The sequence below is a fragment of the Chiloscyllium punctatum genome, chromosome 1 (assembly GCF_047496795.1).
Source record: "Chiloscyllium punctatum isolate Juve2018m chromosome 1, sChiPun1.3, whole genome shotgun sequence".
Taxonomy (NCBI): Eukaryota; Metazoa; Chordata; class Chondrichthyes; order Orectolobiformes; family Hemiscylliidae; genus Chiloscyllium; species Chiloscyllium punctatum.
Genome location: NC_092739.1, coordinates 48230146 through 48374324, shown reverse-complemented (window position 1 = coordinate 48374324; position 144179 = coordinate 48230146). Strand labels below are relative to the sequence as shown.

The 144179-nt window shown below is 41.1% G+C and overlaps 2 protein-coding genes across 6 annotated transcripts; one reads left to right on the top strand and one right to left on the bottom strand.

The window, feature by feature from the left end:
* Positions 1-38049: 38049 nt before the first annotated feature.
* bod1l1 (biorientation of chromosomes in cell division 1-like 1) lies at positions 38050-104610 on the top strand. 4 transcript variants are annotated; one of them, XM_072555824.1, is made up of 16 exons: positions 38050-38211; positions 56287-56411; positions 59705-59892; positions 61737-62279; positions 65076-65240; positions 68609-68760; positions 70308-70452; positions 72074-72224; positions 81138-81228; positions 81774-86571; positions 87202-87234; positions 87605-87678; positions 91566-91680; positions 91822-91951; positions 98108-98287; positions 104460-104610. In XM_072555824.1, the coding sequence occupies exons 1-16, from the start codon at positions 38095-38097 to the stop codon at positions 104575-104577; spliced, it is 7125 nt and encodes a 2374-aa protein (XP_072411925.1). In that variant the 5' UTR covers positions 38050-38094; the 3' UTR covers positions 104578-104610. The 4 variants fall into 4 exon arrangements, 3 of the variants coding, with proteins under 3 accessions (XP_072411925.1, XP_072411974.1, XP_072412000.1); XM_072555873.1 differs by lacking the exon at positions 87202-87234; XM_072555899.1 differs by lacking the exon at positions 104460-104610 and having other exon boundaries at positions 91822-91988; positions 98108-98190.
* A 1821-nt stretch (positions 104611-106431) lies between these two features.
* Positions 106432-130051, bottom strand: LOC140461348 (cell adhesion molecule CEACAM21-like). 2 transcript variants are annotated; one of them, XM_072555918.1, is made up of 6 exons: positions 129941-130051; positions 119166-119504; positions 117659-117937; positions 117404-117562; positions 113200-113270; positions 106432-106655 (listed from the first exon to the last, which is right to left on the bottom strand). In XM_072555918.1, exons 1-6 carry the CDS (start codon positions 129993-129995, stop codon positions 106482-106484), a joined length of 1077 nt encoding a protein of 358 aa, XP_072412019.1. In that variant the 5' UTR covers positions 129996-130051; the 3' UTR covers positions 106432-106481. The 2 variants fall into 2 exon arrangements, with proteins under 2 accessions (XP_072412019.1, XP_072412027.1); XM_072555926.1 differs by having other exon boundaries at positions 106640-106655; positions 117465-117562.
* Between the last annotated feature and the right edge of the window lie 14128 nt (positions 130052-144179).

Below are 144179 nucleotides of genomic sequence, written 5' to 3'. Positions count from 1 at the left end.
CTTGCTACAGAACAAAACAGCATCACACTGACCCTGAAAATTATTCATGATGTTACCCAACTTTGGTCTGAGGGCAATATCCTCTTAGCAGAAAAGATCACTTATGCAGCCACTAAATAGTGATAGCATCAAATAGCTTGCTTTAATCTGTTGGCCAAATTATTGAAACGCTTTGCCTTTCCAGGGCAGCAAGATAAACACTTTCAGGTCAGTTCAGGAGGCCCTTTGAACCATTTGCAACTTAGCAGGGCAAACAAGGTTGTGATCAGAAACCCCACTGGTCTGCAGAACAGCTTCGATATGTTCTATTCTGGTGCCACAATTGCAAGATGATCAAACGGCCATGACCTATACATAAGATTGCTGAGAAGACCACTCGATAGTGTGTGCAGCTACATAAATCTAAATGTGTATATTGACTGGTGAAAGTCGGCTCATGGTTGACAGTAGTTAAGAAGCCATTAGCAGATTTATCAACCAGCATATGAATAGAATAGAATAAAATAAGCGTGGAAACAGACCATTTAGCCCAGCGAGTCCACACTAACCCTCCAAAGATCATCCCACCCAGACCCACCCCTATGTTATCCCTGTAATCCTGCATTTGTCATGGATAATGCACCTAACCTACGCATCCCTGAACACTACGGGCAATTTCCCATAGCTAACTAACCTTTGGCTCTATCAAAGGAAATTTTCAAATGTTATTTATTTCATTGTATCCTACATGATAAAAATAATGCCTCTTTGGTAATCGAGTGAAAAAAATCTTAGAAATCTCTGCCTGCACTTCCACAATTTGCTTCCTTAGGTAGGAACTGGCAGAAAAAACTGACAAACCTTGAAATCCTATTTAAAACAGCAGGCAAATATTGTTAACTGGAAACAAAATAAATGTTTTGAAAAGGTGTTTGTTGTCTTCAGAAAATCTAAAATGTTTTTATTGATACAGTTTTATCAAAAATCATCCAGATATATATTTGCTTAGATCACCAAGCTGGCTCGTGACCAGTTAAACACAGATCTTAAAAGCAGCTATTGTATGTGTTGTGCAGAAAGATGCATCTAAACTAAAGTCTACTTATTTCTTTATATAGCTTTACTTACAAGAGTTAAATACAGTTTTGCCATAAATGCCTGAAATGTATTCAACACAATGACACCATCTAATGTGTGAATTTTACTCAAGGTAAGTCTTCATGGTTTTCTTGTCAAAAAAAAATGCACCTGGCCCAGAAATTACTGAAAAATGACAGCAAGTTTAATGTATACTGTGATATAATTGTGTGAAACCAGCAATTTGTGCTGAGAAAGAGCGAGCCTGTGAGTTTTGAATTGCCATGGTTGCTTGACAATTAGTGGCGCTCCACCATTGGTTTCCTGAATATGGCATCATTCCTTCAACCTCCCTATACATGTCAAGAAATTCCTGAGTTTGTACTGTTAAGATTTACTGGATCCTGTCCAGAAAGTTGGATGTAATGTTGAACATGGATGTTAAACACAATTTAATAACAAGATTTATTCTTCCATTGTCGAGCTTTGGACCTGAACAGGAACAATTGCATTTTTAAAATTTCATTCCTCCTGGTAGTAAATTTTTTTGATCAAGAATTCTTTTTTTGGAAAATATTCTCTTTTTACTTTTTTATCCCACTCTTAATCCAGTCAAATCTTCTCTTCCTGTACCTAATGAGTTGAATTTATCCTTTTTCCATGTCCAGTATTCCTGTTTGTCTTAGAATCCTTAAAACTCTTTGTTTAAGGAGTTGGATTATTGATCCTGGTAATCATCAGGGTCTCATGCATCCTGATGCAGTGACCACACCATTTTCAGCTCACATTGCTAGAAATTTGTGGGACTTCAAATTTTCAAGTTAAAATGTGAGAAAGAAATCGAACAAACTGGGCAATAAAACCAAAGAACAAAAGATCCTGGAAATCAGAAACAATAACAGATATTGCTTCACAAACTTAGCATGTCTGGCAACATCTGTGGAGAGAAAGCAGAGTTAATGCTTCAGCTCCAGTGACTCTTCTTCAGAACTGGTTGTAATGAGAAAAAGGTTGATGTATATGCTGAAGATAGGGTGGGGGGAGGGAGGAATGAGGAGTAGATGATAAATGGAGATGAAACCTAGAGAGAGAGAACAACAGTTGGATAGACAAAGAAAAGGTCAAAGTCCAGCCTGGGGGTTTCAAAGTTATCTATTTCACTTCCAATTTCCATCCGCTCTCATCTTCACCAGGTCCATCTCTGACTCCTCCCTTCCCTTCCTCAACATCTGTTTCCCTTTATGAGGATAAGCTGGTCACTAAAATCCACTACAAACCCACTGACTCCCACAGTTATCTTGACTATAAATCCTCACATATTCATCCCATAAGGACTCCATTACATTCTCTCAGTTTCTCTGTCTCTGTCACATTTGTTCTGATGATAGTTCCACAAGTGGGCCTCAGGAATGTCCACCATCTTCCTCAACAGAGGATTCCCCACCACTGTGTTCTGCAGGAATGTCAGTTATGACCGACCCATCTCTTGCTCTTCAGTCCTACTCTTCTTCCCTCCCAAAACACTGAAAGGGTCCCTCTGGTCCTAATCTACCATTCCACCAGCATCCACGTCCAAAGGATCATTAGCCACCATTTCTGCCACCTCCAGTCGGATGTAACACCCAGACACACGGAATCATCATAGCATCCCTGCAACGTGGAGACAGGCCCCCTTCAGTCCAACAAGTCCGCACTGACCCTCCGAACAGTAACCCAATCAAGACACATTCCCCTACCCTATTATCCTATATTTATCCCTGACGAATGCACCTAACCGACAAATCCCTGAACACTACAGGCATTTTAGCATGGCCAATTCACCTGACCTCTTTGGATTGTGCGAGGAAACCAGAGCAGCCGGAGGAAACCCATGCAAATTCCACATAGACAGTCACCCAAGGCTGGAATCCAACCCGTGTCCCTGGCATTGTGAGGCAGCAATGCTAACCACTGACCCAACATGCCGCCCCCATATTCCCCTCCCTCTCTTGTCAGCCTTCTGCAGGAACCATTCCCTCTGAGACACCCTGGTCTACTTCTCCTTCACTCCCAACACTTCTCCACACCTCAATGACACCTTTCTCTGCAACCACAGAAGGTGTAACACCTGCCCATTTACTTCCTCCCTTCCTCGCTATCCATGGCCCCCAACACCTTCTAGGTCAAGCAGCTCTTCATCTGCACTTCACTCAATGTAGTTATAAATAAGTGAGGCTTTATATTTGAGCGGTTACTTTACCCGAAACACTACCTGGGTAGTGTCTCCCACCCGTCCTCCTCTAACCAAAAAAATGGTTCTGTGCGCCGGATTGGTAAGGTGACTACTTTCTGTTTTCTTAGTTTCTCAGTCGTCTCATTGGGAATTTAGAATAGTGGGAATGGAGGTTAGGGTGGTTGAATGTTTCTCCTGTGGAATATGGGAGGTAAGGGTCACCACCAGTGTTCCTGCTGACTGCATCTGCAGGAAGTGCACTCAACTCCAGCTCCTCAAAAAACACATTAGGGAACTGGAGGCGGAGCTGGATGAACTTCGGATCATTCAGGAAGTGGAGGTGGTTATTAAGAAGAGTTACAGGGAGGCAGTCGCACCTCAGATACAAGAAGAAGGTAGATGGGTTACTGTCGGGGGATGGAAAGGGAACCAACAGACAGTGCAGGAATCCCCTGTGGCCGTTCCCCTCAACAACAAGTTGGATACTGTTTGGGGAGGGGGGTGGGGGGGGGACTTACAAGGGGTAAGCAATGGAGCACAGGTGTCTGGCAAGAGTCTGTCCCTGTTGCTCAGAAGGGAGGGGAGAAGAGGAGCAAGGCATTAGTCATTCGGGACTCCATGGTAAGGAGGACAGGCAGGAGTCCTGGGGATGAGAGAGAGAGGGAGAAAGAGAGAGAGAGAGACTCCCGGTTGGTGTGTTGCTTCCCAGATGCCAGGGTTTGTAATGTCTCTGATCTTGTTTTTAGGATCCTTGAAGTGGACAGGGAGCAGCCCAAGTCGTGGTCCACATAGGCACCAATGACATAGGTAGGAATTCAGGGAGCTAGGGTAGAAGATTAGAGCTAGAACAAACAGAGTTGATGCCTGTGCCACATACTAGCGAGGCGAGGAATAGGGAGAGAGAGGAGTTGAACATGTAGCTACACAGATGATGCAGGAGGGAGGGTTTTGGATTCCTGGATAATTGAGGCTCTTTCTGGGACGGGTGGGACCTCTACAAACAGGAGGGTCTTCACTTGAACCAGAGGGTACCAATATCCTGGGGGAAAAACTTGTTAATGCACTTTGGGTGGGTTTAAATTAATTCAGCAGTGGATGGGAACCGAAATTGTAGTTCGAGTATACGGGATGTTGAGATTAGCGAAATCAGAACTAAGATTTCAAGATCGCAAAAGGCACCGGCAGGCAAGAAGTTGGTTTGAAGTGTGTCTACTTAAACACCAGGAGCATCCAGAATAAGGTGGGTGAACTTGCAGCCTGGGTTAGTACTTGGGATTTCGATGTTGTGGCCATTTCAAAGACATGAGTAGAGCAGGGACAGGAGGGTTATTGCAGGTTCCAGGATTTAATTGTTTCAGTAAGGACAGAGAAGATGGTAAAAGAGGGGGAGGTGTGGCATTGTTAATCAAGGACAGCATTACAGTGGCATAAAGGACCTTTGAGGACTGATCTACTGAGATAGTATGGGCTGAGATTAGGAACAGCAAAGGAGAAGTCACCCTGTTGGGAGTTTTCTACAGGCCTCTGAATAGTTCCAGAGATGTAGAGAAAAGGATAGCAAAGGTGATCCTTGATAGGGCAAGAGTGACAGTATAGTTGTTATAGGGGTCTTTAACTTTCCAAATATTGACTGGAAATACCATAGTTCAAGTACTTTAAATGGGTCAGTTTTTGTCCAATATGTGCAGGAAGGTTTCCTGACACAGTATATAGACAGGCCAACAAGGAGCGAGGCCACATTAGATTTGGTACTGGGTAATGAACCCGGCCAAGTGTTAGATTTGGATGTAGGTGAGCACTTTGGTGATAGTGACCACAATTCGGTTATGTTTACTTTAGTGATGAAAAGGGATAGGTATATATCACAGGACAAAAGTTATAGCTGTGGGAAAGGTAATTATGATGTGATTAGGCAAGATTTAGGATGCATAGGATGGGGAAGGAAACTGCAGAGGATGGGCACAATTGAAATGTGGAGCTTATTCAAGGACCAGCTACTGTGAGTCAGGCAGGGAGGAAGTTGTCGAGCGCGGGAGCTATGGGTTGCTAAGGAAGTTGAATCGCTTGTCAAGAGGAAGAAGAAGGCTTATGTTAGATTGAGATGTGATGCCTCAGTTAGGGTGCTTAGGAATTACAAGTTAGCCAGGAAAGACCTAAAGAGAGAACTAAGAAGAGCCAGGAGGGGACATGAGAAGTCCTTGGCAGGTAAGATCAAGAAAAACCCAAAGGCTTTCTATAGGTATATCAGGAATAAAAGAATGAATAGACTAAGATTAGGACCAATCAAGCATAGTAGTGGGAAGTTGTGCATGGAGTTAGAAGAGATAGGGGAAGTGCTAAATGAATACTTTTCATCAGTATTCAGTGTAGAAGAAGACAATGTGGTTGAGGAGAATACTGAGATACAGGCTACTGGACCAGATGGGATTGAGGTTCACAAGGAGGAGGTGTTAGCAATTCTGAAAAGTGTAAAAATAAGTAAGCCCCCTGGGCTGGATGGGATTTATCCTATGATTCGCTGGGAGGAGATTGCCAAGCCTTTGGCTTTGATCTTTATGTTGTCATTGTCTACAAGAATAGTGCCAGAAGACTGGAGGATAGCAAATGTTGTCCCCTTGTTTAAGAAGGGGAGTAGAGACAACCCTGGAAATTATAAACCTGTGAGCCTTACCTCCATTGTGGTTAAACTGTTGGAAAGGGTTATAAGAGATAAGATTTATAATCGTCTACAAAGAAATAAGTTGATTAGGGATACTCAACTCGGTTTTGGGAAGGGTAGGTCATGCCTCACAAACCTTATTATTCAGTTATTTGAGAAGGTGACCAGACAGGTGGATGAGGGTAAAGTGGTTGATGTGGTGTATATGGATTTCAGTAAGGTGTTTGATAAGGTTCCCCACAATAGGCTATTGCACAAAATTCAGAGGCATGGGATTGAGGGTGATTTAGCAACTTGAATCAGAAATTGGCTAGCTGAAAGAAGACAGAGGGTGGTGGTTGATGGGAAATATTCATCCTGGAATACTAGTGGGGTACCGCAAGAATCTGTTTTGGGTCCATTGCTGTTTGTCATTTTTATAAATGACCTGGATGAAGGCATAAAAGGATGGGTTAGTAAATTTGCGGATGACGCTAAGGTCGGTAGAGTTGTGGATAGTGACAAAGGACGTTGTAGGTTACAGAGGGACATAGATAAGCTGCAGAGCTGGGCTGAGAGGTAGTAAATGGAGTTTAATGTGGAAAAGTGTGAGGTGATTCACTTTGGAAGGAGTAACAGGAATGCAGAGTATTGGGCTAATGGCAAGATTCTTGGTAGTGTAGATGAGATAAGAGATCTTGGTGGCCAGGTACATAGATCCCTGAAAGTTGCCACCCAGGTTGATAGGGTTGTTAAGAAGGCATACAATCTATTAGAGGTTTTATTGGTAGAGGGACTGAATTTTGGAACCATGAGGTCATGCTGCAGCTGTACAAAATTCTGGTGTGGCCGCACTTGGAGTACTGCGTACAGTTCTGGTCACTGCATTATAGGAAGAAAGTGGAAACTTTGGAAAAGGTTCAGAGGAAATTTACTAGGATGTTGCCTGGTATGGAGGGAAGGTCTTAGGAGGAAAGGCTGAGGGACTTGAGACTGTTTTTGTTAGAGAGAAGAAGGTTGAGAGGTGACTTAATAGAGACATACAAGATAATCAGAAGGTTAGATAGGGTGGATAGTGAGACCCTTTTTTCCTCGGATGGTGATGGCTAGCATGAGGGGACATAGCTTTAAATTGAGGGATGATAGATATAGTCCAGAGGTCAGAGGTAGTTTCTTTACTCAGAGTAGTAGGGGTGTGGGACACACTGCCTGCAAGAGTAGTAGACTCGCCAACTTTAAGGGCATTTAAAAGGTCATTGGATAGGCACATGGACAAGAATGGAAGAGTGAGGTTAGATGGGCTTCAGATTGGTTCCATTGGTCAGTGCAACATTGAGGGCCGAAGGGCCTATATTGCACTGTAATGTTCTATGTTCAATGTAGTTTACTGTACTCACTTCTCACAATGCGATCTCCTCTCTGTTGGGAAGATGAAGGGCAGACTAGGCTACTGCTTTGCAGAACATCTACGTTCTATCTGCAAAACTGCCACTTCAATGCACCACTGTGTTCCCTGGCCAACATCTCTGTCTCAGGCTGGCTACAATGCTCCAGCAGAGCTCAGTGCAAGCTGGAAGAATAGCATCTCATTTTCTGCTTGGGAACCCTGCAGCCTTCTAGATTCAATATCAAATTAAATCATATTAGGGCCTGAACACCCTCCCCCATGTCCTTAGCCCAAGCCCCACATACTAGGCCTTGTCATCACATGGGCGGCTACCACACACAACACATTGTCAGCCACTAACGGTCCCAATTAGCAGCTACTGATTCCCCCAGGGTGACCCTTACCCATTCCTTTTCTGTCCAACTACTTCTCTCTCTTTCTCTCTCTCTCTCTGCACTTCATCTCCACCTCTCACTTACTCCTACCTCCTTCCACCACCCCATCTTCAGCATATATACCGACCTTTTCCTAGCTACAATCAGTTCCGAAAAAGCATCACTGGACCCAAACTGTTAACTCTGCTTTCTCTGCACAAACTCTGCCAAACCTGCTGATTATTCTCAGCAATTTCTGTTCGTGTTTCTGACAAACTGGGCTTACCACAAGTTTCCAGCAAATTCACAGCCACTGCTAACACAGATCTATTTTATTGCTAAGTGATTGTTCTTTTGTTCCTTTGTTGACAGGTTATTTAGTTTAATAGAATGAATGTCTTGTTGCATTATTTGTTTGGATATTTTTGTCTGTGTTACTGACTGAGAGTTTTATATTTGTTGAAAGACAGTCAAGCCCTTGAATTAATAATGCACTTTCAGCTCCACAGCCTTGAATTTGATAATTATTTTATGATTGAACGGTATTTCTATGAGAGAGTAGCAGATAGTAAATTGGTCCGATCATTCCATTGTATACCTGATGAATCTGTCTGCAGCACTTTTTAAGTTACTTGACAATTTGGCTTTTTGATTTAAATTTTGTGGTAATTGAATTGCCATGAAAGCTTTTGCTCAAAGATGACTTGTATTTATAATAACTGATGGTTGTTTTCGATACATGAAAGCTGAAATTTTCAGGCCATTGGCATCAACCTTGGAAGTATAAGAGTTAGTAATATGTTGGTAAAAGGCATTGAGAGGGGAGCCCAACATACTTCGGTGGCCATACATCAGCAGTATGGTGGCTAGCACTGCTGCCTCACAGTGCTAGGGACTTGGGTTCAAGTCCAGCTTTGGGAAACTATTTGTATGGAGTTTCTACATTCTCCCAGTGACTGCATGGCTTCCTCCCTCAGTCCAAAGATGTGCAGGTTGGGTGGATTGCTCATGTTAAATTGCCTATAAAGTCCAGGGATGTGTGGGTTAGGCTGATTAACCATGCAAGTGCAGGGTTACGGTGGTGGGGTGGGTCTGGGTGGGATGCTGTTTGGAGGGTCAGTGTTGACTCAATGGGCCAAATGGCCAGCTTCTATACTGTAGGGATTTTTGTGATATTTTCAGTGGTGGAACCTTGTTGGTGCATCTACCCAATGAGAATTTTTTTTTGTGCTGGGAGATTCATGATTGAAGAAATACATTTGTACTATTGATGACTATTCCAGGAGTTAGACCAGCTGCCATCAATGATTACCATGGGACTACAGAATGCCTAAACGACCCTTCAGTCATTAAAGCATACCAAGCATTGTGATGAGTGACAATGAACCCTCATTCATAAGTGAACCTTCATAAATGATTGAGAAATTTGACTCCAAGCATCATCTTCACACTATCCCCAGTCAAATGGAAAAGGTGGACTGGCAGTGAAAATCACCAAACTGATCATAAAGAAATTGAGTAAATCCAGCATAGATTAATACAACCATTCTTAGAATGGGGAAACACACCTACTGAAAGCATGAAATATAGCCCAGGCCAAAGACTAATGTCCTGCTGTACCAAAACTATTCTTTTGACTATCCAAATAACTTGATGCCAGAAGTAGTGAAAGATATAAGTGACAAAATCAAGCCAAGAATCCAAGGTTAGTGCCCCATTGGCAAAAATGCTGTGCTTTGCAAAATGGTATCAATTTATGGTTTAAAAATGCAAATCTGCTTCCTACTGTGAGGAACAGCAGTGTAGATCGATGATCAAAGTGGCAGCAGGAAGTCAGTAGGAATTTTTAAGTACCTTCTTAGGAAGAGTGCATCACTTTCTATCCCAGAGATTAAATGGCAGAGATTTAAATAATTTCTAATCACAATACTTAAAATGAGCATATTCATTCTCCAGATGACTTTACCTCACCTCTATAAATCCCCCATTAACATCTCCTCCACAAATGCTGCAGTTAAGCCTCCTGGAATAGGGAAGAGGGATTCTTTTTTGAACTTAAAACTAAAATGTTACAAAGCCCTGCTGACTTCAGGTTACTCATCTGCTTGATTTGTGTCCTGTTCCCTTTCCCGGTGGGCAAAAGTGGGACCTGCCCAAAATAAGTACTTTGAAAGGTGACACTTGCTTTTTTAACAGCTTCCAAAGTTTACCTGACTACACAAAAAGTCAGGCTTGTAGACAATATGAAAACAAGAAACTTCTGGTGAAACCTTATTAGAAACTGATACAGCCTCAACTAGTGCATTGTGTTCAACTCCAGCTATCACATTTTGGGCAAGACACGAAATCATTAAAAAGAATGCAGAGGTAAATTATGAGAATGATTTTAGAAATGGGGGTGTTCAATTACATAGATAGGTTGGAGAAACTGAAATTGTTCTTCTTAGAAAAGAGGTTAAGAGGAGATTTGATCGAGGAATCCAAAACCATGAGGAGTCTGCAAAGAGCAGATAAAAACTGTCACCATCAATGAAAGGATAAAAAATCTGAAAAATCCAGACGTGACAAGAGGAAAATCTTTTCTTTGACATCGTAAGTATTTGGGATCTGGAATACCCTGAGAGGCTGGTGAATGCAGCTTCAACTTTTACTAGGGAGGAGGACAAATATCTGAAGAGAAACAACGAGTAATGTTATAGGGAAAATGCAGGTGAATGGGAGTAGCTGAGACACTTTCACAGTGTCAGTATGGATGTGACGTCTTTCTGGGCTGTAACCAATTTAGGATTTGATCTTTCCAGCCTGGTTTCAGAGCCTAGACACAAATATTATCTTTCTGCAGTACTTATTTTCAGGCATTGCTCTGAAATCTGCTTCCAGGTTCTCACTAGCAGTTGAATAGAGTCGACTTTGTCAGCAATAGCCACAGCAGAATACAGCAAAACTATTTTTGTACAGATGGCATTCTTTAATATTCATTTGATTATAACCACGGGCAGCCATCTTCACTGACTGATGGAGCTGGCACAAACATATACGTTCCTCAATGGTCCAGCTCAGAGTGCTGGTGAATCACTAAATCACACATGCACACAGAACCACCTTTGGCGATACTGATATTGTATCATTTTCTCTTCAATATATTAAGATGAAGTTACCATTTCTTTCAACCATAGGTACTAGAGTTATTTAGAATATCAGTTAGAAATGTGTTTCATGTTCACTTTGCAGTTGAAATAGCCATTGATTGGAGCAGTTATTACACTACATAAAGCAGATTGTGCTGTATGTGGGATGGTGCTCAGCAGTACTGACTGACCTTGAAACAACACTCAGTTTAAGATCAGAGGGCATCCTGTCAAAGCTGAGGTGGATTTCTTCAGTGTATGAATAGAGTATAGAACATTCAAAATACACACATCAATAGGTCACATCATGTTTTTCCTCACATATTTAAGTGTACATGCGTAACGTTCTACACATGCTTTGGCAAATTTGGGACACAGTAATACTACATTCTGAAATGAATGTTTCTCTTTATGTGTCTATAATTCCCTGGTTAATTGTCACTTGCTTTCAATTTTAATTATTATTCAATCCAAATGAGCATAAAATTGCCTGCTTTCCCAGTAGTCTCTGGGAATGATCTGAATGGTTTTGCTCCATTCTGCTTTTGCCATTATTAACAGGGATTGCTCTGTTCTGCTGCTGTGTGAGAATCAGGAAGCAGATTTCAGAGCAATGCCTAATTGTTGCAGGCATCACTTTAATATTGATTAGGAAATATTAAAGGTGTCAGCACCAGCCTTGTTACAGGCTGCACAGAGAAAAAAAGACTTCTTCAGTTCTCCGTTGCACGTTGTCTGGTCATCACTTTGACCTCTGCCAAATATTTGGCTGGCAAATATCTCCCTATCTAAGAATCTGTTTGACAGGCAGGCTGCCACTGACTAGCATTGCATTCCTGCCTCCATTTGGTGTAAAGCTCTCCTCTGAGCTTGACCTTTGTAATGTGGTTTTATTTGTTTTGGTGCAAAATGGTTAAAAACTGAAGCAGAAACTGAATACAAAACATCGTTGTGTTCTTTACGTTGGCAAGGTCAAGTACTTGTTTTATCTTGCAAAACCTAGACAAGTATGTGGAAGATTTGCTGTGTGTGTTACATGTAAGGAAAGTATAAGTTTATTATTTATAAAATATATGCTATTTGTTGGACATAATGCTCAAGCATTTCCTTGTGAGGACCATTTTTTGATGTTCCAAAAATTAAGGAAGATTATGTCTAAATTCAAATGCATTCCAATGGCTCAGGTTATATTCCTAATTTTATTTTAAACTATCTGATCTAAATCAGAGCAAGGATAAGATTGTTACAATTGGTCTCAAGAAGTCTACTTCACTAGGAAGATATCTACGAAGAATGAAGACATTCAACTTACTGAAAAGGTTGAAGTTAGGATTGAAGAGTAAATATTAAACACAGGTGGCTCAGAAGACTGGCAATAAAGATCTACTCGAATTGCAGATGAACTGCATGCTGTTTATTAGAAGCCAGATCATGTCCACACATGGTCAAAAGGAAGACATTGATTGGGCCTAACAATCCATGATACAACAGAAAGTTTTGAAAGTATAGCTGTCTTCCATGATGGACATTCGTGAGTGTAAGGTTCATCAAATGATGTTATTGGGCAACTAGCTGAGTTAGCAGAAAGAGTTCCTCTGTAAAGACAACACAGGAGATTTAGAGTTCTCCAGATAAAGTAACAGTAGACCAAAATGTGGGTTCAACAAGAATGGTACCCTCCACAAATGACATCCAAGTGCTGAAAGATCCTCCAGTAGAAAAGTGATTTACAAAATATCAGAATCAAGGAAATCAGTTCTCAAGTCAAAAACCTATCAATCTTCCAAGTACAAAGAGATTGTATTCTAGAAGAATTGTGAAATATACAGAACAGCTGAATTTGTGAAGTCAGAGACTTTGGGGAAGATGGGGCAGCAGTAAATGCATAAGTATTTATATACCTGAATATATAAATGTTAATTATAGGAATAAAAGTTTGAAGTGGGGTGAAAGGAGGTAATGGTTATTGTGCCATATTGCTGCATGGAGATATAGTCAAAGATGAACATTGAGCCAAAGCAGGAAGTGATCAGTAAAGCAGGAAAATCTTGATTGGAAACATTAAGCAGGGTTTTTAAGGAGAAGGGAAGCAAAGGGGTTTAAGGAGGAAACCAGAGCCCCAGATCTCAGGACTGAAGGCACAGCTGCTGCTGGTAAAGTGTCGAGAGGAACAGTCAGAGGAACAGAGGTCTGGAGAGTTGTCAGGCTGGAAGGTGTTCCAGAAATAAAGAGGCCAAGAAGAGACACAAAGATGATGAGGCTATATATGCTGCATGACTGCTTCTTAACAGTTACTTGCTGTCTTATCCTGCGAGGAGAATACATTTACAAAAAATATTAATGGTTACCTGTATATCTCCAAGTATGGTACAGTAAAATGTTGCCAATAAAGTGAAACACAGTCCTCACGGCATCATAATGCACAGGAAATCCAGTCACAGCCGGTGAAATGCTAAGGTAAGTGTGCCCACCTTTCCTTACCTGTTTGTCCTTCAATGATAAAAGGTGATTGTGATCTCTCCTGCCACCTCAGAAATATTATGTAAAAATATTATTACTTTATCCAGACTATTTCAAAAAACAAAGGCTGATGGGTGAAACTGCAAGCTAATATGCCACATTGTAAAGTCAAGAGAGATAATACACTTGCTAACTTGCAGAATCCTGATATCAAAAAGAACATATTGGAAGCAAAGGGTGACTCATCCTCGAAACTGTCTGCAAATTAACTGGAGGAGAATCAGGCACTTCTTGTGCAAGATACTGGAGGTGTCAAAATCGGATCTTCCCTATTACACCCAAGAAATTAATATTGCCTGCAGTGTCAAGATTTTATGTTCTTGTTTATAACTCTCCACATCCAGCTGATGATAATAATCTTCTGAGCATTCTAGCCAGGAAATCACAGAGAACAAAACCTGAGTTTGTGACTTACACTTTGAAAATGCAAATCATGTACTGGGAGTTCACATTTTTTACGATTATTTCAAAACGTAATTTGAACTACTCAAATTAGCAGATACTCAAATTAGTACCTGTTAGCAAAAATCACATGTAAAAGTTGAATCACAATAGGAGACAGCACTTCGACATTTATTGCACCATTTGAAAGCTCACACACTAAATTAAACGAATGGTACTACTGCCACCTACTGGCATACTTCTGAAGTACAGTAAAATTGCAATGTGTTGAATGGCAGGGAATTCTCCCACAACGTTTTGTAAAACAAAGCTTGGCTATAGATGAGGAGGTCTCCACACAACACAATTTCCCAAAAACACACGTTATGCCAATTGAAAACACAGTAAAGTAGTATAATTATGTGAAATATGTTATACTCATTTGTTCACAGTTGGGAATGGCCACACATTGTAAAAGACATTTAAAAATGTTGGAGTTAGCTCTAGAAATAACCTCAACAAAATGTTTCTGCTTAGTCTGCTGTCCTTAAACAAATGTAATTCAATCTGCCATGTTGCCAATGCAGTGAAATACATTTGTTATTAGCTTGCACCACAGTGCGAAATCCCAAAGCATCTCTCCGGTCTTTACAGTTTCAGTCAGCAAAGAAAGTGGTGTGCGGGTGGGCAATCATTGAACTGTTCAGGGTCATCAACTTCTTCAGATGAAGAATGCACTGCATTTACGATTGCTTCACCCGTCAGTTCCCTTGTGTAGTGTCATTCACCTTGCCATAAGTTACAATACTCGGTTATGCTGGATTTTTAACAATGGCTTGCCACAGGCGACTGGAAGAAGTCTCAGTGTTGAGTTGACTGGTATGATCCTGCCTCCCCTCAGTCTCAGTGCCTTCTGCAGACATATCCCATTTCAATCCAGTGTAGAGGGCCTGAGAGTTTGAGTGCATATCATGTCAGTTGTCGTTTCAGATTCAGTGTCATCCCCAATCCATTGGTTGAGAATTACATGTGGTGTTGGGAAGAAAGAAAATCAGTTTAATGCTCTTGAGGCCAGTCACTTTATGGAGTGGTTCTCTGCAAAGATAATAAACCTCCTCTTCTCTAGCTGATATATTTTGTCCACTTTCTTGATCCACATCTCAAAATTGTTGATGCTCATCTGGATGCTGAGCCTTGTCCTGTTTGGTAGTGTCTTGACATTTACCGGCAACATGACTCTTGGACCTTCCTAACACAAGAAGAGACAACTATTTGGGTGGCAGGCAGTTGGTGCAGACTATAGCAATGACACATTCTTTGCTTCACTTTCCAACATCACTTATTTCATTTTTATGCGTTGAAAGAGATATGAAAAATTTACAGAACGGTAGTGTTTTATTCATGTGTGTACTCTTTCAGGGCAAGACCATTTGCAACCAATCATCTGCCACTGCTTCCATAATTACTACACCCTCACTGTTTGGTGCACACAAGGTAATATTATTCCTCTCCTTGAATTGATCCAGACATCATTGCTGTGGGTAATCTCCTGGAGGCCCAGTTTCTTTCCCAAGGTGACTCCCCTTTCCTGCAGGTTTTCACTGGCACTGGGAATCTGTGCTCAGGTTGCCTTGAACCACACTAGCAGAACTTCTTCAACATTAGAATAAACAGTCATTCTGATCCTTGCTGAAGAAACTGTCAGCTTGTTGATCTGTTCACCTTCTATTTCAGAATGGTTGACAAACTTAACAAGAGTCCCCCACTGTTTCCTAAAATCTGAGTTTGGGACCATGGCTTTCCACTTGCTGTATCAACTTCAATTTCGCTCCAGTTAACAATTCTTTTAACTTACTCACTGATTTAGTCAGACTCACTGGCTGTCCATTCACTTTCCCATGGAGATCACAACATCAAATGATGGCTTACTCATGCTATTGTTCTCCTGGCATAACTGTTGTGAATGTGTATGGCAGTCATATTGCATAGAAACTTTGAAAAATCCAGTTGGGTGTGAGATTAGGCTTTGTTTTTATAAATATGATAATATTAAAATTGAGTTGCTCTAAACTGAAATGTAACTATCAACATTGCACTCAGGTGGCACAGTGGCTCAGTGGTTAGCACTGCTGCCTCACAGCACCAGATTCAATTCTAGCCTCAGCCAACTGTCTGTGTGGAGTTTGCACATTCTCCTCGTGTCTGTGTGGGTTTCGTCCGGGTGCTCCGGTTTCGTCCCACAGTCCAAAGATATGCAGGTCAGGTGAGTCGGCCATGTTAAATTGCCAATAGTGTTAGATGCATTAGTCAGAAGGGGGTGGGTTGCTCTTCAGAGGGTTGATGTGGACTTGTTGGGCCGAAGGGCCTGTTTCCACACTGTAGGGAATCTAATCTAATCACATAACAATTTCCGAAACATGAAGGATACTTTCCATTGAATGCTAGTTACAAATTTTGTACAAGTGATGAAATGCTAAGAGGCAATATCTGAGTGTTAATTCAGCAATGAGCTATCAGTACTAAACCTTGACTGGAAAATCTCATCATGATGTAATAATGTGGTTATGCAAGCTCACTGCAGATTACAAAGCAAAATAATAGTTTCAGACTAAGTTAATCATGCTAGCTTGACTAATGTAAATCTAATTCAATCATGTCAACTATGGAGTCATCATAAGCTCAGGATAGGGTCAATGGTGCAAACCAAATCTAATCATGTTATTTAGATAAGGCACCAACACTCTGAAAGGCATTAAATTAAGATGCCTCTTGGAACAAGTGGCACAGGAAGAAAACCAAAGACAGGAGAACAAATTCAGTCATACAGTCATACAGATGTACAGCACAGAAACAGATCCTTCAGTCTAACTCATCCATGCTGACCAGGTATTCTAACCTAATCCAGTCCCATTTGCCAGCATTTGGCCCATATCCCTTTAAACCCTTGCTATTCATATCTGCATCCAGGTGCCTTTTAATGTTATAATTGTACCAGCCTCAACCACTTCTCTGGCAGCTCAATTGAAGCATGCACCACCCTTTGCTTGAAACAGTTGTCCCTTGGGCCATTTTTAAATCTTTCGCTTCTCACCTTAAACCTATGCCATCTAGTTTTGGATTCCCCCACTCTGTGGAAAAGACCTTCTCTATCTACCCTATCCATGCCCCTCATGATTTTGTAAACTTGTTAGGTCACCTGTCAGCTTCTGACACACCAGGGAAAACAGTCTCAGTCTATTCAGCCTCTCCCTATAGCTCAAATCCTCTAACCCTGGCAACATCCTAAACCTTTTATAAATCTTTTCATGTTTCATATCTCATCTATAACAGGGAGACTACATTGTATGCAGTTTTCCAATAGTGGCCTAACCAATGTCCTGTACAGCTGCAATATGGCCTGCCAACTCCTAAACTCAACACACTGACCAATAAGCATACCAGATGTCTTCTTCATTATCCTAACCATTTGCAACTCCACTTTCAAGAAACTGTGAACCTGCACTCCAAGGCCCTTTTGCTGAGCAACACTCCCCAGGATCATCCCATTAAATGTATAAGTCCTGCCCTGATTTGCCTTTCTAAAATGCATGGACTTCACATTTATTTAATTTAAGCTCCATCGACCACTCCTCAGCCCATTAGCCCATCTGATTAAGGTAACTTTCTTTGCTGCCCACTACACTTCCAATTTTGGTACTAACCATACCTCTTATTTTCACATCCAAATCATTTGTATTAATGACGAAAAGCAGAAGGGAACTGAAAACATATATTCAGTCTGCCTCAAACTGCAAGACTGTGTACCAAAGGGGATCAACTGAAAATCACTACCATTATTGAGTAACTTACTACTGTACTTGTTTTGTTAAACTTATCTGATACTGTGAAAACTGTAAAGATCTTCTTGTATTTGGGATGTGCCTTTCAACTGATCAAATCTAGTAGACCGTTTAGATTGTTCTCTCAACTCAGTCTATAATTGTAATTAACTTGGGCCTTAAAGTGAACTCAAAAATCCCTCAAATTGGTATTGAAACCTGGAGTAAGTTTGTTGAAGCAAGCTTACTGACATGGGAGACATCATTTGACCAGTGATATGTAGCTTCTGTTGCGAAAACTCTGAGAGTGGGGTCAGCAGATTTTAAATTGATCGAGTGGAGTCTCTCCAAATTACATGAATGCTGCATAAAGCAAATGGGAAGAACGTTCTTCGAAAGGTGTTTCAAGTAATTAAGGATAGTAAATACAGCACTTGTAGTACATATGTCTCAATATCGTGGGTATTTCGAACAAGGCAACATTGCTTCTTTTGAAGATGTATTTGTCTTGACCATGGACCAAAGAATGAGCAGATGGGCCATTTAGTGTTTTAAACTTGAGAGAAAAGGCTGAACAGTTTTTCAATTCCGAGATGAGACTTCTGTTCAGGGATGATTTTGCATGTATTTGGAGCTGAATACAGCAAAAGGAGTTAAAAGCTGTTCATGTCCTTAAACTGATTGGCTTATCGTGGTTCAAGAAGACAGCTCACCACCAATTTCTCAAAATGAATTAGGAATGGGCAATAAATGTTGGACTAGCCAGCAACACTGCATTCCATGAATGAAAAAAATGAATAGAGTAAGTAACCTCTCAGTGAAAGTACTGTGAACAAGCTTTTCCTCACAGTGGCACAGTGGTTAGCACTGCTGCCTCACAGCGCCAGAGACCCGGGTTCAATTCCCGCCTCAGGCGACTGACTGTGTGGAGTTTGCATATTCTCCCCTTGTGGGTTTGCTCCGGTTTCCTCCCACAGTCCAAAAATGTGTGGGTTAGGTGAATTGGCCATGCTAAATTGCCCATAGTGTTAGGGGTAAACGTAGGGGAATGGGGTCTGGGTGGGTTGCACTTCAGCAGCTCGGTGTGGACTTGTTGGGCCAAAATTCAATTGATTCAAATGTAGACCAGTACCACTTTCAGATATAGCATCTGAGAAATTCAAAACCTAATATATTCTTTAAGGTAGGAAATTACTGTAGGCAAGAAGAATATTAACTCCAAAGTATTGTCCTATGTTATTCATTTTTGATAATCACCAATGTGTATATTATTCAGGTATGGGGAAACTGGGTTCCTCACTAGACAAATTTTATGTATTATAGTGATTTGAAGAGGGAGAAAAAACATCATGAGTCATTCTTATCACAGTGATGTCTAACAGAACATTTTGCTTTGCCAGCTGGCTCACCTCTTACGGTCTGAAGATCAGAAAAGGGTTAAACACAAACCAGGGTAGGATGAGATATTTGTTTTGAATAAAGGAAAAGCCGAACACCAATTTGCTGCAGAGGATGCTGGTGCTCAAGATTGCCCTCTGCTGGTGGTTTCATGAAATTATTCAAATTAAAACACCACAATGGTCTTTAAATTTGCAAAGTCTCAAGATTGAGTCAAATACCTGAGGTTGTATCATTAAGTATATTCAAGGCTGAGATAGATTTTGAATTAGAAAGGAATCAAAAGGTTTTTTCAGTTCTGGGGAGGGGTCACACAGTCCAAGGTGTTTATTTTTCCATGGTTTCCGCTAGACCTGCTGAGTTTCACGAGCAATTTCTGTTTTTTGTTTCAGACTTCCAGCAACTGCAACTCTTTGTTTCATAAAATGTCTCTGACTTTACTTTGATATTGATATTAGCAGCATGCCTCCTCTCAGCCTAGATAACCTGGTGGCACGGTGGCTCAGTGGTTAGCACTGCTCCCTCACAGCACTAGGGATCTGGGTTTGATTCCAGCCTTAGGCGACTGTCTGTCTGCACATTCTCCCCGTATCTGTGTGGGTTTCCTCTGGGTGTTCAGATTTCTTCCCACAGTCCAAAGATGTGCAGGTTAGGTGAATTGGCCATGCTAAATTGTTCAGGGATGTGTAAGTTAGGTGCAGTAGTCAGGTGTAAATGTAGAGTAGTCGGGGAATGGTTGTGGGTGGGTTACTCTTCGGAGGGTCGGTGTGGATTTGTTGGGCCAAATGGGATTCTATGATAACTGATGCTCCTTATCGATTGTATTCTTTTTGTTAAACTCTTCTGCCTTCCCTTGATGTTTTTGACAACTTTTGCGAAGATGGCATCCAAAATTGATGTCTTTAAGTGATTAGTAACTAGACGTCTATCAACTCTGGCATAATTGCTAGCAAAGCTAATGACTATAATCAATTGCAGTTTTCATTGCTAGGAGACCCTATCTAACCGGAGAAAGTGAGGACTGCAGACGTTGAAAGCGTGGCGCTGGAAAAGCACAGCAGGTCAGGAAACATCCGAGGAGCAGAAGATTCGACATTTCAGGTGTAAACCTTTCATCAGGAATGTGTTTGGAGGGGAAGTGCTGAGAGAGAAAAACAGGAGGTTGGGGGTGGGGCTGGGGCTGGTAGCTGGGAAAAGCGAAAGATGAAAGTGGGAAGTGATAGTGATAGGGCAGAGGGGAGGGTGAAGCAGATAGGTGAGAAGGCAGATGGGCAGGTAGGACAGTTCAAGGAGGCAATGTCGCATTGGAGGGTTGGACCTGGGATGAGGGGAGATGAGGAAACTGATGAAATCAATATTGATGCCATGTGGTTGGAGGGTCCCAAGGCCGAAGATGAGGCATTCTTCCTCCAGGAATCAGGTGGCAGAGGAGAAGGCCCAGGACATGCATGTCCTTGGTGGAGTGGGAGGGGGAGTTGAAGTGGTCAGCCACAGGGCAGTGAGGTTGTTTGGTGCATGTGTCCCAGAGATGTTCCCTGAAACGTTCCATGAATTGGCGTCCTGTCTCCCCAATGTACAGTAGACCATGTCAAAAGTAATGGACACAGTAGATGAGGCGTTTGGATATGCAGGAAAATCTCTGCTCGATGAGGGAGGATCCTTTGGGGTCTTGGATGGAGATGAGAGGGAAGGTGTGGGTGCAAATTTTAAACATCTTGCAGCAGCAAGGGAAGGTACCGGGAGTGGAAGGCAGGTTGGTGGGGGGCGTGGACCTAATGAGGTATTTGCAGACGGAATGATCTCTGCAGAATGTCAATAGGGATGGCGAGGGAAATATATCTGTGGTGGTGGGGCCTGATTGTAGGTTGCAGAAATGGTGGAGAAGATTCGTGGGGTGGAAGGTGAGGACCAGAGTTGGAGGTGTGGGGCTAATGGGTGGAGGTGCGGGAAACGGAGATGTGCTGGACCCCATCTAACACGTGTTTTAATATATAATCCCACAGATCCTCAGACTCTTGTGACATCAGTTTAATGATGAATGAAATAAATTCCCCGGTAGAAGTTGCCAATGTAAGTGCAGGAATTATAAAATCACATGACCAACTCTTTTATAACTTACTGGATTTGAACCATCAGCTGTTTCTCTCTCCACAGATACTATCATATCCATTAAGTTTCTCCACCACTTCGTTTCCATTTCAGGTTTCTACCGTTCACATTTGATTTTACATTTGTGAAATACTCCACTTTTGGAACCCTGGAATTAACTCAAGACTGAATTAGGGCAGAGATATAGATTGGGCGGCACGGTGGCACAGTGGTTAGCACTGCTGCCTCACAGCGCCAGAGACCCGGGTTCAATTCCCGCCTCAGGCGACTCTCTGTGTGGAGTTTGCACGTTCTCCCTGTGTCTGTGCGGGTTTCCTCCCACAGTCCAAAGATGTGCAGATCAGGTGAATTGGCCACGCTAAATTGCCCGTAGTGTTAGTTAAGGGGTAGATGTAGGGGTATGGGTGGGTTGCGCTTCGGCGGGGCGGTGTGGACTTGTTGGGCCGAAGGGGCTGTTTCCACACTGTAAGTAATCTAATCTAAAAACCAGTCAGAGGCTATGAAATCGGCAGCAAGTAATGCACGTTCTGTCTACCTAGAACCTGCAAACATCTACAAGACACTTCTCAGGACACAATGAAATATCTCTATTTGCCTGGATGAGTGCAGCTCCAACAATACTCAAGAAGTTTGACCCTAACCAGGAAAAAAAACAGCCTGTTTGATATGTCCCCCACCCACCAGCTTCAGTTTATACTCACTTCACCATGACTACATTCTGGCAATAGTTTATAACATCTACAACATGCATCGAGGAACTCACCATAGCTCATTCAACAAAAAGACATTTGGACAGATACATGATTAGATAATGTTTAGAGGGATATGGGTCAAACACAGCCAAATGGAACTAGTTTAGTTTGGGGAAATTTGGTCGGGGTGGACTGAAGGATCTGTTTCTGATGATTGAACAATTTGCATTGAGGTCTTCATTAACTCGGCTCACATGACTGAATAAAATTAAATATTGTGGTACTAAAACAATCCTTGGAGAACACATTAGTAAAGTAGCAAGTGTTGCAAAGTTGGTGTGTGTAAAATTGTAAAATGGGAAAAAGCACTGCATGGTCCCTTTAAAGGATGGTGGATTTTTTTTGATACTTAAGGAGTTAAAATGGCTGTCTGTGAGTTGCTTTAAAATTTGCTGAGGGACAGCGAGCATCTGAATTGAAACATTTTGTATCAAAAGGCCAAGCACCAGTTTTATCAAGACAGCAGGGTTTAACTTTAGCCAACCAATTTGAATCAGACCCATAGATACCAAAAAACTATCAAATTTAAATCTGATGGATTTGACTACAGATTATAAAAATACTGATAGGTCATCAAGGATATAAAAGAAGAGGGCAGTTGAAAAATTGGCAGAGCTAATTTATAGCAACAAATAGAAGTTTTTTCTCTGCATTTTTACTACAAAATACATGTGACGATGAAGTCAAAATATATTTTTGTTATTCACTCATGAGACATACGCATTGCTGGCTGGGAACATTTATTACCCATCTCCAGTTACCCTTGATAAAGGGGTGATGAGGTATCTTCTTGAACCATTGCAGTCCACCTGCTGTGGGTGGACTCTCCTTAGGGAGGGAACTCCAGGATTTTGATCCAGCAACAGTGAAGGAATGGCAATATATTTCCAAGTCAGGGTGACTTGGAGAGCAACTTGCCAGTGGTGGCATTCCCATGTATCCACTGCCCTTCTAGATCAAAGTGGTTGAGAGTTTGGATGGTGGTGTCAAATGATCTTTGGTTAATTTCTGCAGTGCATATTATGGATAGTACACACTGCTGCTGCTGCTGTACATCAATGGTGGAGAGAGCGGATGCTGATAAACGTGGTGCCAATTAAACAGGCTTTGATGCTGACTGTGTCAAGCTTCCTGATTGATGCTGGAGTCACACCCATCCAGGCAAGTGAGGATTATTCCATCACACTCCTGACTTGTACCCTGTGAATGGTGGACAGGCTTTGGGGATTCAGGAGGTGGGTCACTTGCCATTGTATTCCTAGGTTCTGACCTGCTCTTGTAGCCTGTGCTTGTGGTGAGTCCAATTGAGTTTCTGGTCAATGGTAACCACAGGGGTGTTAATAGTTGGGGATTCAGGGATGGTAACACCATTGAATGTCAAGGCGCAGTGATCAGATTGTCTCTTGTTGGAGATGGTCATTGCCTGCCATTTGTGATGTGAAAGTTACTTGTTAAGTAATTGTTGCCCCGTCACAAATCCTTGTGCCACTCCATGAATTACACGGAGTTCTCCTGCTAAACCCAACCCTGTGCCTTCTAGTAATTTGTCAATCCCCTTCATGCCAATATACTTCCACAGACTCTTATCAAATGAAGTAGCTTTATGTGGCACCTTATCAAATGCCTGCTAAAAGTTCAAATATATGACATTCCAGTGGTCCCCCTTTATGTAGCCTGCTTATCGCCTCTTCAAAGAATTCTAATGAATTTTGTCAGACATGATTTTTCTTTCACAAACCATGTTATGTACTTCCAGATGTTCTGCTCTTACATCCTTTATTATAAATTTGGCACAATAAGTGATGTTACGCAAAGTGGCCTACAGTTATCTAGTTTCTGTCTCCATGCTCCCTTCTTCTTAAATAGATGTTACTTTGGCAAGTTTTCAATTGTCTGGGACTCCCTCAAAGATTAAAAATTATTTGAGTGAGTCAGCTATCACTATAGCTACTGTTTTTAATATCCTAGGATACATCCCGTTAGGGCCAGAATACATATCAGTCATCAGCCCAATTAGTTTTTCTCGCATCTTTTTCCTCTCGTGGTAATTATTGTCTCTCTTTCCTCTCCTTCATTTGTCCCTTACTACTTGCCCACTTTGATGGTTCAGCACAGATAATATGCTGGTTACAGCTGCATCTAAGAGCCTGAATCCATAATGTGTTTTCTACTTTTGCTTTTTTAATCACTCCTTCAACGTTTTCCCTTCTGATCTATGGCAAATATGTATTCACAGGGCACAAGTCAGGAGCATGGTGGAATCATCCTCACTTACCTGGATGGATGTAGCTTCAACATCACTCAGGAAGCTTGACACCATCAGGCCACATTTTAATTAAGAAGTTCTTACCGTTCCTTCAGATGGCTGGTCATTCAGATTGGGAGAAAAATCCCAAACTATCGTATCATTAAAATTATACTTCAGTTTTCTGTGGTCCAATTTTCTCCATCTGTGACATTCATATCTAAAGGAAACTGCAGGGGACAGGCACAATTGAAATGCGGAGCTAATTCAAAGAAGAGTTACTGTGGATCTTGATAACTATGTACCTGTCAGGCAGGGAGGAAGTTGTCGAGCAAGGGAGCCGTGGTTTAATAAGGAAGTTGAGTCTCCTGTCAAGAGGAAGTAGGCTTGTGTTAGGATGAGATGTGATGGCTCAGTTAAGGTGCTGTGCTTGAGACTTACAAAATAGCCAGGAAAGACCTAAGAAAGAACTAAGAGGAGCGAGAAGGGGACATGATCCTATCTGCCAACAACTTCTCAAGGAAAACTCTAAGACTTTCTATAGGTATATAAGAATAAGAATAAAAGAATGACTCGAGTATCATTAGGGCCAATCAAGCATAGTAGTGGGAAGTTGGGTGTGGACTCAGAGGAGATAGCAGAAGTGCCAAATGAATACCTTTTGTCAGTATTCACACTGGAAAAAGACAATGTGGTCGAGGAGAATACTGAGATAAAGGCTACTGGACTAGATGGGATTGAGTTTCACAAGGAGGAGGTGTTAGCAATTCTGGAAAGTGTAAAAATAGATAAGTCCATTGGGCCGGATGGGATTTATCCAAGGATTCTCTGGGAAGTCAGGGAGCAGATTGCCGAACCGCCGATCTTTATATCGTCATTGTCTACAGGAAAAGTGCCAAAAGACTGGAGGATAGCAAATGTTGTTCCCTTGTTCAAGATGACAATGCTGGTAATGAAAGACCAGTGACCCTTACTTCAGTTGTGGTTAACGTGTTGGAAAGGGTTATAAGAGATAGGATTTACAATCATCTAGAAATGAATAAGTTGATTAGGGATAGTCAACACAGTTTTGTGAAGGGTCGGTTGTGCCTCAAAACCTTAAAGTTCTTTGAGAAGGTGACCAAACAGGTAGATGAGGGTAAAGCAGTTGACATGGTATATATGGATTTCAGTAAGGCGTTTAATAAGGTTCCCCATGGTAGGCCTTCGCACAAAATACGGAGGCATGGGATAGAGGGTGATAGAGCGGTTTGGATCAGAAATTGGCTAGCTGAAAGACAGAGGGTGGTGGTTGATGGGAAATATTCATCTTGGAGTTCAGTTACTAGCAAGCATCTGTTTTGGGTCCATAGCTGTTTGTCATTTTTAGAAATGACCTGAATGAGGGCAGAGAAGAATGGGTTCGTAAATTTGTGGATGACACTAAGGTTGGTAGAGTTGTGGATAGTGATGAGGATGTTGTAGATAAGCTGCTGAGTTGAGAGGTGGAAAATGCAGTTTAATGTGGAAAAATGTATGGTGATTCACTTTGGAAGGAGTAACAGGAATGCAGAGTACTCAGCTAATGGTAAGGTTCTTGGTAGTGTACTTGAGCAGAGAGATCTGAGTGTCCAGGTACATTGATCCTTGAAAGTTGCCATCCAGGTTGATAGGGTTGTTATATGCTGTAATAGCTTTTATTGATAGCGGGTTTGATTTTCAGAACCATGAGGTCATGCTGCAGCTGTACAAAATTCTGTGCAGCTGCACTTGGAATATTGTGTACAGTTCTGGTCACCGCATTACAGTAAGGATGTGGAAGCTTTGGAAAGGTTGCAGATTTACTAGGATGTTGCCCAGTATGGAGGGAAGGTCTTATGAAGAAAGGCTGAGGGACTTGAGGTTGTTTTCGTTAGCGAGAAGATGATTGAGAAGTAACTTAATTGAGACATATAATCAGAAGGTGAAATAGGATGGACAGTGAGAGCCTTTTTCCTTGGATGGCGATGGCTAGCATGAGGGAACATATCTTTAAATTGAGGGGTGATAGATCTAGGACAGATGTCAGAGGTTTTTTCTTTACTCTGAGTAGTAGGAACATGGAACACACTGTTTGCAACGGTATACACTCGCCAACTTTAAAGGCATTTAAATGGTCATTGGATTGGCATATGAACAAGAATAGAATAGTGTAGGTTAGATAAGCTTCAGATTGGTTTCACAGGTCAGCGCAATATCAAGGGCCAAAGGGCCTGAACTGTGCTGTGATGTTCTATGCTTGTACCATGGTCACTCATTCCTTCCTCAACACTATTCTCTCACATTAAATTATTCACCAGGATTAGAATAAATGCAGAAGCTGCTGTGATTCCAACTTTAAAAAACTTCCTGGAACTTATTATTCAGTCCCTTGTGGTGGACTCTGCCACTGAGTTAATCACTTGACAGTTTGAGTTACTAACTTAATCTATATCCTTCCTGCAACATACATTCCCTTACAGTTTGTAATGCACTCCTGCGCTATCTCGGTGGCCCTTTACATGACGAATTACATTGTTCTACTGGAGAATGATCTGCTGTCATACACTGAACAGGTAGCCCACTGTCATTCCATGTAGACAGAAATTAAAACTTAGTCCTATATTTATGTCATACATCCATAATTCCCTCATTCTTTGCTTTGTACTATTCAAAGGACAGTTCTTGTCCATTCACAGCCAGGATTAATAACCGAATCAACATCCTAGGTTTAGTGAGAGTTTAATTAATTGGTCATGGTACTATTACCCACCTGAGGCTGATGATTGATGGGAGTCATCCTGTCTGATATCCAAGTATTTGGCTTCTTAACCCACTCTCTGGTTCTTCTGGAGAGCGGATCAAGAGTTAGACAGCCTAACCCATGGTATTTCCATGCTCTCCACCTTCTCCAATCTAAGCATTCTTTCTTTGAGACTGCCTGAAGGCTCCTGTTAACTTTGAGAATTCTTTCCTTTACATGTAGGTCCCTTACATGCACAACAAACTCTTCTCCTTCATGTCCCTCGTGGTCTTATCTGCCTGGCTATTTTATTGATTTTGTTCACTGCCAGTCCATGAGGTTTCTGTACTACCACCAATAACATTTTGACTAATATTTCATGTTGAATCATAGGGCCATTGAATGTCACACATCCCCATTGGCTCCATGATCCAACAAAATCGTGGACCACTTCAAACGTGTTCTGGTACACTCTCACCTTCTGGTATTTTGCAAGCTTCAAATAGTGTAGAAGATTCTGTTACCTGAGCCAAATTTTACCCCTTCAGGCATCCCTGGGCTTCCTCCACCTTCTACTATGGCCCGGCTAGATTCAGGTTTCCTTCACTAATCTCCAGGATTTATCTATCTACACATAAGGTCAGATTTGCCTCTGCAAAGGATCCCTCCTGTCTCCGGCCCTTCAATATTCATAAAATCTGTGGGGTTGCTGCTATTATCTCAGATTATCCAAATTTAGCATTTCTTTTGGAAAGTAAGCAGTTCTTCCAGTGTGTTTAAATAACTTCAGTCCAACTCGTCCATGCCAACCAGATATCCCTAACCCAATATAGTCCCACCTGGCAGCAGCCGGCCCATATCCCTCCAAACCCTTCCTATTCATATACACATCCAGTTGCTTTTTTAAATGTTGCAATTGTACCAGGCTCCACTACTTCCTCTGGCAGCTCATTGCATACATGGCGAAAGTGAGTACTGCAGATGCTGGAGACAAGAGTCAAGATTAGAGTGGTGCTGGAAAAGCACAGCAGGTCAGGTAGCATTGGAGGAGCAGGAAAATTGACAATTCGGGCAAAAAACATTCATCAGGAATACACATTCTATAGACGTACCACCCTCTGCGTGAAAACGTTGCCCCTTAGGTCTCTTTTATATCTTACCCTTCTCATCCTAAACCTATGCCCCTCGTTCTGGGATTCCCCCACACAGGAAAGAGACTTTGTCTATTCATCCTATCAATGCCCTCATAATTTTATAAATCTCTATAAAGTCACCCCTCAGCCTCTGACACTCCAGGGAAAACAGCCCTAGCTTATTCAACCTCTCTCTATAACTCAAATTCTCCAACCCTGGCAACATCCTTGTAAATCTTTTCAAGTTTCACAACATCTCTCTGATAGGATGGAGACCAGAATTGCCCACCTGAGGCCTAACCAATGAACTGTACAGCCTCAACATGACCTCCCCACTCCTGTACTCAATACTCTGACCAACAAAGGAAAGCATACCAAATGCCTTCTTCACTTTCCTATCTATTCATGACTCCACTTTCAAGGAGCTATGAACCTGCATTCAGAGGTCTCTTTGTTCAGCATCACTCCCCAGGACCTTACCATTAAGTGTATAAGTCCTATTAAGATTTGCTTTCCCAAAATGCAGCACCTTGCATTTATCTGAATTAAATTCCATCTGCCACTTCTCTGCCCATTGGCCCATCTGGTCAAGGTCCTGTTGTAACCTGGGGTAACCCTCTTCGCTGTTCACTACACCTCCAATTTTGCTGTAACGGACAGCGTTGGAGCTTTCCTTGGAGCGTCGGAGGCTGAGGGGTGACCTAATAGAGGTTTACAAAATTATGAGGGGCATGGATAGGGTAAATAGGCAAAGTATTTTCCCTGGGGTCTGGGAGTCCAGAACTAGAGGACATAGGTTTAGGGTGAGAGGGGAAAGATATAAAAGAGACCTAAGGGGCAACATTTTCACACAGAAGGTGGTACAAGTATGGAATGAGCTGCCAGAGGCTGGTACGATTGCAACATTTAAGAGACATTTGGATGGGTATATGAATAGGAAGTGTTTGGAGGGATATGGACCAGGTGCTGGCAGGTGGGACTAGATTGGGTTGGGATACCTGGTTGGCATGGACGGGTTAGACCGAAGGGTCTGTTTCCATGCTGTACATCTCTATGACTCTAGTAGGGCAAGTTTTGCACCTTCTCTAGTAGGTATATCCACCTACTGAATCAGAAAATTTTCTTGTAACACTTGACAAATTCCTCTCCATCTAAACCCTCAACACTATGGCAGTCCCAGTCTATGTTTGGAAAGTTAAAATCAGTTTAATTTATCAGTCCTACCTTGTTCACTGCTTTGGCCCTGCCTGTTCCATTTCTGTTCTCAGTTGTACCAGTCTCCGATTGATCCCCTTCCTCACTAACTCTCTGGGTCCCACCCTCCACCTTATTAGTTTAAATTCTCATGAACAGCTCTAGCAAATATCTCTGCTAGTATATTAGTCCCCTTCCAATTAAGGTGAAATCCATCCTTCTTGTACAGGTCACTTCTACCACAGAAGAGATTCCAATGATCCACAAATGTGACTCCTTCTACCATACACCAGCTCCTCAGCCATCTGCTACATCCTCCTATTCCTGCCCTCACTAGCTCTCAGCACTGGGAGTAATCCAGATATTACTACTCTTGAGAATCTCCTTTTTAAATTCCTGCCCAACTCACTGTAATCTCCCATCAGAACCTCATCCTGTTCCCTTCCTATGTCGTTGGTTCCAATGTGCACAATGACCTCCTGCTGGTTCCGCTCCCCCTTGAGAACATTCTGCACCCTCTCTGAGACATCCTTGATCTTGGCACCAACGAGGCTGCTGGCCACAGAAATGTCTGCCTGTGCCTCATACTGGGGAGTCTCCTAACACATTTGATTTCTTGTAACTTGACATATCCTTTCTTATTATAACATTATAGACAGTCTCGATACCAGAAACTTCTACGTTCTCCAGAGAATCCATCACCGCCTACATTTTCCAAAACAGCATACTTGTTTGAAATGGGGGTAGCCACAGAAGACTCCTACACCACCTGCCTACCTCTCTTACCTTTCCTGGAGTTAGCCCGTCTATGTGACAGTATCTGCAACTTTTCTCCCTTCCTATAACTGCCATCCATCACATCCCCTTACTCTTGTTAATTCCTCATTGCCTCTGTTTCTTCAACTGATCCATTTGATCGGATAGGATTCACAACCAGCAGCATTTACTGCAGATATAATCCTCAGTAACACGTAAACTCTCCCTAAACTCCCACATCTGACAAGAGGAGCATATCACTCACTATAGGCCATTTTTGCTTCTTTCAGTCTACAGATCCAGAAAATAGCACTGTCTTATTACTCAATAAAACACTGCTCCAGGCTAACTTATGACTTATATCTTTTGAGATTCAGAGTTAATAAAGCATGGCGCTGGGAAAAGCAAAACAGGTCAGACACCGTCTAAGGAGCAAGAGAGCCGACATTTCAGACAGTACCCTTCTCTAGTCCTCACGGTCTCCAGTTGCTGCAAACCATACTGTGAAGACTCTTCGAAGGATGCCCACCTTGAAAATGTTTTCCTCCTTCCTCCATAAAGATCTGTGAGTCTCTCTCCAACTGCAACTCACTGGTTATTCCCTCTACCCTGTGTTCAACCACATTGTGAAACAATCCCATAACTACAGCTGTGTCGCCTTCTTAAGTACCTGCCTACAAAACTAGCTTAACCCTCATGGACCCCAGACAACATTTAAGCTGTCTCAATTTGGATCAAACCAGGACAACTGTTACCTGCAGCGAATACAGAGCTTCCAGAAATGGTTCTCTATCAGAATCGCCAGCTCTCCGCTTGCAGCCATGTGTCAGCAACTACTCTCTCTACAGTCAGCCCTGCCCCAGCTCAGGGCCTCACTCTCCCAGACCCGCAAAGAACCTCTGCCTGCTGTTCTTTATCCAGAGAAGGATCCACACCCTCAAGCAACATTTTTTCTTCAGCTTATCAGACATCCAAACTCTCTCCAAACCCAGAACACCTCAACCACTCCAGACCCCATTCTACACCTCCCACTGAATCCTCTGGAAACCATTCACCACACAGCCTCTCCAGTCAACATCACTGCCGTATTTCATGATGTCTCTTCTGCAATTGCCACCCATGTTTTTGGAGATATGTGTCTTGATTAAACTTAAAATATAAGTCATGACTATTAAATTAACCTGGGACAGTGTTTGTTGAAGAATAAGACGGTGTTATTTTCTGGGTCTGTAGATTGTGAAGAAGCAAACATTGCCTTTAGTAGAGTGATACGTGCTTCTCGTCAGATGTGGGAGTTTAAAGAGCGTTTAAGGGTTACAGCAGATTATATCTGCCATAAATGCTGTTGGTTGAGAATCTTATCAGATTGAATGGATCGGTTGGAGAGACAGTTAGAAGCAATGAGAAATTTGCAACAGTATGTGATGGATGGCAGTTATAGGAAGGGGGCAAAGTCTCAGATACAGTCACATATATGGGTTAACTCCAGGAAGGGTAAGAGAGGTAGGCAACTAGGGCAGGAGTCTTTTGTGGATATACCCATTTCAAACAAGTATGCTGCTTTGGAAAATGTGGGTGGGGGTGGGGGAGAAAATGGATTCTCAGTGGAATGTAGCACAAACAGCCAAGTTTCTGGTATTGAGACTGGCTCGAATGCAATGAGGGGTACATCGGGTTCCAAGAGATCAACTGTGTTAGGGGATTCTCTAGTCCAAGGTATAAATAGACATTTATGTGGCCAGCAGCGAAAAATCAGAATGGTGTGTTGCTTCCCTAGTGCCAGGATCAAGAATGACTCAGACAGGGTGCAGAATTTTCTCACGGGGGAGAGGGGCCAGCAAGAGGTCATTGTCCACATTGGAACCAACGACATAGGAAGGGAAAAGGTTGAGATTCTGAAGGGAGTCAGAGAGTTAGGCAGAAATTTGAAAAGGAGGTCCTTGAGAGTAGTAATATCTGGATTACTCCCAGTTCTGCGAGTTAGTGAAGGCAGGAATAGGAGGATAGAGCAGATGAATGCATGGCTGAGAAGCTGGTGTATGGGAGAAGGATTCACATTTGTGAATCATTGGAATCTCTTTTGGGACAGAAGTGACCTGTACAAGAAGGACAGATTGCACCTAAATTGGAAGGGGACTAATATACTGGCAGGGAAATTTCCTAGAATAGTTCAGGAGGATTTAAACTAGTAAGGTGAGGGGGGGGGGGGGGTAACCCAAGGAAGTACTGAGGAAAGAGATCAATCTGAGACTGCTACAGTTGACAACAGAAGTGAGTCAAACAGTCAGGGCAGGCAGGGAAAAGGTAGGACTAATAAACTGCATTTATTTCAATGCAAGAGGCCCAACAGGGAAGGCAGATGAACTCAGGGCATGGTTAGGAACATGGGACTGGGATATCACAGCAATTACAGAAACATGGCTCAGGGATGGGCAGGACTGGCAGCTTAATGTTCCAGGATACAAATGCTACAGGAAGGATAGAAATGGAGGCAAGAGAGGAGGGAGAGTGGCATTTTTGATAAGGGATAGAATTACAGCTGTGCTGAGGGACGATATTCCCGGAAATACGTCTAGGGAAGTTATTTTGGTGGAACTGAGAATTTAAAAAGGGATGATCACCTTATTGGTATCATATTGTAAACCCCCAAATAGTCAGCAGGAAATTGAGAAACATATTTGTAAGGAGACCTCAGTTATCTGTAAGAATAATATGGTGATTATGGTAGGGGATTTTAACTTTCCAAATATAGACTGGGACTGCCAAAGTGTTGAGGGTTTAGATGGAGAGGAATTTGTTAAGTGTGTACAAGGAAATTTTCTGATTCAGTATGTTGGTGTACCTACTAGAGAAGGTGCAAAACTTGACCTACTCTTAGGAAATAAGGCAGGGAAGGTGACTGAGGTCAGTGGGGGAGCACTTTGGGGCCAGCGACCATAACTTTATTAGTTTTTAAATAGTGATGGAAAAGGATAGACCAAATCTAAAAGATGAAGTTCTAAATTGGTGAAAGGTCAATTTTGATGGTATTAGGCAAGAGCTTTCAAAAGCTGATTGGAGGCAGGTGTTCACGGGTAAAGGGACAGCTGGAAAATGGGAAGCCTTCAGAAATGAGATAACAAGAATCCAGAGAAAGTATATTCCTGTCAGGGTGAAAGGGAAGGCTGGTAGGTATAGGGAATGTTGGATGACTGAAGAAATTGAGGGTATGGTTAAGAAAAAGAAGGAAACACATGTAAGGTGTAGACAGATCAAATGAATCCTTAGAAGAGTATAAAGGAAGTAGGAGTATACTTAAGAGGGAAATCAGGAGGGCAAACAGGTGACATAATATAGCTTTGGCAAATAGAATTAAGGAGAATCCAAAGAGTTTTTACAAATACATAAAGAACAAAAGGGTAACTAGGGAGAAAATAGGGCCTATAGATGATCAGCAAGGCGGCCTTTGTGTGGAGCCGCAGAAAATGGGGGAGTTACTAAACAAATATTTTGCATCAGTATTTACTGTGGAAAAGGATATGGAAGATATTGACTGTAGGGAAATAGATGGTGACATCTTGCAAAATGTCCAGATTACAGAGGAGGAAGTGCTGGATGTTTTGAAACACAAAGGTGGATAAATCCCCAGTACCGGTTCAGGTGTACTCTAGAACTCTGTGGGAAGCTAGAGAAGTGATTGCTGGGCCTCTTGCTGAGATATTTGTATCATCGCTAGTCACAGGTGAGATGCCGGAAGACTGGAGGTTGGCTAACGTGGTGCCACTGTTTGGGAAGGGTGGTACGGACAAGCCAGGGAACTACAGACCAGTGAGCCTGATATCGGTGGTGGGCAAGTTGTTGGAGGGAATCCTAAGGGACAGGATGTACATGTATTTGGAAAGGTAAGGACTGATTAGTCAACATGGCTTTGTGCGTGGGAAATCATGTCACGCAAACTTGATTGAGTTTTTTGAGAAAGTAACAAAGGATTGATGAGGGCAGAGACGTAGATGTGATCTACATGGACTTCAGTAGGGCGTTCGACAAGGATCCCCATGGGAGACTGGTTAGCCAGGTTAGTTCTCATGGAATACCGGGAGAACTAGCCATTTGGATACAGAACTGGCTCAAAGGTAGAAGACCGAGGGTGGTGGTGGGAGGGTTGTTTTTCAGACTGGAAGCCTGTGACCAGTGAAGTGCCACACGGATCAGTGCTGGGTCCAATACTTTTTGTCATTTACATAAATGATTTGGATGTGAGCATAAGAGGTACAGTTAGTAAGTTTGCAGACAACACCAAAATTGGAGTTGTAGTGGACAGCAAAGAAGGTTACACTAGATTACAACAGGATCTTGACCAGATGGGCCAATGGGCTGAAGAGTGGCAGATGGAGTTTAATTCAGATAAATGCGAGATGCTGCATTTTGGGAAAGCAAATCTTAGCAGGATGTGTACACTTAATGGTAAGGTCTGAAGGGGTGTTGCTGAACATAGACTTCGGAGTGCAGGTTCATAGCTCCTTGAAAGTGGAGTCACAGGTAGATAGGATAGTGAAGGTGGAGGTTGGTATGCTTTCCTTTATTGGTCAGAGTATTGAGTACAGGAGTTGGGAGGTCATGTTGCAGCTGTACAGGACATTGGTTATTGTTGGAATATTGCGTGCAATTCTGGTCTCCTTCCATGCTGTACACTCTATGACTCTCTGACACAGAACACGCCACTCCCATGTCCACTGCTGACAACGCCACCTCCAATGATACCACTTCCACCACCATGTCGTTCCTGCAGTTGTTACAGGACATACCGACCCCACTACTTGCGCAAAAAGCATTAATAATGTCACTTCTACCCAAGTGAGTGCCACCTATAATGTTGTTTCCACCATCGTGAACTCCAACGTCACTTCTGATGCTGTCAACCACATTATCTCCAATGGATGCTGGGCATGCGACTGCTGGCGTCATCTTTGGTCACATGACCAAACTTCCCCTTCAGATACAGTCCCCACCTCCAACCCGATACTAGGCCCCACCCCCAAGCCCTGCCGGGTATTTCTCACCACTTCCCCCTCACTGAGGGCAAAAAATCAGTCCTCAGCAAAGGACTCACCTTCATTCCAATCTGCGCCATGCCAACAAATTCTGCACGCGCTGTTACGTTGAACTCTCTTTCCGTTGCTTCTGCACCTACTTTTTCGATCACGACTCCCACCCATCCAAGGACCCCTTCTCCCACCTCCATCAAACTCTGTCCACCTTGTCACCTTACCCTAGGCTCCTACCCGGCCTTGACCTCATCATCTCCAACTGCAATTGTGATATTTACCACTTTAATCTCTCCACCCCTCACCCACTGTAACCTCCCGCCCTTGGAACCCACCACTCCCTCTGCTCCAACCCCAACTTCCCCATCAAATCAGCCAAGAAGGGAGGTGTGGTAACATTGTGGCACACTAACTTCTACATCGCTAAAGCCAGGCATCCAGGCATCAACTTGCCGACACCTCCTCCTACCGCCCCCCCCCCCCCGCCCACCTTGACCACGATTCCACCCCTCATCTCCAAGACCACTCACAATCTCATCACCTCAGATGATCCCCCATGGAATCCTGAAGAGGAGCCTTGCCCAAAACATCCACTATTACTCCTCGGATGCTGCCTAAACTGCTGTGCTTTCTCCAGCGCCACAGTATCAACGCCATTTTGTTGATACCTTATTAAATGTTCTTACCCTTAATCCCTTAGTAACTCAAATCCAAATTTTTATCCTTTGGACTTAAATTTTGCTCACTTTAGTAGATATCAACATGTTTATCTCTACCCTAAGTGTGTTAAAGTTAGTTTCTCTGAGGAGTAAACAATGACTGGCTCATTTTGAAGATGTTCTCTCAATTTACGAGTTACATTAACTCATTTCATGTCATGGTGCTTGTCAAGTAGATGCACACTGAAATCCATTCTTCCAATCCTTTGAGGCAGTGTATTTTGATCTGGTTTTCAGTATACAGGTATTCTTGCATGTCTGCACAGTAGTCCACTACACTGCCACGCATTCTTGACTCCCATTTGATCTTACAGAACCAGAGCACATTCCATGTCTGGGGAGGGGAAGGGAGGGGAGGGCAGAGGGGAGGGGAGGGCAGAGGGGAGGGGCAGGGAGGGGAAGGGCGGGCAGGGCAGAGGGGAGGGGAAGGGCGGGCAGAGGGGAGGGGAAGGGCGGGCAGAGGGGAGGGGAGGGGAGGGCAGGGCGGAGGGGAGGGCAGAGGGGAGGGGCGGGACGGGCAGGGCAGAGGGGAGGGGCGGGACGGGCAGGGCAGAGGGGAGGGGAGGGGAGGGGAGGGGAGGGGAGGGGAGGGGAGGGGAGGGGAGGGGAGGGGAGGGGAGGAGAGGGGAGGGGAGGGGAGGAGAGGGGAGGGGAGGAGGGAGGGGAGGGGAGGGGAGGGGAGGGGAGGGGAGGGGAGGGGAGGGGAGGGGAGGGGAGGGGAGGGGAGGGCAGAGGGGAGGGGAGGGGAGGGACGGGCAGAGGGGAGGGACGGGCAGAGGGGAGGGGAGGGACGGGCAGAGGGGAGGGGAGGGGAGGGGCGGGGAGGGGAGGGGAGGGGCGGGGAGGGGAGGGGAGGGGCGGGGAGGGGAGGGGCGGGGAGGGGCGGGGAGGGGAGGGGCGGGGAGGGGAGGGGCGGGGAGGGGAGGGGCGGGGCGGGGAGGGGCGGGGCGGGGAGGGGCGGGGCGGGGAGGGGCGGGGCGGGGAGGGGCGGGGCAGGGAGGGGCGGGACGGGACGGGGCAGGGAGGGGCGGGACGGGACGGGACGGGCAGGGCAGGGCAGGGCAGGGCAGGGCAGGGCAGGGCAGGGCAGGGCAGGGCAGGGGGGGGGGGGGGAGGGAGGGCAGGGGGGGGGGGGAGGGAGGGCAGGGGGGGGGGGGGGAGGGAGGGCAGGGGGGGGGGGGGGAGGGAGGGCAGAGGGGGGGGGGGAGGGAGGGCAGAGGGGGGGGGGGGGAGGGAGGGCAGAGGGGGGGGGGGGAGGGAGGGCAGAGGGGGGGGGGGGAGGGAGGGCAGAGGGGGGGGGGGGAGGGAGGGCAGAGGGGGGGGGGGGGGAGGAGGGCAGAGGGGGGGGGGGAGGAGGGCAGAGGGGGGGGGGGGGAGGGCAGAGGGGGGGGGGGGAGAGGGCAGAGGGGGGGGGGGGGAGAGGGCAGAGGGGGGGGGGGGGAGAGGGCAGAGGGGGGGGGGGGGGAGGGCAGAGGGGGGGGGGGGGGGAGGGCAGAGGGGGGGGGGGGGGGAGGGCAGAGGGGGGGGGGGGAGGGCAGAGGGGGGGGGGGGGGAGGGCAGAGGGGGGGGGGGGGAGGGCAGAGGGGGGGGGGGGAGGGCAGAGGGGGGGGGGGGGGAGGGCAGAGGGGGGGGGGGGGGGAGGGCAGAGGGGGGGGGGGGGGAGGGCAGAGGGGGGGGGGGGAGGGCAGAGGGGGGGGGGGGAGGGCAGAGGGGGGGGGGGGAGGGCAGAGGGGGGGGGGGGGAGGGCAGAGGGGGGGGGGGGGAGGGCGGGGGGGGGGAGGGGGGGGGGGGGAGGGCGGGGGGGGGGGGGGGGAGGGCGGGGGGGGAGGGCGGGGGGGGAGGGCGGGGGGGGAGGGCGGGGGGGGGGGGGGGGCGGGGGGGGAGGGCGGGGGGGGAGGGCGGGCGGGGGGGGGGGGGGGAGGGCAGAGGGGAGCGGGGAGGGGAGGGGGGAGGGGAGGGGAGGGGGGAGGGGAGGGGAGGGGGGAGGGGAGGGGAGGGGGGAGGGGAGGGGAGAGGGGGGGGAGGGGGAGAGAGGAGGGGGGGGAGGGGGAGAGAGGAGGGGGGAGGGGGAGAGAGGAGGGGGGGAGGGGGAGAGAGGAGGGGGGGAGGGGGAGAGAGGAGGGGGGGAGGGGGAGAGAGGAGGGGGGGAGGGGGAGAGAGGAGGGGGGGAGGGGGAGAGAGGAGGTGGGAGGTGGGTGTTGGGGGGGCGAGGGAGGGAGAGGGCGTGGGGGGGGGACTTTCTCGGGACTCTCCTTGGCGTCACTCTATTAACCGGGCGCTCTCTCCCCATCCCCTCGCCTCTCCATCGCTCTCCTGTTGTTCCTCTCAGTGTTTACTCGCGGGGGACACACTCGCGCTCCACCAGCCTCTGGGCATGCGCCGTGCCCCCGCTGAGGCTCCGGACGTGACGCCTTCCGTGTCCCATCGTGCCCCGCGGGATTGGCAGGGGGTGGGGCTGGCGGCGGGGTGGCGGAGCGCGCGGCCGCGGTTGCTGAGTGACGTCGCTCGGGATGGCGGCTCTGGCGCCGGGAGACCCGAAGCTCGTTTCCATGATTGTCAACCACCTGAAGAGCCAGGGCCTCTTCGACCAGTTCCGCCGCGACTGCCTGGCCGACGTCGACACCAAGGTCAGGCGCTGCAAGGAGCGGGGCTTTTATTTTTGATTCCGCGGCCTGGAGTCCTCGAGCTCGCTGCTCCCGGTGGCTCCGGCCTGGAACCCACCGCCACACACACACACACCCTCTCCCCGGCCCCGGCCCCGGCCCCGGCCCCGGCCCAGCTCCGGGGGGGGGAACAGACCCACAGCTGCAGCATCGAGAGCCGCTCCCGGAAACCTGCCTCTGGGTGAGCCGCCCTGGGTCACCTGCTCTGCGCCTCCAGCCCCACTCGAGTCCCCGTGGGACGGCTCACACCGGAGTTAGCGGGGCCGTGGCAGTCTTGATCAGAGCGGTGCTGGAAAGGCACAGCGTCCCGAGGAGCAGGATGCTGCCTGGCCTGCTGCGCTCTTCCAGCACCGCTCTGATCTCCAGCATCTGCAGCCCTCACTTTCGCCTGGGCTGTGGACATGTCAGTCAGTCAGTCACTGCAGGTGTTGGAGGGACCGGAGCCAGGCCGGATAGATGCTCTGGGCATCCAGATCAACTGCCATGTAACTGAATGGTGAGAGCAGACTCCAGGGGCTGAATGGGATAACTCTATCCCTAACGATGCCCCATGCCGCTCCCACTGAGTTGAGAGGGCATGATTGGCGACCAGTGTTTGGAAAAGGACGGGGTGGTGGTTGGTGGGACAGATAACGTCCAGAAGTCATCACCCAGAATTTTGGCCCCACAGTGTACAGTGTAACCAACATCGAGGGAAACAAGATGTCGATAGTAGCAAACTGTCGTCAGAAGCCTCCTAGAGAAATACGTGTTTAGGTGTTACTTGTAGGCTTGTTGTTGACTACTGCGTCGGCTCTCTCAGGGAGCATCGCACCCAAGTACCATTCCCCTGCCCTGTATCCCTGCATGTTGTTCCTTTTCAATTGCTGTATAGTTCTTGATTGGATGTATCAGTTGAGATAGTGCACAGCAGTCTGTGCCAATTGTTGCTTGAAAGGGTTTTTCCTCATCACTTTTGCTTTTTTGAATGAGTTTAAATCTGTGCCCCCTCATTTATGATCCTTTTGTAGGTGGGAACATTTTCTCACTGCTTGCTCTGCTCATACACTTGATGATTTTGAAGACTTAAGGAATAGAACTCCTATAGTATAGAAGCAGACCATTTGGCCCATTTGAGACCAAATGTCCAAGTGCATCCCATCCTGACCCACTCCCTAACCTGTCACTGCTCACTGAATTTCCCCTGGCTAATCTTCTAGCCTGCATATCCCAAGATACTACAGACAATTTAGCATGGCCAATCCACCTCAACTGCACATCTTTGGACTGAGGGAAGAAACCAGAGCACCCAGAGGAAACCCATGCAAACATAGGGAGGATGTGCAACTCCATATATTTGCCCAAGGGTAGAATTGTACCCAAGCCCCTGATACTGTGAGGCAACAGTGCTAATCACTGAGCCATCAAGCTGTCATATCAAGTCTCCTCTGTTTTCTCTTCAAGGGAAACTCCTTCAATCTGTCTTCGTGTCTGAAATTATTCTTATAAACCTTTTCCGTACTCTTTCCAATGTATTCATGGCCTTTCTAAAGCGTGGCACCCATAGCTAGACGCAATACTGCAAGTGAGGCAGAGCAAGAAATTTATTTAAGCTTCATAACATAACCTGCTTGCTTTTGTACACTATGTCCAGCAATAAAGCTCGGGATATTGTGTGCTTTATCTCGACTTATCCTACTGCCTTCAATGGCACATGCTCATATATACCCACTGTGTGTATGAACAAGAGCAAATGTCGCTGACCCTATTTAAAACCACACTCTTTTATGCCATAGCCTTAGGGCTACCATATTCTAGTGATGAGGTAAGTTCCGTGGTCTTCTATTGGGGTGCAACTGTTGCAATTGTTGCCATAAACTGAGGAAACACTTTTGAGGACTGTTTAAAGATTATAGACTTTCAATGATTTTAACTGACTTTTTTGGGTTTTCTGCACCGTTTGAACTGCCCACACTGCGCAACTTCCTCTCCAGCAATGCTGGTTTCTCCCCACTTCCAGTTAAAGCAACCCCCACCTCAACACTCCTCACATTTTTTGGGACAGTACTCACTCTTATCCATATCCTTGACTTAGAGATTGCTCGTGTTCTAATACCATTCATACTCTATCACTGCACCCCTGGCACTGCTCACTCTTCTCCTGCGCCCTCTGATTGCTCACTCACTTATTGCTGGCCCTGCCCACATGCCGAGTGTTGCCCCATCCACATGTCCAGCACTGTTTTCCCCCCAGCTTTGTGACCAGGACTTGGCTGAAATCTCCCAAACCTGCTACTTGTCAGAGCTCATCCTCCTACCCACCAGAAGTTATATAATGCTTGAATTGACCACTGCTGTGGTAGGGTTTGAACATCTATCCCCTAAACATTAGCCTAGGCCTTTAGTTTTACAACCCTTTGACATTGCTGCAATGTCACCTTCTCCCCTTTAAATTAAAACTGATATGGACCCAAATCCTCCTGTCTCTGGCTCTTTAAAGATGTGCTGTTATTTGAGAGATGCATTTGCATAGGCCTTTGCTGCACAGGTGCACCATAATTGCCCAGGAACTTTAAACTTCTGATTTGCTGACTTTCACTTTCTGGACCCTCCACCTGTGTCTTTGATTGTGGACCAAAAAGGCAGAATTACTTCAGAATTACTGCACAGACAATACCTGCCATATGCTTGTAATTGAATGTAACTCTTTGAATTGTGCCAACCCACCAGCTAAGCCAACACCTCGTACCATCCACTGACCCACCAAACACCTTATCCACTGACTTAGCACTCACTTGCTGGAAGTTCTCAACCTTGTAAAAGTACCTAAATACAGCAGCTACTGTTGTAAAGAGGAGACTTGTCTTCCCTCCTATCTCTTCCTGTGTCTGCTGATGTTCTCCAGGGATAGATACTGCCATGTTGATGCTTAAATTGGGATTGGAAGATACAGCTGGAATATTGAATGTTGGTGAATGTCACTGCAGGGAGCAGTCAGCCCTAAGATGTTCATTGGGAACAGGACTGACAGTGAGTGAGTGCTGAGATTCTACTGCCTTGTGATGGGCTTTTATCCTGGAGCTATCGATGTGAAGTGGCTGAGGAATGAGTGGTGGTCCTCAGCGTTGAATGCAATGACATGCTCCCCAACTGCGTTGAGACTTATCAGGTGATGGAGACAGTCAAACTAAGAACAGATGATTGGGAGAGATACTTCTGTCACATTTAGCATACCAGTTTCATGCAGGAGCTCGAAGTACCCTGGAAACGAATGTCACTTGGAGAAATGAAATTGGGAATGACGATCGGAGCAGCAGCCATTTCACTCACTCCTCTTGGGATCTTCATTGGAATTGGTTTCTGGAGGAAGAGACAGAGTAATCAGTCTAACAGAAATGAGCAGGTTCAGTCAGAGAGCACAGAGGCTAACAGAGACGATCAAAGATTATCAGAGACCAGAAGAGACAAATGGAGATCATCAGAGAACATCAGATATGATTAGAGTAGCAGAGGCTGGTGTTGGTCAGCATTCTTTTCCCATATTCATCTGAACCCATGACTGGCATTGATGCCAACATGGGAGTGTTTTGTGTAATAGTTCCAGCTTCTCTGTGATCTTCACGTTGAGGCTGGCCCCCCTCCTTGTCCAGAACTGGGTCCAGTTTCATTTGCTAACTTTAAAGATTAATAGTAGTAGTGGAATTGTCCATAAAAAGGAATAGAATAAATAAGATGCACAGAGCCTGTCTCTCATTCAAAAAAAAAGTCACAGAAATCTTTATGTACAGCATCGATGTTTCCAAGACCTTGGTCTGTATTTGTGTGCCAAGAATAAATTGAAAAATTAGCATGTAGAGTTAAGGATAACTATAAGTTAGAGGATCTGAGCATGAGGTATTACTTTGAGAATGAGTTGTTAGCCTTGATAAATAGTTTACTGCTGCAATCTTTATCCTAACTAAGTTTAATCCATTATATGTAACCAAATCTATGCTAAGGTGGAAATGGGTGCAATTGCCACTAGATGGAGTCTGTATGCAAGTAAAAAATACTTTGTTCTTGGTTTGATTTGGCTATTCACACTCCTTGAACCGCTGCAGTGCATCGAATGGAGGGGAATGTGCAGTGCTGTTAAATAAGGAGTTCCAGAATTTTAACCCATTGGAAATGAAGGAATATAGATATGGTTCCAAGTCTGGATGATGAGCAAGATGATGGAGGAGAATTTGCACATGGTAGTGTTCCCGTGCATCTACTGTAATTATCCTTCCAGGTAGTAGAAGCTGCAAGTTTGAAAGATGTTCTCTAAGGAGCCTTGATGAAATGTTGCAGTGCATCTTTTTAGATGATATACACAGTTAACACTTGATCAATAGTGGAGGGAGTGAATGATTGTGGATAGGATACCAATCATGTGGATTGCCTCATCCTTAATGATATCAAACTTTTTGAGTGTTTTTGGAGTTGCACCCACCCATGGAAGTGGGAAGTATTCCACCACACTCCTGACTTGTGCCATAATGGTGCAGGTAGGCACGGGGAGATGGGAGGTGAAATCCTCACTGCAGAATTCTGAATTTTGAATTGCTCTTGTAGTCAATGACCTTGTATGATTGTTCCAGTTCAGTTTCTGATAAGTGGTAACCTCAGAAGATTAATAGTGAGGATTCAGCAATAGTAATGCCATTGAATGTCAAGGAGTCTTGATTGGATAGTCCCATGTTGAAGTTGGAAATTGCTTGATACTATTTGCTATTTAGAAACCCAATTGTGAACAGTGTCCAGATTTTGTTGCATTTAGGTACAAATCGCTACAGTATTTGAAGAATCACAAATTATGCAATCTTCAGTGAGTAACCCACTTCTGACCTCATGATGAAGGGGAGTTCAATGAGGAAGCACTTGAAGGTGGTTAAGTCTAGGATGCAAAGATGTCCTGAGTCTGGAATGATTTATGTCCAAAAACCACAACCATCTTAATGTAGAAACTAAGAGCAGAAGTAGGCCACTCTGCCCTCAGAGCCTGCTCTGCCATTAATATGATCATGGCTGATTTTGTATCTCAGTGTCATATTCCTGCTGTTTCTGCATACTCCTGCATGCCTTTAATACCAAAAAATTATCATTTTTTTCTTGAATATATTGTGATCAGGCCTCCACAGCTTCCTGTAATAATGAATTCCATAGTTTAATCACTCTGAGTGAAGGAATGTTTTTTTCATTGCAGTCCTAATTGGCCTCTCCCCATATCCTAAGACTAGCCCCTCGTTCTAGATTCTACAGTCAATTAAAGCATCCTTCCTGCATCTAGTCTATCAAGCCCTATCAGAATTGTATACATTTCCATCAGATTCCCCCCCCCGCCCCAGTCTTCTAAACTCTAGTGAGTGCAGGCTCAGTCAGTAGACAGTCCTGCCATTCCTGATATCAGCTTAGTGAATCTTTGCACTCTCTCCACGGCAAATGCATCCTTTCTTATGAAGGGAGACCAAAATTGCACAGAACTCCAAATGCAATCTAACAAGGCCCTGTATAACTGCAATGAGACATCCCCATGTCTGAACTTGCATTCTCCTGCAATGAAGGATAACACATCATTTTCCCACCTAACTGTTTAATTGACTGGGTACAAGGACAAACAGATTCCTTTACAGAGGAACCTCGATTATCCGGCTTTCAATTAATCGAATTTTGGATTATCCGAACAAGGTAGCAAGGTCCCGATGTTTGGCCAACTATGTTATCTGTCATTCGATTAATCCAAGTCCTTCAGATAATCAAGGTTCCTCTGTGTACAGCCACGTGTCCCAATATATCACCATTTCAGCAATATTTTACATCCTCCTCACAATTCTCAATCATACCTAGTTTTTTTTATTGTCAGCAAACATTAAAATATTACATTTGGTTCCGACATCATTTATTTATAAAGTCGGGTCCAAGTACTGATCCCTGAGGTAAAGCACTAGTCACCACTTACTTGGAAGACAATCCATTTATTTTCACGCACAAAAACAGAAATTGCTGGAAAACTCCAGATCTGGCAGCAACTGTGGAAAGAAATCAGAGTTATGTTTCTGGTCCAGTGACCATTCCTCAGAACTGATGTTTATTCTCATTCTGTTTCTAGTATGTCAACCAATTCTTACTCTGTGCCAGTTTTTTTTAAACTCCACTTCCATGTGCTTTCATTTTGCCCACTAACCTCTTATGTGAGATCATATCTAAAGCTGTCTTGAAATCTAAATATAAGGTTCGTCCTTATCTATTCAATCAGTTACATCCTCAAAAGATAGCTAAGCATGATTTCCTTTCATAAACCTTTACTGACTTTGTCACATTCCACTGACACTTTCCAAGTGTTCCATTATCACATTTGTAATAGATTGTAGAATTTTCCCCATTTCTGATTTTAGGCTACTTGGTTGACAGTTCTTTGTTTTCTCTCTCCCTCTTTTTTAAAAGTAGGGGTTACATATGCTGCCAATTGTAGAAACTGTTTCAGAGTACAATGAAATTTAGAAAATGAAGACAGGAAATTGTCAGCGTTTAATCTCATTAATTTCTGCAGCTAACTTCTCATTAGACCCTTTATTTCTCAACATTTCTGGGAAATTATTTGTGTTCTCTTTTGTGAAGACAGAACCCAAGGTATGTGTTCAATTCTTCTGACATTCCTTTATTCTCCATTATAATTTCTCCATTTCTGCATTTGTCTTCACTAAGCTATCTTTCTTCACATATTTACTGAAGTTTTTACCGCTTTTATCTTTGCACAATTGTGCTCTCATACTCTATTCCTTCCCCATGATCAATCTTTTTGTCCGGCTTTGCTGAATTCTGAATTAGTTCTTAAGCTGGCATTTTTATGTGTCTTCTCTTTGGATCTCAAAGTGCCCCTCATTTCTTTTGTAAGCCATGGTTGTGTCCTTTCCTGTTTTAATTTTGCAGCAGATAAGAATGAATAATTGCATGCATTCCTTAAATATTAACCATCGCCAACCCTTAGTAAGGTTCCACAACAGCTCAATGGCTACACATGTCTCATATCTTTGTAGTTCCCTTTTTTTAGATTCAGGACTCTAATTTTAATTATAACTTCTTCATTCTCTACCTTAGTGCATAATTCTAATATCTTCTGGTTGCTCTTGCCCAGTGGATTCCACACAATAAGATTATTAAATAATACTTTATTGCACAATACCTGGTCGAGGGTGGCCTGCTTACTTCTTCTTTCCTTAACATATTGTACAAAACACCATCATGTGTACAAAGGAAATGCTTCTCCGCAGTACTATGTTAATTTGGTTTGTTCAGTCTATGTGCAGAATAAAATATCCATGATTACAATTGTACCTTTATTTCATGGATCTCTAATCTCCTTTTTAATGCCTTCCCTTAAATCTATTTGTGGCCTATTGACAATAATCACCAACATTTCTGCCCTTGAAGTTTCTTCTGTTCACCCATACAAATTCTACATCATGATTTTCTGAGCAAACTCATCCTTGATTAACAATTCTATACCACCTACTTTCCCTATTTTCTGCCCATCCTAAATATTGAATATCTTTGGATGTTCAGTTCCCATCCTTGGACACCCTTCAGCTATATCTGTATAATTGCAACCTTGTCAAAACCATATATATCTATCTGCACTGTTGATTCATCTACTTTTTGTGAAAGTTTCTCACATTGAAACACAATGCTTTTCAGGCTTGTCTTTTTAACCTTGTTAATCATCTTAGCTTTGTTTTGAACTATGATCTCAATTGTTACCCACCTATTTTGTGTCCCTTACACTTTTGCTTCTTGCTTTTCTCTTTTGTTTCTATCTTGTCCGCAGTTCTACGTATTCCTACTCAGTTCCTATCTCATCCCCCAGTAGGACTAGCAAACAGTCCCAGAGGGCATTTGTCCCAGAGCAACCCATCCTGTTTGTACTGGAACAAAAACAAATTGCTGGAGAAATTCATCAGGTTTGGCAGTATCTATGGAGAAAAAGCAGAGTCAACATTTTGTGACAAGTGACCCTTCTGCAGTTTTCTTACAATTTCTGTTTTTCTTTCAGATTGCCAGCATCCTCAGTTCTTTGTATTTTGTTTACGGCTTGTACTGGTCCCGTCTTTCCGGATCTGGGTCCCAATGTCCCATGAATCTGAATTCCTCTCCATGCACCATGTCTTCAATCCCTGATTCATCTGAAATGTTATTTCTGCATTTACTAGCACATACACTACTACCTTTGAGGTCCTACTTTTTAAATTTATTTTAAATCTTTTTTTAAACTTATTTTTGCTTGCACAGCCATTCACCATCCCGGTTGAAAGTTTGCTCGCTGAGCTGGAAGATTTGTTTTCAGACATTGCATCACTATGCTAGTTAACATCTTCAGTGAGCCTCAAGTGAAGCGCTGGTATTCTGTCCCGCTTTCTGTTTGTGTCTTGGTCTGTTAAGGTGGGTGATATCATTTCCAGTTCTTTTTCTCAGAGGTTGGTAAATGGAGTCCAAACTGATGTTTTATTGATGGAGTTCTGGTTTGAATTCCAGGTGTGTGTCTTTATTTAGCCTGTCCTCAGATGGATATGTTGTCCCAGTCGAAGTAGTATCCCTCTTTGTCTGTATGTAAGGATACTAGTGATAGCGGGTCATGTCTTTGGGTGGCTAGTTGGTGTTTGTGCTTCCTGGTTTTTCTGCCTGTCTGTCTGATATAATGTTTGTTACCGTTCTTGCAGGGTATTTTGTAAATGACGTTCGTTTTGCTGGTTGTTGGTACTGGGCCTTTTAGGTTCATCAGTAGCTGTTTCAGTGTGTCGGTAGGTTTATGAGCACCCATGATGCCAAGGAGTCGGAGTAAGTCTGGAAGTCATCTCCAAGATGTCTTTGTATGGTAGGGTGGCTAGGGTTTCTGGGCATGTTGTGTCTACTTGTTTGGGTTTATTGTTTAAGAATCAGCGGAATGTGTTTATCGCATACCCGTTGTTCTTGAATTCGCTGTGTAAGTATTTTCTTCAGCTTTCAGTTCCTGCAGCCTGTTGTGGTCAGTTTAAATAATGTCATGATGCAGCTCAGTTTGTGGGTGTTGGGATGATTGCTTCTGTAGTTAAATATCTGGTTTGTGTGTGTCGCTTTCCTGTCGACGCTGGACTGCAGTTCTCCATTAACTGCTTGTTCCACTGTGGCATCTAGGAAGCGGAGTCTGTCGTTGTTCTCCTCTTCTCTTCTGTGAAATTTACGCTAGGAAGAATGTAGGTTTCCTCTAACTTGTTCCATTTTGTGATAACAAAGGTGTCATCCACGTAGTGGACCCGAAGTTTGGGTTGGATTGTGGGGATGGCTATTCATTAGAGTCTCTGCATTATTCACCATCCCATTAATAATGCCAGAGCTTCCCTGAGACATCCTTGATCTTGGCACCAGGAGGCAGTATACCATCCTGAAGACTCTTCAGAAACAATTATCTATTCCCCTTATTAATGAATCCCCTATCACTATAGTCCTGCCAGTCGTCTTTCTCCCCTCTGTTATGGCAAAGCCACCCATGGTGGCATGGCCGTGTCTCTTGTTGGTATCCCCTCCCACGGTATCAGTGTATCACAAATGCAGCTAGGTTTCCATGATGTCCCTTTGCTCAGTCCCTTGAAAGAATACTAGCAACTAGGGACCTATTTCATTCCAAACATTTCCACTACCAACCAAAGTGCTGACCTTATTTTGCTTAAACATTGTGCTAAGTGTACTTCCAGTAAGCAGAGCATTTTTCCTGAATTCCCATTGACTACAGTTTTGTTAGGGGTCATCTACCCTCTCAAGAACCTTCCCTTCCTCTCTTCGACTTCAGCTCTTTTGCCTGATATTGGGGGGCCTCTGAAGAAGGCTGAATTGGGTCATCAAGTTAGCACTTCTGGTAGAGGATGCCTACCCTTGGCTCTTAGACTGATGTATTGGGCTCCTCGCCACTGAGAATGGGGATGTCTGTGAGATCTCCTTCACCTTGCTTTGATTAATTGTCCATTGCCATTCATGAATAGATGTGGCTATCCTGCAGTAATTGTATCAAATCCATTGGTTGTAGAATTGCTTAATTCTCATTTCAACACTGCTTGGCATGCAAGTTGTCCTGTGTTGTGCCCTCACCAGGTTGACACTTTATGTATGTCTGCTGCTATTCTTGACATGCTATCCTGCACTTTTCCTTGAAATTGATCATAGTTGACCTGGTAGTAGTGGTACTGTGAAGGGTATGTCAATCCATGACTGGTTGAATACAGTTCTGTTGATGCCAAGGTTTACATGCTAGTTCTGTCTGAGGTCTATGCCATTCAGTATGTTAGTGTGACGTGATGAGTAGATTCCATGTCATGATGGTACGTCATGTCCACAAGGACTTTGTGGTTGTCATTCTCATCAATAATACATGGACAATGGATCTGTACAGGTAGATCATGAAGGACAAGATTAAGAACATTTTTCCTCTTGTTGGTTCCCTCACCTGCTGCAAATCCATTTCAACAGTTTAGTTCTATAGGTCTCATTCAGCACCGTCAGCAGTAGCACTACCAAACCAGGTCTTATTGATAGAAATTGAAGTCAGCTGCCAAGAGAAATTCTGTTCCCTGCCTGTCTTGCTGTTTCTTTCAAGTAGTGTTCAATGTGGAGGAATACTGATTCAACTGCTGAAATGGTGCCTTTGTCAATGCTGGGTCGTTCTTTCATTCCTCTTATCTATATGTGAATTTTATAATAGTTTGAGAGCTGTTAAAAATAACATTGTTGTTGATCTGGATTCACACATAGACCAGATCAGTTGAGGATGACAGTGTTTCTTTCATTTACTTAAACATGTTGGTTTTTACAGCAGTTGAAAAATGTAGTGCTGGAAAAACCCAGCAGGCCAGGCAGCATCCGAGGAGCAGGAGAATCGACATTTCAGGCATAAGCCCTTCTTCTTATGCCGGAAACGTCGATTCTCCTGCTTCTCGGATGCTGCCTGGCTTGCTGTGTTTTTCCAGCCCCACATTTTTCAACTCTGGTCTCCAGCATCTGCAGTCCTCACTCTCTCTGGGTTTTTACAGCAGTTGAATGTTTCCATGGAAAAAATTAGACATGCGTTTAATTCCAGACTTAATAATTTAAATCAAATTTCCCCATCTGCTGTGGTGGAATTTTAACCTATTACCTCAGAGCATTAGCCAGTCTTTTTGAGTTACTTGACAAGTGGCAATACCAGTAGTCACTGCCTTCGCACCCATGAGTATATAGGATGGGAAGTGGCCAAAAGCTTCATTAAAGAGGTTATTAAAGAGGAGAAGAAATAATGATGGAATTGTTCAGGAAGTGAATTTCAGATCTTGGGCTTCAGCAGCTGGAACTGTGGCCCCAATAATGAATGTTTGAAATTGGGATTGTGCAAGAGACCAGAATTAGAATGTAACATTCTGATTTGTAGAATTGTTGGTGGTTAAAAGATATAAGGAGGGATTAAAAACTTGGAGCGATTTTAAAAACAAGGGTGAGAATTTTGAAACAGATATTGCTTAGCTAAGAACCCATGTAAGCTAGTGAGACAGAAATGATGAGTGGTAGTTAGGATATCTGTACCAGAAGCAGCGTTGTGAGAACAGGTTATTGGAATCACTGCTCACGATTGTCTGCAAATGCATTAGAGTTGCAACATCTTTTAAATGGTTGATTGCACAGGCAATGGCTAGAATTAGCCTTTCCTGGTGAGTTTAGTTCACATCTGGCACACAAGTACATAAATACATGCAGATTGTTACACAGGCAACAAAATACTTCTGTGAATTGGTGCACCTCAGAAAACAGCTTTTATATAATGACATTTAACTGCACATCATGTCTTCCAAAGTTACTGTACCATTGATACATGAACAGTAGTTAGACTTATTGTCTTGACAGGAAAATCTGGCTGAATATTTCTACATCTGAAAGTAACACATTGAAACAAGACATATCATGCCGAAGAGGCTTGTACCAATCTCACATAATACTAGTATCGTAACCCCATACTGCATTGCTGTTTTGAGTACTAAATCTTCACCAGCATTGTGCACTGAGAATTCCTTTCTGTGTTGAATATTTTTGGAGTGATAGTGCACACAGTTGATATTTTGGCAATAATCTTAATCCAAATATGTGCAAAGTGGAGTTGTTTTATTGGTGGTGTCACTTTTCCTGTTTGTGTCAAATATGAAGGTTTAGTTATTTTTATGTAGCTAAGTCATTCTCTGCTTAAAATTCAGAGAAATTAACAATCCATAGATTTTTGTGCAGATGGGCTAGCATAGGGAAAATATTAAAGGAAATAGTATTTTTGTTTTCCTGCTCTTCAGATAAAAGTTTTAATGATAAAAGTCTTGCAAAATTATCAAGTAAATAACTTCAAACGTTTTATAATATTAAGGCATACAAGTTACAGCAAACTTTCTGAAAATGGCACCAATGGAATAGTGTACCGTTAGTGGCACCAGTGTACCATTTGATCAAATATTCCAGTTGATCAAGAGATCCACATAATCAATGTAAACGTGCACGCTAAGTAATAGGAACTCAATGCAGGGTGTACACACATCACTGCAATACTTTATTAACAGCATAAATCATTTAAATAATAATGCAACCTTCCCTTAAATAAAAATTGCTGACAGAGAGCCTTCTCACAAGCACCCTCAACTGACTATTCAGACATTGCGGACATCGCAATAATACAGTAAACTTGCGTTATTTAAAGTGTATAACTTTGGTCAGTTTATAGAGAGTGCTGGTTAAAAGTAAGTTTGCTGTACTATACATATAATTACATAAAATAATAATGAGTCTATTGGTGCATTTTTGAAAACCCAGGGATGTAACATTGCCTGATTTTTGCATTACCTCTTGAAAGATATTTGTCAGGTTAGTTTATCATGATTTAAGTTTTTGATATGACTGTTGTTTGCTGAGTCTGATTGCCCTTTCACTACTATTATCATCTTTATCACAAAATAGCTTTTTCGTGTGTAGTTTCCAGAATTGTTCTATCTCTATTTCACATATGGGGACAGTATTTGCTATTTGCCAGTCCTAAGTGCATATGAAGTGGAAGTGGAGTGGGCCATTTCACCTGATGAGCCTGCTATACGTTCACTAAATTCATGGCTTCAGTTCTACTTTCCTGTCTAGTCCTGATAATTTTTGTAAATCAAAAAGTAATCTAACCCAGTTTTTAGTATATTCAGTGGCCCAGCCTCAACTGCTTGCTGTATAGAGAGTTTCAAAGATTAATGCCTTTTAAGAGAAGAAATTTTTCTTCCATCCTGTCCTGAATGAATACTTTATTCTGAAACCCATTTTCCCCTAATTCTAGATTACAAAAGGAAACATTTAGCATTTATCCTTTCAAACCCCTTAATCTCTTGTGTTTCAGTAAGATAACCTTTAATTTTTCTAAATTTCACTGAGTATAGGCCTAACCTATTCAACCTTTCCTATTCCCTCTTCATGTTAGTGTATCGTCCCTCTAACATTGAGTTGTTTATTTTGTGGAGTAACGTCTTATGTTTTTGCTATGTTAAATGTGTTTTGGGTGTTGTTTACTGCATCTAATCTTTCTCTGTTAATCTATTTTAAATCTTCAAAGAATTCTAACTAGTTTGTCAAACTCCACTTCCATTTCATGAAAATATGTTGGGTCTGCTTGATTGTATTATGATTTTCTAAATACTGCATAATCCTACATCCCTAATGATTCCAACATTTCCTAATGTCAAATATCAGTAAAGCCAACTTTTCAATTCTGTCTCCCTCCTTCAATAATGATGCTGCACTTGCTGTTTCCCAGTCCACTGACGTCTCCAGAAACATGGGAATTTAGAAGATTATAACCAGTGCATCTCTGCAGTCACTTCTTTTAAGGTTCTTGGAAGCAGGCCATCAGGCCTGGGGTGGAGTGGGGTGGGGTTGGGCCTTGTCAGCCTTTAGTTGATTTGGTTTCTTAGTGCATTTCTTATAATAGTCTTTTTTTTTGTTTTTGGCCTGAATGTCAGTAGATCAAGGGTAAGAGAGTTTAATCCTTACGTGGAAACTAATTTTATTTCTGGAGAGCAATTACCTGATGTCTACAATTCAGTTTCTAAAGTTTTCGATCTTAAGCAGGCTTTTAATAACTGGCTGAACAGTTTGTTTAGTTAAAGAAATGGTTGAAAATTCTTTCTCTAACTGGGTGAGATGGAATTTTTATGCTGGCAGCATACAAAACAAGTGGTAGAGCCCTTACCTATGGGTTGGAAGGCCAGGTTCAATTCCCACATCAGAACGTTGTGGCCTCAATTGTGTCATAACACATCCAAATGGGTTGATTATTAAGATTTCTTTTGAAAAAAACCCTAAATTGGTTGTCAGCATAACTCTTCAAACACTCAGAATTAACCCACAACTGTTGTCTAGTTGCAGAATCAGATCAATCCGCGGACACTGTGATACAAGTTTTGTAATCACGGGTCAGTTGCGCATGGTCATACTTTGCTTGTTGAGAACAACTGAAGAGAGATGCTGTTTGATATGATCTGCCTTTGGGACTGACGTATCACTGAAACTGAGATACAGCATTATTGATTTGTGTTGCACTGGATTTAGGTTCTTCATGGCAGTACCTCTACCAATCAGAGCCCTTTTGCCAAATGGTGCACTCTCTTTCTTTTATAATATAAATGTTGGTTTTCCGCGGTACTTTTGTGAATTGTCTTGATTGAGTGCAAAACAAATACCTTTGATAAGATGTATTTTTTCAGCTGTACTCAGTTATATAATTCGAGAAAATGATTAAGTAGATAATTAGAATGCATTAGGGATAGCCGGATGGGTGATGTGTCACAGTTGCAACCTATGTGAGCTCCTAGACGACGGTTTGATCAAGGGTGGTAACTGTTTCATATTGAAAGAGCTTCAGCTCAGAGTTTAAGTTGGAAGCTGAACTATGAACTCAGTAACTTGTCATGGTAGGAGAATGTTATTGGAGTTAATTGAACCAAGAAACAGTCACATGTCTTAGAATCAAACCTTCTGATTTGGTAAACTTTCAGAGAGACAGCATTACTGTGAGTGAGGCAGATAACAGGACCAGAGTGTGGTTTCCAATTCATGGGATACTGGCAGGACTCTGAAAGTAGGATATGTGTTATTTGTACATTGTTCACCTGAACAATACCGGGGCTGCTGTTTTGACAAGCCACGTAATCAGTGAAGTAAAGGCAAATCCGTGGTTGCAAATGGGTTCTTTCTGAAGTTTATCTCAAGTCGATTTTCTACATGAGATGGAATACAGTGTAGGGCAATATAAAGTGGCTGAAAATGTGTTGCTGGAAAAGCGCAGCAGGCCAGGCAGCATCCAAGGAGCAGGAGAATAGACGTTTCGGGCATGAGCCCTTCTTCAGGAATGTAAAGTGGCTGTTCATTATCTTCGTATGTCAGGTCTTTAAAGTTGCACACTTGGATGGGTTCACATTCATAAGTCCAAGTGTTTGTAAGTCAGGGACCCTTGTATAGAGGATTTTAAGTTAAACAATGAGGCCAAACGATCAGATTTTGTGGTATATTAAAGAGCGTAGATGAGACAAAAGGGAAAGGATTTAACATGAAAAGTGACAACTGGAAGATAGAAAGTATAAATCTAAAAGTAAACCATAGGTAAAGCTAGAGATTGCTGAAAGCATAAAGGGTTAGTACTAAATACTCTGTATCTGAACGCACCAAGCATTCGAAACAAAACATGCACTGGGAGTATAAATAGGAATATGTATGATTTGGTAGCAATAACAGACACTTGACTGCAGGGTGACATGGATGACCTTGAAGGTTGAATATTGAAGAAGACAGGAACTTAGGAAAAGGAGCAGTGGCTAATGATAGTATCAGCCAAATATTCAGGAAACCAGGAAGTGAAAACAGTTTGGGTAGAAATGAGAAATGATAAAGGCAAGGAGTCACTTGCGTGACCACATGGCCCTATCAGTAATCACACATTAGAGTGGAGCATAAAGGAAGAAATAAGGAAGATTAACAGAAAGAATGGTGATAAGCATGAGATCTTTCTTAGATCTACATGTACAGAACAACCTTAGTTATCCGAACATCGATTATCTGAATTTTGGATTATCCAAACAAGATCTTAAGGCCCAATAAATGCTTCCTTTGTTTACGATCAGATCAGTTATCTGAATAATCAGTTATCCAAACAAAATACACCCCGTCCATCTCGTTTGGATAATCGAGGTTGATCTGTAGTCATAATCTTCATTTCTGGAAAAGTCAGATAAGCCAGGGTGCCTAAATGAGTTTAGCAAATGTTTTTGTGATAGTTTTCTTTGGAACACTATATTCTGGAGTTAACCTGAATAATCTACGCTAAACTTGGTTATTGTGTAACAGGAGAGGATTAATTAATGATCTGAAAGTGAGGATGCCCCTCTGTGGCCTAATGTGATGGAATTTTATTTTCAGTTTGAGGGAAATTTGAGAGGGTGCGAGGCTGTCGTTTTAAAGACGTAATAAAGGAAATTATGTGGGCACAAAAGTAGACCAGGCTATACTGAATGTGAAATTATGTTAAAGATAGATAAGTAGAAATGTATTACCAGACTGTTAAGGAGTTGTCGCCAAATAGACAAAGGTGTATTTCAAAGAAAATGAGAAATTTCAGGGAATGGGGTCACTGTGTAAAAATAAGGGACACTTATTTAAAACTGAGTTGAGGCAAAATTTTTACTCTCAAGGGTCATGACTCATTTGAAATCTTTTCCTGAAAAAGTAATGAAATCAACCTGAATATTTTGAAAGCAGAAGTGTATAGCTAATTAGTCAGCAAGAGGTGAATGGTTAGAAGATGGGCAGGATTTGAGGTTATAATCAGATCAGGACCAAACAAGGGTAAACACAGGAAGAATCCTCTTGATTATTAGGGAGACCAGAACCAAGGGTTATAAGGACAGAAGGGAGAGCATTTAGACTGAGATGAGGAATTTCCTCACTCAGAATGGCGAGCCTGTGCAATTCTGTTTGAAGCCAAAGCATTGAATGTTTTCAAGAAGGTGTTGGATACAATTCTTGGGATTAAAGGAGTCAAATGTTACGAGTAGAAACTAGGACCAGGGTTCAGTGTTGGATAATCATTCACGATCATACTGAATGGCTTAAAAGGCCAAATGGCTTACTTTTGCTCCTATTTTTAATGACAGTATGTTTCCATTCTTCCTGAGATGCTTTTATATACCTTGTATTGTGAAAACCCGTACAAAAGATTTGTTTGTGTCTGCCTTGTTTCCCATTATTAGTTCTTGCGTTTCATCCTCTAAAGAGCCTATATTTACTTAACAGTTCTCTTCCTTATATATTTGTAGAAGCTCTTTTGTGTGTACTTTTGCTCATATTCTCATTTTGATTTCCCTTTTTTACGTCATTCTTTACAACTTTTAAATTTTCCAAACTTCTGTCTTATTCTTCATAGTTATAGCCCCCTTTTCTGTGAGACTGTTATTTGGTTGCACCTACTGCACTGCCCCTGTTGTTCCTAAATGTGTTGTGTCTGCCATTATTGCTTGCCAAACCTGCCCTTTTTGTAACCACGTTTCTGCAATTCTTTCTATGTCATGGTCCTCTTTACAAAGCACTTCATTTATCATTTTTTTTGTGGCTACTATGCACATTGCTGTATCAATGGTATAATTTTTAAAAATAATTTTCAGCTTTTCATTTTTATGTTCTTTTACACTTCATAATGTTATTTGATTTCTGGCCATTTGTGTTATTTTTATTCCTTCCTTTAGTCTGTCCTTGAGTATCCTTTTATGGTTTTTTTTGTCAGTTTCTGTTATTTTAGGCAATCATTATATTTCTGTCTTTCTGTGCTTTCTACCCCGTCTCCCTCCTCCTATGACTATAACTTCAACTTATTTGATCTATTTCAACGTTGTCTTGCATTGTTTTAAAGTCTGTTCTACTGTTGCTCTCTAAGGCAAACCGAAAGGCATGTATGCAATGTAGTAAGTTGTTTTTCTTTGTTTTTAGCCTGCATATCAGAATTTACGGCAGCGAGTGGATAACTTTGTGTCCAACCATCTTGCAAGCCACACGTGGAGCCCTCATCTGAACAAGAATCAGCTAAGGAACAGTCTTAGACAGATGGTCCTACAGTAGGTGTCAGAATACAGAAAATATTCTTTTATTACACGTTATAAAAATAATGATTGTATAGGATTAGGATTTACTTGAAGTTCTGTTAACATGCCCTTGGATTTTCTTGTGGAAAGTTTGCACTTAGGAACATGTTGAGAAGTTGTTGAAATGCTTCAAGAAAAACTCAGAAGAGAAAATCGACATGAAAAGTGATATACATGACAGGCACAAGCTAGGCTTACTTGAATGTTATAGCACAGAATAGTTAATGTTAAAAGTACCATCTTTCAGATGAGATGTTAAATTGAAGCTTATATGCATCACCAAATAATAGACCACATGTACTACTGAAAATAAGTGTTTTCATGTTGCTCTGGCCAATACGTCTTCCTCTTCTACGCTACTTGTGGCTTTAGCTGTTTGTTGGACTTTATGTAGTCATTGGTTTGTTTTGAAGCATCTTTGGCACATTCTCTGAAATATATTACAATGGCACGTTAGTGATTTTTTTTGCTTTTGAAATGTTAGTTGATGTAAAATGTGTGGCTTTTAAGGTGAGAGATGAAACAAGATGAGGAAAGTTTACAGAAACACTTAAAATGGTAGTAATTATACAGCTGGAAGTTCTACCACTGCAAATGGAAGAGGGTACAGTGAAAGCATTATGTCAAAGTAGATTTTAGTTAGCAAGTATTTTGAATTTAGTACATCAAAGCACAGGACCAATGGAGGTTTGAGGATGGAGTGTTTGGTGAATGAAAATTAATGCAAAATACAATTTACATGATGGAGATTTAAGTGAGTTAGGTTTTGACTGAAGATCTTCAGAGGCAAATGTAGTCAACCTGATGTTTTTGTCATCATTAACTTTTTTGAACATGATTTTAAAAGGGAATCCATTAGTCATCTTAAATTAGCATCAAACATTTTAAAAAAAAAACTTAATGGCCTTTTCCCAATCCCCTTTCATTTAAATTCTCCTTCAACGTCCTTTGGCTTTTCTTACTATCTCTGAATTTGTGGTCTAAATCTTCCAGAAGACCATCTTTTCCCTTTAACCATTTATTCTGCTTTACCATTCACATCCCCAGCCTTTTTTTGATGGTACAATTTGCCCATGGCAACATGTCTTCCTGCAGGAAAGGTTTCTGGTGTTCTCATTGAAACAGGGTTTACGATTGTGTTTTTGTAACCGATGTTATGGAACAGACTGAACCACCTCAAAATATATTAAGATAGCCTAGACCCCAACCTTTTCTTATTTTTAAAGGCAGGTGTAAGGCGTTGTTTGCGATGCAACTCAGTTGGTCAAGCTACCAAGCTTGAAGCAAAACACACTTTATTCTTACACTAAGTTAAAATACAAACAAAAGAAAGAAGAATCGGAATAACTTAACTCTATTGGAAAACTTTACAGAATAATAGATTATTTAACTACTAAACGGCAACTGTTCTGATGTAGTAACATTCAGTAAAATAGATTATCCTATAGGCAATTCTAGCAGCATATAGAGAACCGAAGCTTTTAGCTGTAACAGTTAGAAGAATAACAGCTTTAAAGCCCCTGCAACTACTAAAAGTTCAACTAAAATCCTAGTTCTCTGGGCACTTGACCCCACCCCTTCATGCTGTTTCTGTTGTTCCAACTTTCAAAAAAAGAGTCCAAGGCCTCACAAGCTGTTTACTTTATTGACTTGGAACAGATTACTCAGTAACTCTGTCTCAACCTCTCTTCATTAAATAAGCAGGACACCATACATCTCTTAAAGCCACAGTATTGTCACACTGAGTTGATTTTTCCCCTTTTAATCTCTGCAGTATTTGACATGTTGACCATACGATCTGCTCCAAAATGTTTCATTTTTCTCCAGTTCTTCAGGTTTGCCCATGTAGTTTTTATCTAACGATCTAGAGGTAACCATTGAATTTCAAGCAATGGCTGCTTTTCATTTCTTGAAGTTTGGTTAATCTCTTATCAAGAGTTGGAATGTGGAATGATCTAGACAGCTCTTTTTCAGATTGATCCAACATGATGGGCAGAATAAGCTATTCTGTAAATTTTCAATACTTCTACCTGTACTCAGCTTTCTTTCAACACCCTTCAACATTTTTAGAGTTATCACTGTCAGATTAATTACTTCAGATGCCGCAAAGATTTTTTTTGAACATTGGAAAGGGTGAACTCATTTTCCATGGCCTTTGCTCCCTTCTCTCCTAGCACCCGCCCCCCCCATGTGTTTCTCAACAATTTTGGTAATTGTTCAGTCCTGTATTCTATCCATCATATAGTTTGTTTATTTCCATCTCTGCCCTAATTCCTACCATAACTGTTATCACTGAAATCCTTACAGTGAATCCATACTCCGCCCCACTCATGCAGCTCCTTACTCTCCACAAATTCTAGTGTATGCAAAAATAAGCTGCATGTAATCAGTCAAAGTTCTACTTGTGTATCATCAGTTTCAATGATGTACAGTGACTCTCTGTCAGCAGTGCATTTAGTTTCAACTCAAAAGCAGGCATCTGGATGGGTATATGAATACAAAGAGTTCTGGGGGGGTATATGGGCCAAGTGCTGGCAAATGAGACTAGATTAATTTAGAATGTTTGATTGGCATCTGTTTCCATGCTGTATGTCTCCATGTCTGTCTGCTGTGGATGATGATGAATGTCAATAAACGTTACTGAATAATTTTGTTTCTGTGTCTGCAGGTGTGTGCATTTCCTGTGTTTATCTTCGCAAATACTTTAACTTGTTCTGGGCATCTCTTAATCCAATTATGGACTCGCACCATTGCAATATTCCTTTCTGCTACATGCCCAGGAGCAACTGGCCCTCTTTCTCTGGCCATTTCTATATTATCTTCTCCAGTTGCTTTAGCTTCCCTCTAGGTGACAAAGCTTTCAGCTGTAGGGCTTTTTGTTAAAGACATTGCAGAAAATCCTCATGTATTTTTGAAGTGATTTTGCTGGTACTAATCTAGTAATTCATAAAGCAAATATTTTGCATAAAAGTACATGAAGATGGTAGGGACCTCACCTCTGAACTAGGAAGTCTGGGTTCAAGTTCTACCTGCTCCAATGGTGTTTAGTAACATCTCCAATGAGGTTGATGAGAAAATATCTAAATGTTTAACTCGCGTTGCTAGTAGCCTCATTTTTATTGAAGATGTGAATATTATTGTCAATTTGGAAATGTGATTAAAAACATTTATTGATTTATTCAAATTAAAAGCATGAAAACAATGGACAGTATACATAATATATTGTATCAGAATATTCTGGGAAATCACTTTTTATAATTTTACAGATCAGGTATGCTAGAAGTTGGTGTCGACAGGATCATTTCTCAAGTTGTGGATCCAAAGATAAATCACATATTCCGGCCTCAGGTTGAGAAAGCCGTACATGAGTTTTTAGCAACTTTGGATCAGAAAGAAGAGCCTACTGCTATGAGTCTTGTGCCGAACTCTGAGAAATCAGAGCCAACGACTCCAGGTACTACCTGAAAAAGTATACTTCTTATTGTTTCATACAAAAGGTGGTTTTCAAAGATCTCCATTTGATTTACAGCACTTTTTATCACCTATCATTTTGATGAAATATTATCATCTTGAGAGTTGAGAATTATGCTTTTCGTGTAAGCGGTTTCAAGAAGATGAAGAAATGATCTAAAAAAAACTGCAAATTATAGAGAAAGAAATAAGCGATACGTTGTATTTCTGGTGAACAGAGATGATGTCACCCGTGCAGTTAAATGTAAACCAACCTTAGAGCAAAATGTTATCTTAGTGATTGAATTATATCTCCAATAATAATGCTTGTGCACAAAATTTCTGTCTGGTTTGCATTATTTTACAAAGATAACATGGGTTCTCTGGATTGAACCAGTTGAACTTTCAGAATCTTGTGAATAAGCATTCCTATAACCAAAGTGTAATTATAGATGATGTTTCCATCTTTGAGTTAAACAGATTAATCTGGACTTTGCAATAAAAATAATGGTGATGCTATCATTGCTCATTGTTGTTAACAAGTAAATTGAGCATTTCTAGCATGGTTCAATGTGGAAATTATGGAGTTGCAATCTTAAGGTCTGTTCTTGGTCTTTTCAATCGTCATTGAGAGGCTCAGCATTTAAATATATGGAAAGATGTGAATTTGGAGTACTTATGCTCTACATAGTCACAAAGCATGCCAGAAAAGGTTAGGTTTTGTCCATTCAAGTAAGTGCATTCTTCATGGTGTGATAAGTCTGACTGCGACGAAGATGCTTTACATGTAATATTGATTGGAAGACTTTGTGGAAAAAGGAATTCATTCCAAGTTCTGTAACATAAGTGGACTGGTTTTCCTTGAGGGTAATTGAAAGAATAATAGACATTTGCATTTTTTCTTAAGTAAAGCTTCCTAGAAATCTCAAAACTGGTGAAAACCTGTTTTGCTTCAGACTCTGTTAAGGTTGGGTTTCGACAGTAACTGGCTTGAAAAGGTTTTTGTTTGACTTGAATCATTTGGAAACTGAGAACAAGGTGGGTTGGCTGAAAGCTTGCTGTTCATCTCTCCTAAGTAAGCTGTGTCTGCCAGATGTCAGAGACATTGTGCAAATTTAGTGATTTGACGACACTTGCGAGAACATCAGAGCACCAGACTCTGGAAGCTCTTAACAGTTTATCTTTTTTGCCTTCAAGATCAACCCTTTAACTATTGTGTTTTTGTTTCAGAAACATTAACTTTACTTTCTGTGCACAGTTACCAGACGTGCTGAATTTCTCCAGCAATTTCAGTTTTTGTTTCAGATCTACAGCATCCATAGTTCCTTGTTATAGTTTGCCAGATAGCCGTTCCTTACTAAAAAGTTTTTAATGCCCCTTCCATAGGTGACTTATTGCTGTGAGGCTCAACATCACCGTTGGCAACAGACAATTTTGTTTCTACGCCACGTAGTTTCATCAACTGTTGTAGCAACAGAGTGAAAAGCACAAGATGAGGCACATCTCTAGTCCTTCACCTTTTCCTGGACTCTCTTTCCTTGCAAGCACAAAAACATGATGCAACCTTAAATGATGGTACCTGGTCATGATAGGCAGGAGAGCAAAATGATAACAGGCTTCTGTGTATTATTATGATTATGATAAATAATTTCTTGGAAAATGCAATAGGTGGTCTCCCTGTATTTAACTGAACTTTCTGCAGAATACAAGTCTAAGCGTTGTATTTCAATTATGCTTTGTTTGCAATGCACAATATTCTGAACAAGTAAAATTATGTATATGTTGTGTTAAATATAATTTGATCATTTCCGATACAATTGGATTACAATTAATGTTTTCAACTTGTAGGTGTTTCGTCTACTGGTCCAAGTACAAGCAAAGCTGATGATGCTCTTTCTATTCTGGACACAATAACCTCACTTAATCAGGAAGCCAGTGCGGCCAGGTCTACAGTAGAAAATGCATCCAATAAGAATGGTGAAAAGAGCTCCAAGAAAAACCTTACTTCAGAATTCAAGTCACAACAAAGTTTTGATTTGGGAATGGAGAAAGATCGCACTAATGAAGAGTTAGAAAAGCTTGCATTAGAAACCAAAATAGATGATGGAAGGATTTGTTCTAAGTCAGAAGGCTCAAATAACATTTTGATGCCTGTGAAGGATTTTGAGGAAAAAAATGCAACATCTGAGATCATTGAAGAATGTCTTGAAGAAATGAATGCAATAAAGGACAAAATTGATAAGGAGGATAAGAAGGATGTTATAAGAAAGGATGAATATTCTGGATTTTCAAAGGAGGAAAGAAGAGGAAAGGGAAAAGAATATGAATCTATGAAATACATCACTGCGGCTCTATCCATTAAGCAGAAAGCCAAGGAAAACTTAAAGAAAGGTAGTGTGAATTCTTCATTGTAGTTTGCACCAGCAGACATTTTTAAAACTCTGCACATTTTGATTAATGTGCATGCAGCTATAACAGATAATCAGTAAAATACCAGTGAATACCTAGTAACTAAAGCATGTTTAAAATACAAGGGGATTAAAATATTGAGCTTTGTTCCTTGAGTATTATTTTTGAGACTGAAAGTTTTAAAAAGTTCACGTTGAATGAATATATACAGAAAAATGAATTTGTCAAAATGATTTGTGAAATTTTGTTCATATCTTTTGGTGGTCTTAAATATGAGTCTTTCCTTTTCAAATGGATACTTGCACTGCCAATACCTATCTCAAAATCTATCTTTCCCATGTACATAATATAGCTTTGCAAGGTGCTGCAAGCAAAATTGATAATTACTGACTAATATATCTACACTGATTATTTCTAACAAATAATTTTTACAATAATAAAGCATTTCCAAACAGGGAATGTTTAGTTATTTCCATGTTAAACTACACAAAGCATTGCGAATAATGTTTGAGATAGAGAGACAAATTTTGTGAGGCTATTTGATGTAGGTATGCTGCAAATAAATTAATAAAACTCCAGCAGTGGCACTAAGTGGATTTTGATGGCATCTGTCAAAGAATACTGAGAAAAGTTGTACTGGGAATGAGCTTTTAGCTTATCTTTCAAGCAGCTTTTGATATAATGTATCTGATCGATTGCCAAAGTGACATGTCTACTGAGGAGTTCATTCAGGACAGCTGACATGGCTTTGTGAAAGTCAATTTGTCACAAATTTAATGGAGTTCTGTAGGAATTAACATTCTATTAATGAAAGAAATGTCGTGGATAAAATATCTGTGATTTTCGAAGGACGATTGAAGTGTGAAATATGAAGTTTGCTCATTTAAAAATTAATCTGCACACTAATAAAGGGAACATGAAAGCCATCTGGATAAAGAGTTGGTTAAAAAACAGAAACCAGATCAGCAATTAATTAATATTTTTAACACTGGAGAGATGTAAAGATAATGAAACCTGACCGTCAGCGTTTAACTAATTTTTCTATATAAGTGATCTAGACCTGGATCTAGGAAGCACAAAATTAATTTGTGCACGTTGAAATTTGCTTAATTTTAAAGTGATAAATTGATTAAGAGGTAGGTAAACCCACAGTGAAAATAAATTAATACACATTTTTGAAAATAAAAGGCATGAAAGTCTGCAGAAGAGATTCAATAAAAATATCAATTGTGTTTCATGAAACAGAAATTCACTTACAATTCACATTTAAAACTAAATCTTTAATTTGGTTTATCTACTTTCTTTGCATGTATTCATCACCATCCACCAATTTTAATATGCCATTCAGGTCTTTCTGATGTGGGAGGGTTCTTTTTTATACTAGTCTGTTTCTGCTTCTGAGATGTTCATCTCAGGTCCATGCTTTGCCACATGTCTTTTGTATGATAACTTATCCCATGCTTTTAAATACTCATACAAGCTACATTCATTGTATTTTTTATAATATCTACTACTGCAAGTGATTCTGTTAAATTGTTCATACTTGACCTGCAGTTTAGAAATCTATGCTAACTGTCCCCTGAATAACTAATTGACCTATAATTTTCTGGTTCTATATTTTGCTCATTATCAGGAGTAATAGCAGGCATTCTGCAATTCTTGATGTCCATTTTGTGCACTTAGTTCTTCTATAACGGAATGGTTGTGTTCTTGTGTAACCTCGCACTATGGAAAAATCGCACTTTAGAAACAGTGTTTAAAGTGTTGTTGATGTAATCGCGTTACAACTAACACATGTTTTAAAAGTTTGTGCTTTAGAAACTGCGTCCCCAATTCGTTAATCACGTTACAGAGAATTCACGTTAACCAAACATGCATTATAGTGGAAAGGCCTGTATTCCGTAAACTACTTGAAAATTCTAGCTGGAGCCTCCATTATATCTTGGGATGGTAGATGTAAATCCAAGTTCCTGTAATTTGTCTGTATGAACATGAGCCTCCAGTATTAGATGTACACGCACCTCTGACAATTCTACAACATTGTATCACACAACTGTGTAAAAAGCTAGTGTTTCATTTCAGCCATTGCCTCTTGCTGAAACTCACTTTATGTACATTGTCTTTTAATTGACTTAACCATATTGGACATCCTCTGCATATTCAGTTACTTTGTAAGATGAATAGAGTGGGGGAAGCGATGGCCTCGTGGTATTATTGCTGGACTGTTAATCTAGAGGCCCAGATAATGTACTAGGGACCAGGGTTGGATTCCCACCACAGCAGATGGTGGAATTAGAATTAAGTAAATATTTGGAATTAAAAATCTAACGATGACTCATGAGTCGCATTGCTGATTGTTGGGACAATCCCATCTGGTTTAGGGAAGGAAACTGCCATCCTTACCTAGTCTGGCTTACATGCAACTCCAAACCACAGCAATGTGGTTGACTCTTGACTGCCCTCTGGGCAATTTGGGATGGGCAATAAATGGTGCCTAGCCAGCGACCCCCTCATCCCATGAATGATAAAGATGTAAAACTATATTTTAATATTTCAGAATCATGACTGGTTGCAATACCAATATAATACATTGTCTGTACTCCACTCCAGGAAGGTGGTTTACAGGTACAGTCGATTACAGTTTTTTAAAAAAATTTAGTTGAGAGAAAGATAAAGTATGGGACAAAACTGTCCAGTAGAATTTTTTTGGAAATTAGTTTCTAAGAGAAATTTCACATTTTTGGAATTTTAAAGCTAAACTACATTGTCATTTTTCAGAATATTCTTTTGAGGATTCTGATTTTGAAGGCCTTAGCGACATCACTGTAAGTTCAGTCCATACCAGTGATCTGTCGTCTTTTGATGTGGATGATGATGAAGAGGAGGAGGGTGAAATTGCAGCTTCTGACAGCACTGAAGACAACCAAGAACAAAGTTCAGAAGGTACTGCATCTATTTTCAATAACTTGTGTCATTCATCAGGTTTATTGTGAGCCAAGATGAACAAAAGATTAAGCTATGTAGTCACACTATATAATTTATTTATTTCAGATAATTTATTTCACATTCAGTGTCAAATTCATGAACACTAGTCTCCAAAAGTTAATATTTTAGCTGTAGATCATCCTTCAAAACTGAAAATTAAAATATAAGCAAGGCGTTAAATACTAGTTATTTTAGTCCCAGCTTGTTGTTGAGTATCTAAGCTTGTTATTGAGTATCTGTTTTGAGGACTATGCAAAGCTGAATCAGTTTATATTGAAATAACGTGCGTGTAGTCTCCGTATTTTCTGAGTTTATTATTTGACTATTACATGATGTAACTCCATAAATTTGAAAGTAAAATTGCAAAACTGGTTTAAAAGTCATCTTACTTTGAAAACATGTTAGATCTTATAAGGAACTACTTAATATGTAATGTACTTTGTGTCAAAGTAAGTCTTGCTTAGATTCACCACTTGGGTTAAAATAGCAGAAAAGTTTTGCTAATACCAAAAGGAGAGTCATTAAGGAAATTTTGTATCATCAACATTTTACATCTAGAAAGATATGACATTGCGTTTTGCATACAGTAGTGTCATCAAATAATGACAGTGCAGAATGACTCCATTTGATCTGTTGGATCTGTGCTGGCTTTCTATCAGTCCAATTTATTATTCCACTCGCTGCCCCTCTGCCAGAAATCTGCACTTTTCTCTCTTTCAGATGTTTATCCTGTTCTCTTTTTTGAAAGCCACAGCTGAATTTGTCTCCAACACCTTTTCAAGAAGTGCATTCTATTTCATAACCACACATTGTACTAAAAAGGCCATTCCTCCTATTGTCTTTGGTTCTTCTGCCAGCCACTTTAAATTTAATGACATCTGGTTCCTGTCCCTTTTGTCAATGGGAATAGTTTCTTTCTATTTTGTCTTCATGGCCCTTCATGATCTTCAACAAATCTATCAAATCTCCACTTCTCTAAAGATAACCATCCAAATTTATCAGTTTATCGACATAACTGGAGTTTCTCATCCCTCGAACTATCTTTTCTGCACCTTCTCAAATCATTCGCATCCTTCCCAAAGTCTGGTGCCCAGAAGTGAAAGCAATGCCTCAATTAAGGCAAATCAATCTTTTACAAACATTCATTCCAATATTCTTGGTTTTGTACTCTGTTGACTTTATAAATTCAGGATCCTCTTTGTTTATGAACTCAGGAACCTATTCTGCCATCTGTGGTTATTTTTGCACATATGCCCATAGGTTTCTCTGTTCCTGCACCCCCTTTACAATTGTGCCTTTAGTTTATATAGTTTCTCCACATCTTTCATATCCAAATATGTCACTTTGCATCATCTGCATTAAATTGCAACTCCCATGAATCTGGTAATTTCATCAGCCTGTTTATGCTTTGAATTCTTTTACTATCCATCTCACAGTTTAGTACTTTAACTTTTGTGTCATCTGTAAATTTTGATCTTGAACCTTGTACTCACAAGTTTAGATCATTGATAAATACAGAATAACAATGATCTTAGTACTGAACCCTGGGAATCCCTTGTGTACCTACCTTCAATTGCTGAAGCAACCATTTGTCAATGCTATTCCTTTTCATTTTGCAAACTTTGTTTCCCTTATATTCCATGCACTAGTGCTAACCCTAACCTTATCGCTGAAAACCATATTGTTTGGGACTTCATTGAACACTATTTGCAAGTTCATTGACATCATGTTAACTGCATTACCCCCTCTGTTTCCTCAGCACAAGAATATTTTAAAACTTAGTCAAGTTATTTAAGCATTAGGTAACTAAAATAATTAGAATATTTTGTGACTAAGAATTACTTTGGGTAAGTACCTCAACTGTTTTCATAACCAAATAAAATGTTTTTTAAATCTAACTTTTTTTGGAATAAGTAAAGCAGTCAAAACAGCAACTTTCACGCATTTTATTTCTTGCTGTCAAATTTGTGCAGGCTCTTGTTAGACAGCATTTAGAAGATATTTCTATTGTATGGAGAGACTAGGACTATAGGTACAGCCTCAGAGTGAATGGAAAACCTTTTAGAACTGACACGTGACAGAATTTCTTCAACCAGAATATGGTGAATCTGTGGGACTCATTGAATGTCTTTAGGATAGGTTCTTAATTAGTAATGGGGCAAAGTCAAGTGAATGAAGTTGAGAAACATTTCAGCTATACTTGAATGGTAGAGCAGACTTGTGGGCTGAATGGCTTAATCCTGCTGCGATAGCTTATGGTGTTGTGGCATCTGAAAACTAAAAATGTCCTTCATCTGAACAATATTTGGTCCTGAGGCTTTTGTACTAACAATTCCAAACTGCATACTCCATCTGCTAACTTGCTGTCCACTCATTTGACCTTTCTGTATCTTTTTGCTGCATTTTTTTTCTCAACTTGCTTTGTTTTCTCAACTAACTTGGGGTACATTAGAATTGGTTTCTGCCTGTAAGGGACCAATGTTTGCTTTAATGAGACTTAATCTTTTTATCGACTCATTAAAAACTCTTTCAATTGATATTTATATACCTTGCTAGTTTGGACTCATTCTTTATATCCCCTTTCAACATTTGGGCACCCTTTGCTGGCTTTGAAAAGACTGAACCATCAGACTTTATAATCTTTGTAACAATGTAAGTTTTGACCTTCAACTAGGACTGTCTTTAACTTTGTGTGAAGGCAAAGATGGATCTTTTGTACTGGCCTGTTTCCACACTCTAAGGATTCTAAGATATGTACACTATCTGTCCTCTCCTCAATAATCTGTTGAGTTGATCATGAACTTTATAGAATCAATTTTGCATGTGCAGCTGCCAATAGAAAGCAAAAGCATATTGAGAGTACAGATTAGTGTATAAAATTTCCATTTTCACATTAAATAGTAGCAGATAGCACATTTGCACATGAAATTAAATTTGTCAAATATCCTTAAAGAACAATATTGTGGTATGTTGTGTGTTTTAGATATACTGCATCAGTAATTATATATAAGCAAGAATGCCAAATCATTTATTACTTAAAAATAAGTGTCAAGTTGTTAGATGCGTAAGTAATTTGATGTCACAAATCATTAGTGAGGGGACACCCAAAATTAAGCACACACCACGTGGTAATCCCTTCACTGAAAGAAAAAGCAGCATGTCTAAAGAAAGTGTTCACTGGGGGCAATTCCAGTATAAAACAGCATGCTTCTCTGTGTTCATCCATCTCATGAGTATGGTATATTGTTCTGAGGAGTCAGGAAACTGAAGAAAAAATAAAGTAAATAATTTTGGGCAGGTTTTGATCAAATATTATCTTTATTTAGAAAAAGATACTAAGTTGGAAACAAACGAGGAACAAAAGGAGGGACGAGCAAAACCCATGCGACATCCATACATCCACAAACCGTTTCTATATTCAAAGTATTATAGTGATTCAGATGATGAAGAAACAGTAGTTCAGCGTCGACAGTCAATCGTAAGTTTGAGCTATTGCTTATTGCTGTTGCTAGTTTGAAAGTTTATACTTTGAATTGGAGGTTGTGGAATGAATGAGATAATTCGATGAAGTGGTTGATGTTTGTATCTTAGTTTTATGCTACTGGTATGTTAGATAATTGACTTTGTAAATTTACTGGCTTTGAGCTCAACTTGTTGCAGACCTAGAGAGGTTTGCTAATTTTTTAATTTTATTTGTTATTAATTTGGTTATTGCACTGTCATGTTAAATTATTCTCAGCCACTTACTTTGCAGACAAGGATTCTAATTTAACAATAACAAAGTATTGGGCAGTACGGAACAGATTTGGTAGATCTGTGGAGAAGGGAATAGTGTTGTGATTTCAGGTTGATGATCTTTTGCCAGAGCTAAGAATGTTAAATGTACCAAAGTTCTGGGTACTGAGACAGTATGAAAGGGAAAGTCTGTGATTGCTTGGAAGGCTAGTGAGGTTAGCTGATGAAAAGTGGTACAAGGCAAAAATGTGTGTCAATGGATCACAACACAAAGGGACAAAGTAAGGAAATGAATGATGTGTCTCATAGAGATATAAAAGCAAATATCAAAGTTATCACCAACAGCTATGATAAGATAAAAAATAGGGCAGAAATTATGATCTAAAATTGTTGAAATTGATATCTGGCCCAGATGGATGTAAAGTGCTTCATTGAAAGATGAGATGCTGTTCCTTAAGATAAAGGACGAGTTCAGAATGGAAAGAAGAATCAAAATGGCAATGGCAATGGCCAGAAGCCCATGGTTATGCTTTGGACTGAACACAGCATCTCTTTTGTTCTCTTCTCTTACTGTACCCACTTTTCTGTCTTTGTACTTGCTTAAAACTTGTTACATCTCTAGGTTTTTCCAATCAAAAGGTATTAGACCTAAAAAGTTAACTATGCCACTTTGCATGAATATTTTCTGAGAAATTTCCAGCATTTTCTGTTTTTATTTGATTTATAGCTTCTGTGCTGTTTTCTTTGGCATTTTATCTGTTCCTCTTTGAGATGACAATTGTGAACTTCACTTGTCATCTGTGACTTAGTTCTCATTGCATAACTGAAAAATATTTGGAAAGTAATGCTGGGATATTAATCTAGGATTGTGCAAACTGAAGTATGGGAACCACAAAATAAGTGCTTTCTTCATACCAATCTAATGACGTCAGGAGCCAGCTAAATTGTACTAGATATATTTAATTTAAAACTTATTTATGTTTTAGCTTAAAATGCTGAACATTGCCACGTTACTGGTTTCACTTTTAACAAGTTTGGAATATAAGTCCAAATGCATTCATAGGAAAGCACCTTAGCCACTTACCGTGCAAGGCATGAATCTTAAGTAGCAAGTACAATATAAGCCAATACTGAAATATCCAAATAGAAGATAAAAACAGTTGGCAGCCATGTAACAAGCACAGCTATGAGCAGAATTTGAGCTTAACTGGCAGTTCTTAGCTATAACTGAAAGCTATGTATTGTGCACACTAGAAGTAATTGAAATGCTGTTATCGTCTATTTACATAGGCGAAAGAGAAAGCAGAACGGTTACTTAGGCGGCAGTGGAACAGGGAGAGAAGAGATGATAAGCACAAACAGGTGGAAACTGATAAAGACAGACCACCAGAGGAGAGATGCAGTGATGAAGAACGTCACCACACACTGCAAAAAGGTAGTTAGCTCTTTATTTCAAAGTTGCAAATGCTATGCATTTACTGTCAGACATTAAGTAGTTATTTTGTGTTTCCCAAATGATTTAATCCAGTTTAATATATTTTTCTTAACAAAATCTTTCATAGAATCCTAGAGTTGTACAGCACAGAAACAGACCCTTCGGTCCAACTCCATCCATGCTGACTAGACACCCTACATGAATCAGTCTCATTTGTCAGCAATTGGCCCATATCCGTCTACACTCTTCCTATTCACCTACCCATCTAGATATCTTTTAAATGTTATAATTGTATCAGCCTCAAACCACTTCCTCTGGCAGCTCATTCCATACATGCACCAGTTACTTGGTGAAGAAGTTGCCTTTGAGGTTCCTTTTAAATCTGTCCCCCTCACCTTAAACTTATGCCCTCTAGTTTTTGGACTCCCCTCCTCTGGGGAAAAGGCCTTGACTAATTCACCCTATCCAAGTCCCTCATGATTTTATAAATTCCTATAAACATCATCCTTCTCACTCTCCAGGGAAAATAGCCCAAGCCTATTCAGCCTCTCTAAAGCTCAAATCTTCGTAACATCCTTGCTCTAGCAGGGAGACCAGAATTGCACACAGTATTCCAAAAGTGGCCTAACCTATGTTCCATACAACCCTAACATGATTTCCCAAATCTCATAATCCATGCACTGACCAATAAATACAAGCGTACCAAATGCCCCCTTCATTATCCTGTCGACACAAGAACCTCAATTATCCGAACGAGATGGGCAGATAATCAGATAATTGATTATTCGGTTAATTGATTCAATGCCTCTCCTCTGGGATTCAGAGTTTTCTAAAGCTTCCTTTTTCCTTGCTCTGCCTGCCTTGCTCCCCCTCGAGGTTTGTTTCTGAGCAGACACAGTTGTGTGTAAGGGATCTTCAGCACTGCTGAAGCCCCCCCCCCCCGCCAATCAGTTCAATGGGCTTGACACAATGAGCACTTGCTAAGTCCACTCCCTATTCAGGAGACTAGGCAGCAGCACACCGCGCGTTAAGAAACTATGAACCTGCACTCAATTACAATGTATGTAGTCAAACTGTTTAGGAATTCTTACCTTCAAAAGTGTACCCAGATGCATGTATCCTCATGAGAGAATTCCCTCCATGTATCAATCTGTGATATCAGTCGCCCCCATCAGGTTGGCTCAAGGCTCTGGAATAAATTGAATGTGTCAACCAGTGTTGAAAACATTTTCCTTGCTGATTAGTTAGAACTATGTGGAAATTAATTTATAGTCATGTTTATCAAGATTTACAGGTCTTTTGTTATCATGACTTGATGCAAAATATTCCTGTTAGTGGAGTCTGTAAACTTGTAAAACATTTTGTCAATTTCTTGTCTGTGCAAACAGGTTATATAGAATGTTTCTAAAATGGCATTAAGCAATGTACTTCCATGTTCTTAGCTGAAAACCAAGTGTGTAAGACTAATATGCTAAGAACTGCAATTTGGTTCTTTGACATTGTGATCCTTCAATGTTAGCATTTGGTCTTGCGTATTTATTAAATTTTGGGTATTTAAAGTGTCTGAAGATTAAATTCTAATTATTTTTATTCTCTCTCTCTCCCTTAATATTTATTCCAGGTGTTGGCAGTAATTCAGATGTTGTGATGAATTCAAGGAAAATGCAACAGTCAACAGCCCTAAATTCTAAAGTAAATAAAGCAACATTGAAAGAACAAAGGGTCTTAGAGAAAAAAGTGGCATTAAGAAGAAAAAGAAAGCGAGATTTAAGGTATGATAATTCCTCTGGCATTGTCTGAGGAAGCAAATTTCCTTGGATAACTGATAAAATGACTCGTAATGTACATGACCTATGTTAGCCTGCAGTATCCCAAATCATTCCATTGTAGAAAGAGGCCATTTAGTCCATCATGCAACTCGCCATTTGGATACAAAATTGGCTTGAAGGTAGGAGACAGGTTGGAGGGTTGCTTTTCAGACTAGAGGCCTGTGATCAGTGGTGTGCTGCAAGCATCGCTGCTGGACCCACTGCTTTTTGTCATTTATGTAAATGATTCAGATTTGTTATGAAGATGTGGATGCAGCACCAAGTGTTCTTAATAAGGCAACAGTGTAACGTGGGGTCGGGCAACTCAATTAGTTCATCGCCTGGAGACAAAAACAAATTTGAATTTGGCCAATCAGTTTAAATTATACTCCCAAAAAAAAGCCAGTTTCCAATCCTGTTTGAATTGAGTATATTGACAATCTTAAAAACCAGTAACACAATCCGATGTCCTGGGGTATAAGACTGGGGGAAAATTGAACAGTTGAGGTGAGTACGGTCAAGTTCTAGCATGTAACAGACTGCTTGAAAAGAATATCCCTTTTAAAAGTACCTTTTCGATCAGTAACCTGTGACACAGAAATTCCTAACAAGGAGAAGGTAAGACTCGGGAAGATCCGAAGACAAGAACCTACAGCTGCCTCGTTTTGAGATAAGTGGTGTTGTTTTATAAATCTTAATTGGGAGTTTTATCAGGCTAGTATTGTAGAAGGGAAGGTAGGTTAGAGAAAGAAATTGTAAGTAGTGATTCGTTAATTATTCTCTGTTATACTTCAAGAAATAAAGTTGTTAATGTTTAGATTAGATTAGATTACTTACAGTGTGGAAACAGGCCCTTCGGCCCAACAAGTCCACACCGCCCCGCCGAAGCGCAACCCACCCATACCCCTACATTTACACCTTACCAAACACTACGGGCAATTTAGCATTGCCAATTCACCTGGCCTGCACATCTTTGGACTGTGGGAGGAAACCGGAGCACCCGGAGGAAACCCACGCAGACACGGGGTAGAATGTGCAAACTCCACACAGTCAGTCGCCTGAGGCGGGAATTGAACCCAGGTCTCTGGCGCTGTGAGGCAGCAGTGCTAATCACTGTGCCACCGTGCCGCCCTATCTTTACTTTACATAGTTCTTGGGGCCGCTCAAATTTTTACAGATTACTGCACGGGATAAATCATTTCTGTGTTGCTGGTTTGAAAATTAAGCAGGAGAGTTTACCCCGTGTCGTAACAGATGTTGAATATAGGAGGTATGCTTAGTAAAATTGGTGGTGTCATGGACAGCGAAGAATGCAAGGAACCTTGATTAGATGGGCCAAGAAGTGGCAGGTGGAGTTTAATCTAGATAAAAGTGAGATGCTACATTTTGTTAGGCAAATAAGGGCAAGACTTATACACTTAATGGTAAGGCCCGGGAGATTGTTGCTGAAGAAATAGATCTTGGAGCAGAGGTTCATATTCGTTGAAAGTGGAGTTGCAGGTAGACAGGATAGTGAAGAAGGCGTTTGGTACACTTGCCTTTATTGGTCAGTGCATCAACTGTAGGAGTTAGGAGATCATGTTGCGGCAATAACTAGGTTATGGGTTAGGCCATTTTGGAATACTGTGTGCAATTCTGGTCTCTCTGCTATACGAAAGATGTTGTGAAACTTGAAGGGACCAAAAAGATTACAAGGATGTTGCTAGGGAGAGGATGAATAGGCTGTTTTCCCTGGAGCGTCTGAGGCTGAGAGGTGATCTTTATAGATGTTCATAAAGTCATGAGGGATCTGGATAGAGTGCATAGTCAAGGTCTTTGCCCAGGGGAGGGGAGTCCAAAACTAGAGGGCATAGTTTTAATGTTAGAGGAGAAAGATTTAACAAAGACCTAAGGCCCAACGTTTTCATGCAGAGGGTGGTGTGTGTATGGAATGAGCTTCCAGAAGATGTTGTAGAGGGTCGTACAATTACAACATTTGAAAGAGCATCTGGATGGGTACGTGAATAGGCTGGGTTTAGAGGAGTATGGGCCAAATGGGACTAGATTAGTTTAAAACATCTGTTCGGCATGGACGAGTTGGACTGAAGGGTCTGTTTCCGTGCTGTACATCTCTACAACTCTATGACTAGGTCTGTCTTAGCTCAGATAACATTCGGACTGTGTGCCCTTCTCTGCCTTTGCTTCCTAACCCTGAATGTTGTATTTATTTAAATAAACATCTAATGGCTCTCTGCCTCCACCATACCTTTAGGTGTCATGTTTCTAATTGTAATAGCCCAGTTTTTTCTTTCATTTATGGGATGTGGGCATCGCTGGCTAGCAGAGTTTTGCCCGTCCCTCAATGCCGTTGAGAAGGTGGTGGTGGTGAGCTGCCTTCTTGAACCGCTGCAGTCCATGTCCTTTTAGGTTGACACGCAATGCCATTAGGAACGGACTTCGAGGATTGTGATCTGGTGTCAGTAAAGGAGTGGCGATATATTTCCAAGTCAGGCTGGTAAGTGGCTTGGATGGGAGCTTGAAGCTGGTGGTGTTCCCATGCATCTGCTGCCCTTGTTCTTCTCGTGGTCATGCATTTGGAAGGTGCTTTTGAGGATCTTTGCTGAATTTCTGCAATGCATCTTATAGATAGTACACACTGCTGAGCATCAGTGGTAGAAGATGCTTGTGGATGTGGTGTCAGTCAAGCTGCCTGCTTTCTCATGGATGGTGTCAGGCTTCTTGAGTGTTGCTGGAGCTGCACCCATTCAGGCAAGTTGAGTATTCCATAAAACCCCTGAGTAGTGCCTTGGAGATGCTGGATGGGCTTTGGAGAGTGAAGAGGTTAGTTACTTGCTGTAGTATTCCTTCCTCTGTGTTTGTGACAATGGAGTTGAGTCAATGGTAACCCCCAGAATTTCTGATATTTAGGGATTTGGTGATAATAACACCATTATATATCAAGGAGCAGCAGTTAGATTGTCTCTTATTGGTGATGGTCATACCTGGTATGTGTGTGGCATAAATGCGAGCAAGTGTTTTCTGACATCACATTTGCTTCTTTTGCAAATTGTCTTATGTCTGAGCCCTGTTATTTTTACAAAAATCCCTTCATGATTTGAAAACTATTATAAAATCCACTCTCCATCTTCTTAGCTCCAAGGAAAATAGTCCCAACCTACCCACTCTACCTTCATACCTGAAATTTGTCATCCTTGGAACTATTCTTGTAAGCCACCTCTTCACACTTTCTGATGTGTTCATGTCCTTGTACACCATACTTTAGTTGATATCTAGCTAGTGTCTCAAGAGTTCAGCGGAACTTCCCTGCTGTTATATTTATACCCCTATTTATCAAGCTTAGATTATTGTAAACTTTGTTAACTGCTCACTGTACCTGTCCTTCCACCTTTAGTGACATATGCATATATGGATCCAGATCTCCCTGCTCCTGCATAATCTCTAGGGTAGTGTTGCGTTTTGAAATTAATTCTCCGTATTCTTTTTGCCAAATTATGTATCTCACAGTTCTCTGCATTGAACTTCATCTGCAGCCTATCTGCTCACTCCAAATTGTCAATGTCCTTTTGTAATTTTCCACTAACCTCCATTCAGTTCATAGTGTTTTCAAATTTTATATCATCCACAAACGTGAAAATGATCTCCTACATAACAAGATCGAAATCATTAATATGTATCAGGAAAAGCAAAGGTCTCACTGACCTCGGGAACTTCACTACAAATCTCTCTCCAGCCTGAAATATATCCATTAATCATTTCATTTCCCTCGACCAGTTTTGTATTGTGTTGTTCCATGAGCTAAACTTTTCTGACAAGTCTGTTGTGGGGCACTGTGTCGAATTCCATGTACACCACATTGCCTGATTTTAGATTCTTGATTACCAAGGATTTAGATCATTATAAACAGAAATGTAGAACAAAGGTTAGATCAGCCATGTTCTTAATGAATAGTGGAGCAAGCTTCAAGGGTGGAATAACGTATTCTTGTTCCTTGTTCGTACATATGCCAGTATTAGCCTCATCGACTTCTCCATAACCTGTTCAAAAGAGCTTACCAAATTAATGCTAGCTCTTTCTGATTAACCCACATTTTTCCACGTGGCTATTAATTCTAACCCAAATAATTGGTTAGGATACGTTAGCCTTGGAGGGAGTACAACATAAGTTTGTAAGAATATTACCTGGACTTCAGGGGTTAAATTATAAGGAGCAGATATGCAAGTTAGGTCTGTTTTCTCTCGAATTTAGAAGGTTTAGGGTCAAAGTCGACAATGTAAGTAACCGGTGGTAAATATTGGAATTCGAATCCCTGCAGTATGGAAACAGGCCCTTCGGCCCAACTCGTCCACACCGACCCTCCGAAGAGTAATCCACCTAGATCCATTCTCCTACCCTAAATTGATTAATGCACCTAACCTACACGTTTCTGAACACTTCAGGCAATTGCTCATGGCCACTTTACCTAACCTGCACATCTTTGGATTGTGGAAGGAAACGGGAGCACCTAGAGTAAATCCATGCAGTCACAGGGAGAATGGGCAAAGTCCGCATAGACGGTCGCCTGAGACTGGAATCGAACTCGGGTCCCTGGTGCTCTGAGGCAGCAGTGCTAACCACTGAGCCACCGTGCCACCCTATTTCCACTGGTTAGGGATTCTAGAACTCGGGGGCATAGCCTGAGATTTAGGGTCAGACCATTTAGGCGAGGTGTTTGGAAGCACCTCTACACACAAAAGACAATAGAGGTTTGGCACTCTCTTCCACAAAAGGCAGTAAATGCTGAATCAGTTATTTTGAAATCTAAGGTTGATCAATTTTTCTTAAACTTTATAAGAGATATGAGCCAAAGGTGGAATTAGGCCACAGATCAACCAAGATCTCGTTGAATGCTGGAACAGGCTGCTTCATTTAATTTAACAGCATTTGAACTAGTTACATTTTAACTGTAAATTAGACTGTCGGAATGGATGAGATATAATAAACATGAAAAAGAAAGCTAGAGCATTTTTTAACAGTTAAAAGTGATTTAGTTTTGAAATTGTAAAAAGGAATAAAAACTGAGGACTTAATAAGCTGGTGGCAAAAGAGGTAAACTTAGAAATTTCATTTTTAGCTCAATCATTTTAACATTTAATTTAGAACATAGAACAGTACAGCACAGAACAGGCCCTTCAGCCCACAATGTTGTGCCGACAGTTAATCCTCGTGTAAGGTAAACCTAATGTACAATCCCTCAAATTTCTGTGACCATAAGAATGTCGCGCAGTCTCTTAAATATCCCCAATGACCTCGCTTCTTCAACTGCTGCTGGCAGCGCATTCCACGCGCTCTCAACTCTCTGCGTAAAGAACCCACCTCTGATATCTCCTCTATACTTTCCGCCAAACAGCTTAAAACTATGTGTTAACAATTTCTGCCCTGGGAAAAAGTTTCTGGCTATCAACTCTATCTATGCCTGTCATTATCTTGTACACCTCAATTAGGTCCCCCTCTTCCTTTTTTCCAATGAAAAAAGTCCGAGCTCAGTCAGCTTCTCTTCATACAATAAGCCCTCCATTCCAAGTAGCATCCTGGTAAACCTCCTCTGAACCCTCTCCAAAGCATCCACATCTTTCCTATAATAGGGCAACCAGAACTGGACACAGTATTCCAAGTGCGGTCTAACCAAAGTTTTATAGAGCTGCAACAAGATCTCACGGCTCTTAAACTCAATCCCCCTGTTAATGAAAGCCAAAACATCATATGCTTTCTTAACAACCCTGTCCACCTGGGTGGCACTTTTAAGGGATCTATGTACATGCACAGCAAGATCCCTCTGTTCCTCCACACTGCCAAGAATCCTGTCTTTAATCCTGTACTCAACTTTCAAGTTCGACCTTCCAAAATGCATCGCTTCACATTTATCCAGGTTGAACTCCATCTGCCACCTCTCAGCCCATCTCTGCATCCTGTCAATGTCATCCTGCAGCCTACAACAGTCCTCTCTACTGTCAACGACACCTCCAACATTTGTGTCGTCTGCAGACTTGCTAACCCATCCTTCAATCTCCTCATCCAAGTCATTAATAAAAATTACAAAGAGTAGAGGCCCAAGAAGAGAGCCCTGTGGAACACCACTCACCACTGACTTCCAGGCAGAATATTTTCCTTCCACTACCACTCGCTGTCTTCTGTCGACCAGCCAGTTCTGTATCCAGACAGCTAAATTTCCCTGTATACCATTCCTCCTGACCTTCTGAACGAGCCTACCATGGGGAACCTTATCAAATGCCTTACTGAAGTCCATATACACCACATCCACCGCTCAACCCTCATCAACTTATCTAGTAAGATTTGTGAGGCATGACTTGCCTCTCACAAAGCTGTGCTGACTGCATTAATCAAACCATGCTCTTCCAGATGGTCATAAATCCTATCCCCCAGAATCCTTTCTAACACCTTGCAGATGACAGACGTGAGACTGACTGGTCTGTAATTGCCGGGAATTTCCCTATTTCCTTTCTTGAAGAGAGGAATTACATTTGCCTCCCTCCAGTCTTCAGGTACGACTCCGGTGGAGAGCAAGGATCTTCGCAAGCGATGAAGCAATCACATTTCTCGCCTCCCAAAGCAGCCGAGGACAAATCTGGTCTGGCCCTGGCGACCTGTCAATCTTAATGTTTGTCAAAATATTCAGCACATCAGTTTCCTCAATCTCTGTCCGTTCAAGCATGCTTACCTGCTCCTCAATGGTTTCATTCACTACAAGGTCCTTTTCTTTTGTAAAGACAGAAGCAAAAAACTTATTTAGGGCTTCCCCTACCTCCTCAGACACTATACACAAGTTCCCTATACTATCCCTGATCGGCCCTACTCTTTCTTTGATCATTCTCTTATTCCTCACATACGTGTAAAATGCCTTTGGATTCTCCCTAATCCTTCCTGCCAAGCCTTTTTCATGCCCCTCCTGGCTCTCCTCAGACCATTTTTGAGCTCCTTCCTCGCCTGCCTGTAATCCTCTAGAGCTGAGCAAGACCTTTGCTTCCTCCACCTTACGTAAGCTGCCTTCTTTCTTTTGACGACAAGCTCCTCCACTCTCGTCATCCAAGGTTCCTTTATCTTCCCCATTCTTGGCTCTCTCAGAGGAACACGTTTATGCATCACTCGCAACAACTGTTCCTTAAACAGTCTCCACATGTCTAGAGTGCCCTTTCCATGGAACAGTTGCACCCAGTCCATGCTTCCCAACTCACGTCTGATAGTATCATAGTTTCTTTTTCCCCAATTAAATATCCTCCCATTGTGCCTGCCTCTCTCCTCCATAGCTATGAAGAATGTGAGGCAGTTGTGGTCACTATCACCAAAATGCTCTCCCACTGCAAGATCTGACACCTGCCCCGGCTCATTGCTGAGCACCAAATCCAAAATGGCCTCTCCCCTCATCGGCCTGTCAACGTACTGAGTTAGGAAGCCCTTCTGAACACACCTTACAAAAACAGCTCCTTCCAAACCATCTGCTCGAAGGAGGTTCCAATCAATATTGGGAAAGTTAAAGTCACCCATTACAACAACTCTACTACATTCACACTTTTCCAAAATCTGCCGACCTATGCTTTCTTCAATCTCCCTGCTGCTACTGGGGGGCCTGTAGTAAACCCCTAATGAGGTGACTGCTCCCTTACTGTACCTAATTTCCACTCATACTGACTCAGTAGACAGACCCTCCTCGACAATGGTAACTTCTGTAGCTGATTAGCAGTGCTACACCCCCTCCTCTTTTCCCCCCCCTCCCTATTCTTTTTAAATGTTCTAAACCCTAGAACATCCAGCAACCATTCCTGCCCTGAGAAACCCACGTCTCTGTATGGTCACAACATCATAACACCAGGTACTGATCCATGCTCTAAGCTCATCACTATTATTCCTGATACTCCTTGCATTAAAGCAAACACACTTTAACCGATCCCTTGGTTCTTTCCCAGGAAATTCCTTCCCACTGGCTGCGCTACCTCTTGCTATTGCCTGATCTCCATCAACTCTCATCACCCGTATATAGCTCAGGTTCCCACCCCCCCTGCCATACTAGTTTAAATCCTCCTGAACAACTGGAGCAAACCTTCCACCCAGGCCATTGGTCCCCTTCCAGTTCATGTGCAACCAGTCCTTCATGTACAGGTCCCACTTTCCCCAGAAGGCATTTAATATTGTACTGTTGCTATTGACATCTCTGCAAGATTGTAATTGGAATATGATTAGATTAGATTACTTACAGTGTGGAAACAGGCCCTTCAGCCCAACAAGTCCACACTGACCCGCCGAAGCGCAACCCACCCAGACCCATTTCCCTACATTTACCCCTTCACCTAACACTGTGGGCAATTTAGCATGGCCAATTCACCTAACCTGCACATTTTTGGATTGTGGGAGAAAACCAGAGCACCCGGAGGAAACCCACGCTGACACAGGGAGAATGTGCAAACTCCACACAGAGTCACCTGAGGCGGGAAATGAACCCGGGTCTCTGGCGCTGTGAGGCAGCAGTGCTAACCACTGTGCCACCATGCCACCCATTATATGTAGAAGAACCTTAGAAATGCCTGAAGCTAATGCAATTCCTATGCAAAATTGAATTGCAAACTTGTTGGACCTCTCTACAGATGCTGACTGAACTGCTGAGTGTTTTCAGTATTTTGTATGATTTGTTTTGACGTCTAGTATCTGCTTTTTTATTTGATTTAGTGACCCTCTTCCAGTTTGTCATGTAGTAATGCTGATAAGGCTATTTTTAAATCCCTCTATTTCAGGGTGCCCTTTGTTAAATTACATCATTAAATGAAAAATGATCTGCAGATATTTGATTTCTTTTAGTCATAATGTTTTAATGTCACTTTTTTTCTGCAGAACTCTATCAGAGGATCTTGTCTTGCATGAAGATCGGAAAAGAAAGCGTGCACAGCCAGAAGATTTTAAAGAGAGACAGATTAAAACTGAGGTAGTGTATGGCAGTAAATTATCATTTAGCATATATGAAATAATTAGTTTTACTGTAGTGTGTGACAGTTAATAATTACAATATTGCAGCTTAAATTAAATATGAAAATACATTCCTTGTATCAAGAATATATGTACTACAGGTCCTGACATTAAGTGCGAAAAGTTGTTTCATTCTGCAAAGTAGAAATTGATGTTTGATTAGTTTAAAGGATAATGTATACTTACTACTGAAAATGGAGTGCATTACGTGACATAAATTGATGAAACATTTGAATTTTGATCTTACTTGCTTTTGAAAGATTACTTCTGTTGTCTTGTTTGTATGCAATAGAGTAATTCGGCCAGTTTCTTTGAACACTGTGATGCATAATCATTTTTCTGCACTATTATAGTTTGATCATTTAAAATAAGTAGTTTTCATTTCAATGCTAATCTTTATTATACTGTAAAAATTAGACAGGTAATTCCATTCAATTTAGTGTTTGTAAAAATTGGGCTGATTGCTTTGTTTCTTATAATTTAATTGTAAATTTCTGCTTTAAGTTTCTTTTTCAGAGCAAAGAAAAGGTGGTCGCTTCTTCTATTTTAAAAGATTCCAAGAGTGCATCACCCTCCGATGTACCATCAAAGCCATTGAGGAGACTTTCAGAGTGTATTCAATTAAATGAGAACAGAAATGAATTGAAAGTAGATCGTGAGCCTTGTCGAAAACAGCTAAGAAGAAATTCTTCCACTCAAGATTCAGATGTGGAAGCATTAAAAGTGACAGGAATTAATAAACTGAACTTTGAAACAGAAGGAAATATGAATGATAAAGAAGCATCTAAGCAGAAAGATAAAGAAGAAAGTGATGAGCAAGTGATCATGTCTAAGAGTGGTTCTGCAGACAACGTTCATATAGATATTGATCACAAACTGAGGAACCCTTCAGAGGAGAAAGCCATTCCGAATTGCCTCCATGTTTTCGTATCAAAGACTGGCAACAAAACTTCAGTTTCTTCTAATTCTTCAGATTTGCCTGTAGTTGAACAGAGCCAAGATCTTAAACTGAAAGAGTACTCAAAAGTGAAGGAAGACAAATGTGATGAAAAAGGGAAAGAAAAAAGACGCGATTCTGAAAGCTTCTTGTCAAAATCCAGGGACAATATACAAGAAGACGCAAAAGGCCATGAGAAGAACAAAGAAAAGAGGAGTGATGCTGAAAGTGCTCGACCAAAATTCAAAGAAAACTTTCAAGAAGATCCTAGTGCCAGTGAAAAGTTGAAAGAAAAACAGAATAATTCTGAAAGCCCTTACCCCAAATTACAGGGAAACACATATGAATATGTTAAAAGCCATGAGAAAGGCAAAGAAAAGAAAAATGAAGCTGAGCAGATTCGAACAAAATTTAAAGAAAGTGTGCACGACGATAAAGGCAAGGAAAAGAGAAATGATTCTGAACGCTCTCGGTCGCGATCTAAAGAAAGCGTGCAGGAAGATGCAAAAGGCAAAGAGAGGCGAAGTGATTCTAGAAGCTCTTGGTCAAAATCCAGAGAGAGAGTGCAAGAAGATTCAAGAAGTCATGAGAAAGTGAAGGAGATTCAAAACACATCTGATAGCACTCAGTCAAAATCAAAGGAAAATTTTCAGGAAGATGTGAGGAGTAAAGAGAAGAGAAAGAATTTTGAAGATGCGCGCTTGAGGTCCAAGGAAGATTTGCATGATGATAGGCGTAATGAGAAGAGAATAGAAAGGAGACACAATTCTGAAAGCTCTCAGTCAAAATTGAAGGAATTAGTTGAAACTTCACGTTTGAAATCAAAGGACACTTTGGAAAGCACAAAGTCGAGATCGAAGGACTGCAGTGAAAGCTCTCAATCAAAATCCAAGGACAGTATTGAAAGCTCACGATCTAAATCCAAGGATAGCAATGAAAGCTCACGTTCAAAGTCAAAGGATGCTGTTGAAAGTTTAAAATCAAAATCCAAGGACAGCAATGAAAGCTTACACTCTAAATCCAAGGATAGCATTGAAAGCTCGAGGTCAAAATCCAAAGACAGTGTTGAAAACTCAAGGTCAAAATCCAGGGACAGTGTTGAAAGCTTGCGGTCAAAACCCAGGGATGGCTTTGAAAGCTCGCGGTCAAAGTCCAGGGACAGTATTGAAAGCTCATGGTCAAAATCAAAGGACAGTACTGAAGGTTCAGCGTCTAAATCCAAGGAAATTGCTGAAAACTCACGACCTAAACCGAAAGACAGTGCAGAAGGTCTGCGATCAAAATCGAAGGACTCCATTGAAGGCTTTGGGTTGAAATCCAAGGATTCTGTTGAAAACTCGCAGTCAAAATCCAAGAGTGGCATAGAATACTCACGATCAAAATCCATGGACAGTGTTGAAAGCTCACGGTCAAAACCCAAGGACAATGCAGAAAGTTCGAGATCAAAACCCAAAGACAGTGGTGAAAGCTCGAGGTCAAAACCCAAGGATAACATTGAAAGCTCACGTTCCAAATCCAAGGATGGCATTGAGAGTTCTCGGTCAAAACCCAGAGATAGCTTTGAAAGCTTGCAGTCAAAATCCAAGGATAGTTGTGGGAGCTCACGGTCAAAATCCAAGGATAGCAGTGAGAGTTCACGGTCAAAACCAAAGAACAGCTGTGAAAGTTTGCGGTCAAAATCCAAGGATCATGTTGAAAACTCACAGCCAAAACCCAAGGTTAGCATTGAAATTTTGCAGTCAAAATCAAAAGACAGCACTGAATGCACACAGTCAGAGTCCAAGGACAATGTTGAAATCTCGCAGTCAAAATCAAAAGACAGTTCTGAAATCTCACGGTCAAAATCAAAAGACAGCTCTGAAATCTCACGGTCAAAATCAAAAGACAGCTCTGAAATCTCGCGGTCAAAATCAAAAGACAGCTCTGAAATCTCGCAGTCAAAATCAAAAGACAGCTCTGAAATCTCGCAGTCAAAATCAAAAGACAGCTCTGTAATCTCGCGGTCAAAATCAAAAGGCAACTCTGAAATTTCACGGTTAGAATCAAAAGGTAGCTGTGAACTCTCGCGGTCAAAAGCAAAAGACAGCTGTGAACTCTCGCGGTCAAAATCAAAAGACAGCTCTGAAATCTCACACTCGGAATCAAAAGACAGCTCTGAAATCTCACACTCGGAATCAAAAGACAGCTCTGAAATCACACGGTTAGAATCAAAAGACAGTTCTGAAATCTTGCAGTCAAAATCAAAAGATAGCTCTGAACTCTTGTGGTCAAAATCAAAAGACAGCTCTGAAATCTCGCGCTCAGAATCAAAAAATAGATGTGAAATCTCAACGTCAAAATCAAAAGACAACTCTGAAAGCTCACGGTCAAAGTCGAGAGACAACTCTGAAAGCTCGCAGTCAAAATCAAGAGACAGCACTGAAAGCTCGAAGTCAAAATCAAGAGAATGCACTGAAAGCTCTCAGTCAAAGCCAAAGGACAATATTGAATGTAATCAGAAGGGAATAGAAGAAAGACATGACTCAGAAAATATTCAGGTAAAATCCAGAGATTCAGAGACATCACCATTAAAATCGAAGGAAAAATTAGAGGCAGTAATTCAGTTTGAGAAAGCACAAAAGTGGCATAATTCTGAATTAGAGTTCAGAGAAACAGTATGGAATGATATCCCAGACAATGAAAAAGGAATGGAGAAGAAGCATGATTCTGTAAACACTTGGTCAAAACCCAAAGAGCATTCAGAAAGCTCTCAATCAAAATTCAAGGAGAACTTGCAAGACAACATTCAAAGCACTGAGAAAGAAATTGAAAAAAGGCATGATTCAAAAAGCATGTATTTTGAGAAGTCCCGCTCAAGGTCCAAGGAAGACTTGCAGGAAGATGAAGTTAATAAGAACGTGGAGAAAATACATGATTTTGAAACTATTCAGTCAAAATCATGGGAACCTTTTCAACATTCATTGTTAAAATCTAAAGAACAGTCTGAAAGCTCTCGATCAAAATACGAAGAAAATTTGCCACAGGTTTCTCAAAACAGTGAGAAAGTAACAGACAAATGTATTTCTGAAAACATACAATATTTAAAATCCATGGAATACTCTGAAAGTTCTCGATCAAAAGAAGATCAAGAAAACGTTCAAGACAGTGAAAAAGGTGAGGAAAAGAAAAATGATTTCCAATATATTTGGTCAGAGTCCAAAGAATATTCTGAAACTCTTCAAGAAAAGCCCCTAGGAAAAGCACAAAGCTGTGAGAATGAAGTAGAAAAGAAGGATAATTTTGAAAATGTTCAAACAGGATTGATGGATACAATACAAAATAATCAAGGAATTGAAAAACTGAAAGAAAATGAGTCTCAAAATTACTTTTCCAAATCACCTGCAGTTAGCTATCAAGATACTCAAAACGGTGAAACAAAAAGTAAACTGGAAAACTTAGCTCCAGTGTCCAAAAAAAATGTGAAATCTGCTCAAGGTATTGGAACTGAAGAAAGAAGTGAACCTGAGAATGATCAACCAGAATCTGAAGCGCACCTTCAGGAAGTTCTTGAAAGTAGTGAGACAGAGAAGAAAAATTATTCCAGAAGTTCAGAATCAAAATTAAAGGAACAGCAAATGAAAGATATTGACAAAACCGATGATACAGGGAAACATTCTGCAAACCTTACATCAAGTTCAAAGGAAGAAGTACAAACTCATCAGAGTGCTGAAAAAGGAGCTGGTACAGCAATTTCCCAGTTAAAATCAGAAGAAAACATGGTGGATACGCAAGCAATTGGACACAGTGGCGCAGGAGATTTACTGGTGGAAACAGAGAAGTTTCTGAAAAGTGGAGACCAGTTAGAGGAGAGAAATGAAGCCTATAAAAGTGGAGCAAGTGAAGGCAGCCATTTAAAGGATGTGCCGAATGGTGACAAAGAGCAAAAATCTGTCCAAATCAGAACTGGTAATTGTAGTGCAGAATTGTTGCAAAAAGAACAAACTGAGGACCCAGCTCATGACCAAGCTGAAAGGATAAGTGAGTTAAACATTCCTCTCAATGTGAAACAACAAGGCTTTCTATGTTCTCCTTATCAGACTATTTCTCCAGAAGGTCCAACATTAAATGATGCAAGTCTTCAACATCCAGCTGCAAGCAGAGCACAGTTTGTTCATTATAATCCTCTTTCACCAGCCACTCCGACACTTGATGAAAACTTCAGCAATGCGGCATCCTCTAGTTCCAAAAGTGTGGTTGAATCTTCTTTAGAAGATTCTGAAAAGCAAAAGGGTTGTACTTCAGCAAATATCAAAGAAGTTTTATGTAATGAACAGCAAGTTGAAGAATTGGAATCAAAATGTGACCTGTTGAATGTGAAAAAACAAGGTAAGGAGAAAATGTACAAAGATCTCTCATTGATTTGGTGACCAAGAATATTAAAAAACTCAATGTCAAAAATGCACTGAGAGTTTGGCTTTAGAGTTTTTGTATGATGCAATCTGTTCAGAACCACTGATTTTCCTTCCCAATATTACAGGGGCAAGATTTCAAGCAGTTCTCTCAGCTTTCAGTGGCAGTGTCTTGCTGTGCCTACAGGTTACCATTAAAAAAGGAACTACAAACCTGATAGTTGTGGAAAGCATTCACATTTTTCTCAAAATGTATTTCTCAACAGTGGAAAGCTTAGTGGTTTTGAAGTGATTTGATATGCCTACTATTGACTGCTCAAACTTTACCTAAGTTTGCGTTTTCGTCATGAATGTGTGTGTTACTGGCAAGCCAGCATTTGATATCCATCTCTTATTGCCCTTGAGACGTTGGGGGTTGCTTTCTTGTACAATTGCCTTCTGTTTGGTTCAGGTCCATCTATGGTGCTGCTGGAAAGGGAGTTTCAGCATTTGATTTTGCAAACATTGACGGAACAGTGATATAGTTCCAAGTCAGGGTGGTGTGTTGCTTGGAGGGAAATTTGCAGGTGGTAGTATTCCCATGAGTCTGTTTCTATTGTCCTTCTAGGTGGTGGAGGTCATGAGTTTACAAGGAGCCTTGGTGAGTTGCTGCAGTACAGATGGTATATAAGTACACGCTGCTGCCACCATATATCAATCATGGAGAAAATTAATGTTTAACTTCGTGGATCAAGCCCTGTTTATTCTATTGTGTCCTGGATGTGCTTTTAAAGTTCATTGAAATTTAATATCTGTACATATTACCATCCTATTGTGACAAAACAACTTCATGTTGATTAGATATGTATGAATTGACTTGGATGTGAGTGAACAGAAATTGATATTTTCTTGCAGTGTTCCTGCAGGTAGCCATTTTCTTTATATGGATTTATGCCAATAAGAATGACAGAACTTGTAACACAAACTTGCGAAGAGTTTTCCTTACTAAATTTCTTTACCCATTCATGTAGAGTTGCCAGTTCAGCAGGATGTTGTATCAGAGATAATCACAAGTGCCAGTTGTGAGTGGAAAGATGAAGTTGCGGTAAGTAGCTTTATAGCAAGGGTACATGTTGCTGGAAAGTAAAATGTCAAATGGTTCAACTATCACTGGTGATTCTAGTGTGCTTCCTATTCCATACCCTTCCCTTTCTGCTTTTGATATGGAACCTGGCATGTCTTCTGCTTACCTAATGGAATCCCTGACGTTTAGTAACAAGTCATTTGTGAAAGCAACTTTCCATGATTTTGAAAAGCTATAATAAACACCTCTTCCTGTGGGAGCAGTGCCAGTTTTAAGGCTTTATAATTCAGTTTACTTTTGATTAAAAGGTGCTTTATTCAAAGTGAAAAATAATGCTTCCTAATGAATAATAATTGCTTCCTTAGAAACTCAGATCAAATTTGTTAGTTTGAATTTGCTATTCATTCCCAAATTTGCAGTTTAATTTGAATTCAGACTTGTTTAAGCAGGCTTGCAGCAGCTTATGTACCAGGGTAATGTAATCTCACCTTGTAGAAGAGGGTGAATGAATTCACCAAATAACTTGACACCCTTGACAGTATTTCCACATGTAGTGTTAGCATCAAGATATAACATTCTTAAATTGCTGTCTCATAATCCAGTTTGCTTCCAAACAAAATGCTAACTTTTGTCAACAAAATGTTTTCAGGTGAGAGAAGATCTGAGTTACAAAACTGTGATGGTTTGTAGTAACATGCAAAAGAATGGGGTGGGTAATGGTTGAAAGAAAGCTCTAAAGTTTGGAAATTCCCCTCCTTACACTTTTTTTTCACAATGTTGTTTTGTGTCTGTGTTTCCCACAAAATAAGAAACCATATAATAGTGCTGCTTTTTTTGACTAACTGTAGTCACTTTTGTTGAAAACATATCTTAAGTCTGAAAAGTCATGTTGACATTTAACAACTGTGGGGCTTACACGAAAATCCATGAAAGAATAAGGCCAAAAGAAAGTGCCTGCAGTGAAGAGAAGAATCTACTGGAAATTGCTTTCACAATTGTAAATTCAACTCGCCAGCTCCATTTGACTATCATGGATTCCACATAGGTACAATTAGTCAATACTGATTTGATGAACAGGCAATGATAGTGAGGCAGTCTCCATCATAGGAATGATTCCAATTTTTATTGTTGTCTCTGGCAACACTGCATTCATTTCTCATTTCTAGCTAGTGAATCTGATAGCTAAACCACAATCGAATGCATTCACAGTCAATTACAGAGTAAATCCAAATTGCACATAGACTAGACAGGAAAAGCAGGTGATTATATTATATTATAATATAAAACGTATATTAAAGAGCTAGTTGAGTTTTTAAGTTAGTATACCATTATTCACAATCATGTTTCTGATACTAGCCTGCAATTTACCAAATTATGCTTGACCAAGAAGTGACTGGCGTGTTTCTGGCTGATAACACAAAGTATTACATAATATTGTAAAGTGAACTTCTGCATTCGAAGCATGTATACTGCTCAAGTGTTCTTATTTAGCAGATATGAACTTTGCTCACTGGCTAGCATTTATTGTCCATCTCAAGTTACCGTTGAGAGGATAGTAGCAAAGTGTTTTCTTCAAACCACTGCGGTCCATTTGGTGTAGATGCACTCACAATGCTGTTAGGGGGAGAGTTCCAGGATTTTGACCTGAAAGTATAGATCACCTTGCTTTTGCTGATTTGGTCAATTTTTTTCAAAGAAAAAATAGTATTTCTCCTATGTTCTGTACTCATTAACATTAAATAGTTCACATGATTGGAATTCTAAATGATTAATTTTTTAAAAATGTCTTGAAATAACCAAAGCCTTTATTATAGTCTAGATTGTAGCCTTTATTACAGTATTTAATCTGTGAATGTCCATTTTTTTCCCTGACTGCATTATCTTTCCTATTATGGAAGGTTTGGAGCTGCACACCCTACTCCCAACATTGGTCGAATGTGTAAATTCAAAGTATGACCTAGAATCCTATCAGCTTTAATTTAGTCTTTTCAAAGGAGTACTTTCTTTCACTTTCCTATTTCTATTAATTCTTGTTGTTAGCAATGCTAACATTTGGTATTTAATTTGGTACTGCTGAACCTTAATAATGTCTATGGCAATGGAAAGCAAGTTGTTAGCAGTGCAGGCAAATCCAAATCCATTCAGGTACTTGCCATGCATAGTATCTATACCTCATCTTTGCAAGAGCAATTAACCTTGTCCCAGTCTTCTGACTTGCTTCTATATGTAGATCCACTTCTAAGTCCCTAATTGTACCTGTAATCAAATGTTTTCTGCCCTGGAAGTCTCAAGTACTGTAACAGGCAACCACCCATTCTCCTTCTATCCCAATTTTTTATGATTACTGTATTTCAGGGAAGATATGTCACTCAGTAACACCCACTTTTGAAAATTCAGAAAATATGAAAGTTAAACAGTATACTTGTGTGCTGCCTTCTCCTTACTATTTGTGGACTGTTTATGTCTGAGAAGAGAATGAATCAGTTAGCATGATATTTGGTAGAGTTCAGAAGAGTGAAGGGGTAATCTTAGAAACCTATAAAATTCTAACATGACTAGGTGGGGTCGATACAGGAAGATGTTTCCCAATGACAGCGGGATCCAGAACCGGGGGTCAAAATTTAAGGATACAGGGTAAGTCGTTTAGGACTGAGATGAGAACGTTCTTCAGCCAGTCAGTGATGAGTTTTTGGAATTTGTGATCAGAAAGTAGTAAAGGCCAAAACATTGTATGATTTCAAGAAGGTAAAGCACTTGAAGCTAAGGTGATCAAAGGGTATGAAGGAAAGTGGATGATCAGCAGTAACCATAATGAATGGCAGAGCAGACTAAAAGGGTTGAATGGTGTACTTCTCATATTTTCTTTGTTTCTGTGCATATGCCAGCGCATCTCTTATTTCACCACTCGCCAGCAAGTGCTTAAGCAAAGATACCTTTACCCAGCATTGTCTGTATAAATTGTCCCTCTCTCCACAAAGAAATGCAGTTCTTGATCACAGTTAAGCAGTACAAATTGCTTGATTCTGAATTTGTATTAATTGTAATTACTAGCTAGACACAGGTAATCTAACAATTAGGAAGGTCTCTTTCGTTGAACATAATTCATTTTGTTTTATAGATGTTTGCTTTGTAAGTTTAGATCCAGTAACCTGCGATCTGGAGCAACTTAAATTGGTTTTCTATTCACACTGCTTTAATCTATCTCAATGTGTTGTATGTTGAATAAAACAGGACAAAATCAGCCTTAAACTAGCACTGTCAAGGGATGAGCGATTTGCTGTATGATGTAAGAGGCTATGTTAATTTGTTTCAGTAAAATACATGAAATATTAGGTCTGAAAGCTTTTTTTAATGTTGTGATTTCACATGAATTTTTTTGGCCAAGTGTTGATTTTATTTCTCCTTCCAAGTACCTCTGTCCCTCTTTTTCCAATTTTCATCCTCCTGAATGCTCTAATACAAGCTGGAATACGATTTGATTGTTAATGACAGCTATCCCTTGTGTCACTAAAGTAACCACTTTACTTGGATACCTACACAATGAATGTAGGCAGGCTATTCAACTGCTAATTTAAATTCTCTTCACCTAGCATTTATACCTATGCACTGCTGGTATGTCTGCTATATAAACTCATTAAAATTGTTCCTTCAAATAAAGAATACTTGGGAGTTTTGGATCAAATACTATCAATGCTTTTCATAATTAATTGCATTTGTGTGCCAGTTCTATAGTCAAAACACTGCATTGTAATAATTACAGTTCCTAATTAATATGCTATGTATATGTTGTACAGGTGAATATTTTGAGGACTCTGGAAGGATGGTACTAAGTTTTCTGCTCAGGTGTATATCTTGCTTTAAAAAAAATTAAATGCAATGTGATAATATAAGTTTTCCTCCCAATGTAGGAGGAGCAATCTGTTAAAGGTGCTGAAGAGCAAAGTTCCTGTCAGAGAGAAAAAAAACCCAAGCGTCCATGCTCTCCATTAGAAAATCCCTCGAAGCGAAGGCATCTTCATTCAGGTATGTATCGACCAATCTCAGTTTAACATTTTTCATACTGTGGTCACTTGGTCACTTTTCAAATTAAAGACATCTTCTAATATTTCGGTCTTTAGATACCAATACTAATACATTTTCATGCTGTGTTATTAATGCCATTAGAGGAGAAAAATACAATAGAGGAAGAAATGCACAAACCCCATTCAGAAGCTGCACCAGTTCAAGAACAAGATGTAGAAAAACCAACACAATCTCGAGGCAAAATTGCTACCAAACTTGAAGAAAGAACAAGGTGATTTCCTGCTTTATAACTGTGACAATTTAAAGAGGTACACTTTTTGAAAAAAGAAATATTCAATTATTGTATCTTTCCATTGACTTTGTCCATTTCTAGTGTTAAAACTAAGGTAACTTCCTAATAGCAGCACTGAGATTAAAAATTGTACAATTACACCTAGTCCTTTCTTCAAATTCTCGCTTTTATGAAGTGAATAGTATGAGAAGTTGATGTATTTTACTAGTTTATATGCCTACCTGGTTGAGGGCCCTTAATGAATTGAAAGACACTTAACAGATCAGTAGAGGTTTCCCTTGGCTTTCACAATACAAGACCATAAGATGTAGGAGCAGAGAAGGTCATTCAGCCCATCAATTCTGCTCCACCATTCAATGAGATGATGGCTGATCTGATAATCCTCAATTCCACTTTCCTAACTTATTCCCATCACCCTTGATTGCCTTATTAATTGAAAATCTGTCTTTCTCAGCCTTGAATATACGTAATGAGCCAGCCTTTACAGACCTCTGTAGTAAAGAGTTCCACAGATTCACCATCGTTTGAGAAGAAATTCATCCTTATCTGTTTTATGTGGGTGATCCCTTTTTCTGAAAAAATGCCTCTGGTCCTAAACTCTCCCACAAAGGGAAACAACCTTTCTGCCTCTAACCTATCAAGTCCCCTAGGTCGCCCTCATCTTTCTAAATACCAATGAGTATGGGCCCAACCTATTCAAATTCACCTCTTAAGACAGTCCTTCTGTATTTGGTATCAGCCCAGTGAACCTTCTGTGCACTGTCTCTTAGGCTAGGATATCTTCCCTTAGATAATGAGCCCAAAACTGTTTACAGTCTTCCAGTAGTAATCTGACTGATACCTTGTATAGTTTTAACACAACTTCCCTACTTTTAAACTCCATTTCCTTTGAAATAAAGACTAACATTCCATTTACCTTCCTTAGTACATGCTGAACTCTGCAGCTTTCCTCTATTAAAAATAATCAGCTCTTCGATTTTTCCAGCCGAAGTGCATAACTTCACATTTTCCTGCATTATAGTCTATCTGCCAAGGTTTTGCCCAATTGCTTAATCGGTTTGTATCCCTGTGCAGACTCTGTCATCCTCATCAGTTGCTTTGCCACCTACTTCTGTGTCATCCAAAAACCTAGCTATAGTACATTCACTTTCTGCATCCAAGTCATTAATATATATTTAAATAATTGTGGCCCAGCACTGATCTCTGTGGTACTCCACATGTTGCCATCCTGAAAGTACTCCTCTTATTCCAACTCTCTCTTCTGTTAGTAAGCTAATCCTTTATCCATGATAATACGCTACTCCAACACTATGGGCTGTTATTAAGAAGCCTAATGTGTGGTACCTATCCCCCACCCTTGGGAAAAGACTTGGGCTATTCACCCTATCCATGCCCCCCATGATTTTATAAACTGTGTAAAGTCACCCCTCAGTCTCTGATCTTCCAGGGAAGATTACTCCAGCCTGTTCAGCCTCTTCTCCCTAGCTCAAACCCTCCAACCCCAAACATCTTGTCAATCTTTACTCAGCCTTTCAAGTTTCACAACATCCTTCCTGTAGCTGGGAGACCAGAACTGAACACAGAACTCCAAAAGTAGCCGAACCAATGTCTTGTACAGCTGCAAATGACCTCCCAACTCCTACAGTCGATGCTCTGACCAATAAAGGAAAACATATCAAACACTTTCTTCACTACCCTATCTACCTGCAACTGCACTTTCAAGGAACTGTGAATAGACACTCCAAGGTCTCTTTTTGTTTAGCAACACTCCCCAGGAATTTAACATTGTGTATAAGTCCTGCCCTAATTTGCCTTTCCAAAATGCAGCACATATATCTAAATTAAACTCCATCTGCCATTCCTTGGCCCATTGGCCCATATGATCAAGATCCGATTGTACTCTTGAGGTAATCTTCGCTGTCCACACTTCCAATTTTGGTGTAATCTACAAGCTTACTATCCATACCTCCTATGTTCATATTCAAATCATTTATATAAATAACAAAAACAGTGCACCCAGCACTGATCCTTGTGGCACAAGGCTCCAGTTTGAAAAGCAATCCTCCACCACCACCACCCTCTGTCTTGTACCTTTTGAGTCAGTTCTGTATCCAAATAGTTAGATCTCCCTGTATTCCATGTGATTGACCATAAGTAACCTTTGTTGAGCGCGTTACTGGAGTCCATATAGGTCACATCCACCTCTCTGCCCTCATCAATCTTCTAAAAAACCTAATCAAGTTAGTGAGACATGATTTCCCCCACACACAGCCATGTTGACTATCTCTAATTAGTCCTTGCATTTCCAAATGCATGTAAATCCTGTTCCTCAAGATTCCCTCCATTAACTTGCCCACCACCGATGTCAGGCTCACTGGTCTAAAGTTCCCTGGCTTTTCCTTACCATCTTTTTTTTAAATAGTGGCACAACGTTAGACAACCTCCAGTCTTCCAGCACCTCCCCTGTGGCTATCGATGATGCAAATATCTCAGTATGGGGCCCAGCAATCTCTTCCCTAGGCTCCCACAGAGTTCCAGAATACATATGATCAGGTGCTGGGAATTTATCAACTTTTTTTTAAGATATCCAGCACCACCACCTTTAAAATGGACATTTATCTTTCCATGTTCTATATTTTCCATATCCTTTCCACAATAAACACTGATGTAAAATACTCGTTCAGTATCTCACCCATCTCCTGCAGTTCCACACGTAGGCAGCCTTGCTGATCTTTAAGGGGCCCTATTCTATCCCTAGTAACCTCTTTGTCCTCCTCAATGTATTGTAGAATCCCTTTGGATTCTCCGTAACTCTATTTGTTAAAGCTATTTCATGTCCCTATTTGCCCTCCTGATTTTCTGCTTAAGCGTAATCCTACTGCCTTTTTCTCGGGATTCACTCGATCCCTTCTCTCTATACCTTTTTCTTGACCAAAACCACAATTTCTCTAGTCATCCAGCATTCCCTGCACCCACCAGCCTTGCCCTTCACCCTAACAGAAGCATACTCTCTGGACTCTCGTTACCTCTTTTTGAAGGCTTCCCATTTTCCAGCCTTCTGTTTACCTGTGAACATCTGCCCCCAGTCAGCTTTTGAAAGTTTTTGCCTAATGCCGTCAAAATTGGCCTTCCTCCAATTTACAACTTTAACATTTAGATCCGGTCTATCCTTTTCTATCACTATTTTAAAAGCTAATAGAATTATGGTCAGTGACCCCAAAGTGCTCCCACCCCCTGGCACTTCCGTCACCTACGCTGCCTTCTTTCCCAAGAGTAGGTCAAGTTTTGCACCTTCTCTGATGGGTTCATTCACATACTGAATCAGAAAATTTTCTTCTACATGCTAAACAATTTCTCTCCATCCAAGTCCTTAACACTATGGCTGTCCCAGTCTATGTATGGAAAGTTAAAATCTCATACCATAACCACCCTATTATTGTCATAGATAACTGAGATTTCCTTGCAAATTTGTTTCTCAATCTCTTGCTGACTATTGAGGGGGTCTATAGTACCATTCCATTAAGGTGATCATTCCTTTCTTGGTTCCACCCAAATAACTTGCCTGCATATATTCTCAGGAATATCCTCCCTAAGTACAGAAGTATTGTTATCCTTAATCAAAAACGCCATCCCCCTCCACTTTCTGTCCTTCCTGTAGCATCTGTACCCTGAAACATTAAGCTGCCAGTCTTGTCCATCCCTGAGCCATGTCTCTGTAATTGCTATGATATCCTAGCCCTGTGTTCGCAATCATGCCCTCACCTCATCTGCCTTACCTGATAGGCCTTTTGCATTGAAGTTTCATTTAACAGACCTACCTCATTCTCTGCTTTGTTCCAAACTGTTTGACTTACTCTTTTCCCAACTGTATCAGTCTCAGACAGCTGTCTTTCCTCAGCATCTCCCTGGGTCCCAAACCCCACACCACACCCACCCCACCCACTAGTTTAAATCCTCCTGAGCAACTGTAGCAAATCTCTCCACCAGTATATTAGTCCCCTTCCAATTCAGGTGCCCTTCATATATAGGTCACTTCTATCCCAGAGAGATTCCAGTGGTCCAAAAATGTGAATCCTTCTCGCCTGCCCCAGCTCCTGAGCAATGGATTTATCTGCTCTGTCCTCCTATTCCTACCCTCACTAACTTGTGGCACTGAGATTAATCCAGATATTACTATCTTCGAGGATCTCCTTTTTAAATTCCTGCCTGACTTCCCCTATTCTGTCCTCAGAATCTCATCCTTATCTCTTCCTGTGTTGTTAGTTCCAGTGTGTGCAATGAGCTCCCACTGGTCCATCTCGCCTTTAAGAATATTTTGCACCCTTTGAGATATCCTTGATCCTGGCATCAGGGAGGCAACACACCATTCATGTCTCACTGTTGCTGCAGAAACATCTGTTTGTGTCTCTGACTAGAGAGTTCCCCTACCACAATCGACCACTTGGAATGTAGCATACCCCTCATTACATTAGAGCCAGTCCTGGTACCAGAAACCTGGCTATCATAGCTACATTCCCTGAGAGTCTTTCACCCACTACATTTCCCAAAGGAGCATCCTTCAGAAATCTGAGCTTGTCATGCTGATTCATGATTGGTTTTTGCAACAATATGTCAATTCTTCCATTTTGACCTTAGTTGCATAGGTGACCTTTAGTTAAATAGATGAGCACCTTCATGGAATTAATTGTGATCAGTTGGCTATGAAAGGATTAGTCGTCTGTGCTAATGCTAGGATTTTCGCAGTAGCATCACATAAAACTGTTATGACTAAGACCTTGTATCATACCTGATATTCAGGCTATAAAGGGGTTTGGGAGAGAGTGGTGCTGGAAAAGCACAGCAGTTCAGGCATCGTCCAAGATTATTTCATCCCCACCCCCACTCACCTATAGTACTTTATGCTACTTTCTCCCCACCCCCACCCTCCTCTCATTTATCTCTCCACCCTTCAGGCACTCTGCCTGTATTCCTGATGAAGGGCTTTTGCCCGAAATGTCGATTTTCCTGCTCCTTGGATGCTGTCTGAACTGCTGTGCTTTTCCAGCACCTCTCTACTCCAGAATTTGGTTTCCAGCATCTGCAGTCGTCATTTTTACCAAATAAAGGGATTGGCTACTGTCAGGTTCAGTACATACAATGGTACTTTATCCATTTTGTGGAACGTAGTACATAGGACTAGAAGTAGATCATTCGGCTATTGGAGCATGCTCTGCCATTCTGTTGAAACATGGCTGAATTGATTGTGGTCTATCAAGTATATTTTCCTGTCTGTCCCCCATAATTCCTTGTCGATCAAAAATCTGTTCAACTGCTCTGGGGAAGAGAACTTCATGTTTTAACAATCCTCAATGTGAAAAAAATATCTCCCTATCTCCTATGTTCCTTCTAATGTTGCTGCTGTGTGGATGTCTGAGGTGCCAGCAGCTTCTAGAACCAGTATTCGATCCATCTGCATGCTAATTAACATGCACAGATCCTCTAAGTAGCCGCGCAGTTTAAAGGGCACATTACCTATCATTGCCTACCTTGTCCTAAAATAGAGTATTTTTTTCTTAGTTTTCACTCACAAATAGAAACATTGTCAAGATAGATGTTGACATGGTCCCTCAGGGTTTGCATTGCTGCCTCATAGCACCAGGGACCCAGGTTTGATTCCAGCCTTGGGTGACCGTTTGGAGTTTACATGTTTTGCCCGTGTCTGCATGGGTTTTCTCAGGGTGCTCAGGTTTCCTTCCACAGTGCAAAGATGTGCAGGCTAAGTGGATTAGCCCTGGTAAATGTGGAGTTATGGGGAGGGTTTAGTCTGGGTGAAGTACACTTCAGAGAGTCTGGTGCAGACTCGATGAGCCTAATGACCTCTTACCACATCGTAGGGATCCTGTGTACCTACCCTATCGGATCTGTGAGGATATTTAGTTTCAAGGTCATTTCTTGTTCTTCTAAACTCCAGTAGGTGGAGGTCCAACCTGTTCAACCTTGCTTGATAAAATAGCTCTTTCATCCCGATCGTGAACCTTCTCTGAATGGATAAAACAATATTCAAACAAGTGGGCCAGAATTATATATAGTACCACAGATGTGATCTCATCAAGACTCTGTACAACTGCAGTAAAGCTTTCCTATTTTATATTCCAGAAGCCAGACATCTGATTTGAACATTCAGAATAAACCAACTACTCGTGCAGCCAAAAGAATTAGTAGCCCTGAGCATCTCCCAGTGACTGAACGAGAAAGGCGTTCATCAGCTTCAGCAAAAGAGAAACTAACATCTGATACAAAAGCTATGAAAGCTCCAGTAACAATGTCAGTTACAAGGTAATGCCACAAATGTTTATCCTGCTTCCAGATAATTTGTGCATATTTAATTGTTTAAGACATTTCAATTGGTCCCAAGAAAGATCTCTTAAAATTCAGTTTTTTGGAGAGAAATTGGTTTTTACTTACTTAATTTTCAACTCTTCAATGGTTTTGTGACAAAATTTGATGCACTTGTAAATACATCAAGCCTAACAATTAACAATTTTTTTTAATGTGAGTGATATTTAATAAATAAGTTTGCCAAAAGTTTGAGATTTCTGGGAAGCAACATGCAATGTGGATAAAGGGTGACATGTAAGTGAGGTGTACGTGGATTTCCATTGATAATGTGCCATGTCCTTGGGGCATCAACTATTTACATTTGCTAACTATTATCGGTATATATTACACATATGTTAAGTTTGCTGATGATACAAAGAATAAGTTGTGAGGATAGCATAAGGACCTGTGAAGAGATATTGATACTTTATTCAAACAATATTGTCATATACTTCATTACATCCTAAACTTGCTTTCTGCAGACTGGTTGGATCACAGTTCAATGATTGCATATTTGTCTGTAATACAATGACTGCACCTTAAGTAAAAACAAGATACTTTGAAGTATAACAACAAACAAATACTAATCTTTAGTTGGCCAAAGATGTACAGTTTAGGTGGATTGGCTGTGCTAAATTACCCATAGTTTCAAGGAATGTACGGGCTTAGCAGATTAACCATGGAAAATGCGAGGTTACAGGGATAGGAGAGTGGGGATGGGTCTGAATGGGATGGTATTTGAAGGGTTGGTGTGAACCCAATGGGTCGAATAACCTGCTTCCACAATGTAGGGATTCTGTGATTATGGAGAAATAAACTGTTTAATCTTAGATTATCTAACTGACACAGTATTTATTACAATAGCATCCTTTATTTAAAAAATGTAAACTGTTTTTCTCCCTTTTGTAGCCACTCTGCCTCTTTCAGACTCATTTCCCCTTTTGCAAGCCTCTTTCACCTCCCCACCCCACCATCCCCCCCCCCAAACCCCCAATTGCCTTTACAGGTCACTCCCCTCCTTCCCAAACCATGCAAAGACAAATGATCTCCTTCCCATTAGAGACTTCAGTGACAACCCGATTGTTTTAATTTTATGATAATCCATTAATTTTATATGCCCACCGCTGAAGGTCTTTTTTTTTTATGTTCACTTGAATTTGAATTCCTAGCCACCATGTTGCGATTTCAACTCTTGTCTCCTGTACCATTTGCTGACACAATTGCTGATTTAAGCATTATAATGTGCTTTGCTATTGCTACTACCTTATTGCCAAGGTCAGAAATCACAAGACACCAGGTGATAGTCCAACAGGTATGTTTGAAATCACAAGCTTTTGGAGCAAAGCCCCTTCGTCAGGTGAAATAAGAGGGAAGTACATAGAACACAATTTATGGGCAGAGAGATCAAAAGGTCATACAAATGGTGTGAGTGGAGTGTCGAATAATAAGTCTGTGCAGGTGACGAAGAGTCTTAGACGGTGTGAATAAAGCATCAACAGCTTAATAACAACCAAATAGATGACCTATAATCTAATTAAATGAGGCAGAGAGATAATTATAAAAACTTAAAAATAAGGTGGTGCTGGAGGAAAACCAAATGACTGGGATTACATGGAACACAAACAGAAGCTGCTGGAAAAGCACAGCAGGTCTGTCAGTTTACCCTAACCATGCCTTTCATGATTTTATAAACTTCTATAAGGTCACCCCTCAGCCTCTGACAGTCCAGAGAAAACAGCCCCAGCCTATTCTCCCTATGGCTCAACTTCTCCAACCCTGGCAACATCCTTGTAAATCTTTTCTGTACCCTTTCAAGTTTCACAACATCTTTCTGATAAGAGGGAGACCAGAACTGCTCACATTGCAGAAGTGGCCTAGCCAATGTCCTGTACAGCCGCAACATGACCTCCTAACTCCTGTACTCAATGCTCTGTCCAATAAAGGAAAGCATACCGAGTGTCGTCTTCACTATCCTATCTACCTGCAACTCCACTTTCAAGGAACTATTGAGTCTGCTCTCCAAGGTCTCTTTGTTCAGCAACACTCCCTAGGACCTTACCATTAAGTGTATAAGTCCTGCTAAGATTTGCTTTCCCAAAATGCAGCACCTCATATTTATCTGAATTAAACTCCCATCTGCCACTTCTCAGCCCATTGGCCCATCTGGTCCAGATCCTGTTATAATCTGAGGTAACCTTCTTCGCTGTCCATTACACCTCTAATTTTGGTGTCATCTGCAAACTTACTAACTGTACCTCTTATGCTCACATCCAAATCATTTATGTAAATTACAAAACGTAGAGGACCCAGCACCCTCCACTGGTTAAAGGCCTCCAGTCTGAAAAACAACCCTCCACCACCCTCTGTCTTCTACCTTTGAGCCAGTTCTGTATCCAAATGGCTAGTTCTCCCTGTATTCCATGAGAACTAACCTTGCTAATCAGTCTCCAATGGGGAACCTTGTCGAACGCCTTACTGAAGTCCATATAGATCACTTCTTCTACTCTGCCCTCATTAATCTTCTTTATTACTTCTTCAAAACCCTCAATCAGGTTTGTGAGACATGATTTCCCACACACAAAGCCATGTTGATTATCCCTAATCAGTCCTTGCCTTTCCAAATACATGTACATCCTGCCCATCAGGATTCCCTCCAATAACTTGCCCACCACTGAGGTCAGGCTCACCGGTCTATAGTTCCCTGGCTTGTCATTACCACCCTTCTTAAACAGTGGCACCATGTTTGCCAATCTCCAGTCTTCCGGCACCTCACCTGTGACTATCGATGATACAAATATCTCAGCAAGAGGCCCAGCAATCACTTCTCTAGCTTCCCACAGAATTCTCGGGTACACCTGATCAGGTCCTGGGGATTTATCCACCTTTAACCGTTTCAGGACATCCAGCACTTCCTCCTCTGTAATCTGGACATTTTGCAAAGTGTCACCATCTATTTCCGTACAGTCTATAGCTTCCATATCCTTTTCCAAAGTAAATACTGATGCAAAATATTCATTTAGTATCTCCCCCATTTTCTGTGGCTCCACACAAAGGCCTCCTTGATGATCTTTGAGGGGCCCTATTCTCTTCCTAGTTATCCTTTTGTCCTTAATATATTTGTAACGACCCTTTGGATTCTCCTTAATTCGATTTGCCAAAGCTATCTCATGTACCCTTTTTGCCCTCCTGATTTCCCTCTTAAGTATACTTCTACTTCCTTTATACTCTTCTAAGGAGTCACTCGATCTATCATGTCGAGACCTCACATATGCTTCCTTCTCTTTCTTAACCAAACCCTCAATTTCTTTAGTCATCCAGCATTCCCTATAGCTACCAGCCTTCCCTTTCACCCTGACAGGTATATACTTTCTCTGGATTCTTGTCATCTCATTTCTGAAGGCTTCCCATTTTCCAGCCTTCCCTTTACCTGCGAACATCTGCCTCCAATCAGCTTTCGAAAGTTCTTGGCTAATACCGTCAAAATTGGCCTTTCTCCAATTTAGAACTTCAACTTTTAGATCTGGTCTATCCTTTTCCATCACTATTTTAAAACAAATAGAATTATGGTCGCTGGCCCCAAAGTGCTCCCCCACTGACATCTCAGCCACCTGCCCTGCCTTATTTCCCAAGAATAGGTCAAGTTTTGCACCTTCTCTAGTAGGTACATCCACATACTGAATCAGAAAATTGTCTTGTACACACTTAACAAATTCCTCTCCATCTAAACCTTTAACACTATGGCAGTTGATGGTTGGAAAGTTAAAATCCCCTACCGTAACTACCCTATTATCCTTACAAGTTTGTTTCCCAATTTCCCACTGACTATTACGGGGTCTATAATACAATCGCAATAAGGTGATCATCCCTTTCTTATTTCTCAGTTCCACCCAAATAACTTCCCTGGATGTATTTCTGGGAATATCCTCCCTCAGCACAGCTGTAATGCTATCCCTTATCAAAAATGCCACTCCTCCTTGTCTCTTGTCTCCCTTTCTATACTTCCTGTCACATTTGTATCCTGGAACTTTAAGCTGCCAGTCCTGCCCATCCCTGAGCCATGTTTCTGTAATTGCTGTGATATCCCAGTCCCATGTTCCAAACCATGCCCTGAGTTCATCTGCCTTCCCTGTTAGGCCCCTTGCATTGAAATAAATGCAGTTTAATTTATTAGTCCTACCTTGTCCCTGCCTGCCCTGACTGTTTGACTCACTTCTGTTCTCAACTGTACCAATCTCAGATTGATCTCTTTCCTCACTATCTCCATGGGTCCCACCACCAATTCCCCCCCACCAACCTTACTAGTTTAAAACCTTCCAAGCAGTTCTAGCAAGTTTCCCTGCCAGTATATTAGTCCCCTTCCAATTTCGTTGCAATCTGTCCTCCTTGTACAAGTCACTTCTACCCCAAAAGAGATTCCAATGATCCAAAAATGTGAATCCTTCTCCCATACACCAGCTCCTCAGCCATGCATTCATCTGGTCTATCCTCCTCTTCCTGCCCTCACTCGCTCGTAGCACTGGGAGTAATCCAGATATTACTACCCTTGAGGACCTCCTTTTTAAATTTCTGCCCATCTCTCTGTAACCTCCCTTCAGAATCTCAACTTTTTCCCTTCTTATATCGTTGGTTCCAATGTGGACAATGACCTCCTGCTAGCCCCTCTCTCCCATGAGAACATTCTGCACCCTCTTTGAGACATCCTTGATCCTGGCACCAGGGAAACAACATACCATTCTGATTTTTCACTGCTGGCCACAGAAACATCTGTCTGCACCTCAGACTACAGAATCCCCTAATACAATTGATCTCTTGGAAGCCGACGTACCCCTCGTTGCATTAGAGCCAGTCTCAATACCAGAAACTTGGCTGTTCATGCTACGTTCCCCTGAGAATCCATCACCCCCTACATTTTCCAAAACAGCATACTTGTTTGAAATGAGTATATCCACAAAAGACTCCTGCCCTAGGTGCCTACCTCTCTGACCCTTCCTGGAGTTAACCCATCTTTATGACTGCATCTGAGACTTTCCCCCTTCCTAAAACTGGCATTCATCACATATCGTTGCTGTTGCAAATTCCTCATTGCTTCTATCTGTCTCTCCAACTGATCCACTCGGTCTGATAAGGTTCACATCCAGCAGCATTATACTTAAAACTACAATTAACTTATCTGATTCTGTGTTGTGAACTTCACCCAAACTGGTTCCTCCAAGATTAGTTGTGAAATTCACTGTTTGTTAATTTTCCCCGATGCACTCCAATATCCAGCGACACATGAATTCAGAAACAGTAAAGGCAGTAACTGTGCAGGTTCTCTCTCTCTCTCTCTCTCTCTCACACTGTCCTCACCATGTGCTTCCTTTTTCTGTTCCTGTCCCTTTTAAAACTGCTGTTGTTTTGACTTTTTTTTTCAAAAGTTCCAAAACAATGCAACAGCATATAAAACAGTAATTGCTGCTCCTGGAATTCGAGGAAATCACCTCCAGCACCTAAAATACCTCAAAAAATGGAGCAGCTCTTACAGCCAGAAATTTTTCCCGTCCTCCATCTTGGATTACCCTCTTTGACGATGGAAACAGTTGACTAATAGCTGGATTAGTGGATTACCATAAGGGGAAAGTTTGAACAAACTACAATTGTATCTGTTGTTGTTTAGAAGAGTAAAAGAGGTGACTTTATTAAGCCGATAAGATTGTGTGGGGTCTTGGCATGTATTGTGGGAGAATCTATTACTTTTAATCTAGAATCTAAGGTTTAGGTGAGAATTTCTTTTTTCCTCTGACAGCACGGTCTTCCAGAAATGGTGGTGGAAGCAAAGTTGTTGAATACTTTTCAGACAGGGATAGATATATTCTCGATGAACAAGAGGTGAAAGGTTCTCAAGTGGTAAAGAAACAAAGTAATCTGAATGGCAGAGGAGGATCAAGGGGTCTGTGCCTGCTTCTAATTCATCTGTTTACGTGAATCAAATTATGCCCCACTGATGATTTGGCTGTAAAGCCACAAAGGATAATTTGAGTCACATTATAATGACGTTTGGGGAATTGTAATCAAGAATAGAATTTTAAACTGAATGTGTTGATCCAAGTCTGTACACCTACTGTATATCATTGGATTGTGTTTTTCACAGATCAAGGAGTCAGCTATCTCCTGTGGCTAAACAAGGACGCAAACGAGAAGCCAGTCCAGGAGAATGCAGAAGGGGTCAGCAAAAAAATGAAGTGCCACCAAAGAGAACAAGGCGATAACTAAGAATGCTAGATGTTGCTAGTCTGGCTGAACAAAATTGTTAAGCTGTCTTGTATATTGTATATTATAAATTAAGTTATATTTGTTGTAGTAACACAAGGGAAACATGTGAAGTCAGTATTGATAGATTGAAACTGTCTTTTTTTACTGTACTTAAAATTTTGTGTTGTATATGGGAAATGGTAACGAAAATGTTAACGTGCTTTTACCTGTTGTAACTTGCAATTTTAAGTACAAAGTTTTCATTCTATGAATGTATTTTATTTTTACCAAATCCTATTTAATTGACAAAAATTGTTTGCTGAGAATAAGCAACTGAGGGATACAACTATTGACAATATACTGTACATTTAATGTGCATCTCTTGTTAATGTTCCATATGTTACATCCTTGGAATGGGTGACCAAAATATTTTGTATTCACATAAAACTCATTGAGCATGTACAAATGGTTTATAATAAAAGAAAATACTTGTTTATATAGTGCCTTATCATGCAGATACACCTGGAAACACTTCACACCATGAAATAATTTCTAAGGTGCAATTACTGTTAATTAGACAAAGACTGTATTGAGGTTAATTTTAATGCATCTAATGTTTGCAAGCTTGTGTAATGTATGGTACTATGCGCACTTTGTTTATCATGTTCCTGACGTATTTTGATAAACTTGTGAACATTTTTATAAAAGGAAACACAGTAAGATAGTCATCAATGTTGGGAGCTCCTTATCTAGTGGTGAGATCTGTTGCGCAGTTTTCATACTGTTCTTATCTCAACTAAACTCTGGTTTTGTCCAGTACTATAAATGTAAAACAGTAACTTTAAAGACAAAAGACTATCTCAACCCTTTTGACTAAGAACCTCAGCTTGGAATTCCATATATCTCTCAAAACAAAAGGAAACCATTTACAACAGCTAGGCTTTGAGCTCTTCAAATATGTGAATATATATTGATATTCAAATATGGATGCGTGCATCAAATCATGCTTGTCATACAAGTGGTGTGTAAATAAAATTTCACAGCAAGAATGAACATTCATAGTATTCAAAAAAATTTACCTTTCATAGGATCAACTAGATGTAAAATTACTGGCAATGAATACCCAGGGATGGAACTCTAAAGCATGGAGTTCATATTTTTCTTGAAATAGCACATATTTTTTTAAAAATACAACATATTGCATTTACAGCATAATACATGGATGATGTGTAAAAAAATTTGCACTACCACATTTCAAAGTGGATCTTCAACATATTTTGTAATATATATCAAATGTTAAGATCAGTTCCCTTTTGTATATGGAGAACTCAAAGCTAATTTATTTAAAAATGTAAAGAGAACATACCAATATTTACTTAAAATGTAGCTGACAATGTAATGTCAGTGTGAGGGATTTCTAGAAAGGAGTTTTAACTTGTCTTCATGTACAGAAAATTAACAAAAGTACTTTGTTTTTATGATATATTAAATATCTTGAGATTTTGAGCTGTTTCCATCACAACAAGCTCCTTTACTCAAACTGTTACGCTGTATTGTTCTCTTTGAGGTCCTATTAACCTTACAGAAATGATCATAAATTCCTGTAAAATTGTAAATTTCTCCCAAATCTTAAATCTGAAAGACATTTACTTCACATGATTTTGTCACGTGGTAAAATTGCTACTTAAAAATATATAGACTGATTCAATTAGCATCTAATATCTTGCCTGGTCTTTGTTAGTTAAAATATAAAACACTGATTTTTGATAACTGAAGCAATTACATGAAACACTTAATTCTTAATGGCTTACTGTTGCAGCAAAAGTAATTGCATGAAAATACACTTCACAGTTTTAAAGTGTTGTAACTATAAGTGAGGCCCTTCGTAATATACGTTTGCATTACAGTGACTGTCTTCACTTTAGTACATTACGTGGAAATTCATATATGGTTGATGCACCACTGAGGCAGTTTCCGTAAACTGATTTGATTTGTTTCTGGCTTTGACTGGTGGCCTAGACAATCGTCTAGTGTGGTCAATGGTAGCATAAGTGACTTCACTATTTTCTTGCCAAACGTCTTGCGATTTCAAATCCTTTATAATGAGAAAATCATTGAATAGGGAGATTATTCATTTCATTATTTTTAAACCTATTTTACAAATCTTAAATATCAAACGTAAAATATTTAGAATATTAATAAACTTAGCTGAAAATTTATTTGCTGTCTTATCTTTTGGTAAGGAAAAATTAAGGGCACATATTGGAAATAGAATTTTTAAATGGTGTAGAGAAGCAAAGGGACTAGTGCAAGCATATAAATCATTTATGACACAAGTTAATAAGGCTGTAGCAAAAACAAGCCAAGCACGCTGATTTAGCACCACGGGACAAAATTGAAAAATGCTGGAGTTGGATGAAGTGTATCAACAGCTTTCATTAGATTTTACTTGCAGTACTGTACAGGTTCTGTTGCCATGGGCGATTTTTAATAAATAAAGGCTCGGCAATGCTCTACTAGAAATTTTGAAATGTTGATACTCTTAGATATTAAATGGAATTTAATGCTCTCCCAAAACAATACCTGTGCCATGACTGTCAGCTATGAGAAGGCCTGTGAAATGTCTTCCCACCACTCCAACTGAAACCCTTTCAGAGACTCACTAAGTGGGAAGCCTAAAGAGATGTGGGGAGACAGCATTTATACCTCATTCAGTGATATAGTATTTGGAAGTGAAACCTAATAGAATGATCTGCATTTTCTGGCAAAAACCACCTCCCCTGTGTTCATTCATCCCACATGACCTAGCCATGCCCCTGGTGGTGATCCTGGACTTTGCTTGGATGCACTGGATGCTATTGCTTCCCCCTTTGGCATTGCTGAGTGATGCATTACTTCCGGTCTGACCATCCAGAAGCTCATGAAGGATGGCCTGCTTCCTGTATCTGGGGTCCTTGGCCCTAGAGAAGGCCAATGCTGCCCAATTAATGCCTTATGAAAACTTACATGGTGGAGACAGGTTAATGGGTGATAGGGTAAGATGGTTTAGGTATCAGAGTGAGATTAATCATGTCCTAGGAAGGGAGTGATTTGGTGTCAGACTGGGGTGCATTTGGAGTTCAGGTTTTGGTGAGGGGTGACACATCTGGGTGTCCAAGAGGGTGATCAGATATCTGAGGCATGATTGGGCATAGGTTATCGGGTGCGTAGGACTGGATCAGGTGTTGGGGTGGTTGGATCAGATGTTTGGGAAATGTCAGAGATTGGGGCATTAGTAGAGCTGTATAGTAGGTTCACAACTCAGAGTTGGAGATCTTTTGGAAGGTTTTTGACGCTACCCACTGGAAGTTCAAACTTTATGTGAATACCTGCCAACTCAATGCAACGGAATTTGCAAGATACCTGGGCCTTTGACATTCATGGATGACATCAAATTGGGAGAGAGGAATGATTGCTGGACACATTAATATATGTATCAAATAGACAAATATTGGTTATTGAAATTCAGCACAGACATAGGGAAGTGATTGCTGGGCTCGTTGCTAAGATATTTGTATCATCAATAGTCACAGGCGAGGTGCCACAAGATTGGAGGTTGGCTAACATGGTGCAACTATTTAAGAAGGCTGGTAAGGAAAAATCACGGAACTATAGACCGGTGAGCCTGACATCAGTGATGGGCAAGTTGTTGGAAGGAATCCTGAGGGACAGGATTTACATGCATTTGGAAAGGCAAGGACTGATTAGGGATAGTCAACATGAATTTGTGAGTGGGAAATCATGTCTCACAAACTTGATTATTTTTTGAAAAAGTAACAAAGGATTGATGAGGGCAGAGCAGTGGATGTGATCTATATGGACTTCAGTAAGGCATTCTACAAGGTTCCTCGTGGTAGACTGCCTAGCAACGTTAGATCTCATAAATACAGGGAGAACTAGCCATTTGGATACAGAGCTAGCTTGAAGGTAGAAGACAGAAGTGGTGGAGGGTTGCTTTTCAGTGACCAGTGGTGTGACATAAGAATTGGTGCTGGGTCCATTGCTTTTTATCATTTTATATAGATGATTTGGATGTGAATACAGGAGGTATAGTTTGTAAGTTTGCAGATGCCATCAAAATTGGAAGTGTAGTGGATGGCAAAGAAGGTTATCTGCAAGTGCAACGGGGTCTTCATCAGATAGGCCAATAGGCTGAGGAGTGGCAGATGGAGTTTACATAAATGTGAGGTGCTGCATTTTGGAAAAGCAATTCAGAGCAAGACTTATACACTTAATGGTAAGGTCGTAGGGGGTGTTGCTGAACAAAGAGACCTTGGAGTGCAGGTTCATAATTTGCAATATTGAGTGCAATTCTGGTCTCCCTCCTATCGAAGGGAAAAATCGAAAAGGACCTAAGGGGCAACTTTTTCATGCAGAGGGAGGTGCCAGAAGAGGTGGTGGAGGCTAGTACAATTACAACATTTAAAAGGCATATGGATAGGAAGAGTTTAGAGGGATCTGGGCCAAGTGCTGGCAAATGGGACTAGATTAGGTTAGGATATCTAATCAGCATGGATGTGTTGGATCAAAGAGTCTGTTCCATGCTGTACATCTCTATGACTCTATATGTTTGTATGGAATTTGTTCAACATACAAGTGAAACTGGTGTAGGACATGGGATTGACCACACTTACAGAACTGTTCCTATCATCCTTTATAAAAATGAATAAAAGGTGCTGGGAGGATGCAGACAAGATTTCCAAGATATTTATCCAACTGGCCATTGTCTATAAAGGACATGAGGTATCTTTCTACTGCCTGACAAAAAATGTACATTGTGAATATCAAGAATATTGAAGTTGTATTTCAATTGACCATAAAAATTATGTTTTGCCAAAATATGGTAAGATTCAGCCCAAGGTGTTTGCAAAAACATAGAATCATACATTAAGAAAAAGCCTTTGGCCAATTGAGTTTGCATAACAAAAACTATTCTAAATCTATACTTGTCCACTTAACAGGACTTGGCCTATAGCCTTGAATGGTATCTCATTTCAAGTGTAATGTCAATTTTTAAAGGTGTGAATTTTCTCACATCAACTACCCTCACAGGCAGCACATTCCAGATTCCTATCACCCTCTGGGTTAAATAGTTATTTCTCAAATGCCCTCTAAACCTCCTACATTTCATCTTAAAATTATGTCCCTTAATTCTTCATACAAGAGGAACAGCTGCTGTCTATCCACCCTTTCATAATCTTGTGCACCTTTGTCACATCCTCTCTCAGCCCTCTCTGCTCGAAAGAAAGTAATCTGAGGTTATCTAACTTCTCTTCATAGCTAAACTGTTCCATTTCAGGTAATATCCCAGTCTCTCTTTTCTTCCTGATCCATGCTGAATATTCCTAGACATATTGGGTTCTCTGGGCTTGTTGCTCCTACATTTCACCCTGAAGGGAACATGTTGGGCCTGTACTCTGCTAAATTTAATTTGAAGGCCCCCACCTCCCCCCTCCCCCCTCCCCCTCCCCCTCCCCTGTCAACATCCCCCAAGCCCCAGTGTTCTGCTGTATATGTTCCATTCTACTTTGGCCTGATCCTGCCTTATTTTAATAAAATCTGACTTGCCCCCAATCCAAAATCCATTTTTACAGACTACTGTTTTTCTTTTCCAAAACAATTAGTGTCGTAGTCATTGTCATTAGAATACTCTCTCGCTGCTACCTTGAATACCTGACTGGTTTCGTTCCCCAGAATTAGGCCCATCGCTGCATCCTTGTTGGACCTTCTACATCTTAATATAAAAAGCTGTTCTGAATATATTTTAAGAAATCTGGTCCTTATAAACCCTTTATACTATGACTATCCCAATTAGTGTTGGGGAAGTTGAAATTCCCTAACATAATTACCTTATTATTGCATTTACATACCTCAATGAATTGTCTGCTCTTTCATTGTCCACTGACTGGTAGTCTATAAGACACTCCCAGCAATGTGACTGTCCCTTTTTTATGCCTCAGCTCTACCCACAAAGCCTCATTGGAAGACTCTTCCAAGATATCATCTCTTCTTACAGCAGTAACTGACCCCTAAATTAATAATGCAATATCACCTCCACTTTACATCCTCCCCTGTCCTGTCTGAAGATAAACTTGCAGGTTCTGCCCCTTCCTCACCTCTCTGTAATGGCAACACCATCACAATTCTACATGTCAATCTGTGCCCTTATCTCATCCGTCTTACCACTAATACAATAAGTACTAAATAAATTAAAGGAGTGGTCATCCAGCCTTGCTTTACTCCCTTGAAACTCAGAATGGTTGAACTCCCTCTGCCTTAGTTCCTTTACTAAAGTTTGCTATGTCCCTATTGGATGAACACTGTATCCCATGCCCTGCTGAGCTGCTTTAAACTCACCCCAACAGCGCAAGCAAACCCATCCACGAAGATGCTGGTCCCATTCTGGTTCAAGTACAGACTGCCCCACTTGTGGAAGTCCAACCTTCTCTGGAAATGGTCCAAGTGATCTAGGAATCTAAAACCTTCCTTCCTGCACCAACTCTTGTGCCATACATTTATCTACCATCAAAATTATGTTTTGCCAAAATATGGTAAGATTCAGCCTAAGGTGTTTGCAAAAACATAGAATCATACATTAAGAAGAGCCCCTTTGGCCAATTGAGTTTGCATAGACAAAAACTATTCTAAATCTATACTTGTCCACTTAGCAGCACTTGGTCCATAGCCTTGAATGGTATGCCATTTCAAATGCTCCTCCAAGTAATTTTTAAAGGTTGTGAATTTTCTCCTATTCTCCTATTCCTGTACTCACGAGCACATGGCACTGGGAGTAATCTAGAGATTGCAACCTTTGAATAAGCATGAGGAGAGGGGAGGGTCATACATAAACTAAAGTTCATTATGCAATGATAATTATATGAGTGTTGCATTAATTTTAATTGTGAAGTTGAAATTGCTCAGTCTTACCTTCCAGGGACCCACTCAGATTTTTGTCCATGTCAATTGTTGCACCAGCAATTCCCACTGCAGGTAAAAATCAGAGCTTCATTGCCCAGGGCTCACATCAGTAACTTGCATCTATATAGCCTCAGGAACACTCTACCCTTAAAGGCAGTGGAAGCTGGTTCAATAAATAATTCAAAAAGCATGTCGATCTGATCAGCAGTATTGTGGACTTTCCTGAATACTATAGTTAAGGAAAGCCTCAGAAAGGTTACAAAAGAACATCAGAAATACGAGCAGGAGTAGATCACTCAGTCTGTCAACCCTATGCCGCCATTCAACAAGGTCTTGGCTGATCTGGCCAAGGCCTTGTCTCCTCTTTCATCCCGGTTCAGCCTATTCCTCAACTCGCTGATATTTCAAAAATCTATCTACCTCCTCTTCAAATACTTGTAGTGGTCTAGCCACCACAACTCTCTGGAGCTGGAGAATCCCAAACATTCACAGTCCTCTGAGTAAAGAAATTCCTTCATATCTCAGTTTTAAGGGAGTGTCCCTTTATTCTGTAACTATGTCTCCTGATTCAAGATTCACCTACTTGTGGAAGCATCTTGTTTACATCTGCCCTGTCAAGCCCCTTTACTACAGAAGTGGTTTATCCAGGATGTTCGTAACCACATCTGATTTTGAAGTGAGGTTGGAAGAGTTAGAGCTATTAGAATAATTCAACTTGGAACAGGAAAAGTTAAGCACGGAGGTATTCAAGATGATGAGAGATGTCGTAACAGTAGATAAGAATTTCCTCTGGTCAACTGACTGGGAGCAGAGATTTAAAAACATTGCCAAAAATCTGCAGGGGAGATGAGGGGTAATTTTTTTTCACTCAGAGTTGTTGAGATTCAGAATAGCCGACCTGAAGAGGTGGCAGAAGCTAGTTGAACATATAACTTCAAAGTGAGTTGTAAACATACATGGTGATGAAGAACTTAGGGAGTCACAGACAAAAGGTAGTGATGTAGGTTGAATCACAGTTACTTTGTCAAACTGAAGCACAAACATGATGGGCTGAATGGCTTCACTGTAATCTTCTTTGTTTTCACTTTATTTATTGAACCATCTTCCACTGCCTTTAAGGGTAGAGTGTTCTTGAGGCTATATAAATGCAAGTTACTGATGTGAGCCCTGGGCAATGAAGCTCTGATTTTTACCTGCAGTGGGAATTGCTGGTGTAACAATTGACATGGACAAAATTCTGACTGGGTCCCTGGAAAGTAAGACTGAACAATTTCAACTTCACAATTAAAATTAATGCAATCACCAATGCACAGCACCTTCATAAAAGCCTTATCGATATTTTTGTACCAAGTCACATAAAGAGATAAAATGATAAAATGAGGAAGACTCTGTCTAAGAGGTTACATTTTAAGATGCATCCTGAAGGAGGAGCAAGAGGCAAGACTCTTAGAGAAGAAGCTTCCAAATGTAAGGCCTAGGCAATTAGAAATGAAGAATAGTCTCCAGGGCACGATATTGTTCAGATGCTGGCTACATGCCCAGCCACAATCAGCAACCTTTGCAAAAGGAATGGGAGGAAAAAACAAGAAAAGAAACAAGAAAATGGCACAAATAGCAACACTTCTTGGGCAAATACAATTTTTTTAAAAAATTGTTTTTTGAAGTGTAAAATGGAGATTTACCTCTTCATTGGTTTGCACAGCAATATCTTTCTGGTTTTCCACAAGGAAAATTGAACTTCGTTGTTGTCTTTCTATAATAAGTCAAAGATCATAAACATTTTTAGGACTTGTGCATTGCCTCCAGGCTTCTGTTTTGTTTCTCTGGTGTGTTTTTTTTTAAATGTGATGCCGGTTATCATAAAACCAAAGAATTATCCTAATTTTGGCTGCCACCTAAAACTTGATGTACCGTATGTAAATCTCCCTAAATCAATGGACTTTTGTTAGAAATAATATTGTCGTTATACATTACATAAATTATTAAACAAAACACTTGAGGTGACTTTGGCAAATGGGTTGAGAGAAACATTAATATTCATAAAACCCAACAGCATTGCAAATCTGAGATTAAAAATGGGGGGCTTTAATTCCTGGAAACAATATACCACGCTGCTCATTCATATGCAAGCATTAATATTTCTTTTTATGTGTGCTCAAAGAAATCTGATCACTTTCAAATTGTTATGGTTGAGGATCTAACTTTATAAACAATATACTATTTAGCCTATTCCTTGAATTTCTTGAACTACCTGCATATTCTTCTCTAAGCCACACATCATCCTGACTTGAAACTAGATTGCCTTCCCTTCAGTGTTACAGGGTCTCCCTCTGAAGAGGACTGTTGGTGCTTCTACACCACAGGCTGCAGCAATTCAAACAATAAGCTCACCACCAATACTTTCAGGGTTATTAGGTATGGAAATTGCCAGTAATGCCCACAACTCATGAACAAATAAATCCTTTTTTAAAAAAAGAGTTATTCTAATCCTAAATATTATAGTTTCCATTAATTACTTTGGAATTGAAGTCATGGAGTCATAGAGATGTACAGCACAGAAACAGACCCATCCATCCAACTCGTTCATGCCGACCAGATATCCCAACCCAATCTAGTCTCACCTGCCAGCACCTGGCCCATATCCCTCCAAACCCTTCCTATTCATTTACCCATCCAGGTGCCTTTTAAATTTTGCAATTGTATCAGCCTCCACCACTTCCTCTGGCAGCTCATTCCATACACGTACCACCCTCTGCGTGAAAAGGTTGCCCCTTAGGACTCTTTTATATCTTTCCCCTCTCACCTTAAACCCACACCCTCTAGTTCGGGACTCCCCAACCCCAGGGAAAAGCCTTTGTCTATTTACCCTATCCATGCTCCTCATGATTTTATAAACCTCTATAAGGTCACCCCTCAGCCTCCAACGTTCCAGGGAAAACAGCCCCAGCCTATTCAACCTCTCCCCATAGCTCAAATCCTCCAACCTTGGCAACATCCTTGTAAATCTTTTCTGAACCCTTTCAAGTTTCACAACATCTTTCCGATAGGATGGAGACCAGCAATATTCGAAAAGTGGCATAACTAATGTACAGCCACAACATGACCTTCCAACTCCTATACTCAATGCTCTGACCAATAAAGGCAAGCAAACCAAACACCTTCTTCACTATCCTATCTACCTGCAACTCTACTTTCAAGGAGGTATGAACCTGTACTCCAAGGTATCTTTGTTCAGCAACACTCCCTAGGACTTTACAGTTAAGTGTATAACTCCTGCTAAGATTTGCTTTCCCAAAATGCAGCACCTCACATTTATCTAAATTAAACTCCATCTGCCACTTCTCAGCCATTGGCCCAGCTGCTCAAGATTCCGTTGTAATCTTCTCCGCTGTCCACTACACCTCCACTTTTAGTGTCATCTGCAAACGTGAATATGTAGTTTCACAAAAACAAATTTACATGTGGCTAACTGGCCTGTGGCTCCTGTTTTCTGTTTTCCTGCTTTCTTGAATAGCATTGCTGTTTTTACTGGCTTTGAGTTCATTGCATCTATTCTAGAATATACGGAATATTCTGGAATATAGGGAATGTTAGAAAATCACAATCAGTGCATCCACTATCTCCAAGGGTATAAATCATTGGCTTTTATTGCCTTAAGCTTCTCCAAAACAACTTTTTTTGCTCATATTAATAATTTGAAGCTCTTAACTCTTGTTCTTTCACTCCTGATTTATAACATTTCTGCACAAAATATCTGTTCAATACCTCTGACATTTTTTCATTCCCCAAACTTTAATTTGCCTGCAAGGCAATTTATTTTACCTATTTTCCACCTCCTTGCATAGTTTGAAAAACATTTACAGTCTGGTAAATTTATACATTACTTCCTTTCCTTCTTATTTACTTTTTACTGATTTCTATAACAATGTAAGTTCTTAGGTGTGCTTTGCAATATTACAAACTTGTTTGGTAATCTAATGTTATTCTTAACTTTGTAGTAAGCCATGGGTGGATCTTTCTTGCTGAGTTTTTATTCTACAGTGCAATAAATTTTATAGGAAGAAACATTATGCACATGACTTCAATTCTGCGTGGCAGTAAGAATAACTCTTCCAATTGCTGTGGAATTGTAACAACAACAACACGAAAAATAAGATACTACGCATACTGAGAATCTGAAATTAGCATGGAAAATGTTCAAAAAATCAGCAAGCCTTGCAGAATCTATAAAGAGTGAGGCGGAGTTAACACCACAAGGACAAAGTTTTATTCTAAGTTTGGGAGAAGATTTGTAGCTCGGGTGCTCGTTGTTGTGGTTCTGTTCACCGAGCTGGGAATTTATGTTGCAGACGTTTCGTCCCCTGCCTAGGTGACATCCTCAGTGCTTGGGAGCCTCCTGTGAAGCGCTTCTGTGATGTTTCCTCCGGCATTTATAGTAGTTTGTATCTGCCGCTTTTGGTTGTCAGTTCCAGCTGTCCGTTGCAGTGGTCGGTATATTGGGTCCAGGTCAATGTGCTTATTGATTGAATCTGTGGATGAGTGCCATGCCTCTAGGAATTCCCTGGCTGTTCTCTGTTTGGCTTGTCCTATAATAGTAGTGTTGTCCCAGTTCATGAACACCAACTAGCCACGAAACGACACGACCAGCTATCCTTAGTAACCACACATGCAGATGACAAGCAATATGAATTCGACTGGGACAACACTACTATTATAGGACAAGCCAAACAGAGAACAGCCAGGGAATTCCTAAAGGCATGGCACTCATCCACAGATTCAATCAATAAGCACATTGACCTGGACCCAATATACTGACCACTACAGTGGACAGCTGGAACTGACAACCGGAAGCGGCAGAGACAGGCCACTTTCAATGCCGGAGGAAAGATAACAGAAGCGCTTCACAGGAAACTCCCAAGCACTGAGGATGTCACCTAGACAGGGGACGAAACATCTGCAACACAAATTCCCAGCTCGGCGAACAGAACCACAACACAAAGTTTTATATACAGTGAGTCCTGAAATATTAATTATTTTTCTCTCTCCTTTGATTCTGTCAGACCTGCTGAGAATTTCCATTATGTTCCCTTCATACTCCTAAATAAAATAAACTAATAGTGTAAGGACTAATTTGCATTTATTCAGGACCCTCCACATCCACAATTTTTTTCTTTTGGAGCATTGTGTGACTTTGGAACTCTCTACTTCAGAAGGTGATGATGGAAGGAGATGGTCATTGAATTCTAAGGCAGAGATAAATAGATCCTGTTGAGCAAAGGGATCAAAAGTCATTTGGGATCAATGGAAATGTGGAACTCGGAACAAAAACACATCAGCCTTGATCGTATTAAATGGTGGAACAGGCTCAAAGGGCTGAATGACCTCCACTTGCTCCTGTTCATACGTTTGTGAAAAAAAAACTGAAATTGCTGGAGAAACTCAGCAGGTCTAGCAGCATCTATGGAGAGGAAGCAGAGTCAACGTTTCAAGTCTGGTCACTCTTCATCAGAGTTCTGACTGGACTTGAAATGTTAACTCTGTTTCTTCCCACGGATGTTGCCAGACCTGCTGAGTTCCTCCAGCAATTTCTATTTTTGTTTCAGATCTCCAGCATCCACAATTCTTTGTTTTCTTCATATGTTTGTATGTTTCTTCTTGCCCCAAGTGCTGAACAGCAAACATTTTACTTGTTGTCAAGTGTAGCCAATATAGTTTTGTAGGCAAATCCCAATACTTTCTTAGGAAGTCACTTACAGAATCCTTGCTGATATTAAGTAGTAAAATCCTTAAACCAGACACAATTAGATGTATTAATTTTGGCACTCATCTGTCCGATAAATTACATTGTTCGTACAATTTTAATAAAATTTGTTGTACAAAGGTTACCTTTCATCTTTTTCTTAACTATCCTTATTGTTGCCAAGATTATGGAAACAATGAATAATACCATTGCTGAAGTAATAACAACCACCAGCCATGGAATTCTGGGAATGCTAGTATTGTTTGGCATGTTGAGAGTCGTTTCCACTGAGGATGTGGCAGAATCTGCAAAAATAAATCTTAATTAAGCAATTGTTCGCAACATTCACTTATCTGGAAAACATGTCAATATACACTCACAATAGTGAAAAGGCAAATTACCAGATACTGGAATTTTCATTAGGCTGCTCTTCTCTGTGCTAAAGTTATTGCTGACTTTACAAAAGAAAAAGCCACGACCCTCCTTCATTGTAGGATTGAGCTCCAGTGTTTGTTGATAATGTCTTATTTTTTTGGCTTTTTCTGTTTTACTGGCCTTCCTGTGCCACATGTAATTGATAGGTAAGGAGCCACTTGTAACTTCACATTTCAATACGACTCTGTTTTCATCAGTAATATTTTGACCTTGAAGAATTCTGACAATGGGTTTTGAAACAGCATCTGAAATAAGAGAGGTATTTAACAACATTGAAAGAAACAAACATTTGACCAATAAATCAAAAGCAGAAATTGCTTGAAAAACTCAGCATGTCTGTGGTGAGAAAGCAGAGTTCACTTTCATCCTGAAGAAGGCTCACTGGACCCAATATTTAATTTTGCTTTCTCTGCACAGATGCTGCCAGACATACTGAGTTTCTCCAGCAATTTCTGTTTCTGTTTCTGATTTACAGCATCCACAGAACTTTGCTTTCTTTAAACAAAGTACTATGCATCATAAACTTTTAGTTTGTTATTCTTTCTGAGAAAGAAACCTATGTGAATATGTTTATTCGACAAACGTGTTTCTACAATAACGTGATGACACAGATTCCATGACGCATTTGAGCTGGTCCACCACAAGTATGAAATTGTTTGCCAATGATGTTGACTAGGAACGTTGATCACGCCTCCTTCAATCAACAAATGTCTACTATGCCTGGGGTTAAAGATGCTTACAAAACAGAAGGAAGCCATTCAGCTCATTGTGTCCATACTAGTTAATAAAGATCTGACGACACTAATCCCATTTTCGAGCTCTTGGCCCATACCCTGGAGGCTATGGCAACACAAGTGACTATCTAAATGTTGCTTAAGTGTTCTGAGAGTTTCTAACTCTACCACCTTTCAGGAAGTGAGTTCCCAATTCTCGCCACTGTCTGGATGAAAACGAATCTCCACAATTCCCCTCTTTGTCTTCTACCTCTTACCTTAAATCCATGACCCTTCAGTATTAGTCCTCCTGCTAATGGAACAATGCCTTCTTATCCATGCTATCTTTGCCCCTCATAATCTTATAGACTTTCATCTGGTCCCCTCACAACCTTTGCTGCTCTGAGGAAATCACCATCACCTTATCCAACCTTCTGTCATAGCTCAAGCCTTCATCAATAATAAAAATAATAATAATAATAATGCTGTTGCAGGATTTAACTAAAATATATCACAGAGAGTCCATATGAATCCTCTACACCTTTTATGCTTCTCCAGCATAAAAGGAACCAGTATGTGTGCAGATGGCTTCTTTTAAAAAGTTTTTTATTATATCATATTTCAATTGAATTTTTTTTAACTTTAACAGTTAGAAATTTTAAGATGCTGCTATATTCTCACACTTGCAATAAAACATGGTAAAATAAATTGTAAGTTCGAAACTTTGATTTTGTTTTGCTGTGAGTTCTTGATATCTTACCTCTCGTTATAGTAAGGAAGGTCTCTTCAGATCTAACACTTCGGTTCTTACTATATGCCTCACACCTGTATATTCCAAAATCTTTTAATTTCAGGTCAGTGATTAGGAGAGAGAGATTCACAAATGAAGAATTTTCTGGCAATTGAACTCTATTTTGATAAGTTTCATCTTGAACTTTGACTTCAGAATTGCCAATGGTTCCGTTTATTAATAATGAATTGTTCTTCAACCAACTGAAGTTGGCGTATTGGTCAGAAATGAACTTGAATGAACATGGGAGCAATGCACTTCTTCCAACTGATCCATTCACGTTATTTTGTTGTGCTTGACTAATAGAAACTGCAAAACAGCAGGCAAAGACATGATGTAACATTCTGAGCAATAAATATCTACTTTATTAGATATACCAATCTGAATCTTTACATTTGTAAATTACATTTTCTTTTAAAAATGCATATTATTTCAAATGATAAAATAAAAACTGCTCATTTTCAGACAAATTGCATCAAATTAAAATATTTTCTAAATTCCTATTCAATTTCCTTTCAAGGACTCAAGCAAACAGTATGAATGATAATGTTGCACAGAATACAAGGACTGTTTCTTTATTTCTCTCAAAAATGGCCATTTGGTTGACTTTTATTCCAATCTAAGAGGCCTGTAAAATAATGATGCATTCAAAAGGGAGCACCACTGACAGCGCAGCACACCCTCACAGCTGCATTGAAATGTAATCCTTGCAAATCATATAACTAGGGCCGTGATTAGACCTTTAAACTAAATAATGGTCAGTTCAGTTGCGTGAAGAATTACAGAAAATTAAAGGTGGAGTAGGCTCAGCAGAGACATTAAAGTTCCCAGAACAAGTAATAGGACAGAAAGTATGCAAGGGGACAGGAATCCAACTTCAGGCATAACAGATAAAGGGAAAGTGAGGACTGCAGATGCTGGAGATCAGAGTTGAGAGTGTGGTGCTGCAGCATCTGAGAAGCAGGAGAATCGACATTTCAGGCATAAGCCCTTCATCATTCCTGGGGTAGTCAATGCAGGACTGTGAGTGTTATATATGAAGCAAGATAAATGAGTTTGTAGCGCAGATTGAATTTGGCAGGCACAACATTGTGGATATCACAGAGATGTGGACGAAAGGGGTTCAGGACCGGAAACTAAATATCCATTCTACTGAAAGATGGGCCAAGGGGATGGGTTGCCTTGTTGTAAGAAATGAAATTACATCATTTTTTGCTGTCAATTTAAAGTCAGAAGGCAAAGAATCTGTGTGGGTAGAGTTCAAGAACCAGAACGGGTAAAAGATCTTGATGGGGGTTGCGTACAGGCCCCCTAGCAGTAGTCGGGAATATGGGACAAAAAATATATCAGGAAATTTAAAAAGCACATAAGAAAGGCACTATTACAATAACAATTAAGGGACTTCAAAATGCAGAAAGACAGGAAAAATCAAGCTGGTGGAGAATGTCAAGAAAAGGATTTCTAGAATATCTACGAGATGGTTTTTGGAGCAGTAGAGTCCACTAGGAATCAGGCAATTCTAGATTTGGTGATGCTTAATGAGGTGGACTTGATAGGGAGCTTAAGGTGAACGAACCCCTGAGGGCAGTGACCATTACACGATAGAATTCACCCCACAGTTTGAGAGGGAGAAGCTGGAATCAGACATAACGGTATTACAATTGAGTAAAGTTAACTACAAAGATATAAGGGAACAGCTGGCCAGAGTTGATTGGAAGGGGATCCTAATAGGGAAGACAGTGGAGCAGCAAGGAGAGGAGTTTCTGGAGGTAATTCAGGAAGAACAGAAAAAAATCATCCCAAGGAAGAAGAAACATATTGAGGGCAGAATGAGGCAACCATGGCTGACAAGGGATGTCAGGAACAGCATAAAAGCAAAAGAGAAAGTGTTCAATGTGGTGAATATTGGCGGGAAGCCAGAGGATTAGGAACACATTAAAAATCGAGGTTAATTTAAATAAAAACAATAATGGAGAAGATGATGAAATATTAAGGTATAATATCAAAGAATGGAGACGCAAGAGTGGATACTGGACCCTGGAAAATGAGGCTGGAGAATAGTAATGGGGAGCAAAAATAGCAGAGGTGCTGAATCGGTACATTTCATCAGTTTTCACAGTGGAAGACATCATAGAGTGATAGAGATGTACAGTACGGAAACAGACCCTTCAGTCCAAATCATCCATGCCGACCAGATATCTTAACCTAATCTAGTCCTACTTGCCAGCATTTGGTCCACATCCCTCCAAACCCTTCCTACTCATATGTACCCATCAAGATGCCTTTTAAATGCTGCAATTGTACCAGCCTCTATCACTTCCTCTGGCAGCTCATTCCATACACATACCACCCTCTGAGTGAAAACATTGCCCCTTAGGTCTCTTTTATATCTTCCCATTCTCACCCTGGACCTATGCCTTCTAGTTCTGGACTCCCTCAACCCCGGGGAAAAGTCTATTTACCCTATCCATGCCCCTCATGACTTTATAAATCACTATAAGGTCACCCCTCAGCCTCCGACGCTCCAGGGAAAACAGCCCCAAGCCTGTTCAGCCTCTCCCTACAGCTCAAATCATCCAACCCTGGCAACACCTTTGTAAATCTTTTCTGAACTCTTTCAACTTTCACAACATCCTTCCAATAGAAAAGAGACATAATATTCCAACAGTGGCCTAACCAATGTCCTGTACAGCTGCAACATCACCTCCCAACTCCTATACTCAATGCCACTCCTCAGCCCATTGGCCCATCTGATCAAGATCCCCAAGACTTCAAGAATCAGGGGGTGGTGGTGAATGTAGTAGCTATCAATAAAGAGAAGACACTGGGGATGCTGGAAGATCTGAAGTGAATGAATCACCCCAGTTCAGGTGACTACACCCCAGAATTCTGAAGTAGATAGTTGAGGAGATTGTGGAGGGATCTGTGATCTTTCAGGAATCACTGGAGTCAGGGAGGGTCCTGGAGGACTGGAAAATGGCTAATGTAACACTCCTGTTTAAGAAGGGAGGCAGGGAGAAGACAGGAAATTCTAGGCTAGTTAGCCGAACCTTGGTCTTTGGGAAGATTTTAGTAACCATTATTAAGGATGAGATTGCAGAGTACTTAGAACTGCTTGGTAAAATAGGGCTGAATCACCACAGCTTCATCAAAGGGAGGTCATGGCTGAAAAATCTGTTAAAATTCTTCAAGGAGGAATGAGCAAGTGAGACTAAGGAGAACAAGTGGACATAATCTCTTTGGATTTCCAAAAGGCCTTTGACATGGTGCCGCACAGGAGGCTGCTAAATAAGATAAGAGCCCATGGTATTATAGTCAAGGTACTATGGATAAAGGATTGGCTGACTGGCAGAATGCAGAGAGTGGGGATAAAGGGGTGATTTTCAGGATGGCAGGCAGTGACTAGTGAAGTTCTGCAGCGATCTGTGTTGGGACCACACTATTCACGTTATACGTTAATCATTGGGACAAAGGAACTGAGGGCATTGTTGCTTAGTTTTCAGATAATGCAAAGGTAAGTGAAGGCACAGATAGTGTTGAGGAAGCAGGGAGCCTATAGAAGGCCTTGGACAGGCTAGGTGAGTGGGCAAAGAAGTGGTAGATGGAATACAATGTGGGAAAGTATGAGGATATGCACTTTGATAGGAAGAATAGAGGTTTTTACTATTTTCAAGAGACCAATAAAGACCTGGGCCTTCCCATTAGTAGCAGCAGCAATGCCTGCCAGATTGTCACCACATTCAGAAACTCCTGTTTTGATGCTGCTGTGCTTTTTTGCAGATTTTCAAATCCAGCTTTCACAGAAATGCACAGCAACACCTCCTTTGGGGGTCTCCTTTTGCAGCAAAGTCGACTCAGGGAAGACAGGACACACTCCCTACTTCCCTAACTATAGGATGTAAGTTTAAATATCTAGTGTGAATGTTATGGACAGATGCGAGAATGGGTGAGTGAGTGAAGAAGCTGGCACATGAGATGGGTGTGATTGAGGTGCTAGGAAGTTTGGGGAGGTGATGGCCTACCGGTATTATCACTAGACTATTAATCCAGAGACTCAGCAAATGTCCTAGGGAGAGGGGTTCAAATCTCACCACAGCAGATAGTGGCTTGTGAATTCAATAAAAAAGGTGTCTGGAATAAAGAATCCATTGACAACCATGCTGATTGTAGGAAAAACCCATCTGGTTAACTAATGTCCTTCAGGGAAGGAAATCTGCCATCCCCACCTGGTCTGGCCTATATGCGACTCTAGAGCGACAGTTATGTGGTTGGCAAAATAAAAACCAAAAGGACTGCAAATGCTGTAAATCTGGGGATGTTGAAAGTTGACTCTCAAATACCCTCTGAAATGGCCAAGTAAGCCATTCAATTGTACCAATCACTGCAAAGTCTCAAAAGGAAGTGGAAATAGACAGATTACCTGGTATTGACCTCGGCAACAGAAAAGATAACGGCAGCAACAGCCCAGTTTGACCCTGCAAAGTCTTCCTCACTAACATCTGGGGGCTAGTGCCAAAATTGGGAGAGCGTTCTCGCAGACTAGTCAAGCAATAGCCTGACATAATCATACTTATGGAATCATACCTTACAGACAATGACCCAGACACCACCATCCCCAAAAATGTCCTGTCCCACCAGCAGGAGAGACGCAGCAGAGGTAGCCGTACAGTGATACACAGTCGGGGGATGTTGCCTTGAGAATCTTCAACATTGACTTTGGACCTAATGAAGTCTCATGGCTCCAGGTTAAAAATGGACAAGGAAACCTCCTGCTGATTATCATGTATCATCCTCCCTCGGCTGATGAATTGGTCCTCCTCTATGTTGAATTGCACCTACAGGATGTCCAAAGGATGGCAAGGACACAAAATGTACTCTGGGTGGGGGACTTCAATGTCCAGCATCAGGAGTGGCTCTGCAGCAGTACTACTGATCAGGCTGGTCAGGTTCTAAAGGATATAGTCTGCAGCAAGTGGTGACGGAGCCAACAAGAGGGAAAAACATACTTGACCTCAACCTTACCAATATGCTAGCTGCAGATGGGACTGTCCATGACAGCTTCAGTAAGAGGCCTTCATTCCTGATGAAGGGCTTTTGCCCAAAACGTCGATTTTCCTGCTCCTCGGATGCTGCCTGACCTGCTGTGCTTTCTCAGCACCACTCTAATCTATACACTGATTTCTAGCATCTGCAGTCCTCACTTTTGCCTTTAGTAAGACTGACCATGACACAGTCCTTGTGGAGTTGAAGTCCCATCTTCACATTGAGAATAAGCTCCATCGTGTTGTGTGGCACTAACACCGTGCTAAATGGGACAAACTTCAAACAGATCTAGCAACTCAAGACTGGGCATTCATGGGGTACAGTGGGCCATCAACAGCTGCACAATTGTATACCAGCACAATCTGTAATCTCATGGCCTGGTATATCCCCCATTCAACCATTACCGTCAGGCCAAGGGATCAATCCTGGTTCAATGGAGAGTGCATGAGGATGTTCCAGGAGCAGCACCAGGCTGAAGATGAGGTGTCAACCTGGTGAAGCCACCAAACAGCACTACTTGCCAAACAGCATAAGCAGCAAGTGATAGACAGAGCTAAGAGTGAGAGACACAGCCAACAGATTGGATCTAAGCTCTGCAGTCCTGCCACATCCAGTCATGAATGGTAACGGAAAATTAAACAACTCACTGGAGGAGAAGGCTCCACAAATAACCTCATCTTCAATGATGGAAGAGTCCACTGCATTAGTGCGCAAGATAAGGCATTCACATCAATCTTCAGCCAGAAGTGTCAAATCCATCTTGGCCTCCTCCAGTGGTCCCCAGCATTATAGATACAAATTCAATTTACTTCACGTGACATCAAGAAACAACTGGAGACACTGGATACTGCAAAGATTACGAACCCTGACAACACTGCGGCAATAGTACTAAAGGCTTGTGCTCTAGAATGTGCCGCTCCACTAACCAAGCTGTTCCAGTACAGTTACAACACTGGCATCTACCCAACTATGTGGAAAATTGTCCATGTGTGTTCTGTACATAAAAAGCAGAACAAATCCAACTCAGCCAGTTACCGCCCCATCAGTCTATTCTCGATCATCAGTAAAGTGATGGAAGGTGTCATTGACAGTGCTATCAAGCAGCACCTGATCAGCAATAACCTGCTCAGTGACGCCCAATTTGGGTTTCACCAGGGCTGCTCAGCTCCTGACCTCATTACAACCTTGGCTCAAAAATGGACACACAAGCTTAATTCTAGCGGAGAGGTCACAGTGACAGTCTTTGATATCAAGGCTGCAACCGACAGAGTGTGGCATCAAGGAATCCCAGAATAATTGGAATCAATGGGTGTCAGGGGTGAAACTCTCTGGTGGTTGGAGTAATACCTGGCATACAGGGAGATGGTCGTGGTTGTTGGATGTCAATCATTTGTGGGCGGCACGGTGGCACAGTGGTTAGCACTGCTGCCTCACAGCGCCTGAGACCTGGGTTCAATTCCCGCCTCAGGTGACTGACTGTGTGGAGTTTGCACGTTCTCCCCGTGTCTGTGTGGGTTTCCTCCGGGTGCTCCGGTTTCCTCCCACCATCCAAATGATGTGCAGGTCAGGTGAATTAGCCGTGCTAAATTGCCCGTAGTGTTAGGTAAGGTATAAATGTAGGGGTATGGGTGGGTTGCGTTTCGGCGGGTCGGTGTGGACTTGTTGGGCCGAAGGGCCTGTTTCCACACTGTAATGTAATTAATCTAATCTCAATTCAGCTCAAAGATGTCTCTGCCGGAATTCCACAGGCTAGTGTCCTATGGTCAAAATCTTCCGTTGCTTCTTCAATGACCTGCCCTCATCCTAAAGTCAGAAATGGAGATGTTTGATGATGATGGCACAATGTCCAGAACCATTCACGACTCCTCAGAAACTGGAGCAGTCCACTTTCAAATGCAACAAGATCTGGATAATATCCAGGCTTGGGTTACAGAGTCATAGAGTCATAGAGATGTACAGCATGGAAACAGACCCTTCGGTCCAACCCGTCCATGCTGACCAGATATCCCAACCCAATCTAGTCCCACCTACCAGCACCTGGCCCAAATCCCTCCAAACCCTTCCTATTCATATACCCATCCAAATGCCTCTTAAATGTTGCAATTGTACCAGCCTCCACCACATCCTCTGGCAGCTTTTTCCAAACACATACCACCCTCTGCATGAAAAAGTTGCCCCTTAGGTCTCTTTTATATCTTTCCCCTCTCCCCCTAAACCTATGCCCTCTAGTTCTGGACTCCCCGACTCCAGGGAAAAGACTTTGTCTGTTCATCCTATCCATGCCCCTCATAATTTTGTAAACCTCTATAAGGTCACCCTTCAGCCTCCGATGCTCCAGGGAAAACAGCCCCAGCCTGTTCAGCCTCTCCCTATAGCTCAGATCCTCCAACCCTCCAACACCTTTGTAAATCTTTTCTGAACCCTTTCAAGTATCACAACATCTTTCTGATAGGAAAGAGACCAGAATTGCATGCAATATTCCAACAGTGGCCTAACCAATGTCCTGTACAGCTGCAACATGACCTCCCAACTTCTGTACTCAATATTCTGACCAATAAAGGAAACCATACCAAATGCATTCTTCACTATCCTATCTACCTCCACTTTCAAGGAGCAATGAACCTGCACTCCAAGGTCTCTTTGTTCAGCAACACTCCCTAGGCCCTTCCCATTAAGTGTATATGTCCTGCTAAGATTTGCTTTCCCAAAATGCAGCACCTTGCATTTATCTGAATTAAACTCCATCTGCCACTTCTTAGCCCATTGTCCCATCTGGTCAAGATTCTGTTGTAATCTGAGGTAACCCTCTTTGCTGTCCACTACACATCCAATTTTGGTGTCATCTGCAAACTTACTAACTGTACCTCTTATGCTTGCATCCAAATCATTTATGTAAATGACAAAAAGTAGAGGGCCCAGCACCGATCCTTGTGGCACTCCACATGTCACAGGCCTCCAGTCTGAAAAACAACCCTCCACCACCACCCTCTGTCTTCTATCTTTGAGCCAGTTCTGTATCCAAATGGCTAGTTCTCCCTGTATTCTATGAGATCTAACCTTGCTAATCAGTCTCCCATGGGGAACCTTGACGAATGCTTTACTGAAGTCCATATAGATCACATCTACTGCTCTGCCCTCATCAATCTTTTTTGCTCCTTCTTCAAAAAACTTAATCAAGTTTATGAGACATGATTTCCCACACACAAAGCCATGCTGACTCTACCGAATTAGGGTTGACAAGTGGCAAGTAACATTAGCGCCAAACAAATTGCAGGCTATGACCATCACATTAAAAGACAATCTAATCACTGCCCCTTGACATTCAGAGGTATTACCATCACTGAATCTCCCAATCTCTACACCCTGGAGGCTATCGTTGATCCAAAACTCAACTGGGCTCGCCACATAAACACAATGGTTGCAAGAGCAGGTTAGAGGCTAGGAATACTGCAGCAACTAACTTACCTCCTGACTCCCCCAAAGCCTGTCCACTATTTACAAGGCACAAGTCAGGAGTGTGTTGGAATACTTGCCTGAATGGGTGCAGCCCCAACAACACTCAAGAAGCTTGGCTCCATCCATGACAAGTTGGCCAGGACACTGCCACCACATCCACAAGCATCCACTTCCCCCACCACCAACACTCTGTAGCAGCATGAGTACTTTCTACTAGATGCACAGTGGAAACCCACCAAAGATCCTCATACAGCACGTTCTAAACCCACAACCACTTCCACCTAGAAGGACAAGGGCAGCAGATACATAGGAAAACCATCACCTTCAAATCCCCTCCAAGTTATTCACCATCCTGACTTGGAAATACATCACTGTTCCTTCACTGCCACTAGGTCACAATCCTGGAATTCCCTCCCTAATGGCCTTGTGGGTCAACCCATAGCAGGTGGATTGCAGCGATTCAAGAAGGCAGCTCACCACTACCTTATCAAGGGTTAGTAGGGACAGGCAATAAATAATGGTCATCCAGCTACACCCAAATCCCACAGAATTAATTAAAACAAAAGTTAATGTGGAAACATGGGCAATTCAGTGGGAGGTATGTAGTCAAGTGAAGGTGGTAATCAGGTCAGGTGGGTTAGTTAGTCGAGGTGTTCAAACTTCTGAACAGTTTTGACAAGATAAAGAGGATATTCTGTTTCCAGTAGTTGGCAGGTCAGTAACTTGGGGTCATAAGTTCAAGACTATCAGCAAGAGAGCTATAAGTGGGATGAGGAGAAACTTCTTTGTGCAGAGGGTTGGTCAGGTCAAATTGAGGGAATAGTCAGATGGTCAAGGTCAGCTGATTTGGGTTGGTTTTGGGTTGAGTTAGATTGGGGGTACAGATTCATGGGTTGTTAGTGAATCATGGCTCTGTGGACTAGTCTAGGAGTCAAGGGGAAGATGATGTAGGGAGCATTTGCTAATTACCCAGATGATTATAAAGGATTTAATTTGTTCAACTTTTTAAAATTCATTCATGGGATGAGGGGATCATTGGCAAGGCGAGCATTTATTGCCCATTTCTAATTGCACAGGAAACAATTAAGAGTGGATTTGGAGTTACATGAAGGTGAGACCAGATGAAGAAGGCTGTTTCCTTCCCTAATGGGCACTCGTGTATCAAACTTCCTCGGTAACCATCCAGCTAATTACCAGGAATCTGTCCAAAGTCTGACTCTGACTCAAAGTTAAGGACATTTGCACAGAGTCCCAGAGAGGAGGAGAAATGCTCATTGGATGTTGAAAGTTCCCAGGCAATTCCCAAGTAGCTCCAGATCTTCCACTGGTTCCACAGGAACACAGATCTTCACTCGTGCTTTATCCCATCTAATCACTGTACAATCAGTGAATGCAGCACAGTTCAAAACTGGGTTTTCTTTTTGGAAATTAGCAATCAAAATTTTTTTTTATTGTTTTAAAAATTTGATAATATTAGTATTTGGAGCTGTACACCAATTTGCATGATTGTTAATAGGGTTAATTTTTACATGATTTAAGCTTAGCAGCAAGCAATGATCAAGTAATTTGACAAGTAAAACTGATCTTTCATCTCCACTCTTACTGAATAGCAGCGAAGGACCCTTATAAAGATATCTGAGTATTCTCAACCTAATACTTAACTGATACATCTCCACAATGTGGATTTGCATATAATTAAGCACAAACAGGAATATCAACAAAGAGGACAATGAGATCTGGCATGAGAAATGCAGCAATACATACTGGTGCTACATGTGAGTTACATGTACATGTAACCTCTAATACTGGCATTAAAGCCTATGGCTGGAGATACCCACAGAGGAGGATTTATTCTGCACCTGGTGCACACAATGCCTTGAAAGAGCTGACAGTGAGAAATAAATTCAAAAAATACATATGCAACACTTGCAAGTCTTACAATGACTAGAAGACATGGTTACAAAATTACAACTGAACATACTACCATCTTAGTATCAGAATTCATTCTTAATTTTTGAAAACAGTTCTGAAACAACCGTTAGAACCTATGTGTACAATAGACATTGATTGCTTTTGCTCCAGCAGCAAATTTCAAAATTTCTATGCTCAAGTCTAAATAATCTACACACACTGAGTGCAAGAGTGGATCCAACAATGACCATTTTGTTGTTTTTACCATTGTCAAATCTTTTTCCATTTGAGGAAGATCCATTAACTCAAATCTTTTGTTTTTCTATATCACTTACCAATAACACTAAAAAGCCACGCTGTTAGTTGATTTGTTGAAAACCTTACAGCCATTGGGATCCTTGGTACAGCTAAAGTAACTAGCTTTCAAATATAATAATGGAAAAGTTGTTGCCTAATAATGTTTTACATCGCCACTCTCCATTGACACTTCCTATGAAGTCATTTCCTTTCCTTGAAAAATGTTATATTATCAGTCTTGTTACTTCTGTTGTTTTCATTTTAATTCTTTTCCTTTTTTGGTAATGGTAGTTTATTTTTGCTGTCTAAAGTAGTGGGCTCTTTAGACAACAGTAGCTATGTGGGTTGTGCTTGGTTGAATTTTGATGAACATCTCAAGAACAGATGTTTATCAATGGCCAACAGATTTGCCTTTTTAAGAACTTCCACATGCTTGCCTAAGAAAACTCCATTTGTTCAACTTCTGTGAATAAAATTGCTTTGACATTTTTTTAAACAATTATATTTTAAATCACTGTGTCTACAGTTTCATTCAAACATCATGAGGCTTGAGATTAGGTCAGGGCTGCTTACAAGACAGATGGGAAGCAAGGAACTAGGTGAGCAAGGGGCAAACCCAGAGAAGCAAACTAGGTCAGAGCACATGAAAGTGAGTTGGGGGATTAATGTATGGAAAACAGTTAAGATTTGTTTGTATTCTGCAAGAGAATTACTCTGATTTTGCCTCTGCTGTTTATTCTTTTGTACAGTTAAAGGTGAACAGAAAGAAAACAAACAGAAGCTGTTTTTACCTTCCATAATACAAACAACTCACTTGCACGGTGACTAGCAACTTTTATACAGCAAAGGCTGTTTGCTGCAGCCAACTCTCCTCTACTGGAACCGGATGTCATCGAATACTGTCTGGCTTACAGTGCCCAACACAGCTAAGCACCATCATGCACAACATAAAACTCCTCTTCGTCAATGTCCTCATCTTCATCCTCCTAAGACTGTTCCCACACTCATAGTTTCTGAAAATCCATTCTCTCCCTTCATTGCTTGCGGCAGTCAGGCAGAGCAGCATGCCAGGATATGAGACACATGGAGTATAGATTTATATAGTAGGGCCTCACCAGTTCAGTCCAAAATAGTAGAAACACATCTTCAGCAGCCCCGATGCTCTGTTGCACTGCAGTCCAAGTCAAAGCAGAGGCAGCATTGAATCTGTGCTCCTCCTCTTTCAGCAGAGTCTGCAATTGTGTCATCAGACATGGCCATCGTGGGTAAGCCTTGTCCCCCTAGTGACCAGCCTCATGAAGTATCTGGACCCTCAAACACACTGGGAATATGAGAACGTTCCAAGATGTAGGAATCATGGCAGCTTCAGGAAGTGGTGATCACAGATCACTTTCACATGAGATGGTACAGAAGCCCATCTTATTGATGTGAAGTGTGCGCAGTCGATGACAGTGAATCCAGCTGTGAAGCTGCAGCACTAAACTCATCTCAGGAGAATGAAATAAACTGGCGTGGCCTCACACAAATGGTATCGATTAGTGTCCTTTATGGTTGCATGGCTGAGAGATCCCACACAGATTATTCACCACTCTGTGGAAGGACCCAGTCATATTGACGTTGAAAGCAGCTATCACCTTCCCGGCCCCTGGGAAAGGATGGTCCTTCCATTCCTTCAAGTCACGGTGCCCTGGCACATACACAGCCTGTGTCAACACTGTAACTCGCACATCTGCTCCTCCTTCATCTTCTTTCACCTTCTTCGCAAGGCAGTCTCTGCAATGATTACACTTACTTTGGCAGCATCCATCACTCACATTTACAATAAATCTGTGTTAGAAACAAAATTGAGAAGAGTCAGTTACGTTATAGATGTTAACTGGGCGCACCCCTCCGTATAATAGGTCCTGATAAGAAATACCATTGATTGAATTATCATGGAATTCTGAGATTAGCACTTACTGTGAAAATTTGCAGTAATTGTCATGTGGCAAATACATAACAATAGCATTGAAATGCTTCCTGTGTATTAAGCGCATTCCATTGCAGCCCCATGTCACCCCTGAAAGTTACCAGCGAATGTAAAAGAATATTGCATTACACAGTTCAATTAGAGAGGGATTCTGCTTGATTCCCCATGCATTCCTAGATGTCTAACAAGAACTGTGTTCATTGTGGCCCACAGTCACCTCTTTAAATGCTCTTACTTCTGCTTCATGGAGTTATCTTTGTGCAATTTGTAAGGACATTGCCTGTGAGCAACATTTGAATCCAAACATTTCCACACATCTATATAAATTTAACCTGCACAATGATATATTCACAAATGATATGACTCTGCAAGTCTGTGATTGATGCCTTTGCCTCCTCAATCTCCCAACAAGCTGAAGTAGAGCCCATACTCTTCCAGTTGCAGGTCCCATCTGACAACTGGAAAGTCCTGGCATGCTTGATCTGGGCTCCACCTGGTCATCAGGCACTTCCCCAGAGCTTCCAGGTCCTATTCTATCTTGATTTCCATGACAGCCCATCTCCATTGAACCCCATATGCTGACACCCACCACATCATATTATTATTCCAATTTTCCTCTTTGCACCTGACTCTGGCACCACAGTTTTGTAATGCCCACTGTTGTGCTCCACTGTCCTCGAACAGACACCATGGTGTTGGTAACTGCATATGCATTCCTCTGATGCAGTATCTCATACTTTTTCTACCAGTTCCACCCACTGCACCTCGAGCTTTCCCCCATCACTGTCCTTGTCCTTTCCTTAATCCAGGGTTCTGTCTCCTCTCCCGTGCGTTGAATCCATCCAGCGAATTATCACAGTGCATCCCTTTTAAACTCCAGATCTCTCTCCATATCTCTGTTCAATTTGCAGACCGTCAGAATCCATGAATCCCCTAACTGTTTGTACTGGTCTAACAAAGCTGACCATGGCCCACTCCCCATTCTGTAGTGAGATGTAACCCCTGACCATGACTGCCCCAAGTGATCATGCCCAAGGCTCTGGACTGTGTGCGGACACTGCCCTTGATTGGCTGGACTGAGAACCCTGACTGACAGCACTATTTGGCTCAAATAGGGACAACTCTCCAACAGACTTTCAGACGTGGATATGTGGTTGCAGCACAGGCAGCCTAGTCCAATCGGTGAGTTGGGGCCTGTCCCTTCAGCAACATGCTCTCGCAGCAACACTGCAATGGTAGTTGTCAATACATTTCAAAGTAAGGCACTGAAGCTCAAAAGCATTGTGCAAGTGCATCATAAATGTGCCATGATGGCCCAGAGAGGCTGGCACATGTCCGATGCCAGAGTCCGTGGATGTGGGTGCGAAGGATAATTAGAAACTGAAACTTTGTTGCTAGGTAACAAACATGGTGGTCTGGAGGAGCAAGCATAGAGCAAGAATCACCAGTGAAACAGCTCTGCCTCCCATGTCAAGAATTTGCAGTATCCAATTTCTATCCAACCCATGGTGGAATAGATGGCTGCATACTAATGAGGTGAGATTTGCAGTTACTGACGGTGACAATAAGCAATAATCCCTATGAATGAGTCACTCGCCACTCCCTTGCGAAATCTCATGTCTGGGACTCTGTCGGAAAATGCACTTGCTCCTAACGTTAAAAAAAAAGGCCTTACTGAATTTCTTACGTATTCCTTCCAGATTTATCAACATAATTCATGTAATTCACAGCTCTATAGGGTTTCGCCTGGTGTGCTCAGGTAAGGACACAGGAGATGTTTTTCATGCAGCATTGTCTGCCCCAAACGTGCCTGCCAAATAGCTTGCCCCTATATTTGTGCTGACATATCCGAAATGCTCATAAAAGCTTATCCTGCACAGTCCTGGCAGAGGAGAAACATGTCACTAAATGCTGACTGTGTGTGTCAGGCTGCAACGTTGGGCAAATGACTTTCCCTTGTCAGGCAAACAGCTGAGGCAGACTGGGCTGCAGGATGGCAATTACGTAACATTTCCAATTTACTCTCTGCAGAATTTGGAAAATAATAAATGGCAGCAAAGCAAGATTGGATGCGAACTTTGTTTGAATTGGCCACCTCAGACATAAGAGTATTAAGAGAAGGTTGAGGGTGGAGGCATCAATGCTTTAATTAATAAAAAAAATCCTAAATCCAAAATTGTTGGAATTTTTTTAATGCAGTCACAGGATGTGGGCATCGATGGCTAGGCCAGCAATTATTGCCCATCCTTAACTGTCCAGACAGCTGTGCTGAGTGCTAAAAGTTACGAGATGAAACTTCTATCATTTCTAAGCCAAACACTTCACAAAATTGGCAAGTATCTGGTTGAATGCATGAAATACGTGGACAGAATTTGTGTCTAACTTGTGAGACTGTGACCTGTGGTTTTCGACAATGACCTTGTCTGTGATGTGAAATTGACCATTGCACTGTGATTTTTGCGCCACTACATTCTGCCAAGCTACCCTTAGGCAATTTATTTAATATTAGTCAATTTGTAACATATGGAATACAGCAAGCAGTGTACTGACCCATTTTTCACTGGAGAAAACATCACTGCCAACAGTTTTAAAAAAAAGGTTTTGGAATTCTTCAAAGTCCAGGAAATTAATGATGGTAATCAATGGATAATCTGGAGCATTCCACAAATCCCCATACTGCTTCTGAACCAAAAGCATTCTTGACAGTCAGTAACCAGCAATACACAGTCATGCTCACTTCCCAGGCAACCGTTGCAATTTCCTCATTCTAAGACTGTTTTCTGAGCCATATTTACTTAAGAAAAATCTAAGCTGGAAGGGTGATTTCCAGGAGACGTAAGTTACCATTTTCAGTTCATCAAATCCTTATAACAGCCAGGACTGCAGGCAGAATGAAAATGTAATGTCCATGCATTATTGAACTTATAAAACCAAATACAGTTTGGAAACCTAAAAAAAACAGAAAATTCTGAAGGTTATTAACTTTAAACATTAACTCTGTTTCTTTCTCCACAGATGCTGCCAGACTTGCATTTCCAGCATTTTCAATTTTATTCAACTTCTGAGCACGTCCTTTGAGATACCTTGAAAGGAGAACTTGTGTTAATATTTTATTCAGCAACATCAAAGGAAAACTGTAGAGAAGTTACAAATAGAATGCAATTATAATTAATACCTTCAAGTAAACAATGAATATGATCTTACTATTTACACGTATTTGACTTTGATAATATCCCTTGATGACCATATGTGCTATCTATTCTTCAAGAAACAATTCGCATGTCACTTACAGATGCTTCACCAGTACAAGTGGTTGGTGACATGGTAAGTTGCTGGGTGTCAGTGATTGAGTGGAAACATAGACACTGATAGATGTCTATTCAATCTGCATTCCTTTATTAGGCTGAATATTAAAAACAGCCATCAAAAAGATGGTGTACTAATTTATTCTGTGAATCCCTTTTAGTATTTCTGTGTGTCACTGAAAGTCCTAATTTGCAACTTGAATGCATGCTTTCTACACTATAGGTATACGTTACAAACAGTGGAAGAATTGCGTGCTTGTCAGTTTGTGTGGCACTGCTAGGTTAGCAGTAAATATACATTGGGTTTACAGACAACACTCAGCGGAGTGTAGACCTGGGTCATTTACCTGCTATTTGGAAACTTTACCTTGGAAAATATTTTAAAGTCGGATATCTGTTTCCAGTTCTTTGGGGTAATTTGCAATGTATTGATCATGTTTTTCTCTCTCCTCTCTGAGAACAGTGCTTTGGAGTTCCAGAAGGATGAATCCTTATCAGCTACACCTCATCCTGCAGAACTTTGACTTCACCTTCCATTAATCAATTCTGCAGGAGTGGCCATAGGTGCGATTGCTACTTTTCACCCATTGGCTTTTGCCTTCTTCAGCTTCCCTCTGCTTGGGTGCTTTATTTACATTGTTTGATGGCACTAAACTATTATCCCCTTGACAGTGGCCGTGCTGAATGGAATTTGCCCCTTTTCCACCCTTTGAGCAAGAACTTGAAGTACAAATGTCATCAATGTCCCCAAATACCAGCCTTAGAATATCTGGACATGAACATCTGCTGCAGGTTTCTCTTTATGATCACTGTTTCCTGCAATACACTGTGAATCTTGCGGCTACATTAGTAAATTGTTGGGCTTTTGGAGTCTTGAAAAATAGCTAAAGACACCATTGTTTCCTATTAAGATCAAAAACATTTAAATCCTTTTAAGTACCAATCTGGTTTATAAAGAAACAAGAAACCAAATAAAATGTGTAACCTGCTGTTGCAGCTTCTTACAAGTGTAATTTTTGCATTAATAGACCAGCGACTGAGCTGAAACTAGTACAGCTTTTGAAAGCTTCTGATTTTCTCAGCACTAGAGACAAACAGCAAGCAACTACTCTGAAAGTGGTTTTTTAGATTAGATTAGATTACTTACAGTGTGGAAACAGGCCCTTCCGCCCAACAAGTCCACACCGACCCGCCAAAGCGCAACCCACCCAGACCCATTCCCCTCTTCACCTAACACTACGGGCAATTTAGCATGGCCAATTCACCTAACCTGCACATTTTTGGATTGTGGGAGGAAACCGGAGCAGCCAGAGGAAACCCACGCAGACACGGGGACAATGTGCAAACTCCACACAGAGAGTTACCAGAGGCGGGAATTGAACCCGGGTCTCTGGTGCTGTGAGGCAGCAGTGCTAACCACTGTGCCACCGTGCCACCCACCATTTTACATTGAGAGAGGAATCATGAATGGCTTCATAGTAAAGGAGCTCCTCGATAGCAGTGAACTATCTGAACTATCATTCACCTCTACTCAAGTGGTTTCACTCCATGTGAATTCCTTACAGGAAGAAGACTGAGAACTCAACTCCAATTCTCTGCCCCCCCACCCCACCCCACCCACACAAGATGTGAGTGCAAACTGAGAATTCAGACAAAGTGAGGGAGAAAGAGTTTATCATTCCAGTGAGATGAGGAACTATAACAGATGTCACAAAGCACACATCCATCCAGACCCATAACCAGGAGATTTGATATCCCCAAGTTCATTATGGACAAACTGTCGAAAATGTATGACAGAGTTCTATCACATTCAAACCATAAATATCATGGTGCAATAAACATAACTGCATTCATTGCTAGCCAGCAGCAACTTCTAAACACACAAAACAATCATCATTACCGTCTAACCAACTGGAGTGCTACATTCACTGAGAGATTCAAAATGTCGAACTGGAGTCACCTATCCATTCTCTGGCTGCCCCACAAATTTCAAGAGACCACACAGAGGACTTGAATTTGCAATCTTCCTCAAAGGAGCTGAGAACATATTTGATCGAGCAGTGAAACCACTTTAATAGTTTGACCACAAATTCCTTTTACAGAGACGAGACTTTTGGGGAGATGTAACATTATAGGTAAAATCAGAGACTGGGGAAGTAGAAGGGGTTAAGTCTGAATGCATGGCATGCTAATGAAATAATTATCATCACAGGAAGTGATGCAACTTTCTCTCTCTTTCTCTTTCTGTCTTCTGCAACCTAATGGTAACTTGAAGCCATCTTGACAGATCCCATAAACATTAAGACAAGGAATATTTTACTAGGTTAATGTAGTGGTCAATTTATCTTCATGGGACAGATTACAGTGACAAATTACTCAATTAAATGTACATCTACATCTCAATACAACACTTAATAATAATATTTGAAGGTGTCAAAACCTTCACACTTACCTTTCAGAATGTTCCTGACTCCTCAGCAGGTTTTCTTCAGTAGTCATGAACTCTCCAAGATCACAACAGCATGTGAAAATAGTATGCAGGGAAAAATACAACATTCCTGTCATCCTTACAACCTCAACAGAAATGCATGGCATGTGCTTTTTGCACCTAGGCCTTCCCTACCTGCAAAAAGGACATATAAAAATGGTGAGGGGTATTTGAAGGCAGAGGAAAGTTGTGTTTTTCAGTAAGAAAACAAGATCAACACTTTGCAACATGATTCACACCTTCAGTGGGACATAAAAATCTGGGCCCAGGCCTATCTTTGTGGTTGCATTCAGACCTTTATGAAGCAGATGGCATATCTCTGCATGTGCTTTGTTGCTGAACCCAAGCCTGTGGAGATGGTGCTCTTCAGTCATTGCCGATCCGTTATTTAACCAGGCCTGTAAATTTGACGGATTGCACTGTGCCAGGTTCAGATGTCATAAATCTGGATCCATCTGATAACCATGGAAGATTTTCTTTGCTACAGCTTGTTTCTTTAAGTGACAAGAAATCATTGGACTCAATCTTTGTTACTCTAGAGCTTTCTGACAGAATAAATAGATTGAAACTTCTGCAGTTAGCTTCGTTTTTCTGGCATGTGAGAAGACGCTTGAGCTCCAGCCTTCACTCCATACCTTAGTGACTATACGCAAAATTTAAAAATGGCTATTTTATGTGCTTGAAAGAAGAATTTTTTTAAGCATCAACAAAAGGTATTTTAATGCCAAAGAGAACCTTAGTAATGGTTTAAACACTTCAAACTGCAAGCTGACGAACAGGAATATAGAGGCACATTTAATAGATATTTATTTGCGAGACAAAGGCAGCTGGTAACCAAGGACAAATCTTTGGTTGCCATGGATTCAGCTGTACAAAGTGGTACAGACTTGAGTTAAGACCCCATTAAAATCCAACAAATGCATTATGAGGTAGCCCCATTAAACTTTGAACCAAACGTGAATAGCAAAGGGAATGGATTATTTTCTTTTATTGTTTCATTAGATCTGGATATCACTGGCAAGGCTTATATTTGCTGCCCATACCAAATTGCCAATCTGTTATTTAAAAATTTACTGATATTTACTAAAAATGTATTTAAATTTACTAAAAAGTTGACAGATTGCACTGTGGCAGGTTCAGGTGTCATACATCTGGATCCATCTGATAACCATGGAAACCTTTCTTTGTTGCAGCTTGTTTTTTGAATTGAATGGTTTGCTAGGCCATTTCAAGAACAGTCAAGAGTTGAGCACATTGTATGGGTCTGGAGTCATGTGTAGGGCAGAACAGGTAAGGATGAAGGGTTCCTTCCCCGGAGTACATTAACAAACCAGATGGTTGTTACAACAACAATGACCAGACAGGATTATGACATTTCAAAGTCAAAAGTCATGTCAAGTTCATAAAGCCTCATAGCATTATCAAATAAAAGTAAATTATTCTATCAAAAAGGATAGTGTGGTCAGAAATATCACAGCTTAACATTTGCAGTTGAAGGTACAATAGAAAACTAATAATCGAATAAAAACCTACATCTTACAATAAGTCTATTTGCATCATGAAATGCTTTCATATGAAAGTTCTTTGAATTCTTAATTAACATATATGAAAGGTTTTAATCTACACTAACAAACTATTACACTCACCAATACTTTCTAATTGGAAACTGGTATTTGAACTGTATAAAATTTAATTTTTTTGTGACTTTCAATAGCAAAGTGACTGAAGATGTCCACATGATGAGCCACCAAGTGTATCACATCTTTGCACATTTTGTTTAATACAGACAGCTTTGCTTGCAGCTTTGTAGTCTACAGTTCATTCTGAATGTTTTGCATCTGTGAAAATTATCTTTCTCCTGAGCAGTTTGCTACCATTAGACTCAAAAAGAGCCTTAAAAATTGATTTAATATTGATGAAAGCCAACTGAATCCTAACTTAGAGCATAACTTGCTCCAGATTCTAGTGGCATAAATGTCTTCCAGCTGAATTAGATTCCTTGATATAAACTTTGAAGTGCCTAACTTCTCCAACAAGGTTAACATTAAGAGTGTCAGGATAACCTATCATTAGAAGCTTTACACCTTCACACAGCCCTTTTATCTGAGGCCTTTAAATCAATTAAAAATGAAAATTGTTGCAGTATATTCATTTTTGATTCTCTTTTATAGAGTCAGAGTTGTACAGAACAGAAACAGACCCTGTGGTCCAACCTGTCTATGCCAAACAGATATCCTAAACTGATCTAGTTCCATTTGCCAGCATTTGGCCTATATCTCTCAAAACTCTTAATATTCATGGACCCATCCAGATGCCTTTCAAATATATAATTGCATCCGCCTCCTCTGGCAGCTTGTCCATACAGCCACCACCTTCTGTGTGAAAAGGTTGCCCTTAATATTCTTTCCTTCTCACCTTAAACCTATGCCCTCTAATCTTAGACTCCACTACCCTGGGAAAAACACCTTGCCTGTTCACCCTATCCATGCCCCTCATGATTTTATAAACCTCCGATGCCCCAGGGAAAATAGCCCCAGCCTATTCAGACTCTCCGACAGCTCAAACCTGGCAACACCCTTATAAATCTTTTCTGAACTCTTTCCATTTAGTTGATTTCTCTTATTTGTGTGTTTTAATGCTACATGATGATTTTGGTTCCAAACTAGACAAGCCAAAGAGAAGACAAAATCAAGGACTATCTTCAAAGCAGCACTACTTAATTGCACTCTAAATACTATCAAACATGATAATTAGATTAGATTACTTACAGTGTGGAAACAGGCCCTTCGGCCCAACAAGTCCACACCGCCCCGCCGAAGCGTAACCCACCCATACCCCTACATCTACATTTACCCCTTACCTAACACTATGGGCAATTTAGCATGGCCAATTCACCTGGCCTGCACATCTTTGGACTGTGGGAGGAAACCCACACAGACACGGGGAGAACGTGCAAACTCCACACAGTCAGTCGCCTGAGGCGGGAATTGAACCCGGGTCTCAGGCACTGTGAGGCAGCAGTGCTAACCACTGTGCCACCGTGCCGCCCTGACTTACTGTTATATTAAGTAATGACTAAGCTATCTTCTCTGAATGTGCATGTTTATGTGCTCTCTCAGTGTCAAGCATTCCAATATGTTCCTTGCTGTATTCTTTCCAGACTCTTCCTAACTATTCTAATTCTGCTCACGCTATGATATTTATATTCACTGTTATGCAGCTCTGGGACATCTCAGTGAGATTACTGCAGGATTCAAATGTCCTTATGCAACAGTTTCAAATACATCCAACAAAGAAATAGGGATTTCACTTAAAATTTGTCACTAAAAGAAAGCATTTAATCAGCATTAACTGCATCACCATCATTAATTTCTTTTCTTTCTCTCATTCGTGTTTTTTTTATTCATACACTTCAGGTATCAGGTGGGTGTTTTTACTTGGACTTGAATTTCATTCAAACTTTCTTTGGTTTATTTCAAGAGAGAATGTGGCATGGAAATATTTGCTCATACACTAAAGGTTTTCAGTTCATGCTGCAGGACTTTGATGGTTTTGTGGAATTGATCTAACAAATGATCCAGAGGCTCTAATATCAACATAAACTCAAACTCCTCCATTTTCTCCTGAAGGATGCCAGCTTCTCCCATTGTATCAGCTGCATCACCATCATCAGTATGAGGCTGAGTAAAAGCATCAATAATTGACCATATCTTTCAGCTATGCCTGAAGTAGTCTTTGCATACGCTTTACAAATAGTGTCAGAGAGATTTTGGTAGAGTGGGATCAGGGCCCATTAATGAGCTGAGAACTGTTCAGTGTTTTATACAGGCAGAGAAGGAACAGTAGACTGGTTGCACAACAGCTGAAAACATTGCTACATCTTTGAATGAAATAGACTCTTTGAACAATATCGAGTTTGTGTTTTGAATGACAGTTTTGATATCTCAAATGGACCTTTCCAATATGATCACTCTGAGTGAACTTTCTGCGTCAATGCTAAGATATTAGCCACAGTTAAGACACCTCAGAGGCCAACATTAACTTGGTTTAATGATTTCCTTCAGCTATTATTTCAGGTTCTGTAACATTCCCAGATGTAGTAGTCACTTTCACATCCATATTATTACCTGTCATTGTCCAAGAGGTGGATACCAGTGATTGTTGTGGGCCTGGCTGACTCTCTTCAGTGCAAAGTCTCACTTTTATTACAGTCAAATAATTGACAACTTTCAGTCATTCTTTCAGCTTCCCTTCAAGCTGCTGCTTCCTTTTTCTCTTCTGGTGTCCACCTTCAAACATTCTCTTCATTTTTAACAGGCCCCTGTATAATACTGAAAACGAACCCAAGAGAAATTCTTTGAACTCAATCCTTTACATTTACAAGTGGAAGCGAACATGCAATATGAACATTTCAGTCATATGACTGTTTACCTGCTGTCAAGGAGAGAAAGGAATGCCATTCATGTTTGATTAGTTTCAATAGATAAATTTATCTTTTGAAAGAAAAACGTCTTAAAATTCAACAAAATAGTTTTATATGTACTATTGTCTTCAAAAAGCTATGTAAGACTTGTTTATTTAGTGATTGAAGATTGTAAATTGATCGTGTGACTGTCAAGATCCAGGGAAAGGGACTGCACCCTGGAGGGGGTCTTGACTCATATTGTTGTGCTTCAGTGGGAGTTAGCAGGGGCCTGGGAGTCCGAATAGTTTATTTGTGAAATGGAGACTGGAAGGGAATCAAAACGTTTTCATCATTTTTAATATCCAAGTTGGATTATTTTATATAATAACTGTGCAGTTACATTATTTGTCATATCAAAATGAAAATGTCCCAATGCACTTTATTTCCAACTGATTATGTAAAGACAAAAATGTAATTTTTCCATTGAAGCCTCAAGCTGTAGCTTACTTAGCTTATGCCTAAATCTGGCACTATTTGATGATGGTTGTCATGGTCACCATAAACTAGACCAGCTTTCAATATATTAGTTGAATTTAAATTCCACAACTGTTGTTGTGGGATTTGAACCCATTTTCCCAGCCTAGGCCTCTAGATTACTTGCTCAGTGGCATTACCACCATGCCATCATTGCCCCCCTCAAGACTTGAAGACACCAGTGTTGAGATGTGCATAGCAAAACTATGAAGAAAGCAGGGATACAAAAAAATACAAAACCTTAATAATACCCAGCTCCTTTACAGCAGTTGGCTGGGACAAATATGTCTTCATCAAATAGCAAGAAGACATCAAAATATTCCACATGATCAGCTGATCGTGACATTTGAAGACTTCAGGACAGATCCAGTTGTATTTCTGCACTGACACAATTTGAATCTACTTTCCAGTTAAATAATAATTTGCCCTTTTATGTTTCTGGCCAAAATGGACAACCTCACACCTGTTGAAGTTAAAATCCATCTGCCAGATTCTGGCCTCAACTCCAAGCCTATCAATACCCATCCATAAATTCTTTATCTCCTCATCACAGGCTGCTTTCCCTCTTATTTTAGTATCATCTGCAAATTTTGCTATGTTACACTCTGTGCCTGCTTGTTGATCATCGATATAGATTATATATAGTTGAATTGCCAGAACTGAATACTGTGATACCCCACCAGTTATAGTTTGCCTTCCAGAGAAAAACCCACTTATCCCCATCCTCTGCTTTCTATCAGTCAGCCAATCCTCTGTCCAAGCCAATACTCCCCTTAACACCCTGGGATCTAACCTTCTGGATTACTGGACTATTGTTCAAAAGAACTATCTGTTTCACTAATGTCCTTTAGGGAAGGAAATCTACCATTCTTACCTGGTCCGACTGACATCTGATGACAATGTGATTGAATTTTAACTGCTTCTGAAATGCCCTAGCTAGTCACTCTTGCTGCAGAAATTAAACACTTCGGGTACGCCAGCACCATGCTCATTACACCAGCCCATGATCAAGGGCCATTAGGAATGAGCTTTGACAGCAATGAGCACACCTCAAGAATAAATTTTAAAAAGGACAGGTTCATTTGTGTTTTCTTCTTTAATCTCTGTGTCAGCGGTTAAATAAGAAGAATCTCTGTGAAAAGTTATGTGTATGCTTACACTCAACGTGGGAGGTGTAGAAGTCATAAATAATTCCTACAAGTTCACTTTAAAATGCAGTAATTCCTTTAACTTACAAGTTGAACAAGCTGAATGCATAGATTTATTCTGCAATATGATAGTATAACACAAAATAACTTCGTTTCAATGAGTAGCAATAGATGGGGAGGGAGATGATGAAGTTTTCAAATTATAGATACTGCCCACCATGGACTATTCCACCCTCACTCAGAATGTTGGCAACATATTACTACCAATTTTGAGATGACAAATGATGATTGATTTCTTAAAATATTTCAATATCTTATTCAGTTAAAGATTTTGTCAACTTTAGCACCATGTTTGGACATCGTTGAACATGCACTACAGGGACAGAGAATTCAATAAGGATATATCAGTCTTGGAATCTCTTGTGATG

Bases quoted from the DNA above. Each gene is read 5' to 3' on its own strand.
- bod1l1 (XM_072555824.1), top strand. From the start codon at position 38,095: ATGGCGGCTCTGGCGCCGGGAGACCCGAAGCTCGTTTCCATGATTGTC. The intron at 38,212-56,286 runs GTCAGGCGCTGC...CTTTGTTTTTAG, and splicing joins TGGCCGACGTCGACACCAAG to CCTGCATATCAGAATTTACG. The intron at 91,681-91,821 runs GTATGTATCGAC...TAATGCCATTAG, and splicing joins GCGAAGGCATCTTCATTCAG to AGGAGAAAAATACAATAGAG.
- LOC140461348 (XM_072555918.1), bottom strand. From the start codon at position 129,995: ATGGCTGTAAGGTTTTCAACAAATCAACTAACAGCGTGGCTTTTTAGT. The intron at 119,505-129,940 runs GTAAGTGATATA...GCTGTTTTGCAG, and splicing joins GTGGCTTTTTAGTGTTATTG to TTTCTATTAGTCAAGCACAA. The intron at 106,656-113,199 runs GTAAATCTCCAT...CTCATTATAAAG, and splicing joins CTGTGCAAACCAATGAAGAG to GATTTGAAATCGCAAGACGT.